This window comes from Vulpes lagopus, chromosome 23 (assembly GCF_018345385.1).
Source record: "Vulpes lagopus strain Blue_001 chromosome 23, ASM1834538v1, whole genome shotgun sequence".
Classification (NCBI taxonomy): Eukaryota; Metazoa; Chordata; class Mammalia; order Carnivora; family Canidae; genus Vulpes; species Vulpes lagopus.
In genome coordinates this window covers 56796067-56918760 of record NC_054846.1, presented here as the reverse complement: position 1 = coordinate 56918760, position 122694 = coordinate 56796067, and the positions used below count along the sequence as shown (strand labels likewise).

Genomic DNA, 122694 nt, shown 5'->3' with positions numbered 1-122694 from the left:
GAATCCCACATCAGGCTCCCGGTGCATGGAGCCTGCTTCTCCCTCTGCCTATGTCTCTGCCTCTCTCTCTCTCTCTCTGTGACTATCATAAATAAAAAAAAAAATTAAAAAAAATAAAGATTTTATTAATGAGAGGTAGAGAGAGAGAGGCAGAGACACAAGCAGAGGGAGAAGCAGGCCCCCAACATGGGACTCGATCCCAGGACCCCGGGGGTCATGCCCTGGACTGAAGGCCGAGCTAAACCACTGGGCCACCGGGCTGCCCAACAGGTGCTTTTTAAACCTCACGTAGCATAACAGGATTCTAGGTCAGATGTAGTTCCTGCCTCGTGGATTCAGTGGGTGCAGGGTACCCCCTTGTAAGGATGTGTTCTACCCTATGAGCCCCCGCTCCCCTCACCCCTACCCTTGAGACGAGGGGCCGGAGTAGCAGCTGCCAGTGGCCCTATGTGTCCGGCGGGTGGGGAGCGGGCACAGCAGCCGGGCCCCCTGACTAGGAGGGCACAGGATGCCCCGGGGACAGGCGGGCCTCGAGGAAGCCCTCGGTGGTTCTGCCCGTGGGAACCGCTGACGTACAGACAGCAGCCGCTTCGAAGGCCAGACGTCTTCAGGCTCCTCGTGTCCCCGGCCCTGTGTCACCCCGACTGCGGCCACCGCCACCCCTGCCCCAGCGTTTCTTTCCATCCCTGGAGCTTCCCTCATTTTTGGATCTTTCCCATCCCCCCTCCACCAAGCTCCATCATGCCTCTCCAGGAGGACTAAGAAGGATGAAGGACCAGAGGTTGTTCCCAAATGCCCGCCCCCCGGGCTGGATGGTCCAGTTTCCTCCTCCCCAAGGAGGGGGTCTGCGTTAGTTCAGGAGGCTTCCAGTCTGGGTTCTAGTCTCTCCTGAAGGCCAGAGGGGTGGGTGCAGCTCGCTTAGGCCGCGTGTGTGCATGTGTGTGCAGATGTGTGCAGTGGGGCCTGCGGTGGCTCTGGGAGCCTCGGGAACCCCACTGTCCACGCAGGGGCTCTTCACCTGCCCGCCCCCCTCTGCCCAGGGCTCTTGCTGCTACTGCTGGGGGTCCGCGGCTCATCGTCCAGAAGAAGGAGGTGGCCGGAGCCCTGGGAAGGAGACTTGCCCGCGCGTTCAGGGACCCCGGGAGAGGTCCCTTCCTTCGCGCCGCGGCAGGAACTCGGGGGAGCACGTGCCGTGGGCGCCCTGTTGCCAGTACATCCCTGGTTGGGCGCAGTTGAAGTGCATGCCTCCTGGCCCTGCTTCCTCCCGTGGATGTTTCCTGCTCTCTTTTGAGGGGTACGTGTTCTACATCCTAGCATGCCTCCTGGCGTGTGAAAATAGGACATAGAAAAGCAATGTAAATCACCCTAAATTGGGAAACCTGGGGGGCTCCGTGATTGAGCATCTGCCTTTAGCTTTATTCAAGCCCCCACCGAGGAACACTCAGACTGTCCCCAGTTTTTGCTATTGTAAACTTCACTGTACATCACCTTTGCAGATTTAGTGTTTTTCCGTAGAAGTGAGGAGAGAGGGTGGGGAGGGGGAGAGAGGAAGAGAGAGACTCTTAAGCAGGCTCCATCCCCAGCACTTGGGAGCTCAAGCCCATGACCTTGAGATCACTACCTGAGCTGAGATCAAGAGTTGGACACTCAATGAATTGAGCCACCCACCCAAGCACCCCTGGGGTGTCCCCTTTTTTTGTTGCTATTGTAAACTTCACAGTACATCACCTTTGCATCCTTATATCTTTCCCCAGAAGGGAGGGTGCTGCTCCAAAAGGCATGTTAAAAAATTTTTTTTAAACACTTTTTTTTTTAAGATTTTATATATTTATTCATGAGACACACACACACACACACACACACACAGAGAGAGAGAGAGAGAGAGAGAGAGAGGCAGAGACACAGGCAGAGGGATGAATCCCGGAGGTGCTGGGGAATCAGGAGGGCATGCGCGTGCGCGGGAGAATTACTGAAGGAAAGTGACCAGGTCAGAGTCCCCACTATCACATCACCAACCATCTCCACCTCAGTGGGGGCCTTTTGGAAAGCATGCGTCCCCCCATAACGGAAGAGGTAAAGAGCTCATTTATTTATGCAAGTGCTCTAGCCTCCAGCCTACAGACCACTGTGGGGTCAGGGACCTTGGCTTTTGGGAGCCCACGGGGGAGGAGAAGTCTGTGCACCTGAGACCATTTCATCCGCCCTGCAGAATAGCGAGCTCTGCTCTGACGTGGACATCCTGGGAACCTCGGGCAAGCTGGAACCCTTGGGTCCCTTCTTCTTGTGTCTGAAAGCACAGCGATGCAGTCTAGAGGATGCGTGCACGTATGCGTCTGCACGTGCTGGTGTATCTGTAATAGCATGGAAAGATGGTCGTCTGTGAAAGGCACATGTACAACACGCACTGGTGCACGTTCACAGGTGTCCTAACAGTCAGGAAGCCGTTTCTTTAGAGGTCCAGCGATAGCATCCCTTCAGTTTCCAGGTTGGGTAATTTGGCTGCTTTGCAGTGACATCAAAGACTGACGTCCTCTCTACTTTCTGCCTTTTTTTTTTTTTTTGACAGTGTGCACGAGTGCACAATCATGGGGAGCAGCAGGGGGAGAGGGTGAAGCAGACTCCCCACTGAGCAGGGAGCCCGATGTGGGGTCCATCCCAGGACCCCGGGATCATGACCTGAACCAAAGGCAAAGGCTCAACCTACTGAGCCACCCAGGCGCCCCCGGCCCTGCTGCTTTTAATTTATCTGCTCCTGCCCTCGGTGTTGCAAAATAGTTGCAGCATCTCCAGACAGCACGTTTGCACATAACATCCAAAGGTGAAAAGAGAGAGGAAAGCTCTCTTAGGAGACCCCCAGATTTCTCCTCACATCCCCACTGGCTGGAATTATGTCCCATTTCTGTCCCTAGACCCACCATTGGCAAGGAAAATGGAATTCCCACGATGGACTTAAACTAGTTAAGCTTTATGCACTCTGCTCAGCAAAAAAGAGAGGGGGTATATAATGGTCCCTGCCACTTGCTAGCTTATTTCCAAAATATGGCTCATAATGGTAAGTGCTTCATAGAGTTGCTGGGAGGATTTAGTGAGCTAAAGTGCTTACAGTCATGCCTGGCACATAATATGTGCTCAGTAAATGCTATTATTAAATAGCATTTGTTATTAAATAGCAGTTTGTTCTACAGATGAGAAATTGCGTTCAGAAAGCTTCAGCGCCTACCTGTCATATCTGAGACTGGAATTAAAGCCTGATTGACTCCAGACCCCCACTTTCCACTGCACCAGTTGCCAAAGTCAAAAGTGGGCAGGCAGGGCACCCCTGCTTTCTTCAACAGGGGAGATGGGATGATCTGTCCAATGTGATTAACTGTGCCTTGCCTTCCAGAATCGCCCCTCTGCATGAACATTCTGAAGCCCGTGAAAGTAGAGGCTGGAGCCCCTGGGGTCCTGGCCTCTTACCATCTCCACCCCTTCTAGGATGTGCCAGCCAGCCAGTCTCCAGCCAGGACTTTGAGTAAAACCTCTCACAGCTGGCATTAGATCCAATTTGGCCCCTGAGCTGATTAGCAGGTACAGCCCCCGCCCCCCTTCCCCACCGCCAGCTTGACTGTTGGCCGCCCAGCAGCTGCAGAAAAGGCAGGGTGCTGGGGAAGTGGGTTGGCCAGCGGGTGTGGAGCAGAGCAGCTCTGGAGCTCCAGCAGTGCCTCTGCAGCCCAAGGAGAAGCCAGGCCTCAGGAAATGTGACCCCCCACCCACCAACCACACCCTGGACCTTGCTCAGGTCAGCACCAGGACATTCAGCTTGCAAGGCCTTTCCTCCTCCCTGTGCCTCCTACCTCCCCTTTGGGCCCTGGCTGTACCCCACAAAGCCAGCTCAGAGCTGCCACAGGGGGGCCCCAGCCGCTCCAGCTGTTGGGCCCCATTCTTCACGTGGTGTCCCAGGATTAGTCGTGGATGGGAGGGTCTGAGATGTGTGGGCAGGAGTGCAGTGCACTCCCTCTAGCTCCTTAAAGCCAGGTGCCCGGGGCCCAGGGGAGTGAGACAGCAACCAGAGCAGTAGGAGGTAAGAGGGGACTATGACGTGGTGGGATGGCAGGGAGAGGTTGGGGTGGGCCGGTTGGGGGCTAGAGGCGTAGTGGACAGAGCTGAGGGTCGGGGGGTGGGAAGAGAATACATTCGGGGTCCCGGAAGGATGGCAGCCCGAGAGGTTCCAAGACAGCAGTGCGAATTTTGGTATTGGGAGAACTGAGTTGTGGGACCCCTAGGAGGGTGACTGTGCCAGACAAAGGAACAGGACATTGGCTTGTGCACCCCCCCTCCCCCCGGGACAAAGAAGAGGAACACGCCCCAGATGTCTGTGTTGTTCTGTGAGCTCCGGGTGCCTGTGTGGGTGGTGTGCACATTCATCTGTGTGCTGCCTGCAAGGGAAGGGAGCTAATGGTTATGGGGTGTCTCCCCGGTGTCATCCGCTGCGCTCCGAGTTTTACTTATGTTTCCTCATAATCCTCCCAAGAAGGCTGTGAGGTAGGTATTTTAATCTCCGTTTTACAGCAGACAAGCCCAGCTCGGTGAAGTGGAGTAATTTGCCCAAGGTCACATGGCAAATAAATGTGTGTCTCCAGGATCGGCCTCATTCCTGGCCCCGTGCTCTTCTTTTGCTTGGCTGTGCAAAGTTTAGAACCAGACCCAGGATTTCTTTGGGGTCAGACCCAGGTCCAGGGGAGGCTGGAAATAGGCTGGAGAGCCTGAGAGTCGTAAGGGCCTGTCCTCATGGGCCTGTGCCTGCCTCCGTGGTTTGCGGAGGAGGGAGGATGGGGCTTTTTCTGGGAAGGACTCTAGATTTGGGTCTGGTTTCTCCAGAACTCCCCATTGGCTCAGCTTTGCTTGGGCTCACATGTGCCTCCAGTATCTGAGCCATGCTCCATCCGTGCGAGGCGCTTCCACTCGCTCCCTCACCAGGGCTGGAAATTTCCAAGCTATCTGGGGCTCCTGTCTCTTCCTCCTTTCCCCGCAGCTTGTCAGAAGCCCATCCCGCTTCAGATGACTCTGGAATTCGTCCCCTGCTCCATCCCCGAGGGGCACGGGCTCAGCTCCGTCCTCCTCCTCTCCCACATGGACGTCCTGCTTCGTGAGTGGCCTCCCAGCCGGGCCTGGGGACCAGGAGCCTGGGTGGAGGGCTGCTTCGGAGGCCAGCCCCGTGGTGACTCTCTTCCTCTCGCTGGTCCAGGCTCTGAGGTGAACGGCCCTGTGCGTGGGGACCTGGGGGGCCGTGGCTGTGGCCCCTGCGATGACCCTGCTCGCTTGGTGGTGGTGCCCACAGCCTATGCCTTGGCTCTGGGCCTGGGGCTGCCGGCCTACGTGGGCGCCCTGGTGGGGTATCCCCAGGTGGGCGCCTGAGGGAGAACTTGGGACCCCAGCTGCTCCTCACCCCAGCCGAGGTGCTGTCCGCGCTCACGCGGCCCCTCTGGTCCCCACTACCTGGGCACCCCCACACCCCATAATCCCGGGACGCTGCCTTGGTCTGGATACAGGTAGACTGTCCTCAGGTTTTCCTGGGACTCTCCAAGCTCCTACTCCCTGTGTTCATTCTGGACTCAGCCTTGATGATCGCTTCCTTTTTCTGTTGCATCCAGCACTGATACCTGCAGTTCAGCTATCAGCTCCCGGTGCCCGAGACTTGGTGGTAACCCAGCTGGGGCAGGATCGGCCCGACTTGCTGCCTTCTGCTTCCGTTCAGCTGGGACTCCCCCTGGGTGCACATCCCCGCCAGTGTCAACGGCCACCAGTGCTTTCCCTCCACTTGCCTTCCTGACACAGACACAGCAGTTGGCTCCAGTTGGGGAAGGGAGCCACCCCTCTCCTCCGCCCTCTTGCTGGAGGCCCCACAGCAGGACTACTTGCCTCTCCAGGACCCAGAACTTACGACCGAGAGCAGCAGCTTCGTGTTGCCAAGTTGGCTGGGTCAGCAAGGGCCCCCCAATGAGCCACCGGGTCTTATTTCTGAATTTGCCTTCGATTGGTAACAAGTGACAAATTGCTTCTTTTCTTTTTGATAGGTTATCTTTCGTTGGTCCCTAATTCCTCCTTTAAATTGTTCTCATTTACATTTTAAAAGTAATACAGGTTTGAAAATGAATTCAAAGGGATCCCTGGGTGGCTCAGCGGTTTAGTGCATGCCTTCAGCCCAGGGCGTGATCCTGGAATCCCAGGATCGAATCTCATATTGGACTCCTTGCATGGAGCCTGCTTCTCCCTCTGCCTGTGTCTTTGTTTCTCTCACTCCCTCTGTGTCTCTCGTGAATAAATAAATAAAAATATTTTAAAAAATTAAGAAAAGAAGAAAATGAATTCAAAGCATAGAGGAAAATGTGAAATGGAGAGTAAAGGTCCTCTAGTAGGAGCCACTGTTTGTTTTCTCTTGTGTAGATCTTTCTAGATGTTTTCTATTCCAGTACACATGCAAGTATACTTAATAGTCTTCAAAAACCCACAAGTAGGACAGGATTACAAGACTCTTCTGCGATTTTCTTTTCTTGTTTAAGAATCTTGTACAAAAAAATAAGACTCTTGTACATGTCTTTATAACTTTTAATAATAATTTTATCTTGTACATCTACCTCATTCTTGTTGATAGATGCGGAGTATTTATTTTACCCAATTGGGTAAACCAATAGTGAATTGGTTCACTATTGACGGGGATTCGTTTTTACTATCTTCTGCCATAAATGATGCAAGGAGTGTCCTTGTCCACAAATCTTTGCATACTTGTAAATCTGTAGAATAAATTCCTGGCAGTGAAATTGCTGCATCAAGGAGTATGCATGTGCACTTAAATTGTTTAATCGCATCATCTAATTACCACCGAAAATGATGCACCAACTACACACACCCATCGATAGTATGTCATTCTCCCTGTTTTACCACACCCTCACTAGGACTGGGTATTGTCATCTGCCCTCTCTGGAATTCGGACTCCTGTCTGCATTACAACTATGAGAATGGCAACCAGAGAAAACAACAACAACAACAACAACAACAAAAACCAAAAATAAAACAGGAAAAAACCCCTATGAGAATGGCTAATTTTCTCTCTTTTTCCTAGAAGGCTGCTCAGTCTCCTCCATATTTATTTGAAACCTGGACAGGGTAGGAGTGGGAAGGATCGGATGTCACCTAATACCTCACATGAGCCAAATCTTACCCATCTCCTGCTTTTTGGAGGAATGAAACAGAAGCACGAATGACATCCCAAACGCACATTGGTAAGTCAGAGCTAATTGTCAAATATCTCTCCTTCTTTGGGGGTTAGACTGGTTCATCCCATGCAGCGGGGGTCGGCATCTCAGGCCTAGGCCAGGAGGCAGCCTTGGCCCACATCATGAATTTCTCTGGTGGGATGAATTGCTCAGCCTCAGGGGCCATGCAAGGCTGGGTGTCTGAGAAATGATCCGGTGTCCACCTTAGGGCCAGCTGAGTCTCCTAAGGCTGAATTTGATTCTGTCCAAATAAAAAATGATTCCCTATGACCTCATCCATCCCTGTGGTCTTGTACTACCTTGCTTTTAATGTGACTTTTCCCGTCGCAGTCAGTTTCTTTTGGGAAATGTCTGACTTAGTCTTCTGTGTCTGACCTGGGGAAAAATAGCTTGAGATTTGATTGCCTCTGGGAGGTTAGGCCTGGTGGAAAGAAAGCCTCAGTCTAGAGTTACAGTGTGTGGGAATCCTCTTCTTTCCTTCCCATCGACTCGGGCGAGTGGAGCCTGGGCTGAGGACCCAGAGGCACAGAGCTTGGTGGGGAGAGGGAGAATAGACTGCTTTGTACTGTCAGTCCTTTTGGATTCTTGAACCCCGTACTTAATCCAAACCTTCAAGAATTTGACCGAAGACCTTCCTTCAGCCCAAGATGGAGAAGAAGGTAACCCAGGTTGACTGGTCCTTGATTAGATGTGGGACATCCCCTTCTCCAGGGTCCAGGGAAAACTCCTACGCCAGCAGTTTTCAACAGCTATCAAGTAGTATGCTCAAGACTCCCCCATCCCTCTTGCAGGGCTAGGAACGCCCAATCCCTGGCCCTACCCACCCAGGCCCTTTGGCTGTAAGGATCTAAACGTGGTGCTGAGAAGCTGCTCCTGACACAGAAGGAACCAATCTCCCCTTCTCTACTGGACCCCACTCCCTCCCTCAGCTTAACAACAGTCCAGATCACTGAACCCAGCCCAACCCCACTCCCGTCCGTGGCCAGGGCTGGTCCAGGTTCTTGGCTCTGCACACATCTGCCTGGGCCGGGTGACCAGCTCTGCAGCCTCTGTTCCTGCTGTAGGCCTCACCTCTAGCCCAGGTACCATCTGCTCCTTTCGCCTCTGTAGGGAAGCCTATTAGATTTTACCTTAATTTATCTCTCTGTCTTCAGGCCTCAAGGTGCTGTCTCTGTAGCTGTTCCCTGACATCTATTTCCCTTTCCTCTAGCCCTAGGAGGATAGTGTCCCCCCGCCCCCTTCCTGTGGCTGTAGCTGTCCTTCACTGATCCTGAAACTACCTCCTTCCCAGAATAGTCACATGTGGAGCTCTCCCAGGCCTGCTTTTCCAGCTGTTGCTGTGGCACCTGCCCACCACCGAGGCCTAATAGAGACACATTGACATAAGATCATGCTTCCTTACCCCGGATTCTCAGTGAGCACTAGTCTGTTTCTGAAATGGCCTGTGGTTGGGGTGTTGGGTCCACATTGGTCCCTGGCCAGGTAAAAGTATAAATAGAAGCTCATATTCTATATGTCTAAATATTTATTTATTTATTTATTTATTTAAATTTTACATCTAAATATCTAAAAGTTATAAATTAAGTAATCTCTACACCCAATGTGAGGCTCGAATTTACAACCCCGAGATCAAGAGTCACATGCTCTTCTGTGAGCCAGACATAGCTAATGCATCATTAAATAAAATGTGTTCTATCCTCCTATTTTGACAAATATACCTTCATAATGGCGGGATAGAAAAATATGTGTAAATGTGTTTTTGAGGACTGAAAGTCAGCAAATTAAAAGAAACAATTGAATTAAATTTGATATGTTATGTTTAAATATTGTGTTTGAATTATTGTCACAGACAATATAATTTTTTTGAAAGATTTTTATTTATTTGTTCATGAGAGAGACACAGAGAGAGAGACAGAGACAAAGGCAGAAGGAGAAGCAGGTTCCCTGCAGGGGGCCCGATGTGGGACGCTGCGATCCCAGGACCCTGGGGTCATGACCTGAGCCAAAGGCAGCCGCTCAACCACTGAGCCATCAAGGCGTCCCTGTCACAGAAAATCTAAAATATTTTAATTTAATTTCCTGCTTGGAGTTCTTTCAGCTTTTTGGATCAGTGATTTTATACTGTTCCTCATATTGGGGCAAGTTTTAGTCATTGTTTCTTAAAATAATTATGTGTCTTTTTTCTTTTTTTGTGGGATTCCAATTACAGGTATACTGAATCACTTGAAATTGTGCCATTGAGTCTGTTCATTTTCCCCCATCTCTTTTCTCCTTCTTTGTTCTTTCGTTTGAATAGTTTTTATTGTGTGTCTTCAAGTTCACTGATCTTTTTTCTCCAGTGTTTAACTTGCTACTAATCCCATCCAGTGACTTTTTCACATTGTGTTTTTCATGTCTAGAAATTCCATTTAAGGGGCAGCAGGGTGGCTCAGGTCATGATCTCCAGGTCCTGGGATTAAGCCCCACATCAGGCCTCCTGCTCAGTGTGGAGTCTTCTTGTACCTCTCCCTCTGCCCCTCCCCCTGCTTATGTGCGCATGCACTCTCTCTCAAACGAATAAATAAAATATTTTTTAAAAATTCCATTTAGTTATTTTTAAATCTTTTAATTCTTTTTTCATTATGTCCATATTTTCCTCCTAACTACTGAGTATATTTAACATAAGTATGATAGCTATTTAAAGTCCTTGCTTGCTAATCCTATCATCTTTCTTATTTCTGACCTTTGTTTCTATTTACTAATTTTTTTTTTGATTATAGGTCACATTTTTCTGCATCTTGGTATTTCTGTTATTTTTGGATTGGATGTTGGGGATTGTGATAGTTCTGCTATTGAGTTTTGGTGTCCTCCTCTAAAAACTTTGGATTTGGTTTTATTAGGCAGTCAAGTTACTTTCAGTTTATATTGATCCTTTTGAGTCAAATATTGAACTTTTATCTGGGCTAGTTTGGAAGCCTTTATTCTAGAGATAATTTAGCCATACTACCAATGCATGATCCTCTTGAGCTCTTAGTAATAATATGAGTGTTCAATGAGGACTGTCCATTCTGGTTTGTCAAAGCTCAAATATTCTGTCATTCTTGTGGAGCTCTGATGATATTTCAACTTGCAATTATATGTTTTTTGTGTTCTGTCTTCTGATGTTCACCTTTGTGTGCATGGTTGAGTGTCAGCATAAACTGAAGGAGACGCTTAAGCAGATTTCTAGAGCTCTTTTCCTGCAGAGTTTCTCTTATTTGTAACTTTGCTCTGCTACTTGCAGTTTTACCTCAAGCTCCATGAATCCCAGTTTCTGTTCTCCTCAACTAAACAATACTTAAAACAAACAAACAAACAAACAAAAAAAACTAAACAATACTTGCACACTCTACTTGGGATCTTCTACTCTGCACTATGGTGTATCTCTAGGCAGATAGCTGATGAATTTGTAGGGCTCTTTTCCTGCAGAGTTTCTCTTATTTGTAACTTTGCTCTGCTACTTGCAGTTCTACCTCAAGCTCCATGAATCCCAGTTTCTGTTCTCCTCAACTAAACAATACTTGCACATCTTGGGATCTTCTACTCTGCACTATGGTGTATCTCTAGGCAGATAGCTGATGAATTTGTAGGGCTCACTATGCTTGTTTTTCTCCTTTCAGATTCACAGTTCTGCACAATTTGCTAATGTATGAAAACAATTGTTTTGTGTGTATTGTCATGTTTCTTAGTTATTTTGGTGGAAAGGTAATCATAGTCCCTATTACTCCATCATTTCCAGAAGCAGAAGTCAAGACAGACACTGCTTTGAGACAGTATGTAATTGGTCCAAGAACAGACCAATAGTTTGGGGGGATAGGATAGAGTGGAAGAAACATGTCCAGACATATACAGTTCCTGATTAATACCTAAAATGCTACTGCGTTTCAGTAGAGGTAAAGGGAGATCTTTTAAATAGATGATATAGGAGAAAATTAATGTTGAGTCCTACCTCACATCATACCTAAAAATTAATTGGAGACAAAGCACAGACCTATATATGAAAGGCACAATGATAAAGCTTCTAAAAGAAATAGGGTGAGAATATCTTCCTAGTCTTCAGGTAGGCAAAGATTTCTTAAATAGGGTATAATAATAACTATAAAAGAAAGACTGTTAATTCATTTTTAAAAATATTTATTTATTTCAGGGAGAGGGAGAGTATGAGTGGGCAGAGGGGCAGCAGGAGAGGGAGAGAATCTCAAGGAGACTCCCCAATGAGCATGGAGCCCTATGTGGGACTCAGTCCTAGGACTCTGAGATCATGATCTGAGCCAAAGCCAAGAGTACCATGCTCAGCTGACTGAGCCACACAGGGATCTCAGTAATTTGTGTGTGTGTGTGTGTGTGTTTTATTTTTATTTGAGTTGACACACAACATTACATTAGTTTCAGGTGTACAACATAGTGATTCAACAAGTCTATATGTTATACTCTGCTCACAACAAGTGTCTACCATCTGTTACTGTAGAACCCTATTATAGCATCATTGACTATATTCCCTATGCTGTGCCTCTTTTTCCCATGACTTATCTATTCCAAAACTGGAAGCTTGTATCTTCCTCTCCCCTTCACCCATTTTTCTCATCCCCCAACCCCCTTACCTCTGGTAACCATCAGTTTGTTCTCTGTATTTGTAGGTCTGATTGTGCTTTTTATTTGTTTATTCGTTTTTTTTAGAACCCACATATGTGTGAAATCATATGGTATTTGTCTTTCTCAGTCTGACTTATTTCACTTAGCATAATACCCCAAGGTTCACCCATGTTGTTGCAAATGGCATGATCTCATCCTTTTTCATGGCTGCATGAAAGGATGGTAATTTGACTTCATTATAATTACAAACTTCTCTTCAACAAATGACAAAATTAAGAAAGTGTGAAGACAAACCACAGACTTGTAGAGAATATTTGCAATACATCATTTGGAAAAAGCACTCTTAACGAATATATAATGAATCCCTTCAAATCAATAATTTTTAAAAAAAAGACTGACAACTCAAGTTTTAAAAAGACAAAAATCTTGAACAGACTGTTCACAAAAGAGGATATCCAAATGGCTAATAAATATTTGTAAAAGTGTTTGACATCATTTTCTTTCAGGTGAAGTCAAATTAAGACTACAATGAGATACCATCTCATACTTGCACAATTTTAGGATGGCTAAAATTTTTAAAAAACTGACAAGTTCAAGTTTTTGAAGATATAGAGAAACTAGAAGTCTTGTACATTGCTCATTGGGAATATAACTTTATATAAACATTTAGAAAACTGTCTGGCAGCGTAGACTAAAGCTAAACAAACATGTGCTGCGTGACTGTACAACTCAGCTCTAGGTATATGCCCGAGAGAAATGAATGTGTATGTCCATAAGATATACATGTAGCATATTCACAGCAGCATCTTTCATTATAGCCCTAAATTGGAAGCAAACCAAGTGTTAATCAACAATAGAATAAATTATGATCTAGTCAAATCTGGGGTATTAAATAGCAATGAAAAAGATTGAACTGCATGTAATAACATGGATGACTCTTAGTTATAAAGTTGAGCAAAAGAGTCAGACACAAAAAATTACACTCCGTATCATTCTATTTTTATATAAAGTACAGGCAAAACTACTCCATGGTGATAGAATTTCAAAGCAGTGGTTATCCCTTGGAATATATTAAGTGGCATAGTGCATAAGAGAATCTTTCTGGGGTGTTAGAAATATCTGTATCTTCATTGGAATGGGAAGTACATATGGAACAATCCATGGATCTGTACACTTAAGATTTGTGCAATTTATTGGGATATATATCCCAATAAAAAGGGAGAAAAATCTTATACTTCTAAGAAAGGTATAGAACTAATGATGTGATAATTATTTAAATTTTTAAAAAGTTTTATTAAAAACTAAAGTTTTTCACTTTAAACATATTTTTTAAAAATTTTAATTTCAGCATATTTAACATACAGTGTTATATTAGTTTCAGGTGTACAATATAGTGATTCAACAATTCTGTACATTATTCAGTGCTCATCATGATAAGTATACTCTTAAGTCCTTCACCTATTTCACCCATCCCCTCAACTATTTCCCTTGTGGGAACCATCACTTTGTTTTCTATTTCTGAGAGTCTGTTTTTTGTTTGTTTCTTTTTTTCTTTGTTCACTTGTTTCGTTTCTTAAATTCCACATGTGTGTAAAATCATATCCTACTTATCTTTCTCTGACTTGCTTATTACACTTAGCATTATACTCTCTAGATCCATTCATGTTGTTGCAAATGACAGATTTCATTTTTTGTGTCGCTAAGTAATATTCCATTGTGTGTGTGTGTGTGTGTGTGTGTGTATAAACACACACACACCACATTTCCTGTATCCGTTTATCTAACACTTGGGTTGCTTCCAAAACTAGGTATTGTAAATAATGCTACAATAAACATAAGGGTTAATATAGATTTTCAAATTAGGGTTTTCATATTCTTTGGGTAAAGTCTTAGTAGTGGAATTACTGGATCATATCATACCCTTACTGGGTAACAACCCAGTAGTGGAAGCACTGGATCATAGTGGAATTACTGGATCATTACTGGATCAATTTTATTTTTTTGAGAAACCTCCACACTGTTTTCCACAGTGGCTGGCCTGATTTGCATTCCTACCAACAGAGTATAAGGGTTCCTTTTTCCCCACATCCATGCCAACACTTGATGTTTCTAGTGTTTCTGATTTTAGCCATTCTGACAAATGTGAGGTGATACCTCATTGTGGTTTTGATTTGCTTTTCCCTGATGATGAGGGATGTTGAGCATCCTTCCATGTGTCTGTTGACCATCTGGATGTCTTCTTTGAAAAAGTGTCTAATCATGTCCTCTGCCTATTTTTAAAGAGATTATTTGGGTTTTTTTGGTATTGAGTTGTGTAAGTTCTTTGTATATTTTGGATACTAACCCCTTATCAGATATGTCATTTGCAAATACCTACTCCCGTTCAGTAGGTTGTCTTTCTGGTTTGTTGATTGTTTCCTTTGTTGTGCAGTAGCTTTTTATTTTGTGATAATTATTTTTGACTTCTATCTTCTGGTAGTTGTAATATATATAATACAAGCTTGAGGATTCTGAGAAGATGGTAGAGGAAGAATCACCAGGAATCTGTCTCCCCTCTGGGAGGACAGTTGCATTGGCAGAATCAGTGTGATGTAACTGTTTTGGAAGTCTGGAGTCTATTGAAGGCTTGCAATTTTCAGGGAAAACTTAGGATGGTAAGTTATGGTTAATTTTGGTCACTTTTAGCTCTTAGTTTGATAGCACCATCCCCAGCCCTCAGCTATAGGGCAGACAGCTGTGCACATGTTCCTGGAGCAACCTGCATGCAGTATATGGGAGATAGGGTGGCCAACAATGATTCAGTCACCCAAGTATATGGGATCCATGCTTTGATCACTGATTGTTGCTTCTGATCAAAGAGGTGCAGACAAAGCTATTGTTGTTGCACCTCCCCCACCCCTTTGCCCTACTCTTGTTGGAACACATCTCCTCTGCTGAAGTGTGATCTGTAGGGGGATTTAAAAGGCCAGAGTCCCTTTTTACTCCTTCATTTTTTGCTTTTCTCCTTTTAGGAGCCAGACATTAAAGATAAGCACATTCAAAAGTAACTGCATGTACAGAGAAAATTAGAAAGTGACCACTCTTGCCCAGAGAAAGGCTCAGAAAAAAACCCTAAGAAGACATTAAGCTTACACCTCATTCTGATCCTCAGCACAGAAACAGCCTAAAACAAACAAACAAACAAACAAACAAACACAACCCGCAGTATACAAAAATAATAACAAAACCCAGAAAACCCTGGGGAAGATGGAGAATCTGGTTTCCTGAATTACTACAATATTAGATTCAAATTTCCTGTGTTCAACAAAAAGTCCCAAAGCATACAAGGAAACAGCAAAGTGTAGCCCATTCAAAGGAAGAAAAATAAGCCACCACAAATTGTCCCTGAAAAAGACCTAATGGCAGATCTACTAGAAAAAGACTTTAAAACAACTGTCTTAAAGATGTCCAAAGAACTAAAGAAATATGTGGAGAAAGTAAATGATGTGTGAACAAATGAAATCTCAATAAAGAGATAGAAGACCTAAAAGAAGCCCAAAAGATAGATATTCTGGAGATGAAAAGTACACTAGCTGAAATGAAATCTCACTAGAGAGATTCAAAGGAAGATCTGAGTAGGCAGAAAAAAGAATAAAAAAACTTGAAGATAGGACAATGGAAATTATTGAGACTAAGAACGAGAAAAAAGAGATGAAAGAAAAATGAACAGAATTTCAGGGATCTGTGAGATATAATCATGTGGACCAACATATGCATCTTGGGAGTCCCAGAAGTAGAGAGAGAAAGGGGCAGAGAGAGTATTTGAAGAAATAAGGGCTGAAAAATCCCCAAATTTCCTGAAAGACATGAACCTAAACATCCAGGAAGCTTAATGAATCCAAGTAAGATGAATCCATGTAAAATGACTTCAGGGAGAGTATTTGAAGAAATAAGGGCTGAAAAATCCCCAAATTTCCTGAAAGACATGAACCTAAACATCCAGGAAGCTTAATGAATCCAAGTAAGATGAATCCATGTAAAATGACTTCAGGGAGACCCACACCAGCCCCCCCACCAAGGCACATTATAATCAAAATTCGAAAGACAGAGAATCTTGAAAGCAGCAAGAGAGATGTGAACTATTATATACAAAGAATTGTCAATAAGATTATCAGCAGATTTTGCAGAAAATTTGGAGGCTGGAGAGAGTGGTCAATATATTCAAAGGGCTAAAAGAAAAACCCTGTCAAGAATCCTATCTTGGCAAAGCTGTCCTTCAATAGTGAGGAAGAAATTAAGAGATTCTCAGATAAACAAAAGCTGAGGCTTTGGTGGCCGCCAGACCTGTCTTGCATGCCAGGTGGGGTCCTGCAAGGTGAAATGAAAAGACACAGCAGACAGTAATTTATTTAAAGTTGTATGAAGAAATAAAAATCCCAGTAAATGTAGATACATAGGCAATTATAAGCTCTAGTATTATTATTACAATGGTTTGTAGTTGTATGTTTTATTAGTTTTCCACATGGTTTAAAACACTAATATGTTATTTTTTAAAAGCATTTTTATTTATTTATTTGAGAGAGAGAGAGCAGAGGGAGGGGCAGAGGGAGAGAGAGAATCTCAAACAGACTCCATCCCGGTGGAGCCCTATGTGGGGCTCAATCCCAAGTCCTTGAGATCATGACCTGAGCCAAAAACGAGAGTCAGATGCTCAACTGACTGAGCCACCTGGGTGCCCCCAAACACTAATACATTTAAAGAAAAGAATTTTTAATGTAAATCTTGTATTACTGTAACTTTAGTTTGTAGTTCCAAACCTTGTTTTTACATAATTTAGGGTACTAATGCATTTATTAGTTTATGTTTTGGGGACATATAATGTATAAAAATGTAATTTTGTGACATCAGCAACCAAGAGGGGTGGGGACAGAGCTGTAAAGGAGCAGTTTTTGTATGTTATTGAAATTAAGCTGGTATAAACACAAATTAGAATGTTATAACTTTAGGATGTTAAATGTAATCCCCATGGTAACCACAAAGAAAATAGCTCTAGAATATACACAAAAGGAAATGAAAAAGAAATCTAAATCTTTTACTAAAAAAAATCATCTAACGCAAAAGAACATAGCAATGCAGGAAATGAGGGACCAAAAAGCTAAAAGGCATGTAGAAAACAAATAGCACAATGACATAAGTAAGTCTCATTAGCTGTCATTACTTTAAATGTAAAGAGATGAAACTCTCCAATCAAAAGACAGAGCTTGGTAGAATGGATAAAAACACATGACTCAATGATACGATGTCTACAAGAGACTCAGTTGAGATCCAAAGGCACAAGCAGTTTGAAAGTGAAAGGATGAGGCATGCCTGAGTGGCTCAGTGGTTGAGTGTTGCCTTTGGCTCAGTTTGTGATCTTGGGGTCCTGGGATCAAGTCCTGTACCTCTCATGAATAAATAAAATCTTTTAAAAAAAGTGAAAGGATGGGAAACAATTCTATGCAATGACAACCAAAATAGAGCAGGAGTGGCTATACTAATATCAGATAACATAGTACTTAAATAAAATAAGTTTGTAGGAGGCAGAGAAGGACGTTATATGTTAGTGAATGAATTAATATGGTAAGAAGATAAAATGATTACATTTTAGTGCACTTTAGTGCACTTTGCTTACTTCCCAGATACTGTGTTTTTAGAGATTGAAGACTTATGATAACCCTGCATTGAGCAAGTCTATCAGTGATATATTTTTCCATGGCCAGATGATAGCAGTTTTTTAGTAATAAAGTATTTTTTAAAAGATTTATTTATTTATTTTAGAGAGAGAGTGAGTGAGCATGAGCAGGAGGGAGAGAGGGAGAAGGAGAGGGAGAGAGAATATTAAGCAGATTCCACAGTGAGCACAGAGCCTGATGTGGGGCTCAATCTTGACCCTGAGATCATGATCTTAGCAGAAATCAAGAGCCCAACACTTAACTGACTGAATCACCCAAATGCCCCTAAGTATAACTTTTATATGTGCTGAGAAACCAAAAAATTCATTTGACTCACTTTATTGTGATATTTGCTGTATTGTGGTGGTCTGGATATCTCTGAGGTGTGCCTGTTAAAACTTTCCACACATAGTGACAGATGATCAAAATATATGAACCAAAAATGGACAGAATTAAAGGGAGAAATAGTTCTATAATGATAAGTGGAGACTTCAGAATCCCACTCTGAATAATGGATAGAACAACCAGACAGGAGATAAATAAGGAAATAGTCTAAACAGCACAACACAGATCCATCGGATGTATACAGAACATTCTACCCATCAACAGCATACATATTCTTCTCAAGTGCATGTGGAACATTTTCCAAGATAGACCATATGTTAGGAGACACATTGAATCTCAATAGACTTTTTTTTATTTGAGAGAGTGAGTGAGTGAGAGTGAGAAAGCACAAGTGGGGAGAGGAGCTGGGGGAGAGGGAGAAACAGACTCCCCGCTGAGCAGGGAGCCTGATGCAGGACTCGGTCCCAGGACTGTGGGATCATGACTTGAACTATAGGCAGACACTTAACAGACAGAGCCAAGCAGGCACCCTAGACTTTAAAAGATAGATATCAACAGTCTCTCTTTGACCACCATGAGATAAGGTGAAAATTAAGAAAAAATGAAAACAAAAATTCTCAATATTATGAAAATTAAACAATACATTTTCCAAACAACCAATGACTTGAAGAAATCATAAGGGAAATTAAAAAATACTCAAAGTTGAGTGAAAATAAAAATGCAACATATTGAACCTTATGAGTCATAGCAAAAGCTGTACTAAGGGGAAATTTATATAGTTATAAATGCTTATATTAAAAACAAGAGGGCTGGCCCCTCTCTGCCACTTCCCCTGCTTGTGCTCCCTCACTCTCACTCTCTCTCAAATAAATAAATAACTAAATTTTTTTAAAAATTAAAAAACCCAGGAAGGATCTTGGGGTCTCTGAAAGGCTCAGTTGGTTAAGTGTCTGACTCTTGGTTTCAGCTCAGGTCATGATCTCATGGGTTGTGGCATTGAGCCTTGGGTCAGGCTCCTCACTCAGTGAGGAGTCTGTTTGAAAGAGTCTCTCCCCCTGCCCCTCTCCATGCTCATGCTCTCTTTCTCTCTAAAAATAAATTTTAAAAATCTTTTTAAAAAGATTTAAAAAACCAGGAAGGATCGCAAATCAATAACATAACTTTACAACTTAAGGAACTAGAAAATGAAGAGTGCACTAAACGCAAAGCAAGCAGAAGTAAAGAAAACCATAAAGATTAAAGCAGAGATAAATGAAATAGAGAATAGAAAACAATAGAGAATATCAGTGAAACCAAAAGTTGGTTCTTTGGAAAGATCAACAAAAATCTTTAGCTATTTGAACTAAGGAAACAAGAGAAAAACTCAGATTACTTAAATCAGAAATAAAGTGGGGACACCACTACCAATTCTACGGAGATAAAAAAAGATTATAGGAAAGTACTATGAACAATTGCATGTCAAAAAATTGGATAGCCTAGATGAAATGGACAAATTCCTAAAAACACAAAACCTACCAAGACTACATCATGAAGAAATAGAAAAATCTGGAGGTACAGTAAGGAGATTGAATCAATAATCAAAAATCTTGGGATCTCTGGGTTGCTCAGTGGTTTGGCACCTGCCTTGGGCCCAGGGCATGATCCTGGAGTCCCGGGATCAAGTCCCACATTGGGTTCCTTGCATGGAGCCTGCTTCTCCCTCTGCCTGTGTCTCTGCCTCTCTCTCTGTGTCTCTCATGAATAAATAGATAAAATCTTAAAAAAAAAAAATCTCCCAATGAAGAAAAGTCCTGGACCTGTTGGGTTCATTGAGGAATTCCACCAGGAATTACAGAATCAACATTATTCCTGCTCACACCCTTCAAAAAATGTAAGGGAGAACACTTATTGACTCATTTTATGAGGCTAGAGTAACCCTGATACCAACCCAAAGACCCTACAAGACAAGAAAACTACAGATCAATATCTCTACTGCAAAAATTTTCAACAAAATACTAGCAAACAGAATTCAGCACCATATTAAAGGATTATACACCATGACCAAGTGGGATTTATCCCTGAATTGCAAGGATGGTTCAACATGTGAAAATTGATCAATGCAATACTCAACATCAACACAGTGAAGGGAAAAATCCATATAATTATCTCAATTGATGCATTTGACAAAATGCAACACCTTTTCATGATAAAAACACTCACTACACTAGGAATAGAAGGGAACAACTCCAATGTAATAAAAGCCATGTATGAAAAAAAGCCACAGCAAACATCATGCTCAATGATGGAATACTAAAAGCTTTTCCTCTAAGACCGGGAATGAGGCAAGGATGCCTACTTTCACCAGGTCTATTCAATATAGTACTGGAAATCTTAGAGCAATTAGGCAAGAAAAAGATATAAAAAGACAACTCACAGAATGGAAGAAAATATTTGCAAATCATGTATCTATTGGATATATTGGATCATATATCTAAGGAATTAATATTCAGAACATAAATAGAACTCCTAAAACACAACAACCACAAAAAACAAGCTGATTCAAAAGTTAGGGAAGGGAGGGTGCCTGGCTGTTTCAGTTGGAAGAGCATGTGACTCTTGATCTCATGATCGAGAATTCAAGCCCCATGTTGGGTGTAGTGATTATTTCAATAAATAAGTCAAATTTTCAAAAAAGTTAGGAAAGGCCTTGAATAAACATTTTTCCAGAGAACATATATGAACGCCTAGTAAGGACATGAAAAGATGCTCCATATCACTAATTATTAGAGAAATGCAAATCAAAATGACAATGAGATGCCACCTCACACCCAGTAGGATGGCTAGTGTCAAAAAACAATAACAGCAACAAGAAATAAGTGTTGTCAAGGATGTGGTGAAATAGGAACCCTTGTACATTGTTGATGGGAATATAAGATGATACAGCTGTGAAAGACGGCATGGAGGTTTCTCAAAAAATTAAAAGTAGAATTACCATATGATCCAGCTGTTCTACTCCTGGGTATATACTCAAAAGAACTGAAAGCAGGGTTTTGAAGAGATAGTTGTACACTCATGTTCATGGCATCATAATTCATAATAGCTAAAATGTGGGAGTGACCCATGTGTCTATCAGCAGATGAAAGGATAAAAAAATGTGATATACACGCATATTATCCATATATAATAATGAAGTATCATGCAACCTTGAAAAGTAAGGAAGTTCTGCAATATGCCGTAACATGAATAAAACTTGAGAATATTATACTAAGTGAAAGAAACCCGTCACAAGAAGGTGACGAGAGAGATTCTACTTCCATGAGGTACAAAGAGGAGTCAAAATCCTAGAGACAGGAAGTGTAATGGTGGTTTCCAGGGGCCTTCCAGAAAGGAGAAGAAGGACTTACTGTTTAATGGGTATAGAGTTTCAATTTTATAAGATGAGAAGAGTTATGCGGATGGATAGTGGTGAAGGCTGCCCAGCAGGGTCGGTGTACTTAATATCCCTGAAATGTACTCTAAAAAATGGTTAAGATTTTAGTATTTATATTATGTGTATTTTCCTGTAAAAAAGGAAAAAAAGTTTGTTGTTCAATTGACTCTTGTAGTTGAACGAAGTAGTATTTACTTTTTGAAATTTTATATGTAATTTCTTCTCTCATGATATTGGCTGTTACATTATTAATCTCACTTTGAACTCTATCTCAGAAGTGATTATTGACTTTGTTCATCACTTTTGTTTATCCATCATACATATTTGTCCATTCTATAATCAAATTTCCAAATCATCTTTACTATACCCAGAAAATATCTATTAACTTCAGCAACTATTGTGCTTTTGTTAGTAACATATCAAGATGTCATATTATTCTTTTAAGAATACTATGCCAACATTCTTTATCAAAGTTCTTATTTGCTTTTTTAAATGATTTTATTTATTTATTTGAGAGACTGAGTGAGAGAGAGAGAGAGAGAGAGAGAGAGAAGGAGCAAGGGGAGGGGGAGAGGGAGAAGCAGATTCCCCACTGAGCAGGGATCCTGATGCAAGCCTCCATCCCAGTACCCTGGGATCGCGACCTGGGCTGAAGGCAGAACCTTAACCAACTGGGCCACCCAGTTACCCCAAAGTTCATATTTGTTTAGTGCTATCAATTGTTCCTTTTTTGAGCTTTTTCCCTAGACATTTTATTAGATGTAATTTCAACAGTACTAGGGGCATCCATGTGTTCTTTAATAAATTGTGGTGTGTGTGTGTGTGTGTGTGTGTGTGTGTGTGTGTGTTGTGCCTGACTCTCCAAAACACAGGGACCAGAGATGGACCTCTTTTCCTTCAATTTAGGGAGGATACTGTCTGGACCCATCTGTTTCTTTCCTAACATTTGATCTGTAGTAGGAAATTTTAAGTGTCCCAATGTTCAGAACACTCTTCAAATATTTAGACCTATTGTCCCCATAAATGGGGATAGCCAACATTTACTGAGGGTTTCCTACATCTCAGGCACTGTTCCACCCATTTTATACTTCTTTACTAATGAAATTAGTTAAATCAAGTCTTTTCTCATAGGAGCTCTATAAAGTAGATACCACTATTACCCCTATTTTATAGATGAGGAAACTAAGGCTAGAGAGACTAAGCAGATTGCCTAAAACATGAAGATATCCCAGATGTCAATATTTTGGTATCAAAATTTTCTCTCTTGAATCTTGGAGGAGCACAAAAATTCATAGCATGGTTCCCATTTCTTGTTTCAGAAAATAAATCAGAAGGCGCCTGGGTGGCTCAGTGGCTGAGCATCTGCCTTCGGCTCAGGGCGTGATCCCGTGTTCCTGGGGTTGGGTCCCCCATCGGGCTCCCTGCATGGAGCCTGCTTCTCCCTCTGCCTGGGTCTCTGCCTCTCTCTCTGTGTCTCTCATGAATAAATAAATAAAATCTTAAAAAAGAAAAAAGAAAGAAAAAAATCAAATGTATCTAATCTACCTATCTCCTACCTTTTCCTGGAGTTCTCATGCCGTAGGTCCACCTGAGTACTAGAGATAGTCTCCTGGGAGTCCCACGGGCATTTCCAACTCAGTATGTTTAAAATCATATGAATATCTTTCTCTTCCAGTCCTGCTTTTCCTCCTGTGATTTCTATTTCAGTGAATGGCACTGCTCAGTCATTGAGCCAGACCCTGGCGTGATCTCAGGCTCTTCCTTTCTTTTCCTACCAAGTCCTCCTTATTTGGACATATGCTTTCGTGCTGATAATGTGCTGTTTCTTGATTAGGACTGGCTATAGGAATGTTTACTCTGTGACATATTCATCAAGTGACACCCTTATAATTTATGCAGTATATATGTATGTGTGCATATTATATACAATCCAGTTGTGATCAATAGAATCATTTTATAGATTTAAAAATGTAATCTATTTAACATTTTAATTGATTTTTAAAAAGAAAATTTTACTTTGTCTCTCTCTCTCTCTCTCTTTTTTTTTTTTTTTAGAGAGGGAGGGGCAGAGGGAGAGGGAGAAAGAGAGGATCCTAAACAGGTTCCATGCCAAGCATGGAGCCAGACACAGGTCTCAACCCTACAACCTTGAGATCATGATCTGAGCTGAAACCAAGAGTTAGGTGCCTAACTGACTGAATCACCCAGATGCCCCAAGAAAAATTTACTTTTAAAAAGTATTTTTATTTTTTAAAGATTTTATTTATTTGACAGAGAGTGTGTAAGAGCACAAGCAAGGGGAGCAGCAGGCAGAGGCAGAGGGACGAGCAGCCTCCCCCCACCGCCCCCCAAGCAGGGAGCCTGATATGGAATCATGACCTGAGCTGAAGACCAACGCTTAACTGACTGAGCCACTTGGCCACCCCTCAAAAGTATTTTAAAAACTTTTAAAATGATATAAATGTCACAGAATGTCATGGTTGGGTGTGACCTGGGGCTCAGGTGTTTCTGAGGAATGTTGGGCAAATCGTCCTCTCTTTGTACCCATTCACATCAAGTGATTTGCACAAGGCCCGAGGAAACCCCGGAGAGAGACCCTGAACTCTTCAGAATAGGCAGATATGGCTGATGGACGGGTGACCCTACCAGAAGCCAGATATAGGGAAGGAGACTGGAAGTCACCGAGGGAAAACCGCCTCGATAAATGGGAAGAGTTGTCGAGTGCCTCAACCAGCTCTCACGCTAGATCACAAGTAAGGGAGAAGAGCGGTTCCAGTCCAACCGCTCTAGTGGCAGGTGTGCATCCTGGGAGACGTGGATTAAGACTTTGAATTGGAAGAGTTAGGTCATCGATCTCGAAGACACCACGGGGCTCCATCTGCCTTGCTGGGCTCCTCTCCTCTTCCCCTGAGCGTTTCTCAGCAGAGTCTCTTGCTTGCTTCCAAGGAGCAAAGACCTGGGCTTTCTGCCTCGACTGCAGTGCAGTGTCTCAGTTTCACGGCCTTCAGGCCATAGCTGCATTCTAGCTCTGCCAGCACGTGGCCCAGCTGAGCGAGTTGGGGCTTCGTGGGCTCCCAGGGCAGATGGTGGGGGTAAGGTCCGTAGGAATGGACTGTTAACAGGCGTGTGACTCTTGTGCGGAGACATTAGGTCCTTTGGAAGTTATATACTCTCTTTCTGTTCTTTTATTGATTACTCCACCAATTTTAACATATTTATTTATCAGAATCTGAAGTTAATCTCCTTATCCTCCTTCCCCCAAATACAAGGACCTTAGACACTTACTTGAACTCTACTTTTTCCTTCCCAAAGATACAGGCTACTGTCACCTGTTTTAATTCTACCTTTGAGGGCAGCCTGGGTGGCTCAGCGGTTGAGTGTCTGCCTCTGGCCCGGGGCCTGATCCTGGGGACCTGGAATCGAGTCCCGCATCGGGCTCCCTGCATGGAGCCTGCTTCTCCCTCTGCCTGTGTTTCTCCCTCTCTCTGTGTGTCTCTCATGAATAAATAAATAGATAAAAATCTTTAAAAAAAATAATTCTACCTTTGAAAAACTCACCAGAGCTTATTATTACTATTTTATACAGTCATGGTTTATTTATATGTATTCACATGTTTACCATTTTCTTTGTTCTTTATTACTTCTTGCATCCTAGACCTTCCATCTGAGATCACTTCTTACACGAGATCATATTTTGTCTGAAGAACTTCCTTTATAATTTTCTTTAGTGAGGGCGGGCTAATGGCAGGCAGTCTTTCGATTTCTTTCTTTTCCGCAAGGTCTTTATTTCACCATGATTCCCAAGAAGTCTTTTTAACTGTGTGTAAATCTCTAGGTTGACTGTTTTGTTCCCTCAGCACATTGGACAGACCATTCCACTGTCCTCAGGGTGTCTGTAGCTGCTTTGTGAAGTCACTTGTCAGCTTATCTATTGTTTGTTTGAAGGCAAACTTTCTTTTCTCTGGCTGCTTTTAAATTCTTCTTTGTATCCTTGATTTTGCAATTTTTAAAAAAGATTTTATTTATTTGAGAGAGAGAGAGAGAGAGAGAGAGAGAGAAAGCACTAGTGGGGTGACGGGCAGAGGGAGAGGGAGAAGCAGACTCCCGGCTGAGCAGGGAGCCCGATGTGGGACTCGACCCCAGGACCCTGGGATCATGACCTGAACCAAAGGTAGAAGCTCGCATGACTGAGCCACCCAGGTGCCCCTTGATTTTGCAGTTTTAACATGATGTTGTAGATTTATTTCGATTTATTCTATTTGAAATTTGTTGGGCATCAGTAATTTGATATCTTTATCAGTTCTGGAAAATTATCACCCACTCTCTCTCCACATACTGCCTCTGTCCCAATGTGTCCCTCTTTTTGGGGGGGCTTCTGATTCCATGTGTGCTTGGTCATCTCACATTACCCTTCATATTTCGTGACCTCTCTCTTAGAGCTTTCTCTCTCTATGATGCCTTCCACGTATATTCAGCTCTTTCTGTTCACTGATTCTATTAGGACCTGCATCTAGTTGGCTGTTAAACCCATTTATTGAGTCTCTAATTATAGTTATTATATTTTTCATTTCTGGAAGTTATATATAGTTTCTTTTCTTATCTACTTGATCATTCTTTAAAATTTCAGTTCTTTGCTCATATTTCAAAATTGTCTTTTATTTTTTAATGAATCTGAGACACACAGAATTAGATAAATCTTAATCTTTGGTTCATGGTCACTCACTGTCATCATTGGACATAGACATCTTATTTTGTATATGAATGTATGCATGTATATGTGAGTGTGTATTTATAAAAGACTGTAATGAATACCTGTAATCCCACCATCCAACCCAAGAGCTAGAAAAGCTATCTATTTGCTTCTTGGCATCCTATAATTCTGCTTCCCCCTCCTAAAGTTTGTGATTATCAGACACTTTTTTTTTCTTTTTATAGTTCGACCAAATATATTTGTGACCTAAGTATATTCAGTTTGAATAGTTTCTGAATTTTAAGAAAAGAGTATTATGGCATACATAATCTTCTGGGACTTTATTTTTAAAAGATTTTGTTTATTTATTCATGAGAGACACAGAGAGAGAGAGAGAGAGAAGCAGACACACAGGCAGAGGGAGAAGCAGGCTCCCGTGGGGAGTCTGATGTGGGACTCGATCCCATGATCCCAGGATCACAACCTGAGCCAAAAGTAGACGCTCAACCACTGAGCCACTCAGGGGCCCCTCTTCTAGGACATTAAAAAATATCTACATTATATTAACTAAGACTTTTCCATATTTTTGCACATTCTATATAATTTCCATTTTGTGACTATTCCATGATTATTTCATCCATTTTTCTGTTAATGAACATTTTCTATTGTTTCTATTTTTTGTTACTATTTTTTGCTACTACCAAGAGTCATGCTGTGGAATATTCCTGTATCTGTCTCTTTTTTTTTTTTTTAATTTTTATTTATTTATGATAGTCACAGAGAGAGAGAGAGAGAGGCAGAGACACAGGCGGAGGGAGAAGCAGGCTCCATGCACCGGGAGCCTGATGTGGGATTCGATCCCGGGTCTCCAGGATCGCGCCGTGGGCCAAAGGCAGGCGCCAAACCGCTGCGCCACCCAGGGATCCCCTGTATCTGTCTCTTGATAAACATGAGACATTTCTACTGGCACATAACTAGGCGTGGAATGCTAGGTGGTAGTGTACATAAGGTAAGTAGCCGGTACACACCAGTAGAGCTACTGGCTAGCATCCAATCTGATGGGCCAGGCATCTGTTCTGATTGGTGAGGATCCATGTAGTATTGGTTATTAATACTCTGAATATTATCCTTAAGGGTCTATGAATGGCAAACATAATCTAATGCCAAATTATTTTAAATGATTGGTCTAATTTATGCTTCTACTAGAAATCTATGAGATCCCATTGATCCATATTGTTTCCAACATTTGGAATCATCAGGCATCTTAATTGTTGCCAGTCAGTTGGGTATGAATTGGTATCTCATTTTGGTCTTGACTTGCATTTCCTGTTCAAGCATCTCTTCAAATGTATTGGCCATATGCATTTCCTCTGAGAATTCCCTGCTCACATATCTTGTTCATGTACCATGTGCTTTTATATTTGATTGTCTTTTTCTTATTTATTTGAAGGAGTTTATTTAAAGACATTTAAAAATACTTGATGCCAGTTCTTGGTCAGTTATATGTGTTATGGATATCTCTGCCCCGTTTGTACCTTTTCACTTTCATTGTAAGATGATTATGAAATAAAAAAATGATCAAAAAATGAACAAAAGATTATGTATGAATAGAAGTTCTTCACTTTAATATAGTCAAATGTATCAATTTTTTCTTTCCTAGATAGTGCTTTCTGCATGCCTTGTTTAAGAAAGTCTTCCTACAGGTGCTGGGTGACTCAGTTGATTAGGCAACCAACCCTTGATTACAGCTCAGGTAATGATCTCAGGGTTGTGAGATTGAGCCTGCATTGGGCTCTACACTGAGCATGAAGCCTGCTTGGGATTCTCTCTCTCTCTCTCTCTCTCTCTCTGCCCCCACACCTCCCCCCACCTTGTGCATGCTTGCACGCACAGGAACACACTCTTTCTCTCTCTCTCTCTCTTTCTCTCTCTCTCTCTCTCTCTCAAAAAAAGAAAATCTGAGTGGCTCAGCGGTCTGCCTTCAGCCCAGGGCGTGATCCTGGAGTCCCAGGATCGAGTCCCACATTGGGCTCCCTGCATGGGGCCTGCTTCTCCCTCTGCCTGTGTCTCTGCCTCTCAATCTGTGTCTCTCATGAATAAATAAATAAAATCTTTAAAAAAAGACAATCTTCCTAATCCATGTTCAGAAAGATATTTACCTATACTTCTGTGAGGTGTCACATTAATTTTATTTGTCAACATGATTGGGTCATGTGGTACTCAGATATTTGGTTAAATATTACTTCTGAATGTGTCTGCGAAGATGTTTCTGGATGAGATTAACATTTCAGTAAAGCAGATTGCCTTTCTCCAAGTGAGTGGGCCTCATCCAATACATTGCAGCCTGAACAGAATTAAAAGGCTGAGTAAGAAAGATTTGTCTGTGTCTGCTTGTCTTCAAGCTAGGACATGAGTCTTTTGCCTTCGAACTTGGACTCCAATTGGAACTTATGCCATCTGCTCTCTTGGTTTTCAAGCCTTTGAACTTGGACTAGAACTATACCATTAGTTCTCTTGGGTCTCCAATTTGTCTACAGCAGATCTTGGGACCTCTCAGCCTCAATAATTGCATGAGCCCATGCCTTATAATAAATATATATGTATATGTGTAATAAATATGTAAATAATGTAATTATATATCCATACCCATATATTTCTATAACTCATAAACAATATATTTATATAAATATACAATATTGAAATATATTTTAACATAGTAAATATGTACTTAAATATTTATTTATTAAAGATTTTATTATTCATTCATGAGACACAGAGAGAGACAGAGAGGCAGAGACACAGGCAGAGGGAGAAGCAGGCTCCATGCGGGGAGCCCGATGTGGGACTCGATCCCAAGTCTCCAGGATCAGGCCCTGGGCTGAAGGTGGTGCTAAACCGCTGGGCCACCCGGGCTGCCCAATATATATTTATTTAGATTTTTTATTTTTAAGTAATCTCTACATCCAGTGTGGGGCTTGAACTCACAACCCCGAGATCAAAGTCTCATGCTCTACTAACTATGCCAGCCAAGTGCCCCATATACTTATATATCTTTAATAAATTGAGTAAATGTATATTTATGTGTATGTATATATATTTATCTCCTATTGGTTTTGTTTCTTTTTTTATATAGATTTATTTTTATTGGTGTTCAATTTGCCAACATATAGAATAACACCCAGTGCTCATCCCATCAAGTGCCCCCCTGAGTGCCCGTCACCCAGTTACCCCCACCCCCGCCCACCTCCATTCCACCACCCCTAGTTCGTTTCCCAGAGTTAGGAGTCTCTCATGTTCTGTGGTTTTGTTTCATTGGAGAACCCTGACTAATACAGTTTCTATTACGGCATTTGAATTTATTTGACATTTAAGTCTTTAACCCAACTGGAGTTGACTTTTGTATTATATAAAATAGGGATCCAATTAATTATTTTTCTCAATAGATCATCAGTTCCCCTCATTTTTCCACTTACCTGCTATGCCACCTCTGTTATACATCTAAGTTCCATATATAAATCTGTTTTAAACAACTTAGTCTATCGTACTGATTATTTTGTCTCTCTGAGCCAGTACGACTTGGTCTTGATTTTATACCTTCTTAATAAGTCTTGGTATCTATAGAGCAAATCACATCTCTTTATTCTCTTTTGTAGAAGTGTTTTAAAGTAATTAATTAGATCTCTTAGTACCCAGTTTGGAGCTTTTAATATGATTTAATTAAAAAATGACCCTGGATTCTTGGAAAAAATGACTATTTTTCATATTTGGACAGAAAATGTACAAAATGAGTTGAAACAGTTTCTAATATTAAAAAATGAGGAGATTACAAATATTTCTGGGATTACAAATGACTTAGTAGCCAACCTGAACCCTGTTCAAAGATGAGAAAAATAAAACATAAATAGAATAATAACTTCAATGGATTAAAATATATAAAATACATTTAAATCTATGAGTTTGTAATGATCCTAAAAAACCTTCACTGGTTACCTTTGGAATATGCTAGTGAACCATTACTTTTATTTGATCATCTTAATTTTGTATTGGGTTAAAAAAGACACAGTAAAACACATCTTAAATATATAGATCTTAATATGTACAACCTAAATGTACAACCTTAAATGTGTAAATTGATGAAATTTTACATTTATATATGTCTATGTAACTATCACTCAAAAGAAGGTATAAAGTTCTCAAGTCATTTTTTAAAAATATTTTATTTATTTATTCATGAGAGAAAGAAAGAGAGAGAGAGAAAGAGAGAGGCAGAGACACAGGCAGAGGGAGAAGCAGGCTTCATGCAGGGAGCCTGATGTGGGACTCGATCCCCGGACTCCAGGATCACGACCTGAGCCAAAGGCAGACGCTCAACCGCAGAGCCACACGAATGTCCCAAGTTCTCAACTCTTAATGTGCATATGCATCAACTGGTGGTTTTCAAGTTCTGATTCAGTAGAACTGTTGTGAGCCCTCAGGTCCTGCATTTTTAAAAAAGTTTATTTTTGTTTATTCATGAGAGACACAGAGAAAGAGGCAGAGGGAGAAGCAGACCCCTGTGGGGAGCCCCATGCGGGACTCGATCCTGGGACCGCAGGATCACAACCTGGGCCGAAGGCAGGTGCTCAACCGCTGAGCCACCTGGGCGTCCCAGGTGCTGCATTTTTAGCAAGCACCCGGGTGATGCTGCTCCTGCTCGTCTCTGGACCACACTCGAGAAGCAAGGCTATGAATTTTCCTATGTTGTAGTTTATAGTAATAGTTTGTTTGGTGCTGAATGATTTTCATCTGTTAAAGGAATGAATATTCGTACCCATATGGATGACAGACATTTGTGTTTCCAGTTTTAGGCCCTTATGAATTAGATAGCTGTGAACATCCTCGTACATGGCTAGGTGCACTCGGTTGGTGGGGAGGATAGGCCTAGGAGTAGAATTGCTGGGTTATAAGGTCTCCGTATAGCTATCTCTAGTAGATAGATGCTGTCAAACGGTTTTCCAAAATGGTTGTAACATTTCACTCTTACCAGTAAGGCATCAGGTTCCGGTTGGCCCACATTTCACCAACACTTGGTCTCGTTCTTGTTAAAATATAGCCATCCTGTTGAGTGTACGGCGGTATCCAGTTGAAGTTTTTGGCTAGCGAAAGATCCTCTTTGCAGAAATGCCCACTCGAGTCCCCCCCCCCCCCCATTAAAATTTGGGCTTGTTGTTTTTTGTTGTTGTTGTTTCCTTTTTTATTTATTTATTTTTTGTTTGTTTGTTTTTTGTTCCTATTGATTTGTAGAGATTCTCCATATATTCTGTATTTGAGTTTTTTTTATTAGATTACAAATATCTTACAAATATCTTACAAATATCTTTTCCCAGTTTAACGATCTGTGCTCACTCTTTAACGATCTTTTAATGAGCATAAAGTTAATTTTAACAAAATTCAATTTGTATTTTTTTCTTCAATGTTTGGAAGTTATGGTAAAATACACATCACGTCAAATGTGCCATCTCCACCATTTTTAAGGTCACAGTCAGTGGCATTAAGTACATTCATACTGTGGTGCAACCATCACTACCATCCGTTTCCAGGACTCTTTCCCCCTTGCAAAACTGAGATCTCATACCCATTAAACAACTACTCCCCATTCTTTTCTCCCCTCAGTCACTGGTGATCACCTTTCTACTTTCTGTCTCTCTGATTTTGACTCCTGTTAGTACTTCATGTAAATGGAATCAGACACTGACACTTATGGGACAATAACAGTATTTGTCTTCCTATGACGGGCTTATTCACTTAGCATAATATCTTTCTTTGTCTCTTGTAATGTTTTTTGATTTAATGTTTTTTGATATTAGCACGGCCCCTCCTGCTCTTACACCGACTGTCCTCTCTTGTGTTTAGTTGCTTTTTGTAGTGAAATGCTTGCCATTCTTTTCTCATTTCCTGTTGTGTATATTTTAGAGCTCTTTTCTTTGCGGTTATTATTGGGGATTTCATTTACAAATTTAAAGGTACAGCACTCTAATTTGAATTTGAATTTATACCAACTTAACTTTAATGATATACAAAAAGCTCTGTCACCGCTGATTTAGGTTGTTGATATCACAGAATTATATCTTTACATACGGTGTATCCCCAAACAGGAACTAATAATTATTTTAAATGCATTAGTCTCCTAAATTACATGGAAAACAAGATTTGAAGTCACAAACTAAAGTTCTAGTAATACTAGCTTTTACACTAATACTTTTTTTCTTTAAATGTATTGGTTTCTGAAATCATGTAGAAAAAAAACAAAAAATGCAGTTACAAACCGTTGTTACAATAATACCAGCTTTGAGTTCCTTTCATTTCAACCTGCAGGACTCCCTTGAGCATGTTTTCTTGTTTGTTTGTTTGTTTTTTCAGAGAAGGTCTAATGGTGACAAACTTCCTCAGCTTTTGTTTATCTGGGACTGTTGTAATTTCCTCTTCACTTTTATTTTATTTATTTTAAAAAAATCTTTTATTTATTTGAGAGAGAGAGAGGGAGAAAGAGAAAGAGAGAGTGAGCACAGGGTGAGGGCCAGGGACAAGCAGAGTTTGTGCTTGAGCGCAGAGCCCGAAGTGGGGCTTAATCTCATGACCCTGAGATCGTGACCTGAGCCCAAACCAAGAGTCGGACACTTAACCAGCTGAGCTACCCGGACGCCCTCACCTCCTCACTTTTTAAAGATAGTTTTGCCAAATATAAGATTTTTTTATTGACAGGTTTTTTTTTTTTTCTTTTAACACTTCTGATATATTGACCACTCTATTCTGGTCTCTAGAGTTTCTGATAATAAATTTGCTTAGGGGACGTGTGGGTGGCTCAATGGTTGAGCACCTGCCTTCGGCTCAGGGCATGATCCCGGGGTCCTGGGATCGAGTCCCGTGTCGGGCTCCCTGCATGGAGCCTGCTTCTCCCTCTGCCTGTGTCTCTGCTTCTCTCTGTGTCTCTCATGAATAAATAAATAAGACTTTTTTTTTTTTAAAAAAAGAAGAAATTTGCTTAGGAGTTTATTGAGGACCCATTGTAATGTGACAGGTCACCTCTCTCTTGTGCCTTCACAATTTTTAGTCTTTGTCTACGGGCAGTGTGACTATAACGTGTCTCAGTATGGGCCTCTTTGAGCTCATTGTAGATTGGTTGAACCTCTCAGATATTTATATGTGTGTCTTTTACCAGATTTGGGGAGTTTTCAGCCAATATTTATTCCAATATTTTCAATATTTCAAACGACTTTCTCTTCTTTCTCTCCTTCTGGACTCCCCCCGCCCCAATATATATGTTGGTTCCTTTGATAGCATCCTACAGGTCCCTCAGGCTCTGTTCGTTTTTCTTCCATCTTTTCCCTTTCTGTTCCCTCAGCCTCAATCCCTTCCATGTCTTACTTCCAAGCTCACTCTTATTTCTTCTGCTTGCTCAAATTTGTATTTGATTGACTCTAGTGAAATTTTCATTTCAGTTAGTGTATTTTTTATCTCCAGATTATCTTTTTAGGTTTTCTCTCTATTGACATTTCCATTTTGTTCATATATCATTTTCTTCGCTTTCTCCACATCTCTCTTTAGTTTTTTGAGCATCTTTAAAACCGTTGTTTTAAAATCTTTGTTTAGGGGATCCCTGGGTGGCTCAGCAGTTTGGCGCCTGCCTTTGGCCCAGAGAGTGATCCTGGAGTCCTGGGATCGAGTCCCGCATCAGGCTCCCGGCATGGAGCCTGCTTCTACCTCCTCCTGTGTCTCTGCCTCTCTCTCTCTCTCTATGTCTATCATAAACAAATAAATAAATCTTAAAAAAAATAAAGTCTTTGTTTAGGGGTGCCTGGGGAGCTCAGGGGGTGAGCATCTGCCTTCAGGCCAGGGCGTGCCCCCGGGGTCCTGGGATTGAGTCCCACATTGGGCTCCCTGCATGGAGCCTGCTTCTCCCTCTGCCTGTGACTCTGCCTCTCTCTCTCGTTCCGTGTTTCTCATGAATAAATAAATAAAATCTTTAAAAAAAAAGTCTTTGTCCAGTAGATCTACCATTAGATCTTATTCAGGGAGTTTCTGTTGACTTATAATTTTTTTTTACTTATAATTTTTCTTTGAATGGATCATACTTTTCTGTTTCTTTGTATGCTTTGTGATATATTGCTGAAAACTTGACGTTTGTGTCTAATAATGTGGTAACTCTGGAAATCAGAGTTTTCCCCTAACCCTAGAGTTTGCTCCTTCTTTCTTTCTTTCCTTCTTTCTTTCTTCTTTCTTTCTTTCTTCCTTTCCTTTCCTTTCCTTTCCTTTCCTTTCCTTTCCTTTCCTTTCCTTTCCTTTCCTTTCCTTTCCTTTCCTTTCCTTTCCTTTCCTTCTTCCTTCCTTTCCTTTCTTCCTTCCTCTCTCTCTTCCTTCCTTTTTTTCTTTCAAGAGTGCAAATGGGGAGGAGGAGGGGTGAAGGGGAGAGGAACAGGGAGAGAATCTTAAGCAGACTCCATGCTGAGCACAGACCCCAGCAGGGCTCAGTCTCACTGCCCTGAGATCATGACCTGAGCCAAAATCAAGTCAGATGCCCAACAGACTGAGCCACCCAGGCACACGCTCCCCCCCTTTTTAAAAAATAAATCCTTATAAGCTGTTTCTGTATCAAGGATCGACCTGAGGAGTAAACTTAAGGTCTTCTCAGCCATTTTCTGAGCCTGTGTCTTTTTTGGAACATGCACAGTGACTATCTAGTTTCTCCTGTATATGTAGTTGCTTTTGAACATCTTAGACTTTAATGTCTGGTTCCCAAAGAGGGAAAAGAGGAAAATGAAGGGGAGAAAGGCCCCTTAAAATCCCTAGAAGTCACTTGCACCCGGGTATGGGGGTACGTGTCTTGCAACAATGGGGGGAGGTCCGACAACAATGGCTACCTCCCCTTTGTCTACATCCTGTTATTAGAAGGAACTTTCAGTGGTCAGAGCACAGATTGCTGATATTTGGAGGAAAGGGTCCTTTTGGCACCCTGGCGCCTTCAGGCTGCTTCAAGAACATATGCACGGCTGCCCATCAGGTCACTGGAGGTAGGAGATAGGCACATGCCACTGGGCTAAAATTGCTGAAATTGATAGCAATTTACTGTCTACATTTTTCCTGGAAGTTGCAAGCCTTTCAATAAACTGCAGAGTTCCAAAAATTGTTACATCAGACAGATTCACCAATGCAATTGTTACCTGGTTGAGGAGATAGGTTTTTGGTGCTTCCTACTCTGTCATCTTCCCAGAATCCTTCTGTCAATATTTTATTATATGGTTATTATCTTTTGCATTCTGCTTAAGAAAGATTTGCCCACTCCAAAGTCATAAAGATATTCGCCTATATCTTCACCCAGAAGCTTTAATATTTTACCATTCATATTTAGGTATGCAATCCCTTTTGAAATGTTTTTTTTTTTTGTAGTCAGGTTTTTTGTTTTTTTCTTTTTCATATTTTTTTAAGGTCAAGGTTCATTTTTAACCAACTCATTGCTTTTCAACCTTAAAACTAAAGGAAACAAATCAAGCGTTTTCTTGCTTTTCCTATATGAACTATACATTAGAGTAATAAAATAATTGAGAAGTTTCTCTTCATAGAAGTGTTCCAGCTAATAATTGAGGAGGGAATTAAATAATTGGCATGCCACCATTTTGCAACCTTTAATGCGTAAGAGAGAGCCATCATGAAAGGAAAGATTACCAGACACAATATATCTGCTGATGGAAACATACAACACTATATAATTTGTCCTCAAATTGAAGTTGCATCTGATCAGACCTCTAGATCTACTTGCCAATTAATAAAAAAAAAGGAGGGACAGAGAAATGTGATAAACAATTTTGTAAGCAGAACCCACAAACTATAGGAAATTCTCAAGACAAATTTCTTTTTGCCACAAATACATTTGCTGAAAAAAAAAGTGGAGAGAGGGAATCTATATATTAAAAAGACTTAAGTGACATCACTCAATTACAATATATGAGAAAAATCAGAAATTTGACTGCATATTTTAATAGATTTTTGATGATATTTGATGATATCGAGGGATTATTGTTAAATTTTTAGATGTGATTATTACATTGTAATTATATTTAACAAAAATGCTTGTATTTTAGAGATACATACTAAAATGTTTATTAACAAGATATTATGTCTGGGACTTGCTTCAAAATAATACAAAGAGAGAGGGGAGTGAAAGCTATGTATTAAACAAGATTGGCCTGGAATTTCTAATAATTGAATTATTATAAATAATGATAATTATATTATTCTCTCTTCTACATTTTTTGTGTGTGTACGTGTGTATGTTTGAAATTTATCATGGCAAAAAGTTTAAAAATTATGCCTTAATCATTCTTGATTGTTTACTTTTCCATATTGATTTTAGAACCAGCTTATCAAATTACATGGTTTTTTTATTGAAATTGCATTGAATCTGAGGATCAATATGAAAAGAATCAATATCATTATAAAGTTATAATTTTTAAATTCATGAATGTGAATTATCTTTCCATTGATTAGGTCTTTTAAAATGACTTTCAGTAACTATCTATACTTTTCTGTATCTTAGATTTATTTCTAAATATATAACATCATTGTAGATATTGTAAATGATGTACATTTGCAAATGACATGTTTTGCTAATGTGCTAATGTAAAAACATGCAAATGACTTTTGTATATTGATCTTCTATTCAGGAACCTTGCTAAATAGAGTTTCTTTTTTTTAAATTTTATATATTTATTCATGAGAGACACACAGAGAGAAAGAGACAGACAGACAGACAGACAGAGAGGGGCAGAGACACAAGCAGAGGGAGAAGCAGGCTCCATGCAGGGAGCCCGATGTGGGACTCAATCTCGGGTCTCCAGGATCATGCCCTGGGCCGAAGGCAGCGCTAAACCGCTGAGCCACCTGGGCTGCCCTAAATACAATTTCATCTAACAATTTTTTAGATTCTTTTGTATTTTCCAAGTAAACAATATATCATCTGAAAATAATGTTGGTTTTATTTTCCCTCTTTAATCCTAACATGCATGTGCCTGATGAAGTGTCTTAAAATACTTAAAGAAAATTTTATTGGGCTACAATAGATATGAAAAAAACAAATCCACCACCATAGTGGGAGACTGCAATATCTTTCCTTAAATCACTGATAAGTCAAGCAGATACAAATCCACAAATGATGTTGAAGACGTGAACAACAAAATTGAACAGCAGAGGCTTGACGTATACATAATTCTGCTTCCTACAATTAGAGAGTACAAAACATTCTCCAGAACTGTCTTAATTATCTATTGTTGCATGAACTCAGTAGTGTTAAAAAAAAAAGGCATTTAAAAAACATCTCAACGTCTATGGGTCAGGAATTCAGGAGAGATTGACTGGATGGTTTTAGGTCAATATTTCTCATGAGATTCACAGAGATGTTGTTAGTGATTACAATTATCTGATGGCTTGACTGAAGCAAGAATATCTGCTTTCTTTTTTTTAATTTTTTATTTTATTTTATTTATGATAGGCACACAGTGAGAGAGAGAGAGAGGCAGAGACATAGGCAGAGGGAGAAGCAGGCTCCATGCACTGGGAGCCCGACGTGGGATTCGATCCCGGGTCTCCAGGATCGCGCCCTGGGCCAAAGGCAGGCGCTAAACCGCTGCGCCACCCTGGGATCCCCGAATATCTGCTTTCAAACTGATTTATCCACATAATTAGTAAGTTGGTGCTAATGGTTGGAAAGAAGCCTCAGTCCCTCCTCATGTAGGTCTTTTCACAGGTCTACTGGAATATCTTCATGACATGGCAGCTGGTTTCCCTTAGGGTGAGCAACTTCAGACAGCAAAGTGGAAGCTGCAAGGTGTTTTATGGCTTAGCCTCAGAAGCCACATGCTATCATTTCTGCAACATCCTATTGCTTGTCCATATCAGCCTTATTATTCAATGTGGGAGGGGACTACCCAAGACCATTAATGCCTCGAGATGAGAATAATTGAGGGCCACGTTAAAGACTGATAACCACAAGTACATGTGTTATATTTACAAACACTGATTATATACTAGTCACAGAGCAAGTTTCAATAGATTTCAAAGAATAATCATCATACAGGCAAGGTTCTTTGATCACAGTGCAATTAAATTAGAAGTTAGTAACAAAAATATACACTAAATACTATTTGTAAGTGAAAAACACTTTCAAATAACTCATGTGTCAAAGAAGAAATCATAATGGATATTTTAAAGTACTCAGAACTGGGATCTCTGGGTGGTGCAGCGGTTTGGCGCCTGCCTTTGGCCCAGGGCGCGATCCTGGAGACCCGGGATCGAATCCCACGTCGGGCTCTCGGTGCATGGAGCCTGCTTCTCCCTCTGCCTGTGTCTCTGCGCCTCTCTCTCCCTCTGTGACTATCATAAAAAAAATTTTTTTTTCAAAAAAAAATAAAGTACTCAGAACTGAATGATAATAAAACATGTGAGATATAGTGAAAATAGTTCTTCAAGGGTAATTTATAGCATTACATATTTACATTAAAAAGGAAGAAAAAAAAAAAAGGAAGAAAAGCTGAAAATTAAGAATCTAAGTTTCCAATTTAAGTGGTAAGTTGAAGAATGAGTAAACCCAAAGAAAGTAAAAGAAAGTAGGTGATAAAAATAAGAGCAGAAATCAAGCAATTAGAAAAGCTATAGTAGAGAAGATCAGCAAAACCAACAAACTGACTCTTTACAACTATTAAAATATGGATGAATCTCTGTCAGTGGGAATCACAAAAATAGAGAAGACACATAAATATTACAAGGTGGGCACGATTACAGGGGAAGCAGAGATTCAGATGATAATGAGAGAATTTTGTCAACAACTTTATGGAAACACATTTGAAAACTTAGACAAAATAGACATAGTATTAGAGAACTATAACTTATTAGAACTGACTCACAAAGAAATGGAACACCTGAAATAGTCCTTTAAATAGTCCTGTTAAAGAAACAAGCAATAGTGAAACAAAACAAAAAAAACTTCTGTAAACATCAGTTCCAGATGGTTCTACCAATGTGTTTCACCAAACTTAGAAATATCAGATCCTTCCAACCTTAAATAAACATTTTTCAGAGGAAAAAAAAATAAGATAGTACTCTCCCAACTCATTCTATAAAAGTAGAATCATTTAAATATCAAATTCTAATAACAAAAAGTGAAAACATCAGGCTTGTTTTATTCATTAATATAGATGCAACAGGGATCCCTGGGTGGCGCAGCGGTTTGGCGCTTGTCTTTGGCCCGGGGCGCGATCCTGGAGACCCAGGATCGAATCCCACATCGGGCTCCCGGTGCATGGAGCCTGCTTCTCCCTCTGCCTGTGTCTCTGCCTCTCTCTCTCTCTCTGTGTGACTATCATAAATAAATAAAAATTAAAAAAAATATATAGATGCAACAATCTATATGATATGTGTACAATAAATCATAAAGTTCCTTGACTAAGTTGATTTTACTTCAAGAAAGCAAATTTAAATATCAGGAAAATCTCTAAATGTAATTGATCACAACAGATTACAGGAGAAAAATCATATATATGGTCCCTTAAAAGATGCAGAAAAAGCTCTTGATAAAATTCAATGTACATTTAGTTAAAATTTTAGTAAATTAGAACCAAAATTGAACTTCCTTTACTTGATCAAGAGAGGTCTCCAAAAACTAGAATAAATACCATCCTCGAGAAGAAATGTCAGAGCATTAAAATTACAAATAAGACAAACATACTCACCATCACCCCCTTCTTTCTGACATTGTCCTTTAGGACCTGGCCAGAGCAATAAGAAAAGGAAAATATGTCAAAGGCAACAGTTTTATTTTATTTCTCTAAATATATTAAACATAATTATTTTATATTCTGTGTCTCACAGTTTTGAGTTATTTGCAGATGTCTTTCTGCTATTTGTTGTTTTAGCTGGTTCTTGTTCTTGATGCCATGTTTCCTTGTGTGTTTGGTGATATTTGATTGTGTTAGCTCATTTCCTTTGGAACTTTATCTGTGGAATTTACTTGAAGCCTGGGATTTATATTGGCTTCTACAAGGCACTGGGGGCACTAGCAGTTTGGGACCATTTTATACTAAATTCTTGGTTTGAGGTCTTTCGGATCTCCTAGATCTGATCGCCTATGGTGTGAAGTCTAAGTTGTAGGTGTGGAATCTTAGGAGGTGATCCTTCTTTCCTACATTCAGGAAAACAGTAGTTTTCTGGGGCACCTGGGTGGTTCAGTGGCTTAAATGTAGGACTCTTTATTTCGTCTAAGGTCATGATTTCAGGGTCATGAGATAGAGCCCTGCATCGGGCTCCCTGCTGTGGGGAGTCTACTTAAGATTCTCTCTCTCCCTCTGCCCCTTCCCCTGCTCTCTCTCATAAATAAATGAACAAACAAACAAGTAAAATCTTAAAAAAAAAAAACCCAACAAAACCCAATAGTAATTTTCTTGCAATTTCCTGGGTGTAGGTTGGGGCAAGTTTTTTCTAGTTCACCTGTACCTTAGAGTAGAAGGAGCCCTTTGGGAGCGCGCTCTTTGGGATTCTAAGTAAATGCGCGCTCTTTGGGATTCTTTGCCCAACTTGGGCAGACCCTGTGCTTCATCTTCTTTCCCATATGCCCTGAGAGATCATGAGAACTGAAGTTCAATTTCATCTGTTAACAAGTACCCTTATATCAGTTATTTATTGCCACAATATTATGGCATAACATAGCATTAAAAGATTCAGTGGCTTAAATTAATAATGCAAGAGCCATCAAATCCATGGAACGGTTCTTCTCATTCAGCTTATCTCACTTAGATGTCAGTCAGGTATCTACCCCTCTTGCTCCTGGCTGGGCCCTCTTGTGTTTGGGGGTCAGCTGGCTATACCCGACCGCGAGATGATTGCTCCGATGGTCTTGGCTTGGAAAGCCTGGCTCTCTTGCACCTTGTCTCTTGTCTCAAGCAGATTATTCTAGGCTTCTACTCTTAGCGGAGGCAAGAATTCAAGAGAAAGAGTAGAAGTATGCAAACGCTGAAGCTTAGGCTTAGAACTGGTCCACTAGGACTTCCTCCCCGTTCTGTCGGTCATAGCAAGTCACAAGTCAGACTGGTTGAAGGTGTGGGAAAACAGACTATCTCTTGGTGCAGGGAGTTCCAAAGTCTTATGGCAAAAGACCCGGATTCAGGGAGGGGTGAACTAGTGCCATTTTTACAATCAATGGATCTCAGCCCCCAAGACTAAGGGTCGGCTTCAGTGTTCTGCATACTTCTCTGATTATGCCTTCGCTTAGATTTTGGCTCGGGTGTTTATTTTCTTGCCAGCTCATTGATGCATTTAAGAAAATTAAAACAATTTTTTATCTATCATTGTTTAACACTTACCACGTTTTCAGTGGAAGGATCAATAAGCACCAGCCCGTCATATTGCTAGAATGACCACTTGAGGAGTTCTGGTACCTGCATGTGTAGGGTTCTCGGCCCTAATTCTCTCTCCCGGCTTGGAAGTCTCCAGTGTCTCCTTTACGTTTCCTTACTTCTCTGCCTGCCCCTCTTCACTGAGGCAGGGCTCACTGTTGCCTCTAGACTCAGAGTATCTTGTGCCCATCTCTGTGGAGGCATGGAATTCCTAACATAGCAATCATAATTTGTGAAGTGCAGGGCCCCTTGTTAAGAAATCATTAAGCATTTCGAGACGGTGACAGGAGAGCATTAAACCGAGAGTGGGGCCTTTTTAAGTGTGGGGCTCTGTGTGACTGCACAGCTCACACTCGTTCGAAGCTGGCCCTGGAAGTAATTATTGGTTTACATCTCTGTCTCCCTTACACATCACCGGACGGCTGTGAAAGCACACTGCCCAGGGTGAGCCTGTCTGATTAATCTTAATCAGTAAATGGTTGTTGAATTAACAGATGAAAACTACATCATGTTCTCAATTCTAAAACACGTCAACCCTTGGATAACAGCCTTCAGAGAAAAGCAGAAAACCGTATTGAAGGTCCCTATCGGTTGCAGGACACGTTCCAATTTCAGAATAGCTAACAAAACGTTCATCATAGGACTCAGAAACCACGGTGGTGCCCCGGGTGTCCTATGTGATGGCTGGTCTTATCCTCCACGGAAAGCAAAGTGGTTCTTTCAGTTCTAAGGTGGGTTCCTGGGACCAACTTTCCACTTTCTTTTCTGTTATATCTGGTTTTGCCTGGTCCCTGGGCTGGAAATGAGCTGCAACCTTAGCTTAGATTGAAAATTCCTGATGGAAAGGCTCTCGTGGGCCGCAGGGCAAGGTAACCGTCCTGCCGGGCCCCCACCCCAGAGTCTAGATTTCCTTGGGCAAGGGCTTTCCACACTCCTTTTTGTCATTTGTGTCATGTGGGATCTTTAAAGAGTTCTCTGCAGCAAGGGGAACGGGCTTATTCCATTTTAACTTTTTTGGGGCCTGTGACTCCTACTTTCCCCGCCTCAGTTTCTCCCTTTATACAAGGAAGAGAGCCGGCAACCCCAGAGGGGGACCGGGCAAAGGGGGTAGTTGAGTGAATGTGGAGTCACAATGACTTGAACGTGTGTCCCTGAAGAGGAGGACAGCTAGGACAGCTGGTCTCCGAGGCTCCCGAGCCCTGGCTGGGGACCAGAACTGGCGGAGGCAGGCAGGGCGGAGGGGGGGCTCCAAGCAGCACAGGCCCCCTCTTCCCGGCGCCCACCGCACCCCGCGGAATCCGAACCCAGGACCAGCCCCTCCCCCGCTTTCCAGCCCCTCCCCCTGCGGCTTCCCCAGCAGCCCCCCCAGCCCCCCAGCGTCTCCCAGGCGCCGGACCGACTCCAGCCAGGAAGTGCTGCAGTCAGCTCTCCGCCTCCGGGCTGGACTGTCCCCTGCCCTCCCCGCAGCGCCCCGCACGGCCCAGGGCCGCGAGGTGGGCGGGCACAGGGGCTGGGGGGCCGCCGGCCGGCAGGTGGCCTGGGCCGCGCCGGTGTCAGGCTGGGGGGCCCCCCCCGTGCACAGCGCCCCTCCCTGGCCGCGGCTGGGGGGCGGCCCGCCGGGACCCCAAGAGCCTCCTGAGGGGATGCAGGGGGGGATACGGGGGACCCGAGGAGGCTCCCGAGGGGATGGGGGGGATGCGGGGTGGGGGATGCAGGGGGCGGACCTGAGGAGCCTCCCGAGGGGATGAGGGGGGATGCGGGGGGGGGGATACGAGGGGGGCCCGAGGAGCCTCCCGAGGGGATGCGGGGGGGGGATACGGGGGGACCCGAGGAGCCTCCCGAGGGGATGCGGGGGGGGGATACGGGGGGGGGCCGAGGAGCCGCCCGAGGGGATGGGGGGATACGGGGGGGGGCCGAGGAGCCGCCCGAGGGGATGGGGGATACGGGGGGGGGGCCGAGGAGCCGCCCGAGGGGATGGGGGGATACGGGGGGGGGGACGCGAGGAGCCGCCCGAGGGGATGCGGGGGGGGGGATACGGGGGGGGGCCGAGGAGCCGCCCGAGGGGATGGGGGGGATACGGGGGGGGGGACGCGAGGAGCCTCCCGAGGGGATGCGGGGGGGGGATACGGGGGGGGGGGCCGAGGAGCCGCGCGAGGGGATGCGGGGGGGGGATACGGGGGGACCCGAGGAGCCTCCCGAGGGGATGAGGGGGGATACGGGGGGGGGACCCGAGGAGCCTCCCGAGGGGATGGGGGGATACGGGGGGGGGGACCCGAGGAGCCTCCCGAGGGGATGGGGGGATACGGGGGGGGGACCCGAGGAGCCTCCCGAGGGGATGGGGGGATACGGGGGGGGGACCCGAGGAGCCTCCCGAGGGGATGGGGGGATACGGGGGGGGGGACCCGAGGAGCCTCCCGAGGGGATGGGGGGATACGGGGGGGGGGGACCCGAGGAGCCTCCCGAGGGGATGAGGGGGGATACGGGGGGGGGACCCGAGGAGCCTCCCGAGGGGATGAGGGGGGATACGGGGGGGGACCCGAGGAGCCTCCCGAGGGGATGAGGGGGGATACGGGGGGGGGACGCGAGGAGCCTCCCGAGGGGATGCGGGGGGGCTCCCGGGTGACACCCAGGCTGTGACCTGCCTCGGGGGGCGCGAGACCTGTGCCCGGGGCTGCCCGACCGTGTCCCCGGCTGCGCGTGGTGGCGACGCGGTGGCTGCCCGGGCCCGCGGCGCGGGTGGTCCCGGGGGGAGGGGCTGGCGGGGCGCCCGGGCCGCTGCGGGGGCAGGAGCGCGGCCGCCTGGGGCCCGGCAGGCGCGCGGGGGCGGGGGCGGGGGCGGGGGCGGGGGCGGGGGCGGAGCGCGCGGGCGGGATCCCCCCGCCTCCCCGTCCCGGTCCCCGGGAAATCCAGCCTCCGTGGCTTGGCCGCCTCCCGCTCCCGCTCCCGCTCCCGCGCCCGCAGCCGCCCGGCGCTCGCTCGGGGCCCCGCAGCCGGCGCGGCCCCTCCGCCGGGGGCTCCGCAGTGCCGCCCCCCGCCGCCCGCACCATGGCCCCCGGCCGGAGCCCCAGCCCGGCCAGGTAAGCGCGGGGGGCCGGGGCCGCGCCCTCGGCAGCGCCCCCCAGCCTCGGCCTGGCTGCGGCCCCGGCGCCGCCCACGCCCCGGGCGCCCGCGGCCTCGGCTCCCGGCCCGGGGCGGGGGGAGGGGGAGGGACGGGGAGGGACGGGGAGGGGGGGAGGGGGAGGGGGAGGGAGGGGAGGGGAGGGGAGGGAGGGAGCCCTGGGCCGCCCCCCCCGCCCCTGCAGGCGGCCGCGGCCGGACCCCGAGCAGGGGGGCTGCGGGCCGGCGGGGGCTCGCGGGGCTCGGGCCGCGGGGGCAGCGGAGGTGTCGGGGAGCCCCGGAGAGAAGTTTGCCTGCAGGTGTGCGAGCGTGCGAGCGTGTCACGGGGCCCGCGGTGAGTGTGCGAGTGTCCCCGCGTGGGTCTGCGGCCGCGGGCGCGGGCGCGGGCGCGGGTGCGGGTGCGGGCGCGGGTGCGGGTGCGCGGCGCGAGCGTGGAGTGTCGCTGTGTCCGCGGCCGTGTGCGAGGAGCGTGTGCGCGGCCGCCTCGCGTGCCTGTGTCTGTCCCTGCGAGCAGGGTGTGTGCCCTGAGCCTGTGCCTCCGTGAGTGGGTCCGGGCATCCGCGGCCTGTGTGTGTGTGTGTGTGTGTGTGTGTCAGGTGTATGTGAGCGGGGCTCACTCTGAGTCACAGCACCCGGGCTTTGTCCCTCCTTCCCGGCCGGGGACACCGCGGGCGGGCGCTGGGAGGCCTGGCGCTGGGAGATGAGGCTTGGCCCAGGTCGGGTCATCCCTCCCCGCCTGCGACTCCTGCCCCTGACTCAGGCAAGGGCTGCGCTGCGCTCCCCACCTTGAGGCTCACCTTCACCTCCCCAGGGGCCACCCCCCACGATGACGCCTGGGTCCTTGCTGCCTGTGGGGCCCCGGTGGTCGTGGTCGGCCCGGGGCGTGGAAGTGTGTGTGCTGCTAAGCATCTTGGGGCCTAGGAACTTGTGTCACCCCCGTGACGCTCACCAAGGGCCCCTTAGTGCCAGGAGCTGAGGAGGCCAGGTGGAAGCTGCTGTCCTGTTGTTAGTCATCAGAGCAGGTGGCTGTCTCCCAGACTTCCAAGTCCTAAATTTCCAAGTTCTGGGTCATTTGTTCAGGCCCTTGGCTCCAGGTGGGTCTGTGCTAAAGCTTTTGAAGTAAGAATAGTAAGAAAACAGCACCTTTGTATCAGTGCAGGGCCTTTGAAAAACTAACCCTCCCTCACCTCCTTCCTCTTATCCCCCCAACAGCCTCAGGAAGCAGGCAGGCCCGGTTAAGGCTCTGAAAGGGCCAGGATTCAGCTGTTTTTGTTTTTTGCCTACAAGAGCAGCAATTTCACGTAGTTCGGCTTAGTATGATGCCGGTTGACAGATGAGGGTGTTGAGGCTTCAGAGGTGAATGGCAGTTCTCCGGATTGCCCCCTGCTAACCAGCAGGGCAGAAGGACTCCAACCCAGGTCTTGGGGTGACTCGCAGAGTTGGGCTGGGCCAAGGCGAAAGAGTGGCGCTCCCTGGCGTCTTCTCTCTGACCCTGGGCCGCTGTGTCTCCCCCCACCCAGCGTTCCCTGAGTGCCGGGGCTACTTCTGCACCCAGCTGCCAAGGCCTAAAAGAGAGATTGGGGGAGAAGAGAGGAGGGAGGGAAGGGAGAGGCTTCGTGAGTTGGCAGTGAATCAGGGTCTAAAAAGGGAGCCGGGAGGGCTAGGGTGGCAGGTGTTTCTAAAAGGAACATGAGCATAGGATGAACAGCCTCAGAGGCAAGCCCTGCAGCCCCCACCCTCAATGCCCCCACTGATCCTGCACGTGGTGCCCACTGCATTTTATGCCAGGGGGCTCCCGTCCAAGGGGTGCGCTTGCATGGAGCTGTGGAACAACGGCCAGGAGGAGAACCTTGGGACTGACTTGCTCTAACCTCTTGATTCTAAAGTGAGGGCACTGAAGCCCAGAGAAGGGCGCGGACTTGCCCAAGGTCACACAGCAAACTTGCCTGTTCCTGGCGAGTCTCAGCCCGGAAACTTTCCAACCCTGCGTGTTGCTTTCCATTCCTGGACCCCCCGCCCGCCCCAGTCTATGCCCGTCAGAGCCGAGCAGAGGGGGTTTGAGGAGAAGAATCAAAGACCCAATAAGCCCGAGGCTGTAGATCCTTTAGCCTGGGACCCTTTATAAAAGAGAGGGCCAAGGGTTGGGGGTGGGCTTCGCGGCCATGCCCACCGCGGAGTAGGCCACGGGCTTGTCCGGATTCCTGCGTGTGAGGGGCCGGATCCGCTGAAGACCAGACTCGCAGACTCTCCGTGGCGGTGCCTGCTTTCAGCTGCCGCCTGGCACCTCACATCATCTCTCTCCAGCTGATGTTGGGGCTCGAGCTGGCCGGGCTCCATCTTCCTTCATCCCACCCAGTGTCTGATACATTCCGCCTCTAGCTGGCCTGACAGTCCTTATCTCATGGGTTCCTGTTGGGTAGAGAAACTTCTGGGGCTTTTCTGGTTTGGGGAGGGTCTGTAGTTACCCTTAAACCCTTTCGAATCACACTTTCCAGAAACCTAGGGTAAACGCTAAGATAATTGTCCCCATTTGCCAGATGGGAAGACTGGAATTCAGAGAGGGGGCCTTCTATTTGGTGTTTTTTTTTTTTTTTAATTTTTTTCTCTTAATCTGCTAAGATCAGTGGAAGGGTTTCTTGGAGTGAGGGGACTAGGCGGCAAATGACAGCCGAATCTTTTGCCTAGAGGGGCTCCTACAGACCCCTTCCAGGGTCTTGCCGTCTCCGCCGTCAGGAAGCCTTCCCAGAGTCTGATTTGATTCCCACTTGGTGGAGTCAACGTGTTGTCTCAGTGGGAGTTGGAGGACCAGCTGTGTGCCCTCCGCTGTACGAGCATCGGAGCATCGTGTCTTGCTGCCTTCTTTGCCCGCCTGCCCCCCCCCCCCCAGCCCGAGTCTGAAGACTGCTGGCTCAGCGGGCCTCCTGCCGTCTGGGGAGTCTGGGTTTGAGCTGGGGCGAGGCAGCGGCACCATCGTTATGGTAACGAGCTGCTAGCTCATTGTTGCTAATAACTCAATAACTCGTCAAGTCCCTGGGCTCCGGGGCAGCCTGCCTCCCCACCAGCCCTTGTCCCCAAGTCACAGAAAGGAAAAGTGAGGCTGCGAGGGAAGGGCCGATGAGTAAGGGTGTCTGGGGGAGAGGATGGCCTTGCCCTTGGGTCGCTTGGGGTCCGATTTATGCGTGGGATTACATAAATTTGTGTAGGATCGCCTGGGCTGTGACATGGGAATCCACCCAGAACATACTTGCACCGACCTGCACATGCTAGCTGACGTGTTCATGTGCTTGCCCAACAGCCCACATGCAAACATGCTTCCGAGCATCAGAACATGCTTGCGCCTGAATACTTGCCTCTACCATCTGCACATAAGGCACCCAAGAAATCTGGGTTTGTGGGGGTGTCCAGGTATGTGGGTGGGGATCTGATCCTTTTTTCTGATGCGGCTTCAAAGTGTCTTGTTAACAAAGGGCCAGAATGGTCCCGGGGTCCCTTCTTCCTCCCAGCCAAGAGCTCAGAATGGGAGCAGGCCGGGATGGAGGCGGGGGGCTCAAGCTCCCAGCTCCTGCAGGCTCCTGCCTCTGTGTCCTTTGAGCTCAGGTACCCCCTGCCCCCTTCACTCTCTGTTCTTTCCCATCCTCTCCTCTTCCTATGTGTAAATATTAAAGAGCTGAGCCTGCAGGGCTGATGTAGACATGGGGAGAGAATGAAATTAAAAAGGATTCCCTTGCCCCCATCCCGACACCCCCACCCTGCAGTCCCCCGCTCCTGCCTCCTCCCCTTTTTCTTCTCCCCTCCCCTCAATCCCTTCCACATGTCTCTCCTCCCCCCAGTCCAGATGGGAGCTGGCTCCTTCAGAAAGGGGGCTCCGATCGGGGTGTGGGGAGGTACCTCTCTCGGCCTCCCCCCACCACATCTGCCTACAGGGCTGGGAGCCCCCACGTGAGTATTTCTCTTATCTTCGGGGTGGTGGTTAAGAAGGAAAAAGTGGTTTTTAGAGCCAGCTGTGAGTGGCGTTGAGAGGCTCTGGGCTGAAAAGGAGGTGGGTGGGGTCCTCTCCCTGGGCTCCCTCAGGGAAGCCTCGTGGCTGGGTTTCCTTTCTCTCTTTGGACACAGAGGCGAGGGAGCAACAGCAGGTGCTCCCGGTGGCCAGGAGCCGAGCGTGGGCTGGGCAGGGGCTTGGGGCTCGGCGGGCGCGGTGGGGGTGTCAGGCGGGCGCCCCGGGGCGCGGGCTCTCTGGGAGCTGTCCCGAGTGCTGAACGGGCTCCGTGGGGACTGGCTCCTTCCCGGCCTCGGCCTCGGGGCTGAGCAGCGCTGCGCTGGGGCCCGTGTCAGGAAGGGGACCGAAGGGGACTGGGCCGCGCTCGGGGCTCACTAGCAGAATTCTCCGGGATGACCCACTTTCCAAGGATGGAGCCCGTGCATGGGGAGATAGATTTTGGGGTCCTCCCTGGGGCTTTAGGCCTCACGGTTAGTTATTAGCCATATTTGGGGGGGGAGGCCTCCTCTCTTCCTCTTCCAGTCCCCTCACCCCTCTCCCAGACCACTTTTCCGTGAGTGTGGGGGTGGCCATGGAGGGGGGTACCGTGGCGGCGAGCTCGCTCTTCTTCTGCATAGTTTTTAGTGCCATGAGCTTAGGGGTACGGACACCGGCTTTTTCTCCTCCCGGGCCCCCGAAGTTCAGGTTCAAGGCAGCTCTGGACTGGGAGAGCTTAGATTTTGCGAGTTAGGCCTGGGGGTACACAGAGCCCAGGAGTTCGGGACCATTTGCTTGACCGCATGGCATCCCTCTGCCCAGCATACTTGGAATCGAGACAGGGGACAGCGAAATATTCTGCAAGCCTGCCTCCTGCTCTCTGCCCACCCTAACCACAGCTCGGAGCAGCATTTGGGAGAGACTTTTGTTGGGGAGGAAGATTTCCAAGCAGAGGATTCAAGGAGTGGGTGGGGTTGTTCAGTGCCATGGAGCAGAGAAGGAGGAGGCTACTGGAGACAGGGCAATGGGGAAAGAGGAAGATCTAGGGGAAGAAAAACCCCCTCAAATTAGGGGGTAGGGTCTAGGTTTCAATCCTCAGCTTCCTTGGAAATCTATTCCCCACTAACCTAGCGCCGTCTCAATTTTCTTGTGCTTTGTCTTTGTAACTCTAAAGGGAATAGAGCAAGGAGTTATTTCTCCAGGTCCCTTCCCTTGTCATCCCAGGGGGATGAGAGCCAAATGTCAGGACATGCAGATGAGACTGTGGGGAACAACAGGCAGGAAGGGTTGATGGCAGCTTCACCTCCCAGCCCCAAGAGCACAATCAAATATTCAAATGGGATCCTTCTTGAGGGGAGAGCAGAGAAGGTTTCCAGATGATGCTGGGCAGAAACTGGGTGTGGCAGGGAGTTCAAGGAAAGGGGGGACGTATCCAGGGACCCCAAACCGAGCCAGTTTGTTCTTTCCCAGATGTGACTTGTAGTTAATAAGGAGCCCATCACCCATCATGTTTTTGATGTAACTCATCAGGATGATTCTTCCCTTCTCGCTGCTTGGGAGGAGCCGAGTTTTCCTATGCTGTGGGTGCTGGGAGGTGGTGGGTGTGGGTGTGGGTGCCTGTTTGGGGAGGGGAGGTGTTTGTGTTCCACTCAGCTCCCTCCGTTACATAACAGCTTTGATAAGACTTTACTTTGGAGCTGCTGCTACTGCCTGAAGCAGTCACCCCTCCACCCCCACATGCAATGCTGGATGTCCACCCCCCTCTCCCTGGCCCCTTGGAGAGTCCTGCTATCCATGATCTAATGTTCCAGCAGCCACTTTCCTGCTAGGAGGTGTCTTCAGTTTCCCTCCCTGCTCCCTACCCAGCTCATGGTTTGTTTTATTTTTGTTTTTTGTTTTGTTGTTTTTCTAAGTACTTGCTTCTTTTGTTATCTTGAGCCAAGGTCACCATCTTTACATTTTTAAGCCTTAAGGTCTGGCCTCTTTTTGGCAGGGTCCTTGGGCTGGGATGGAAGGGGTTCGCTGGACATCATGAAGTTGCCCTCTAGGGAGGAAGAGGGGGATCCCAGGAGGTTTTAGAGCCCAGAGATAATTTTCTGACTGTTCCTTCCTGCGCCCCAATAACTGTTTTGGAGTCTGGGAGCGGTGGGCCATACCCAGAGGTATGGGGAGGAAAAACTCAGGTCTCGATATTTTCTTCTTATGTCCCCCTTTTGGGGGTGGGGTGGGGGTGGCCTCTTAGGTGGAGGAAAAAGTGCACCTTGGGATGGGTGCACCTGCTTCGTTGGTACTGATTCCCCAGGTTGTCTGAGGAAATATTGGTTACTACAGGCATGGGACAAGGGGATAACAGCCCATTTTTAGAATGACTTTTTTTGTTTTGTTTTGTTTTTCCTGAGCGTGGGTGGGAATGGGGTGTGTCCAGGAGTGGGGCATATCCTATTGATAGTAGGAACAACTTTCCAAATGGAGAAGTGGGAGACTGGCAAGAAAGAGAGCAAGTGCAAACTTGTGATGTCCCTTGGAAAGGATATGGACTCCTGGCTTTGTGCGCGGGATAGAAGCCAGGGGAGGGGCTGGATAGCTCTGCTGTTCCGGCGCACGTGCCTGTGAGGGGGTATGTGACTGTGCATAGGTACACACATACGTGTAAGCATGCCGTATAAATGTGTACAAACACTTATGATTTCGTGTAGAAGCGTGGACATGTGTATACGTAGGCGTATGTGTGCATGACTCTATGCGTGCATCCTATATATATGTGACTTTGAAGGCAATGATTTAATTAAACCGGTACATGAGACAGTGTGTGTGTGTGCTGGGGTGCTCACCCAACAATGCATATATGGGAGTGGAAGTTTGCATGTGGGCATACATGTGGGGACACACATGTGCATATGTGAATTAGTAGCACATGAATTATGTACGTAAGCTGGGTCATGTGAATAAATGTGACACAGAGAGAGAGAGAGGGAGGGAGAGAGAGAGGTTCTGAACACTGGAGCTGCCCAGAAGCTGCTTTCCCACACGCTTAAATTTGATCCACCCTGATGCCTGTGGCTCTTCTCCAGAAAGCAGCCTCCTTGAGGTATCTCCAATTCTCAGGTCACGGGGACCCAACTGTTCCTCACTACCATCCACATGGTGGGGGTTTGCAGAGAAGCCTACACAGGCCTTGGACACAGCTGAGTGGGGGAGCCCAACCCAAGGCTATCGGAGGCTGGGGTGCTCAGGAGCGTGTGCAGGGAAAGAGTATGGGAGCTTAAACCTCGACATGACTTGAGACATTTCGAGAATCGAGGGGAACGAGGGGGGCTTGGTGGGTGAAGGGGGCAAGGATAATAGAGAAGCCCAAGCGTGTGCTTGGCATGAGCCTCACACTCGCGGGGCAGGTGGCGGTATGTGTGTACGTGTGCATGTGCATACCACCTGTCCGAGCTTTCATATGCCGCTCTTGGCATAATTGCACTAAGGTGTACGCGCATGAACGGATTGGCAGGAATGTGTGCACCAACATGGGGATTTGTCCGCACGTACCCGCCTGCTAACACACGTACACATGACCAGGGCGCGCAGAAGTATGTGGGTATGTGCTAACAGTGGCCTGATTGCAACCCGTGAGTGCATCCGTGTGCACCTACCTCACTCATCCACTCGCATGCTAGCAGCGGCCTGCACGTGGTTTCCTGCCACCCCCCGTGCCCCCCACAGTACCTCCATTCATTCAGCCAACGTTTATTCCATGCCCATGATCTGCCACATTCTGTGCTGAACACCGGGGAGGGTCCTCGACCTCAGGGAACTTATAATCTAGAGAAGGTAAGAGACCCGCACCAATTAAGGAGAGCGTTAGGGAAGGTTGTGTGACGCAAGTGTTCACGGGGGTGGTGGGGGCGTGGAGACCTAGACAGGGCTCGGTCAGTCCTGGAGCGGGGACGGGAGGGGTTGGTGAAGCGTCCACAGGAGAGGAGGCCTCTGAGCCCCTGCACGACGTGGGAATGGGTGGTCCCCAGGTGGGCAATGGTAGGGAAAGGGGTTGTGGTAAATGTCCCAACTGGTCTCCCTACTTCCACCGTTGCCAGCCCCTCCTCCACAGATCCTCCCCTGCAAAAGCAGTGAGATGAGGTCATGCCTCTCCCATGGCTTCTCGGCTTGGGGTGAGTCCATATGCTCAGTGGGGCCTGGGTGGCACGATTGCCGTATGTAAAATAGCTCCAGTCACCTCCCTGATCCCAGGTGCCACCCCTGCCAGGGCTTCCTTTCGGTGCCACCAAGACGGTAAGCACAGTCCCACCTCAAGGCCGTCGTGCTAATTTTTCCCTCAGCTTGAGCTGTTCTTCCCCCAGATATCCATGTGATTTGCTCTCGAGTCTTTGCTCAAAAGTCACTTTTTTTGGAGAGGCCTCACCCACCGTTTACCTTAGACGTCCGCTTGCCTTTCTGTCCCCTCCCTGCACAACGTTATCCAATCTATTTCTTATCATCTCTCTCTCTCTCTGAGGTAGGGAACCGAGGCCAGGGCCAGGGCCCGTGCGACGCTGGGGGGCTCGGGTGCCCCGAGGGGACAGGCATCCTCTCCATCCTAATATGCGTCCTGTACCAGAAAGCGAACTTCCTGACAGTGGGAGCTTCCTGGGTCATGTTCGCGGCTGCCCCTGCTGCGTCCAGAGGAGCCTGTGGCCCTGTAGGTCCCCGGCCTGCAGGTCCCCGGCCCGCAGTTGGCAGATCACGCAGGCGGCCAGTGAGGGGAATGGCTGGGGTAGGGCCAGGCTGTGGGGCAGGGGCCCAGCTGGGAGCCCCTGCAGTGGCTTCTGAGAGAACCCAGGGCGAGGGCCGCCCCGATGCCCAACCCTGGCGGTGGAAGTGGAGGAAAGGAGATGGGACGGGTGCGCCCCCGTGCACAGGCGAGCACACACAAGCACACGCGAGCACACGTGGGCACACGGAGGTATTTTGGGCAGCCTCGTCATTGCCTTGGCCGGAGGAGCCTAAGGGGGTGAAGAGGTATGTGCGTCCGCAGAGTGTGGGTCGGGGACAGCCCGCGGCCAGCTGGACCCCCTCCGGTTGACCTTGGCTGACCCTTCTCCCTTCCTCTGCGATCCCGTCACCACCGCACCATGCACCCACCCCTGCGGCCAGTGGGGGGGGGGGGCTCAGTGATACGGGGCTCCCGCCTTGGGGAGCAGTGTGGGCAACCCTGGGAGGGCCTCAGGGAGTCAGAGCCACGGACGCTTGGACACCCAGGGACCCAGGGCCCACCCTGGAGCGGACCGGGGGCCCGGTGTGCCCGGTAGGGCCCCGGGCAGGCAGCCTCCCCTACAGCACTTTCCGACCCTCCCTGCGCCGTCCTGGGTCCTGGGCCCGCGCCCCTGGTCGCGCTGGGCCACGCGTGGGCTCAGGAGCACTGGGCCCCCCCAGGCTGTGACGTGAATTCAGTCGTGTGGGGACACCCAGGGGAAAGGGACAGCTTTCCAGAGAACCGGCCAGGGCTGGGGGGCAGGGAGGGGGCTCTGGGGGCGGCTCCACTTTGGGCCATCCGGCCTCTCCCCAGAGGCCTGGGGTCGCGCTGGGGTCGCTCGGGAGGGACAGGCTTGGATGTCGGCCGGGAGGGGACCGCGGTGGTGGGAGGACTGGCCCCCGCAGCAGCAGCCCGTGCCCGCCGGGTGCCCGCCGGGTGCCCACTGGGTGCCCTAGGCCTGGGCGCGGGGCCTTGGGGCCCAGGCTCGCTGCATCCGGCCGGGGCGGGGGCGCGCTCCCCCCACCTGGCTCGGGGCTGGGGGCTGGGCCCAAGCTGCCGCCAGAGCCGCCCACCTGCCCGCGGTGTCATGGCAACGACTCTGCCCACGTGGACGCAGAGGAAGGGAGAAGAGAGGAGGTATCACGACAGCCGGGAGGATGGGAGGAGGCTCCCGGCCTGGGCGCTCACCCGCTGGGCAGGGGGCAGGAGCCATGGCGGCGGAGCGCAGTCCTGGGGCCTGGGGGCTGCTGACGGCCTTGGCCTGGGGGAGGGGCGCACCCTGGGGGAGCTGGGCTGTGGCTGTGCAGGTGTCGCCTCTCCGGCCCTGCAAGTCCTCCCAGCCCTGCAAGTCGGGCCGGCGCCTGGGGCTGAGGGGATGAGAGCCCGACCTACTTCTCCATTTTCTCACTATTTTTCAAAAGGAAAATGACCCACTTTTCAGCCAATGGGACTGGGGCCTGCTCCCAGGCCGATCCCGAGCCCCCCTGCCCAGGCCTCTGCCCCGGCCTCAGCCTGCCAGCTGAGTGTTGGACCTGCCCCCGGAGGGAAGCAGGTGCATCTGTGCAGAGGGTCCTTCCCCGCCGTCTGCGCCGGGCTGCGGAGGGGCCTGCTGACCCCACCTCGGCTCCACCTGGGCGGACCCCAGGGGCAGCCGCAGCCCCGGGCAGCCTGAGCGTCCTGCCTGCCACCCACAGACCCGTGCGGGACGCATCCGTGGTGGGGCAGAAAGGCCCTGGGGAGCTGGGGGAGGCCCGCCCTGTATGAGTGGGTGGTGCTGTGCTTCTTAAGCGTGGAAAGGGACAGCCTGTGGCCCTTGAGGACTGTGTCTGTCTGTCTGTCTGCCTGCCTGCCTGCTGGAGCTCCTCCCAGAGAAACTCCTAGAGGGTTCTGTTCTATGCCTCCCCTCCCAAGCCCCTCCCTCTCTCTATGATATTGGTCTGGGCCTCAGAGCTCCCTCCCTCCCTCGGCTATATTGGCCTGGGCCGGCTTGGGGGGTGATTAGGGATTTAATTATTTAGTTTCTCCAGCTCAATAGATTAATTCCATCCATCACAGGCAGGCTGAGCCTTCTTCCCCTTTCAGGGCCTCCTGGCCAACCCCAGAGGGAGGGAGCATCATTGCTCACCTGGGCCTAGTACAGGGTCTGGGAACAATGGACACAGTCTTGTTGGGGAGGATCTGGTGCATGACATTGAGCGGATGTGGGTGCCTGGGTGATGTGGGGCTCACAGGTGTATTTGTTGTGTGGGGTAAGCACGTGAGTGAGCGGGTATGTGAGGTCTGTACCTGTGCAGCCTCCGTGTGGACAAGCCTCACTGTCCGTTGGGTAAAAGTGCAGAAGTGTGTGACCCCTTGTGGGAACAAGTTAGTGTGTATCTGTGCACATTATGTGCTGGTGACTACGTACATGACGAGTGCCATGCGAGTCCTGCTGGGTGATCTGCATGGCTTTGTAATCTGACTTTGGATGAACACATATGTTAAGCTGTGAATAAGCGGCCTTGGCAACATGTGCCTGTGTGCGAGGGAGGGATGGCGGGGATGGAGGCTTTCTCAGGCCGAGTGATGAGTCAGGGCACACTGGGGGTCCCCCTGGGGGCCTCGTCAAACCGCTTCGGTCAGAGAGCCGGGCTCCTTGGGGCCTGCTTGGCCTTGGTCTCTCAGTGGTGGAGAATGTTGGGCGTGGACTCAAACCAGATGCCAGTCCCTCTTCGGCCACCTCTGTGACCTTGGCCACTTTTTGTCACGTTTCTAAGCCTCACTTCCCCATCTGTAAAACCGAAGTAAAAATGCTAGCTTCCGCAGAGGCCAGTTCGCGAGGGCTGCGTGGAGAAGTGCGTCCGAAGCGCCGGACACCATGGCTTTTTAGTTGCGGGCATTCCGAGCGCCGGACCGTGGACTCCAGAGTTGCAGGGCACTAGAGGTGGTGTGTGTGACACGTGTCCAGCACTTGAATCCACTCTATAACGTCCCCCAGAGCAGCCCTGCAACCTCTGCCTCCGCGCCTCGCCGGGTCCTCAGGGAACCCCCCACCCTGGAGCAGCTGCGGCTGCTGGGCCCTTCTGGCACAGCCACCGGCAGGCATTTCCCTCCTGCCTTCTTCTTGTCTCCTCTACAACCTGTGCCCCAGCTGAGGGGTACGAGCTCTCGATGGCTCAGTCACTGATCCTGAGGGTATTGAGCACCTACTGTATGCCGGGTCTGTCCATACTGAGACAGATCAGATGCATCTGGTTTTCCTGGAGCTTACGGCCTGCAAGCAAACGTTCGCTCTACTGTGCTGAAGTGTGGGACCTAAGAGGAGGTCGCAACGGCTGGAGCTGATGGGGAGGGCGCTCATGGGGAAGTTTTCTTGGGAGGACGGAGGCCTGCACTGCATCAGAGGCGAAGCTGAGAGGACAGGCCTTTCCTCTGGAAGGATCTCCTCTCCCCATGCTGTCTCCCCCTGTGGCCGTGGCTCCTGCTAAGCCCAGAAATCCAGAGAGGAGAGCAGAGGCTGAGGTAACCCAGAAGCTGGGAAGGGTGGGAGGTGTTACCCCCTAAACCTGGCACCCTGCCCACCAGCCAGGCTCCATGGGTCCCCATGGACTAGCCCTGTGCATGACCTCCCTGCAGGAGAGGCCCAGAGGAGGAGACAGGCCCCGATGTGGGCAGCGCCCGTCTACAAGCTCACACAGGTTGCTTACAGGACAGGGTGCTAACCGGGGGGCTGACCTAAATTCTGGACTCCATCGGACAACTGGGCCATAGGGCCTGGGCTGGCTGAGAAGCTGCTGCCCAGTGGACCCTCGCCACGGGCTTGGGATCCTCCCTGTTGTTCTCTGATGGCTCTAGCAGGATGAAGTCTGGAGGCCAGAGCCCCAGTGGCCCAAATGTCATCAAACACATACAAGTGAAGGGCGCTGAAGTCAGGAGAAGCCAGTGTATGCAGGGAGACCTGTTTGTCAGTTGCCTTGGATAGATCAGCTTTTTTTGTCATTGCGACAGCCTTAGGAGGTTTATTCTCCCCATTTTACAGATGAGCAAATTGAGAATCAGACATATAGAGCGGTTTTCCAGGGTCATCGGGTGGGCTGTGATATAATAGTTGGAGGCAGATGCCTATCTTCTCCATACCCAGCAGTAAGGTCCCCGGGCCTTCCCTTCCAGATCCCGACCGAAGAGAGGCACCATCCCTGGCTGGAGGGACTGGTGGGGCCTGCAAATCAAGGCCTCTGGTTGTCTCAGATGCCACCATCTTTGGCCACCAGGGCTGCTCTGCTAGTTTTAGCAGCTCGAGGTGCAAGAGGCCTCCAGAAGCAGCTCTGGCACACCAAGTCCTGGGTGAAACGTGAAACAAATGAATTTTCAGAGCACCTGTTTTTGATCCCAGCCCAAATGAGGCATGGCTCAGCCTCTGCCCAAGGCCCTTGGAGAGACCCTCTTGGAGGCCCTGCTTCCAGGCCTCACACATTCTAGTGGTCCCCCCACCCATTCTCAGTGGCATTGATGGATCTTTTCCCTGCTTAATTCTTAATCCTTATGACATCATGATGAGAAAGGAACTATTCTTGCTTCCATTTGGAAGTTGGGGAAACTGAACTCAAGAGAGACTACGAAGGGCCTTCCTTCGGCCCTGTGTCCAGTAAGTGGTGGGCCTGGGACGTGAACCCAAATAGTTTAACTCCAGACCCACGGTCTCTCTTATCAGCGCCCCTGACCAGGGTCCCTGAGAGTCTGGTTTTGGGAATCCTGCCCCGTGGCAAGTGGGCAGGGATGGCTTCCCCACTAGGCTTCTGCAAGGCCTTCAGGAGGGGGACACGTCGAGGCAGGAGAGCCTGAGAATGGGTTCACTCGGCAGGCCGGGAAGAGCAGGCTGAAGCCGGCGGCGGCGGCCGCAGTTAGGCGTGGGGGGTGGGGGGTGATGGCTGAGTTGAGCCTCACGGGGCCTTCAGCAGCCCTGGAGGAGGAGGCCTGACTTCTGCTCCTGGGGCCTCTCGGCTGATGGTGCCAGCCGGGGAGAGGAGCTGGGCCCAGGGAGCGGGAGCGAAGAGACCTGCGTGGGGCTGGTGGTGGACTCCGAACCCTGAGAGTCCCTCCTCAGAGCCTCAGTCCTCCCTGCAGTGTGGGGAGGCCATCTCCCCGCTCTTTCTTCTTCTGTCCCCCGAATGCCTTCCTCGAACCGTGCCAAGGGGGCGCATCTGGAGGGACCCACATGCCACTGGCAAAGAGCCATCCGGACCTGCCCAGTTGAGATGGGCTAGAGGAGTATGAGAGCAGGGCTGGGCTTGGAGGCTGGATGTCTAATACCAAATCCTTCAAGGGCTCGCTAAAGCCTGTAGAGGGAAAGGACTAGAGGTCCCTTCTATGCCCCGCTGGGCACAGGAGAAGAGTGGGTGAAGGTGGCAAGTGAGGACTTTCATTCTTATAAATAGATACATATTTTTTAAGATTTATTTACATATTTACTTTAAAGAGAGGGGCATGCATGAGGGGGCAGAGGCAGAGGCAGAGGGAGAGCATCCCCCAAGCAGACTCCCCACTGAGTGCAGAGCCTGACATGGGCCTCGAGCCCGTGACCCTAAGATCATGACCTGAGCTGAAATCGAGAGTCGCCCACTTAACTGGCCGAGCCCCCCAGGGGCCCCCAGATGGGTATCGTTTTGAGCGCCTGTAATACCAGGCGTTGTTTGTGACACTCAGAATCCTGCAGCACCTGAGACAGACACGGTCCGCGTCCTGCTGGGGCTTATGTCCTCCTATGGGGAAACATACTATAAACATGTAATAGAGAAAGAAAATAATTTCAAAGGGCAATAAGTGCGGGGAAGACAATGAAGCAGGGTGATGGAGAGCATGCCTGGGGGGTGGGGCTCAACTCCAGCTGGTGAGTGGTCAGGGAAGGCCTCTCTGAGCCGAGACCTGCAAGATGAGGCAGAGGAAGCCATGGGAATATCTGGGGCAGAGCGTTCCAGCAGAGAGAACATCAAGTGCAAAGCCCCCTGAGGTGGGATTTTCAAAGAGATTATAGGTAGTGTGGGTTATTCACAGACTGAGCACTGTCCAACGGGTCAGGAGATGGATTTAGACTTGGCTCTGCCTAAATGTCTCGAGTATTTTGGAGCAGTAAGCCCATTTTCTGTAAAATTCCTACCCTAACCATCCCCCCCCCCACCCCCAAGAAGAGCTGATTAAATTAAGTAATAAAGGCCAACGAGAAAGACCCCGCACCTCCCTCCTTCTATTCTGTTTTCTGGGGGCAGTGAGGGTAGGAGGAGGTTTTTCTCTGGGGTCCTGAGGGGCCAGGGCTGGGCATGAGGCACATGGAGTCGTCCGCGACAGGGCTGGTGGTGAGGTAGAGAGAGGCAAGGGACAAGGATGCCAGCCCAGCCCCTGGGATCCTGTAAAGGCAGCACGGCCAAGCCGGTGGTATGGGCCCGGGGCCCGGGTAGCCCTGGATGCGGGGTCCCTGGGTGCAGGGTCAGCCCGGGGAGGAGCGCCCATCCCTGAGCAGAGCAGTGCGGGCTGCAGGCCGTGGGCCCCGGGAAGGCCCCCTGCGCTGACCCATTTACACTAGTGGACACACCCCCCGTCCCCGTGCACCGGCTGCTGTCAGGATGGGGGGCGTGGAGGCCAGGGCGGGACCCCGAGGCAGGGTCCTGGCTCCTCTGGTGGACCCGGGGAAACAGGCAGGCTGGGTGGGCAATGCCCAAGCTCCGGGGGCCCGGGAGCAGGCCCGGCTCACCCGCAGGACGAGATCCAGGCCTCACTCACGGCAAGTTGCGCCGTGTTGGACCTGGCGTGGGGGCGATCTCAGAGGTTCCAGGGTGAGGGGGCGAGACAGGGCCGATCCCCGGCAAGGGGGCAACCGTACCCCTGGGCTGCCACCTGGACCACTGTGGCCAGCCCGCCGCTCTCCCAGCTGGCTTTGTGCGGAAGGCATGACTCGGTTCGTATTCGCTTTTTGAAATCTCTGTCTTTGCCCAGAGTCGCTCTGCGCCAACCTCTGACACGGAGGCCTTTGCTGTGAAGCGCGCCTGGCCCCCTGGTGCCTGGGTGTGGATGGTCTAGACGAAGGCCTGCTTTTGTCCGCAGCAGAATAGCTTCCGTCCATGGGCTCAGAGAGATTAAGGGACCCAGCCGAGGTTGCGCTGTAAACCATTGGAGGAAGTCAAGAGAAGAGAAAGGAAGAGCGTGCAGATGAAGAGGGCTACTTTAAGTGCTCCCCAGTGCCGGCTGTGCCACCCAGGGCTTTGTGGGCTGCACCTTGTGGGCGGCGCACGTCGATCCCTTTCTGGCGCCCCGATAGCTCTGCCTTCTCGCAGGCGGGAGTGTGGGCGCGGAGGGCGAGGCAGGGAGCGGGCCACAGCCTGGGTGCGGGCAGGCCCCGGGAGAGCCAAGGAGGCGCGGCTCTGGCCTCCGCAGCCCTGCCCCCTGCCTCCACGGTCCGTCCTTTTTCTGGAAGGTAATTGCTTGGGGCAGGGACAGCCTCCTGGCGGAGCGCACAGCTGCTCTCCCAGTGAGCTTTGTAGCGACAACCCCGCCAGGCTGGCGGCCCCCGGCAAGTTCCGGTTTAAGGGACTAATTGCCGGATTGTGTAGTTGGTGCTAAATCGGGTAATTTCTTGGTGACGGCATGCGTGCCAGTTCCTCCATCCCCGGGTGGGCTGGAGCCGCCTCAGGGGACCTGTCACCGCGGCGCCCCCAGGCCCTCTGGCCCCACGCGTGGGCCAGCACGGGCCGCTGCGAGGGCGGCCACTCCCGGAGCCCGGGGGTCAGATGGGTGACGGGGGTGGGGGGGGGGGCGGTGATGGGGTGCAGTGGGCGGGCGGTGGCACCGGAGCCTGGGGTTGCCGCGGGGCTTCCCGGAGCTTCCTCTCTTCTGAGCTCCTGTGACCTTGGACCTGGGCGACCGGGGCGCTCGCTGCTGGGAAGGCGCAGCCTCTTGGCTCTGGCGGTGGGTGGCTGTGAGCGGGCTGCTGTCTGTCTGTCTTTTCCTCTTTGGCCCACTGCACTTTCATCCCTGTGTTGGCCTCCGCTTGGTGTGGGGGGAAAGGCGGCCTCCGTGGGCTGGCGGCGGGGGCCGCAGGGAAGCCAAGGCTGCGGGCTTGACAACGTCCGGCTTGGCCGCTCGCTCTGTGACCTGGCGCGGGTCAGTTGGCCTCTCTCAGCCTCAGTTTCTCTTTCTGTGAAATGGAAGCGGGGACCCGCGTCTGTCCCTCGGGATCGTTGAGGGAGGTACGTAAGGCGTTGTAAGCGGAAGGCTCCCGTTCACCCCACGAACGCCTGCCGAGCGCCGGGCGATGACCTGGGGCCAAGGGAAGGCGACTGGGGCCACGGGAAGGTGACCTGGGGCCACGGGAAGGCGACCTGGGGCTGCGGGAAGGCGACCTGGGGCTGCAGGAAGGTGACCTGGGGCTGTGGGAAGGCGACCTGGGGCCACCGGAAGGTGACCTGGGGCTGCAGGAAGGCGCCCCCGAGGTGCACGAAACCCCTGCACCTGCCCGGAGCCCAGGTCCCAGCGGGGCCGTGGCCCGTCTTCTGCTCACAACTTGAAAACGGCAGCAGCTGAGGGCGGCGCAGGTCCTGGCGCCTCGAGAGCAAACAGCAGGGAGATCTGACCTAGTCGGGAGGCCAGGGAAGGCCGCCGAGGAAGCAGCAGCGAGGCTGAGATCTGAAGGGTGTGTGGGAGTTGACAAGGCAGAGGAGGGCGAGGGAAGGCTTTCTGGACGAAGAGGGGGATCAGCCCCTACGGGAGGGATCCCTGGGCTGCAGGAGGACTGGCCTGGTCGGAGCCGAGGGAGCGCGGAAGAGCGTGCATGAGGGGTCGCTTGGAAATGTCGGCGGGCTGGGCCCTGCAGGCCGTGGGGGACATGGGGGCCGCATGGGCCATGGGGGCCGCGGGGGACGTGGGGACGGTCATGGCGTTTCATCTGAACAACGGCAGTAAAACCAGTGAGGAGTTTTAAGCAGAGAGGTGACCTGATCAGATGTCTGTCTCCACGTGACCATTTGGATTGGAAGGAAAGGGGCAGGAGAGGAAGCCGGGGGACTAGTTAGGAGCTGGCAGGACAGGGGTGCTGAGTTAGTTGGACTAGTTTGCAGTGCTCTCTACCTGCAAATCTGGCCAATCGGGCCGACCATGGTTTCAAGGCAGAGGAGTTGATTCCTTACCAACAGTTAGGCCTGGAGGAAGGCGACGCTCCTGTTGGTTCCTTGGATTCCAGGACTCTCGTTTCTGGGATTCTCTAGGCCTTTCTGTCATGCTAGCAAGACCCCGGACTTTGCTCCGGGCATCATGACTGCGTTCAGGCCCAGAAGAAAGGGGGGGAAGGATGGTACCAGCAGGCCCCGCCCCTTTTATCACAAAAGCAAAGGATTTCCCAGAAACGATCGGATGTTTGGGTATCATTAGCCAGGAGTGAATCGTGTGGCCTCTGGTTGCAGGGGCTGCTGGGACAGGGAAAGGACACCGAGGGTGAGGCTGAGCTGGTCAGCCGGCAATGATTTGGTGGCTGTGGAAGTAAGCGGGCAGGTCTATGCCGAGGAAGCAAAATCCATAGAACCTGGTGATGGATGGAGTTATGAGTCCCCTCCCTGCTTGTGTTGCCTCCCTGTTAATTAGTGATGGGGCGACGGCGGGAGACCGTGATGGTAAAACACACCGTACGGGGCGGGTGGGGGGGGGAAGCCTGGATGATCCAATCTACATCAAGGAAGTCTTTTCTTTAGGAAACCCGTAAACTGCATTGTCGCCTCCCCTCCGTGCTCCGTATTTTAGTTTCACCATGGTTTAGTATTTGGACGTCGGGGATTTTGGAAATCCAAAATAAGGCTTCATATGAGGGGATTATATTGTGTGATCTTGGAGAGTCTGTGAAATGGCTCCATATGCGTTTTATCATTTGATATTCAGATCCTGGGAGATGGAGAAGCAGCAGGCATCAGGTCACTTGCTTGGTGTCACACGCCTTTTGGTCTCAGAAGCTGCGCTTTTCCCACCTAGACGATGCTGCCCCATAGGATGCGGGCAAGGGAGGCGAGGATAGCTTGTCTGGAGAGCATCAGTCACAGAGGCCTGGCTCCCCCGAGACTGGCACTGGGAGAACATGGATTGATGCTGAAGAGACTGAAGTTGGAGGATTCCCCAGGGGGCTCAGCGGTTGAGCATCTGCCTTCAGCTCAGGGCGTGACCCCCGGGTCCCAGGATCGAGTCCCACGTCGGGCTCCCTGCATGGAGCCTGCTTCTCCCTCTGCCTGGGTCTCTGCCTCTCTCTCTCTCTGTCTCTTATGAATAAATAAGTAAAATCTTAAAAAAAAAGAGACAGAGATTGAAGTTTGATAAGATCTCGATGGAGGCTCAGAGGCTTGGCAGCAGCCCCTGGTGTCAGGCAGGGCTGAGGGTGGGGGGAGCTGGGGAATGAATGTCCACCCTTGGGAAGCTCAGCATGATGGGACCACAAACAAAGCCAATGAGACGGGCTGCGCTTCTGCCAAAGTGGACTGTTGTGCTGTGAGTCTTGATCATGGTCCTGCCTGGGGCGAGGAGAGGAGGACCGTGATGAGGATGAAGGCCCAGGCTATCAAAAGTTCTCTCCATGGGATCCCTGGGTGGCGCAGCGGTTTGGCGCCTGCCTTTGGCCCAGGGCGCAATCCTGGAGACCCGGGATCAAATCCCACATCGGGCTCCTGGTGCATGGAGCCTGCTTCTCCCTCTGCCTGTGTCTCTCTCTCTCTCTGTGACTATCATAAATTAAAAAACAAAACAAAACAAAACAAAAAAATGAAAGTTCTCTCCAGAGCAGTGAGGTGCTTCCAAGAGCTTTTCCAGCAACTGCTTGTGAGGCCATGTGGGTCTGAAGTCCCCCCCGGTGCCCCAGAGAAGGGCAGTGGAGGAGAAGACTTGTTGCCCAAAGCCAAGCAGTTGAGATCCATGAGGTCACCCCAGGCTCCCTTCAGGCAAGATAAGCAGCCGCATCTTCTGTCCGGGCCACCGGGTGGGCCGGGGGCTGGACATGTCTCTGTCTCCTCTATGGAAGGTTTCCAGGAGACTCCACAGCTCTCTTCATCGTCTCGCGTAGCTCAGGGCCAGGAAGTTCTTCCTGAGGTCTGACCGTGTCTCTTGCGCCGCTATCAATCATGCTGGCCAAGCTGGCTCTTGTCTGGATGTCGCTGTGTCCAATAATGGCTTCATCAGTCTCCCAGTCACGGCTGCTGCAAACTTCAGAGTCGTCTTCCTTCCTGACTCTCTCTCCCCCACCTCATCCCAGAATCGGCCAAGCCCTGCGTGTCTGCCAGAACTTTCACAGCCCCCCTCCCGCCCCCCGAATTCCTTCCTTGCCCACGTTTTGTGCCTTTATGCTTCCCGTTTCCTGCCCTCTGGGAATTTGGTCTCCCCACCACCTCGTCTCGGGACACGCAGCCCTCATTCTCCGTCCCCAGCACTGTCTTCCCCGGGGAAGTCCTCCTCAGCTCCCTCTATTGGATCCGGTCTGGTCTTCATCCGAACCAGTGTGGCGTTGAGTTCAGTCATTTATTCATCCACCTGGTGAACCTTGAAGGAGGACCTGCTCGGCACAAAGCCCCGAGTTAGGTGTTGGGAGATCCAGGGACACGTAGGATACGGTTCCTTCTTGCGCTCTAGCTGGGGAGAACGGACTGAACCGATTTCAGTGCCGTGTTATGGTTTCTTTCATGGGGGAACCAAGGCTGCGGGGAAACCCCGATAGGGAGGCATAACCCGGAATAAGAGTCTGGAAAGTCACGGAGGGAGGGTGAGGCTCCATGAGAGTAAGAGGTGGCCGAGGGAAAGAGCTGAGGGCAGTGGATGGAAGGAGATTCTAGGAGGAGGTACAGCTTGTGCAAAAATACAGGGACCTGAAATGACCCTGCCACGTAGGATTGTCCCCTTGTTGGACTGGAAGCCTCTCGACGACAGAGGCCATACTCGGATCACTTCTATACACGGCTTGCTCAGTCTGGCTTATGGTAGCTGCTCAACAAATTCTGTGGAGTGGATTCGTATTTGAGGGCGATGGGGCGGGGGGGGGGGGAACCCAAATGCTATGGAAGGGGAAAAAACCCAAACACGCAGTGGCTCAGCACCATGGACAGATCACAGAGACACCTGCACTTGGAGGTAGTCCAAACCGTCAGCTCATTTGCATGTATTTGCATAATGAAGCCAACTTCATTTCCCTGGGCGTCCAAAGGCTGCGCATCATGGGGGACCCAATCAGTTCTGGCGCGGGGGTCGGCTGGGAAGGGAAGCTGTCCAGGCCTGAGGCTGGGCCTCCGAGGACTCTGAGACCACTGCTCACCACGCTTTTCTCTTCCATGTAGGAGCCAGTGATCCTGAGCCTTCTGGAGCTTCTGTTCTGTCTGGTGGTGGGGATCCTGACGCCAAGGATGGGAAACCCCGGATGGTGAGTGGTAGGAGTCTGGGACATGGGGCGCGGCTCGAGGTTCTGAAACATCAGCCTGGACGTGGCGTGAAGCAGTGGGTATGGAGAGGTGGTGCTGGGGAGCGAGGGAGGACGGGTGTCCGAAGTGCTGCTGTCTGGAGTCTTTGAGGCTGTCATCCCCTCCTGGTCAGCAGATGGCCCCGGAGCCTGGTCTGGGATGAGGGAGGGCGCCGTCTGCCAGTTCCTCAGTCCCTGTCCCCCCTGCTGACACCCCCTCCTGCTGTAGCTCCTGTCCTGGCAGCTCTGCGTCCTGATTGGAGGCAGTTCTTGCTGAGAGCTGACCTCTCTGTCCTGTAGCCTTGGCAAGCATGGGATGGGGGCCAGGGACACCGGTTCCAGCGCTCACTCTCCATCACCTCCCTGCCCGGCCCGCCCTCTGTCCCTGGGAGGAGGAACTCCTGCGTTCCCATCTCAGTTTAGGATTTAGATGCCGCCTTTTGCAGCCAGCGTCCCTCCTCTGCATGGTTTCTCCTCCCTGTGTGACTCCTCGACAGTGGGATGAGGGTGTGGTGGGGATAAAAGGCAAAAGGGGAACACTTGGAAGCCAGAAGAGGAAGTGGCAGTCATCTCGGGTTATTCCTTCCTGTCTCAGCCCTGGAGTGGGTGGGCGGGGGGTTGGTGGGCGGGAGGAGAGTGAGCCTGCCGCCAGATGGAAGGAACAGGGTGCGGAAGGCAGGGGAGGGGGCGGCTATGTCCCTGTGGGTCCAGCGCTCTGTTTGGTTACCGCTCCTGGAGGCCATGACCCTGAGGCCTGGCCCCACACAGCGGTGGATGTGGGTAGGACCGGGGCACAGGTGTGGCCTTGGGTCAGTGCGCCTAAAGCCAGCTCGTTAAAAGGTAGTTCACCGAATGACCGGTTTCTCTGAATATCTATTTTTGTGTCTGCTCGGGTATCCTTTTATTTTCGGTGACCTAAGTATTCTTCCAAATCCGCTCGGCTGAGGGCATTTAGTCTCGTGAACAAGTGTTTATGAAAACGTGCAGCATTCGACGGGCGATGGCATTATCTTGCACCCTTGTGAGTGCCGTCACCTAGTATGACCGTTGTAAGGGATTTCAAGCTCATTCGGGGGAAAGATAGTACAATCAATCACAATAAGTCAATGTGTGTCACCTGCAGGGACAGGAGAATGCCTGATAATTGAGAGTTTTAGGTGAAGTGGCCTGTTGTTCCACCTGAATCCTTTTTTCTCCTTCTTTTCCCAGGAGGTTCCTGGGGCCTGGCCCCCAGCACCATGAAGTACCCTTGCTGAGGCCATGAGGGGTTACCATGGCGACCGCGGTAGCCATCCCCGCCCAGCCCGCTTTGCCGACCAGCAGCATATGGACGTGGGCCCAGCTGCCAGGGCCCCGTACCTGCTGGGCTCTGGGGAGGCCTTCTCCACCGAGCCCCGCTTCTGTGCCCCAAGAGCTGGCCTGGGACACCTTTCTCCTGAAGGGCCCCTGAGCCTGAGTGAGGGGCCATCAGTAGGCCCCGAGGGAGGGCCAGGGGGGGCCGGGGTTGGGGGGGGCAGCAGCACCTTCCCCAGGATGTACCCTGGCCAGGGCCCCTTCGACACCTGTGAAGACTGTGTGGGCCACCCCCAGGGCAAGGGTGCCCCCCGCCTGCCGTCCACACTCCTGGACCAGTTCGAAAAGCAGTTGCCAGTTCAACAGGATGGCTTCCACACGCTTCCATACCAGCGAGGTCCGGCGGGGGCCGGGCCGGGGCCAGGGCCCGCGTCTGGCGCCACCCCGGAGGCCCGCAGCGAGAGCCCCAGCCGCATCCGGCACCTGGTTCACTCCGTGCAGAAGCTTTTCGCCAAGTCCCACTCTTTGGAGGCCCCAGGGAAGCGGGACTATAATGGGCCCAAGGCCGAGGGAAGAGGTGGCTCTGCGGGAGACAGCTACCCCGGCCTGGGCTCCGGAGGCCCGCACGCCTCCCACCACCACCATCACCACCACCACCACCACCACCACCAGTCCAGGCACGGCAAGAGGAGCAAGAGCAAGGACCGCAAGGGGGACGGGCGGCACCAGTCCAAGGCCGCTGGCTGGTGGAGCTCCGATGACAACTTGGACAGCGATAGTGGCTTCCTGGCGGGTGGGCGGCCCCCTGGGGAGCCTGGTGGTCCCTTCTGCCTGGAGGCTCCAGACGGGTCCTACCGGGACTTGAGCTTCAAGGGGCGCTCAGGCGGGTCAGAAGGCCGCTGCCTTGCCTGCACTGGCATGTCCATGTCACTGGATGGACAATCGGTGAAGCGAAGTGCCTGGCACACCATGATGGTCAGCCAGGGCCGGGACGGATACCCCGGGGCCGGGCCGGGCAAGGGGCTCCTGGGTCCGGAGGCCAAGGCCAAAGCCAGGACTTATCACTATCTGCAGGTGAGGCTTTGGTGGGCCCAGGGAGCGGGGTCCTCGACCCTCATCGGTGCTGTCATCCAGGGAGCTCTCAGAAGGGCTGGCTGGGAGTCACTTGTCCCTGCGATGGAGGCCCGGAGGCAGGGAGGTTGTGCCCTGCCTCCCTGCCTCCCTGCGAGTCCCTTCGGGGATCTCAGTTTCCCCATTTCTGACATTGCGTGTCAGTGCGGGGAAGACTTCCCTTCGACCTGTTTGCACAAGCTGTGCTGAGCCTCTGTCTTAGGGGCTTGGAGGCAGAATGAGGTCGAGGGTGGGCCACGGGAAGGACGGCGCGGCCCTCGGGATTGGAGTCGGAAAGGAGTTCTCTCGCCCCCAGGCCTTCTCCAGGCCTCTTTTCTGCTCAGATCTGGGTGGTCCAGATACTGAGTAGAAGGTCAGTTATTTCCAGAACGTTGCTTCTGCTGGGTATGTCGTCCCGGGGTGCCTGCGGCAGAGGACTCCATGAGGCCAAGGCCGTGGGAGAGCCCGGGGGGCCTGTCCTGGGGGTTTTCCTGGGCTGGGGACACGCTGACGTCTGAGCCCCAGATACGACCCCAGGGCAGGGAGTCTTGGGAGCGGATGGTGCAGGTGACGGCTGGCATGACGTCCCCGTCCTGTCTCGCCACTTGCATGGTCTCTGCAGCTGAGGCTAGGGGCTCTGACCCCTTCTGCTTATGGGGTCCTTATCCATCCCGCACTGTCCCCTCTCTGTCTTCCTTCCGAGGTGAGGTCAGGGCTCTTCCCACTGTCAACCTTCCTCTTCTCTGTTCAGGCTCCTCTCCTGTACTCCTTGGCTGGCTTCATTTTTTTTCTTTTTTAAGTTTTATTTATTTAGGTCATGTCTACACCCAATATGGGCTCAAACTCATGACCCTGAGACCAAGAGTCTCACGCTCTTCTGACTGAGCCAGCCAGTTGCCCCTACCACGACCCCCCGCCCCACCCCGCTTGCTCTCTTAAGGCCTCGCATAGGTTTAGGAGGAAAAGTCAATACAAGTTCTGGAAGTCCAGGAGACTTGGAGTTTCCCCCCAAACCCACGTTCCACATATTTCATCCGCAGTCGTTCACTGGGGGCGCATTTCCGGGGGGGAGCCCTGGATACAAAGGTAGAGACACAGGTGGGGCTTGCGAAGCGATTAGACCGGGAAGCAAGTAGGATAGAGCAGCGAGGCCGGGCTGGAGAAGGCCAGGCACCTCGGGAGCACGGAGGAGGCACATCACCCCCTGGGGTGGTGGCTGGGGGCTGCTCAGGACCAGGCTCAGGGCCGGGGACTCCTGAGCTGAATTCCCTCCCATGGGAGCTGGAGTTGGTCGCGTGCAGCAGTGGATTAAGGGTCCCCCAGGAGGAGGCCGCAGCCGTTCGTTCAGGGTACTGAGCATTGACCTTGCATGCGTGGTTTGAGGGTCCCTGGCCTTGCCGGTAAGTTCTTCACGCAGCGGGGCTCTCCTGGGTGGAGAACTTGCGAGAGCCCAAGGGAGAAAAAAATCGGGCCGCGTGAGAGCCGGAAGGGGTGGCCGGGGGGCTAGGGAAGGTTGGAGACTCTGGGCTGGCCTCGGGTGTGCCCCCTTGCTGGGGAGGCAGAGGTTCTCACGCCGGGAGCTGAGGGTCCCGCAGGAAGGGCCAAGGGGGGATGGCGGACCCTGCTGGGGCCTGGCTGTCCCTGGGGCCTCGCTGCCAGCCACTGCTCCAGGGCCGCCCTGACCTCTCTGGGGGCTCCCTTTTTAACATGCGCCTCACAGTGTCCTGCAGAGGAGCGAGGAGCCGCAGTGGCTGTGGAGGGGGAGCCCTGCAGTGGCAGAGCCGCCCGGCTGTCCCTGTCCCATGTGCGCTCTGCGCCTGGGGCTCCTCTCCACGGGTGGGCGGCAGGGGAGGGAGGATCCCTTGGGTCCTGGGGCTCCGGGCATCCTAGGATGGCCGAGTGGGAGCCCGTTGGGGGGGTGGGGGGGACCAGCACCCTGTAGGGACCTTGCACGAACACAGGGGCAGCCGGACCCTTCGGACCAGGTGCCTCCGTGGGCTCCTTAACCCTTTTGCTGGACCCCAGCACTCCCTCCACCCCCTTCTGAACCCCTCCCGTTTGCCGGAGTCCTTGTCCCTTTGCAGACTCTAGTCCCGTCCCTGTGTTTCCATCCTGTGGCTGAGCTCCGGCCCCCTCCCTGAGCCCTGCCCCTCCCTGCGGGTTCCTTCCTCCTGGGATCCCATCCCATGCCTGGGACTTTGTTCAGATCCTGACGTCCGTCCCCTCTGCTAGCCTCACCCCCAGAGTCCGTGTCCCTCCCTGAACCCTGTGCTCCCCCTGAGTCCTGACCCCTGTCACCGCCGCACCCCATTCCACATGTTCCTTACGATGGCTGTTTGCAGTCTTCCCTGCCGCCCCGGCTCTCTCCCCCATGCCTCCATTTATACCTCATGCCTCCTAGTGGAGTCAGCGGCTCCCTCGCCTTCCTGTCAGCCCACCCACAGACTCCTCTGGGCCCCCACCACCCCCGGGCCCTCCCTTCTTGGCTCAGAGGAAAGGCCGAGGCCACTCATCCCAGGCTGACTCCTGCAGCAGGGCTTGAGCCCACCTCCCCAGGGCCCCCTCCACCCTGGGACTGACTGTCCCCCATCACCGCCCCCTCCCCATTTAAACACTATCTTTGTCTACTGGCTCTTTCTCTTACCCTGGAAACCTGCCCGGATCTCTCATCCTGAGAAATCCTTCTTTAACTCTACACCCCCTGCCATCCCCTGTCTTCCCTTCACACCCAGGGTCTTCGAGCACCGCCTCTGCATCCTCACCTCCTTTCCCTGCACTATAGGCTGCCTTGACGGACGCCCTCCAGTGCTTATGCCCGGCCCAGCCAACAGTCCGGAGGCCTTGCTCGGGCCGCGCACGCTGTGTCCGCCCGTTTATCCTTCGCCCCCCACCCCTCCCCGGGATGTGGGCCTCCTCGTCCCCACCAGTCCCCAGAGGAGGAACCGGACAGAGTCGTGGGTTCCGCTCAGGTCCTCCTGTAGCCAAGTGATGGGGTGAGAACTTAACACGGATCCGCATCCCGCGGCCGAATCACTAACCTCGGAGCGCACTGTGGCATTTGACATTATCAACTCCTTTTATTCTGGAAATGTCTCCTGTTTCCATGACATGGCATTCTCCTGACTTCCCTCCCACCCCCTCGGCCCACTCCTTCTCAGGTGACTTCATAGGCTTTTCTTCCTTTCTTTGCAGTCCCCTTTTTAAATGTCACTGGATCCCTCCCCAGCTCTCCTTCTCCCCCCTGGGCTGTTTCGCTCACCCCTGGGGATTCAGCTGCCGCCCGTGACTCCCACGTGTCTGCCTGGAGCCCGGATCCCTCCGCCGAACTCCAGCACCCAGCACCCAGCACCCAACCACCTGCTCGGCATTTCCCTGCCAAACTTAAGATACTCAACCCTAACCTATCACCTCTCCCCCAAACCCGTTCCTCTGGGATTCTGCGGCTCTGAGCGACAGCACCCTCCCCCGGGGCCTCAGCCAGCAGCCTCCCAGGCATCTGCGGCTCCTCCCCGCCCCTCGCCCCCTCGCCCCCTACGTCTAATCAGGCTCACTGGTGCTCTTTAACACCTCATTTCCATCTCCCGTCCCCCTCATTGTCACGGTCTTAATTTAGGCTCATCATCTCTTGCCTGGCTAACAGCACCAGCCTCCTAATTGGTCTCCCTCCTGCCCCTCGAGCCCCTGCCCCGCTCCTAGCCCCACCCGGTGCATCCCCCACTTTGGACTGTGGAGCGTGCTTTCGGAACCCAATGCTTGGAGGCCTCTGCTCCAAGGCTCCCCAGAGAGGGAAGGATAGGAGGCTTGGAGGGTTTGGGGTGGCAGCAGGTTGAGAGGGGGAAGGAGAAGGAGGGGTGATAGGTGGGGATGGGTGGTACTCCAGTGCAGGGGGTGGGTCATCACAGGTCGCAAGTCACTGGCCTCTTATCCTCATCCTCTTGGCTCCTGACCGGTCACCTTGGTTGAGCAGCGACAGGTCCACGGAGGATGATGAGGCCCCCCCGTAATGGGGGGACAGCCTGAACGCTTCCCTCGGGCTCTGCCTCTGGTGTCTCTGCCCTGGCGGTGGGGACAGGGGCCCTGACTCCCAGGTTTAGCAGGCGGGTGTCCGAGAGACAGAAGCTGCTGTCCCTGCAGGTGCCGCAAGATGACTGGGGGGGTTACCCCACTGGGGGCAAGGATGGGGAGATCCCCTGCCGCAGGATGCGGAGCGGCAGCTACATCAAAGCCATGGGGGATGAGGAGAGCGGAGACTCGGACGGCAGCCCCAAGACATCTCCCAAAGCCGTGGCCCGGCGCTTCACCTCCCGCCGCTCCTCCAGTGTGGACCAGGCCCGGATCAAGTAAGGACGGGAGGGCTGGGGCTGGGGTGGGAGCTGATTCAGGGTCCCTGCAGGAGACACCTGCGGGCGCGTCGGGGCCGGGGCCTGCTTTGGGTTCAGCTGGGCGTCTTGTCCTGCCCCACCTGGAGAAGGGGCCCCTGCTGGTAGCTCCCATCTGGGTGCCTCTGGGATCCCTGCGCCCAGGAGCGACCTGTTGGGGGGCTTCTGAGGGGAACCACCTGCCCGGGAGCCCCAGCGCTGGGAGTCCCGCTTTCTTCAGACCCCCTCTGAATGTGGCCCTTTGACCCTTCCCAGCTGCTGTGTCCCGCCCCGGATCCATCCCCGGAGCTCCATCCCTGGCTACAGCCGTTCCCTCACCACCGGACAGGTAGGGGCGGCAGGTGCCTGTAGGGGGTGGGGAGAGGGGCGCTTCCAGGCCCCCCACGCCTCAGCAGGTCCGGGCCCGGGGGGGTGGGCAGCTGGGGCGCAGCTGGGATGCAGCTGGGAGCGGTCTCAGCCCACCCTTCAGACCTCCAAGGGTCCCCAGGTGCTGACTTTGCAGGGGGACTTCAGTTCTCCGGGGTTCCCCGGCCGCCGGGCCTGGTCGCAGCTGACCCCGAGCAAGGGTGGCAGTGCTGTGGCCGAGACGGGGCTCCCCCCAACCCCGTGGACTGTTCCACATCCTGGCAGTAGGTGCCTGGGGCTCTGGGGGCGCCCGGTGGGGGGCTCAGTGGGAGAACCTGGGTGCCTGCCCCGACCTGGGGCCAAGAGCGTCTGCTAAGCGGGGGCAGGCGTGGTGCCGGCTCAGCGACTTGGGCAATTTACGTGACTTTTTTGAGCCCCACTTTATTTCAAAACTAGGCATCATAGTAGTGTTCTTGGCACAGCAGCTGTGCTCGGGAAAGGTTAGCTATCGTTACAGTTTGCTGGCGGGTGGGGAGCAACGCAGAAGATGATCTGATTGGCCCCAACTGTTTGCGGCTGGGGTCTTTGGGACGGTCCCCAAACCAGGGAACCTGACGGGCACGGCTGTCCCTCCACGTCCCACACCGTGTGGCTGAATCCCATGGAGGGTGCTCAGGCCTCAGTTCACCTGCCCCCTCAGCGCCAGCTAACAGGGCCGGCTCTCCCCTTCTGGAAGCCCGGTGCTTGGTTGGCCCTGGAGACCTGCACCTTGCAGCTCTGCTGGATTCCCGCCCTGGCTGCCCGGCTCGCTCGCCCTGCGGAGCGTCTCCAGCTCTCCAGGACCCAGCACTGGGTTTTTCCAGGGCCGTAGTTGCCGGACTTCTCTCCACACTCACTCCTTGGGCCCGTGGCTCGGAGTAGCAGGGACGGCCCGATGGCCCCCAATGTGTGTCTCCAGCTCTGATCTTCCCGTAGTTGCCAATGCATGCGTGTCTCATGGGGTATCAGAATCTCCCTTGGATGTTGAGGAGACTCAAACTTAAGAGGTCCACAGTGAGGCTGCTGCACCCTCATCCCCTTCTCCTTCCCCCACAAAACACCCTGCTCCATTCACTGCCCTCTCCGGCTCGGGTAAGGGCAACTTCTAGGAGCTCGGATCCCAAAGCCTGAAGTCTGCCTCAACTCCTTTCTCTCTGTCTCACTTGCCCACATCCAACCCGTCAGCAAATCCTGTGGGTCCCCCTTTCAGGCATGCCCGGGGTCCAGGCGCTTCCCCCCACGCCCACTGCACTACTCCCATCTGCATCAGCATGGCTTTTTTTTCCCCCCCAACATTTAGGGAAATTTATTTTATTATTATTTTTATTGGAGTTGGATTTGCCAACATATCACATATCACCCAGTGCTCATCCCATCAAGTGCCCCCCTCAGTGCCAGTCACCCGGCCACCCCAATCCCTGCCCACCTCCCTTTCCACTACCCCTTGTTCGTTTCTCAGAGTCAGGAGTCTCTCATGTTCTGTCTCCCTCTCTGATATATCCCACTCATTTTCTCTCCTTTCCCCTTTATTCCCTTTCACTATTCTTTATATTCCCCGTATGAGTGAAACCATATAATATTTGTCCTTCTCCAATGGACTTACTTCACTCAGCATCATACCCTCCAGTTCCATCCACATCGAAGCAAATGGTGGGTATTTGTCATTTCTGATGGCTGAGCCATACTCCATCGTACACATAGACCACATCTTCTCTCTCCATCATCTGTCGATGGACACCGAGGCCCCTTCCACAGGTTGGCTACTGTGGACATGGCTGCTATGAACATCGGGGTGCAGGTGTCCCTTAGTTTCACTGCATCTGCATCTTTGGTGGGAATGTGAACTGGGACAGCCACTCTGGAGAACTGTGTGGAGGTTCCTCAAAGCATGGCTTTTGTCTGCCCTATCTCATTGCCCCCAAAGAGGTCTCCTGCAGCCCCCCACCCATTCATTCTCTCTCCGCGTGGCCCCTGGGGGGATGGTTTCAAAATAGAATTGCATTCATTCCAAACCCTCGCCTTACTCAGAGGACGTTACTGTGACTTCTAAGGCTCTGCTGCATCTGGCCCTTGTGCGTCCGGTAAGTCCTTCTAACGCTGTCCCCTGCCGTCCCCCACCCCAGCCACACTGGTCCCCTGGCTCCTCCGACACCACGAGCGTGCTCCAGCTTTTTGTCTCCTTACGTGTTACGTGTGTCTTTTGTAAACAGTTTGAGGAGTTTATTTCACATCTATTCTGACAATTGCTTGAGGGTTAGTACATTTATATTTGTTGTGGTTACTGATAGGCCTGGGCGTGTTTTGTGGTTTTATTTTGTGCCCTTATTTCTCCTGCCTTTTGGGTGATGCTTTTCTACTCCTTTGCTACCTTCTTTTGGATTAGTTTTCTTCATTTTTCTTTCTTAAAGATTTTATTTATTTGCGAGCGAGAGAGAGCATGAAGAGGGGTTGAGGGTGGGGCGGAGGCAGAGGGAGAAGCAGACTCCCGGACCCTGGGATCATGACCTGAGCTGAAGGCAGACAGATGCTTGACTGACTGAGCCACCCGGTGCCCCTGGCTTAGTTTTCTTCATTTTTTTTCCCATCAAATCCCACTCTGGTTTGGCAGTTCTATATTCTATTTTCATTCTTGTGCTTACTCTTAGGATTTTCATGTGTATATTTGACTTTGCAAAGTCTAAATTCGACAATTTCTTCTAGCCTTAGGACACTTCCGTGGTGATCACCTCTTCCCTTCTTACCTGTGCATGTTGCCTGGTATTTTAGTCCCACCTTGTTTTTACCTCTCCGAATGAGTCTTTATTATTGTTGTTACATTTTATGCTTTAGTACTTGATTATATGGACTCACATCTTTACCTCCCCGCCCCCGTACATCCTTATATTTCGTTTCTTCCTTTTAAATATTCTTTAGTAACTTTCTCAGTCAATGTCTGTTAGTAGCAAACTTTGCCTTTAACGAAAAATGTAGCCTACCCTCATTATTTACCATAAATCAGCTTATTATAGAATTTTAGGTCAGCGTTTGTTTTCTCTCAGTGTTTTGAAGATATTCTTTTGTCGTCTGTCTTCTGTTGTTGCCATTGGGAAGTCTGCAATCAATCTAATCGTCTTTGTGGATGGCGTTCATTTCCTTCTGATTGCTGTTGAGATCTTGTCTGTGATTTTGGTGTTCTGCAGTTTCACTCCATGTGTGTTCTCTCTGTATCCGAAGATTAGTGCTATTCATCAAATCTGGAAAATTCCCTCATGGTTACTGTTTGCTGGCACATCTTTTTTCATTCTTTTTACTTCCAACCTACTTATGGTTTTATTTATTTTTTATTTTTTAAAGATTTTATTTATTTATTCATGAGAGACACAGAGAGAGAGAGGCAGAGACACAGGCAGAGGGAGAAGCAGGCTCCATGCAGGGAGCCCGACGTGGGACTCGATCCCGGGACTCCAAGATTGTGCCCTAGGCCAAAGGCAGGTGCTCAACCACTGAGCCACCCAGGGATCCCCCTACTTATGCTTTTATTTTTTTATTTTTTAAAGATTTTATTTATTCATGAGAGATGCACAGAGAGAGAGAGAGAGAGAGAGAGAGGCAGAGACACAGGCAGAGGGAGAAGCAGGCTCCATGCAGGGAGCCCGACATGGGACTCGATCTGGGGACTCCAGGATCACGCCCTGGGCTGAAGGTGGTGCTAAACCTCTGAGCCACCCGGGCTGCCATACTTATGCTTTAAAAAAAAACTCCAGGGATCCCTGGGTGGCGCAGCGGTTTGGCGCCTGCCTTTGGCCCAGGGTGCGATCCTGGAGACCCGGGATCGAGTCCCACGTCGGGCTCCCGGTGCATGGAGCCTGCTTCTCCCTCTGCCTGTGTCTCTGCCTCTCTCTCTCTCTCTCTCTCTCTCTGTGACTATCATAAATAAATAAAAATTAAAAAAAAAAACTCCAGTCTAACAATTTCTGCCTTTCAAACGAGGCTTTCTCATTCATTCATGGTTAATGTGATTATTGATATGGTTGGATTGTATCGTGTCATTGTCGTTCCTCTGTTCTTTCTTTACTGTCTTCTTTTGTATCAGAAATGTTTTGGTGTCCCATTTTAATTTCTTTGTTATTCATTCCGTTTTTACTAGATTATTTGAGTTATTAGAGTTGTTCTAGGAATTGCAATGTGTACCATGACTGGTTAAAATCTAACTAATTCTGGTAAAATATAGAAGCGATGCTCCAATGTATCTCTTTTCCTCTCTCCCTTCTTTGTGCTATTAGTGTCGTGTACCTTTCCTGAGTATGTTATCAATCTAACAATTATTATAAAGTAATGATGATATTATGATAATACTTGTGTAAAATATTGTGCCTTTTAAAGAAGTTGAGAGAAAAAAATCAGGCAACTGTATCTATAGAGTCTTTTATATTTGTCGTTTCTGCTCCCTTTCCTCTCTTCTGGTGGATTTGAGTTACTGTTAAGTGTCACGTCCCTTTAGCCTGAAGAACTTCCATTAACATTTCTTGGGTCTGCAACAAATTCCTCAGTTTATATGTATTTGGAAAGATCATTAGTTTTACTTCATTTTTGAAGAATAGTTTTGCTGAATGTGGAATTCCTGGTTGACAGTTTTTTTCTTTCAGCATTTCAAATCTACCATTCCCATGCTTATTGCTGTGATGAAAAGCCAGTTGTTAATCATATTGTTGTTTTCTTGTGTGTCGTGAATTGTTTTCCCCTTGCTGCTATTAAGATTTTCTCTTTGTCGAAATGGCTTCCAACATTTTGGCCCTAACATATCTGGCTATGGATCAGAAAAATTCCAATGAGTTTGGATTAGTTTTCTTCATTTTTCTGTGATTTTACACATTACACACATTACAGGTGTGCTCCATTGGCCAGAGAGCTGCTTTGTATTTAACCTACTTTGCATTTATTGAGTTACTTTAATCTGTAGATTAATGTTTCATCACATTTGGAAAATAACTTTGAGTTATTTTTTCAAGTATCTTTTTCTTTCCCTTTCTCTCCTCTTTTGGGATTCCCATTACACGTATACTGCTTTGCTTATTATTGTCCCATAGGTCAGAGACCTTTGGGACAATAATGGGTTTCTGTTTATTTTTATTCTTTTTTTAAATCTCTATTCTTCAGATTGCATAATTTATACTGATCTAGTTTACTGATCATTTCTAATGCTGAGCACTTCTAGTGAATTTTTCACTTCCATTACTGTATTTTTCAGCTCCAGAATTTCCTTTTGGCTCTTAAAAAAATTCTTTTTTTAATTCATGAAAGTCATTGCTATGTTTTCTTTTCAGTCTTTAAACATGATTTACTTTAGATATTTTAACATATTTGTAATAGCTGCTTTGCCGCTTTTGTCTGATAAATGAAACATTTGGGGACATTCACATTTTCTTGTTTATTTGCATGTCTCATTTTTTTTCTTGTATACTGAACATTTTAAGAAATATATTGTAGCAACTCTGGATTCTTACTTGACCTTTAAAATTTTTTAAAAATTTACATTTTAGTTAGTTAACATACAGTGCAATATTGGTTTCAGGAGTAGAATTCAGCAATTCATCGCTTATATACAACACCTAGTGCTCATCACAAGAGCCCTCTTTAATACTCATCTAGCCCATCTCCTACCCATGTCCTTCCATCAATCCTCAGTTTGTTCTCTATCGTTAAGAGTCTCTAATTTTTTTCCTTCTCTCTCTTTTTTTTCCCTTTCCCCCCTTTCCCATATGTTCACTTGTTTTGTTTCTTAAATTCCACATATGAGTGAAATCATATGGTATTTGTCTTTCTCTGACTGAATTATTTCACTTAGCATAATGCACTCTAGCTCCATCCTCATTGTTGCAAATGGCAAGATTTCATTCTTTTTGATGACTGAGTAATATTCCTATATATATACATATATACATATATATACATATATACATATACACATATACATATATACATATACATATATACATATATATACATATATATATACATATATATATATATTTCACCTTCTTTATCCATTTTCATCAGTCACTGGACATTTGGGCTCTCTCCATAGTTTGGCTATTGCTGAGAATGCTGCTATAAACATCAGGGTGCATGTACCCCTTCAAATCTGTATTTTTTAATCATTTGAGTAAATCCCTAGTGATGCAATTGTTGGATTATACAGTAGCTCTATTTTTTAACTTTTTGAGGAACATCCATACTGCTCTTCAGAGTGGCTGCACCAGTTTGCATTCCAACCAGCAGTGTAAGAGGGGCTCCCCTTTCTCTGCATCCTTGCCAACACTTAATGTTTCTTGTGTCATTAATTTTAGCCATTCTCACAGGTGTCAGGTGGTGTTTCATCATAGTTTTGATGTGCATTTCCCTGATGATGAGTGATGTTGAGCATCTTTTCATGTGTCTATTAGCCATCTGGATGTCTTGTTTGGAAAAATATCAATTCATGTCTTCTGCCCATTTCTTAACTGGATTGTTTGATTTTTGAGTGTTGAGTTTGATAAGTTCTTTATAGATTTTGGATTTTAACCCTTTATCAGATATGTCATTTGCAAATATCTTTTCCCATTCTGTACACTGCCTTTCAGTTTTGTTGGTTGTTTCCTTTGCTGTGCAGAAGCTTTTTATCTTGATGAAGTCCCAATAGTTCATTTTTGGTTTTGTTTCCCTTGCCTCCAGTGATGTGTCTGGAGGTAAGAAGTTGCTATGGCCAATGTCAAAGAGGTTGCTGTCTGTGTTCTCCTCTAGGATTTTGATGGTTTCCTGTCTCACATTTAGGTCTTTCATCCATTTTGAATTTATTTTTGTGCATGGTGTAAGAAAGTGGTTCAGTTTCATTCTTCTGCATGTGGCTGTCCAGTTTTCCTAACATCATTTGTTGAAGAGACTGTCTTTTTTCCATTGGATATTCTTTCCTGCTTTATTGAAGATTAGTTGACCATATAGTTGTGGGTTCTTACTTTACCTCTTGAAGATTGTTATTGCTTTGTTTATGTGTTTGTGGATCCCTGGATTAAATCTGTGAAACCTGTCTTCCCTGTTAAATATGGTCTCTGATGTAGTCACTGTTTTTTTTCTTGTTTTTATTTTTAAGCCTGGTTTCCTAGCGGTTGTCCTTGCATCTGCATAGCTTAGTGTTCAGCCAGAGATTGGTCAGAGATTGTGCCCAAGAACCTTGAGCCAGAAAGGCTTTTCTCAGCTTATGGTTCTATGTGTGGACTAGGGACTGCAGGCTGTTTTTTTTTTTTTTTTTAAATTGGAGTTCAATTTGCCAACATATAGCATAACACCCAGTGCTCATCCCATCAAGTGCCCCCCTCAGTGCCCATCACCTAGTCACCCCCACCCCCCGCCCACCTCCCCTTCCACCACCCCTTGTTCGTTTACCAGAGTTAGGTGTCTCTCATGTTCTGTCTCCCTCTCCGATATTTCCCACTCATTTTCTCTCCTTTCCCCTTTATTCCCTTTCACTATTTTTTATATTCCCCAAATGAATGAGACCATATAATGTTTGTCCTTCTCCGATTGACTTATTTCACTCAGCATCATACCCTCCAGTTCCATCCACATCGAAGCAAATGGTGGGTATTTGTCGTTTCTAATGGCTGAGGAATATTCCATTGTATACACAGACCACATCTTCTTTATCCATCATCTGTTGATAGACACTGAGGCTCCTTCCATAGTGTGGCTATTGTGGACATTGCTGCTGTGAACATTGGGGTGCAGGTGCTGCAGGCTGTTTTTAAGCCTACCTTGGATTTTGCTTTTTGCCAGCCTCTCTTATGTTACCATTACAGGTGTGCTCCATTGGCCAGAGAGGTGTGGGTGGCTCGAGGCCTCTCTGGTCGCATGTTGTGCATGCACTCCCCTCTAGTTAACCCAGGATATGTGGAGAGCTCATCAGACCTTCTCTGGCTATCTCATCCCCTGGAACTCCTCTGTTAAATCCTTGCCTAGTGTGCCAGTCCATTGCATGCTTCCAAAAGTGCTGAAATCTCAGCTCAGCAGTACTGCTGGTTATCCTTGTCCCCCCCCCCCCGCCCCAGCTCTCCCCCCAGCCCCATTCTTGATATTATACGACAATGTTCCAAATTCAGTGAGCCCCTTTTGGCAGTGGCAGTGAAGCAGCTGGTTTTCACAGCCTGCCTCACCCTGGTTGAACTATTGCAACTGATAGAGCCAGGAACTTGAGTAACAGAAGCAGCCCCAGGCAAGGACACCACAGACTCACGCTGTTCAGTAATTTTCACATATATGTTTCTTTGTTGTATACCTTTGATTGATTTTCAGAGTGATGAAGTGGTTGTTTTCGACAGTTTGTCTAGCTTTATAGCTGTCTTGCCTGTCACCCTGTCATGCATGAAGCCAGAAGTCTGGAAAAATCTCCATCAGTCTAATTAACTCTTCAAATATTGCTGCTTCTACATTTTATTTAGTGTGTCACCTGGAGCTCCTATTAGTTGTCTGTGGGACCTTCTTATTCTTCTCTCCGTGCATCTTGACCTCTTGTTCATATTTTCCATCTCTTCCTCTCTATGCTGTCTTCTGGGTGAATTCCTCAGATCTCTCTTCTGATTCACTAACTTCCTCTGCAGGTGTGTCCATCTACTATTGGATTCATTAATCGTGTTTTTAATTTGACTTTTTTCTTTCAGTTCTGGAAACCAGGTTTGGTTCCTTTTAAATCTTTCTCATCTTCTATTTGAAGCTTATGTCTCCTATGTCTTCAGTTTTTTCTTGTAAGGTTTAGAAGTTTGAAACACAGTTTAAAAGCTAATCTGAAAAAAAAAAAAGCTAATCTGTTTTAGGTAAGGTAACACCAGCCGCTGTGACAGATCAAGCTTGCCTTCTCAATGGCTTAACTTAACAAAAGCTTAGGTTTTGTCTATATCACAGTTTGCATTATTATCTATTGCTGCGTAACCTATTACCCTCAAACACAGTGTCTTAAAACAACAAGTACTTATTATTTCACCATCTCTGTAGGTCTGGAATCTGAGTGCAGCATAGGTGCTCTCTGGATCAGGTGACTCATGTGGCTTCAGTTAAGGTGTTGGCCGGGGCTGTAGTCATCTCAAGGCTTGATTGGAACAATATCTGCTTCCTCACTCACTCACGTGGCTCTTGGCAGGCCTCAGATCCTCACGGGCTATCGGCCAGAGTCATCAGTTTTTTGACATGTGGGACTCACCACAGGGCTACTCCTAACATAATAGCTTGCTTCTCCCAGAACAAAGACTCTGAGAGAAAGAGAGTGTCCAAGATGGAAGCCTAGTCTTTTTGCAATCTAATCTCAGAAGTGCCATCCCGTTGTATCTACCGTGTTCTGTTCATTACGATAAGTCCAGTCCACACTCGAGAGGAGGTGACTGCACAGGGCGTTAATGCCAGCAGGTGCAGATCATCAGGGCCCGTGTCCGAGGTAGGGCACCACATGGTCTGGTGCTACCTCATCTTCAATGGGGCTTTATCTGTGAGGATCCTGAACAGCCTGGGTTAGGAGCGGGTCCCTCAGAAAATATTTTGCAGTTGCTTCTGTTAGACTGTTCTTGGCTTGTGATCATTTTATGTCAACTTTTAATTTTCAGGGAGGTGTCTGGGCCACACAGGCCCACAGGCCCACAGAACCCAGTGTCTGTATGAGGACCAGCTTGTGGGTACAAAAATTTTAGGCGATTAGCCCACTTTTCCCTCTCTTCAGTGCCTAGACTACAGACAAGGTCCCTGTCATCAGCCTGTGCTGATAATTGATTTCTTTTTTCTTTTTTTTTTAGTTTACCTTTCATGAAAGGTATTTTCCTCTTTCCTACCTTTATGGACGTTCTCATTTCTGATGCTGTGTTTCATGTGGACCCAACGCCTTACTCCTGCGTCCAAGTGGGTGTTGATACCTAAGCTCTTTGGTCCTTCAGGCCAGCAGCCCATGCCCCCACCTCCCACCACCACCGGGCTGTTTGCAGCCCTGACTCACACAGTTAATATTCTGATTTCCCCATCTCTTCTCTGCTTTTGTCCCCTGGGGACATATCTTGCTTTCTTGTGAGCTCAGCTATGCATATAAAACATTTCTTATATTTTATCCAGTGTTTTAGAGTGTTTTGAAATGGGAGCATTTTCCAAGGTTAGCTAAACTAAATGACACAGGTAAAGGATACAGGATGTTGCCCAGCCCCCAGAGGAACCCGGTGACTCTAGCGCAGACAATTTGCAATTAGACCCAAGCAAAGTATGTTCTTTGAAACATCCCACACTCTTGGAGATGTTTACTGATCCTGAGCTTGGTGTGGACAGAGGCTAAGGTTCCCATTTTCTTTTTTTTTTTTTAAGATTATTTATTTAAGGGATCCCTGGGTGGCGCAGCGGTTTGGCGCCTGCCTTTGGCCCAGGGCGCGATCCTGGAGACCCGGGATCGAATCCCACGTCGGGCTCCCGGTGCATGGAGCCTGCTTCTCCCTCTGCCTGTGTCTCTGCCTCTCTCTCTCTCTCTCTCTGTGACTATCATAAATAAATAAAAATTTAAAAAAAAAGATTATTTATTTAATTATTCATGATAGTCACAGAGAGAGGAGAGAGGCAGAGACACAGGCAGAAGGAGAAGCAGGCTCCACGCCGGGAGCCCGACGCAGGACTCGATCCTGGGACCCCGGGATGGCGCCCTGGGCCAAAGGCAGGAGCCAAACCGCTGAGCCACCCAGGGATCCCCAGGTTCCCATTTTCTAAGAGGATTCTTTGACTTTGACTCTACAGAAAGTGGGTGTAGGGGCAGCAGGCTGGAAGGCAGTTCAGCACAGCACGATGTTACAGTTTTATAATCACGATACAGTAAAGATCAGCACAGGTGCAAAATTCCTCTGGGAGTCTCTACAAGTCTGTGTTTCCCTTGGGACCTGGTCCCCTGTGGGAACTTCCGAAGCTCCTCTTGGCCAGTAGAGACGGAAGGTGTGTGGCCCCAGGGAGTTTCTCACCTTCCCTCTGTCTGCCGTGGGTGGAGTTGGGCACAGGAATTGCATATGGTTGGGACTTCAAGAGCTTCAGAGACCCTGGGAAGGAGCGGCCCCTGAAAGGTATCGTCGCTGTGATTTATGAATCTTACTACTAAGAGTAGTCTACTATGTCTACTGGGCACCCGCTATATGCCAGATATTATGGGTAATACTTTACACACAGAAGAGGCTTGGAGATACGGAGATAGCCGCAGAATGAGATTCCTTCCATCTGTGGTATCCAGAGTTGAGACCAGAATGCTCTCTACTGGGGTTAGATCAACTGTCCTATGCCCCAGGAGGGATCCTCTGAGATGGATTGGTTCTACTTGGGGACTGTCTTGAGCCTGGCCTAGAAATAGCAGGAGTTCGATCAACTTCGGAGCGGTAGGAAATACTCTGGCACTGCTGGTCCTTTGTACCCCAGACGTCCCGAGATAGGAAACCGGAAGGTGGGCTTGCAGAAGGTCATGACGAAAGCCACAGCTGCCACAGGAGTATGGCTTGTGCCAAACATGACACAACTTAACTTCTACAGTATCTCAAATTGATTTTTCCGTGACCTATGATTTCCGTACACTTGTAATGAAGTTCCCGTAGTACAAGCTGCAGAAAGAAGTCCAGACACTCCTTTTTGATTTCCTGGGCCCACTCGAACCACTGAATCTGAGTTTCCAGCCAATTTTGTCCCTGAGCTTTAAAGCAGCCAAAGCAAAGAGAAGCATATAGTTAGAGAGCCCTGGGTTCAGAGCCTGGGGGTGGAGCTTGAGTTAATGTAGTTTTAAAACGTCCCCAGGAGAGTCTGATCGAGCTTGGCAAAAGAGCCAGGACACCTGGTAGTTAACTTTGGTAAGTCGCTCACAGGCTGGGCGTTGCTGGTCAAGTCATCTGCTCTCTCTGAGCCTTAGTTTGCCCATCAGTAGAACGGGATGGAAACTTCTCAATTTGAGGTAGAATTTAGTGATACCATGTTATGCTTTGGAGGCGGGGTTATGAAAACATTGAGCTGCATGTTACACACTTGGTCAAGCCACTACTTTATCTACTTTATCAATATGATGCTGTGAATCTTCCCTGGGAGGTGTCATAAGATGCGGCCAGGGGACATTTGCTATGACATTTATCCATGATCCGTGACATCCTCCAATGGCCTCTCCATAATCATTCATGGGGGGATTTCTCTTAGGATCAGTAACAGGAATAGTTATGGTTCTTTTGAGCGGTGGCCTATTTCCAGGTAGGTCCTGAGACCTTCACCTGCCACACTGACTGAGGGCTTGGTATGTACCAGTACCTGCATCAAGTGCCTCCCATGTTTTCCTTTGAGTCCCCTAAATAGCCCCATGAAGATGGTACCATTATCATTCCCATTGGGCAGGTGATTCAACTGAGGCCCCAAAGTTTTAAGTAGCTTCCCCAGGCCACACTACTAGGAGGTGGCAGGGCCGGCTCTTGAGTCTAGGTCGGTCTCCCCCTGCTAGCCTGTGCAGGCAACCTGCAGGCTGTACTTCTATGATGCTTTGGCTGCTCGGAAGCTCGGGGTCAAATGTGCACCTATCCTGTGCTCTGGGTGAAGAGCTTATCCCTGGGACCACCCACCTTTTTTTTTTCCTTCGTGCCAATTTTCTCAGATAACATGAATAGAAGCTCAATCTCTGTAGTATATTTAGTCTCAGTGCAGTGCAATGGGACACGGTTCCATGAACAGAATTTTTGTTTTGCATTTTTCTTAGTTGCTTTGATTTTTTTTTTTAAACACCATGGGTTCTGTACCGCAAAATATAGGAACAAAAACAAGAACCTCCATCAGCAATGGCTGAACTTGCCTTAGAGGATGAAGACAGGGGAAGCAGCAGGCCAAATCAGAACCCTAGGGAGTAGGCAGAAGGTGGGAGAAGGTTTACAACACTCGAAGGTTAATAATTTTTCCTTGATCACTTACTCATTGATTTCTTCCCAGCCTCACGGTATGGATCTCTATAGGTTGCTGTCAATCCGTTTTGTGATGTGATGGGTCATACATAATAAAATAAGAGGTGGCCTTCCCTGCAGTTCCCCACATCCATGCTGGGCTGGAGGGTGGGTGTCCCTGACACCTTCAGGGGGAGGTGAAAGAAATGGGAGGGCCTGGGGCTTGGTGCAGAGGGAGATAGGGTGGTGGTCCCGGAAGCCTGGGAACCTGGGAAGGCAGACAGGCAGACATGGGGGGGGGGGAGCAGTAACACTAGACCCCGAGGCAGGCCTTGGGGAGCAGCACAGGGCAGAGGCGCCTCCACCTTCCTGCGCCCCGACGGAGGGTCTCTTCCTCCAAAAGCAGGCGGCACACAGCCCGTGCACTTCTGGGGATGTCGGAGGCACCGCTTTCCTCCCAGAGCCCCGGTAACCCCGCCCCCCCCACGTCCCCCCGCAGCTCAGTGAGGAGCTGAACCAGCAGCTGGAGGCCGTGTGCGGGTCCGTGTTTGGGGAGCTGGAGTCGCAGGCGGTGGACGCCCTGGACCTGCCCGGCTGTTTCCGTATGCGGAGCCACAGCTACCTCCGGGCCATCCAGGCCGGCTGCTCTCAAGACGACGACTGCCTGCCCCTCCTTGCCGCCCCCGCCTCTGTCTCAGGGAGGCCCGGCTCCTGTGAGTGCGCCCTCCTGGGGCCCAGCCCGGGTTGCATGACCTGGGCAGCCGCTCGCCTCTCTGGGCCGGATAAGGCGGAGCTCCAGCCTTGGCGTGGGGCGCGCGGACGGCCTGGGTCCTCTGGCGCCCCAAGGGTGTGGGTGGGGGCGGCCGAGGCCCGCTGGGACACCTCCCGGACACCTGCTGGGACACCCCTCCAGACACCCGCTGGGATGTCCCTGGGAAACCCCCGGGACACCTGCTGGGATACCCACTGGGCCACCTCCTGAGACACCCACTGGGCCACCCCCCGGGACACCCACTGGGACACCCTTTGAAACACCCCCAGGGACACCCATTGGGACCCCCCCGGGACACCCACTGGGACACCTGCTGGGATACCCTCTGGGCCACCCGCTGGGCCACCTCCTGAGACACCCCCCGGGACACCCACTGGGACACCCCTTGAGAAACCCCTAGGGACACTCCCCGGGCCACCCCCTGGGCCACCCACTGGGACACCCCCTGAGACACCCTCCGGGACACCCACTGGGACGCCCCTTGAGACACCCCTAGGGCCACCCCCCGGGCCACCCCCTGGGACACCCTCTGGCCACCCACTGGGCCATCCCCTGAGACAGCCCCCAGGACACCCACTGGGACACCCCTTGAGACACCCCATGGGCCATCCCCTGGGACACCCTCCGGACGCCCCCCGGGACACCCAGGACACCTGGCTCACCCGCCGCCTTCCCACCGCAGCCTTCAACTTCCGGAAGGCCCCGTCCCCCATCCCGCCGGGCAGCCAGGCTCCGCCGCGCATCTCCATCACCGCCCAGAGCAGCACCGACTCTGCCCACGAGAGCTTCTCGGCCGCTGAGGGCCCCGCGCGGCGCTGCAGCTCTGCCGACGGGCTGGACGGGCCCGCCCTGGGCCCGCGCACCCTGGACCTGGCGCCCGTGCCCCCCCGGGCCGGGCCCAAGCCCCCCACACTCATCATCAAGACCATCCCGGGCAGGGAGGAGCTGCGGAGCCTGGCGCGCCAGCGCAAGTGGCGGCCGTCCATAGGGGTGCAGGTAGGGGAGGGGGGCTGAGAAGGTGGGGGTGGCCTCCCGGGTGCTCAGGGCTTTCCTCCGGCTTCCCGAGCTGCTGAGGGGGTGGGTGGGGGCAGGACCGCCAACCCCAGGGCCAGCCCATGCCCTCGGCACCCTTCCTTCCCGGGAACACCACCTCACCGGGGGTGTGGAGTGGGGGGGGCCCTCTTGACCTCCTGGGTCCCTTTACTTGCTTGGGCCCCCTGGCTGGGGGCCTGGCCTCCACTCACACCCCTGCCCCCGGCCCCGGGTGCCTGCGTCCCCGGTCTAGCCCTGGCCCTGATTCCCCGGATCCTGCCCCAGGTGGAGACTATCTCAGACTCAGACACTGAGAACCGGAGTCGAAGAGAGTTCCACTCCATCGGTGTCCAGGTGGAGGATGACAAGAGGTAGGTCTGGGTGCGGCCTTCTCAGGCTTGGGGCAGGAGAAGCGGCTGCCCTGCCCTCCCCGCTCGCTCGTCCTGCTCCCCCTCCTTCGGGTCGCCAGGGCGGTCATCAGACCTAAAGAAAGTTCTCCTCCCGCCCCTGCCTACCTCGGGCTCCAGAGGGACGGGAGTGGTGGGGGAAGGGGACGCTGGGGAGAGGTGACAGCTAGGTGCCGAGCAGGGCCTCCTACAATTGTCCTTCCGGGGGATAGCAGCATTTTTCCCGTCCTCTGGTGCTCCCTGTGGTGTCTGAGTATGTGGACTGAGAAACGCGTCAGCCTGAACACTGCCTCCCGGGGGCCCCGGGCCAACGTAACGCTGCTCACCCAGCATGCAACCCGTCGGGGCCCCTGTTACATGCGCGAGTCTGTGACATACCGAGATGGTCAGATTACAGCAGCCATGGGTGCGGCCTTCGGTGGCCCCAGAAACCCGGTTTCCTTAATTTCCAGCTGTAGACTCAGCACGTGGGGTGCTGGGAGGAGTCCCCTAGTCTTTGGCTTCCTGTGCGAAGATGCTTTCTCTAGCGACCAGGTGGCAGTACCGCAGTGGCCCGTCTGCCCCCTGGGCTGCAGGGCCCCCAGGCCAGTGGCCTCGAGTGGGGCAGCCGTCAGAGTTTCATGTAATCCGTGTTGCCTGGGAGGGATACGACCAGGGTCCTAGTAGCAGCCCCTCATAGCTCTCTTCCCAGTTGCCATCGCTGGGCCCTTCCCCTAAGTCCCCCTGTGTGTGTGTGTGTGCACGGTCACATGTGCATGGTCACATCTCCTTGAGGTTCCTGTGGGCTCCACCTGTGTTCTCCGTGCATCCTCCAGCCCCCCGCAGGCCCTTATGCTCCTCAGGCTGTAAATGCCTCCATCAAGGGTGACAGCTGTCTTATTGCCCCCATCATTCCTGAAAGCTACTGTCCTACAAACTCTTTTTTTTTTTTTTTTAAGATTTATGTATTAGGGTGCCTTGGTGGTTTCGTCGGTTAAGTGTCCAACTCTTGGTTTTGGCTCAGGTCGTGATCTCAGGGTCATGAGATTGCACCCTGCATGAGGCTCTGTGCTCAGTGGGGAGTCGTCTGTGTGGCACTCCCTCTCTGCTCTTAGGCCCGTCCCCCCTCAAATAAATAAATAAATAAATAAGCGTTTGAAGATTTTATTTATTTATTTGAGAGACAGAGGAGAGAGCATGTGAGTGAGCGGAGCGGGGCAGAGGGTGAGAGAATTCTTAGCCGGGAGCCCTATGTGGGGCTCCATCCTCTGACCCATTAGATCACAACCTGAGCCGAAACTACGAGAGCTCAGCCGACTGGGCCACCCAGGCGTCCCTCCTTCCAACTCTTAATATTCCCCAAAGATCCCAGAGAACCAGCACTTTATGGCCAGCCCAGTTTGCAGGTCGATGGCCTGAGTTCTTGAGGGGTGGGTGGCAGATGTGGAGGGATGCAGCTGTGTGTGGAGCACACTTACCCCAACTCTATTGTTGCCCCCGGCGCCCGAAACCAAGCCTGTTACCCCCACTCACACGCTATGGGATAGTCTGTAATGGGATATTGTCATATATTATGGGGAGGATATGAAAGAAGAAAGCTAAGAGAGAAGGGATCCCGTGTGGGGTGAGCAGATGACATTTAAGCTGGGACTCGAGGATTGAGTAGGACGCTCAGCTGATGACTGGGGGTGGAAGCGTCACAGGAGGAGGGAACAGCACACGACAAGGCGCTGGGACAGGGCAGCGTTTACACACAGCAAGAACCGAAAGAAGGTTCCGGGGCTGGCGTGGGGTGGGACGGGACAGTGGTGAGGGAGTGGATCGGAGAAGAGGCGGGCGCCAGGTCACACAGAGCATGGGTGTGATAAGGAACTGGAATTTAATTATAACTGATGAGTAGCCATTAAAGGGTGAAAGGAGCATGACAGGGTCTAATTTATGTTTACAGAAGATCACTAGCTGCTAAGTGGAGAATGAATTCGAGGGAAATAATAGCGAGGACGTGGAGGCGAGTAAGCAGGAGTGTGTCCTGACGCGGAAGAAAGGGGACGGTCTTTTGCCTTGTGGAGGATCTAGGATATTTTCTCCTATTGTCTTTGGTGACCGGGCACCACCCGCATGGGGAGGATGCAAAGCTTTATACGCTGATCTCTGTGTTTTGCTTCCGTGTCTTACTGGGACACATAATCTATCTGAAAATCATGATGGGTTTTAGTCAGGCATGTTTTTTGTAAATGAGGATATTTCTTTTTTTGAGAGAGAGAGTGAGACAAAGCATGTGTGCAAGTGAGGGGGAGAGAGAATCTTAAGGGGGCCCCCGAGCTGGGCATGACATGAGGCTCGATCTTGCGACCCTGAGATCACGACCTGAGCCAAATCACGAGTTAGATGCTCCACTGCCTAGCCATACAGGTGCCCCGTAGGTTTTACTTCTCTTTCTTTTTCAACAGAAAATGAGACCGGAATTTTATCGGATGCTCTTTCAGAATCTACTTAGATGATCATAGATTTTCTCCATTCATCTATAATGTAATTTATATTAATAGATTTTCCATGTTGGTCCATTATTTCATTCCTGGGATGAACCCTGCTTGATGCTATTATCAGTTTGGATTAAGTTTGGCTGTAACAGAACCTCAGTAGCATCTTAAGTGCGTGTCTCTCTCACTTAGAAAAAGAAGCAGCAGGGCTCCTGGGGCGCTCAGTGGTGGAGCGTCTGCCTTCGGCTCAGGTTGTCATCCTGGGGTCCCAGGATCGAGTCCTGCATCGAGCTCCCTGCATGGAGCCTGCTTCGCCCTCTGCCTCTCTCTCTTTCTCTCTCTCTGGGTCTCTCGTGAATAAACAAATAACATCTTTATTTTTTTTTAAAGGTTAAGTTGTAAGTTTTTTTTTAAGATTTATTTATTTAGGGATCCCTGGGTGGCGCAGCGGTTTGGCGCCTGCCTTTGGCCCAGGGCACGATCCTGGAGACCCGGGATCAAATCCCACGTCAGGCTCCCGGTGCATGGAGCCTGCTTCTCCCTCTGCCTGTGTCTCTGCCTCTCTCTCTCTCTCTCTGTAACTATCATAAGATTAAAAAAAAAATTAAAAAAAAAAGATTTATTTATTTATTTATTCATGATAGACATAGAGAGAGAGAGGCAAAGACACAGGAGCAGGGAGAAGCAGGCTCCATGCAGGGAGCCCAATGTGGGACTCGATCCCGGGTCTCCAGGGTCACGCCCCGGGCCGAAGGCAGGGGCTAAACTGCTGAGCCACCTGGGCTGCCCTGATGAGACATTTTTAATACAACTCTCTCAGAACTGGCAAATCAAGCATTTGAGAAATATAATGTAGAAGTCCGATCACCTATATAAGAATTGCATATATATGACTGAGGAAGCCTCAACAAATTCTAAGGAATAAAAACATCGTACAGAATGCATAGTGTTACCACATGCAGCAAATTTAGAAATCGGTAGTGCAAAAAGTACCTCCCCAACCCTTCCCCCTGCCAAAATTTGGAAACTAAAAAAAAAAAAAAAAAAGAAAGAAAGAAAGAAAAAATCTTCAAAATAATTCATCAATGAAAAAGGAAATTGTGATAATGGCTACAAGCTATTCAAAATGGAACATTGGAAATACTGCACCTCAAAACTTATGAGGTGCAGCTTTGGTAGGATAGTTAAAGGGAAATTTATAGCCTTAAAAACACATGTTAGAAAATGAGTTTTCTCATTTTCATTTACAGAGGCTGTAAAAAAGACAAAGATGGTAGGAGGGAGAAAATAAAGATAAAAGAGAAAGAAACAATAGAGATGCTAATCGATGCCAAAAGCTAGTTTTGTAAAAGACTGATAAAATACAACTTTAAAAATATATTAAGAGGTGACTGGGTGGCTCAGTCGGTTCAGTACGTGACTCTTGATTTCAGCTCAGGTCATGATCTCAAGGTCATGAGATCGAGCCCCATGACGGCTCTGTGCCAGGTAAGGAACATGCTTAAAATTCTCTCTCTCCGTCTCCCTCTGCCCTGCCCTGCCCACTTGTGCACACACTCTCTCCCTATCTCTCTCTAAAAAGTAAAATAAAATGAAACGAAATCATTTTTCATTAATTAATAAATAGGAATATGTTAAAATGAGAAGATATACAAACCTCGGACAACACTGATCGAGAAATAGAGGTAAAACATACATATATGGAATTTAGGAATGAAAAGAGGGGACATAAGCCATAGATACAATAAAAACTTATAAAATCATAACACTAAAAAAAACCCCATAACACTATGACAAAGAATATCTGTGCCAAAAATGTTTGAAAACTGTCAAATTTTGTAAAATGGCCCATTTTCCCAAAAAATATAAATCACCAAAATTGACTCAAGAAGAAAAAGAAAATCAGATAGGGGACAGCCCAGGTGGCTCAGCGGTTTAGCGCCTGCCTTCAGCCCAGGGCGTGATCCTGAAGACCCAGGATCGAGTCCCGCGTCCGGCTCCCTGCATGGAGCCTGCTTCTCCCTCTGCCTGCATCTCTGCCTCTCTCTTTCTCTCTGTCTCTCACAAGTAAATAAATAAAATCTTTAAAAAAAAAAAGAAAATTGGATAAGTCAATAGCCACAAAAGAAACTAAAGCTGCGATTCCCTGGGTTTCTCCTATTCCCAAAAGGCATCGGGCCTAGACAGTTTTATGGGCAACCTCTACCAAACTTTTAAGGAATAGATCATTCTTACCTGACACAAATTGTTCCAAAGAACAGAAACACAGAGCATGCTACCAAACTCATTTTAGGAGTCCAGCCTAACCTAAATACCCGAACTGAATAACTGCCATAGAGCAAAATTGTCAGCCAATATTACTTATGAACAGAGACTATAAAAATCTTAAAGGACGGCCACCTGGGTGGCTCAATCGGGTAAGCGTCTGCCTTTGGCTCAGGTCATGATCCCAGGTCCTGGGATTGAGTCCTGCCTTGGGCTCTCCCTGCTCCGGGGGAAACTGCTTCTCCCTCTGCCTCTGCCTGCCACTTCCCCTGCGTGTGCTCATTCACTCACTCCCTCTCTTTCTCTCTCTGTCAAATAAATAGATATTTTTTAGAACTCTTAAAGCAATAGCTATTCAAAAATTCAGTAAAATCTATAAAAAATAATACATCAAGATTATACAAAAACTGCTGGAGTTCCATATGTCCATTTTTCTTTGTCTTTAGCCACAAGAACCCTGTATTGAGCTCTGTGCTCTGCTGACTGTGTTGCTCCCCAACTACGACCATAGACCACTGCCTCCCTTGCAGCTAGATGCCGCCCCTCGATGAGGTTTCAGCCAACGCGATGTGGGAGTGCTGTGTGTAACTTTCAAGGCATCTTTTTTTTATTTTAAGGATTTTATTTATTTATTCGTGAGAGACATACAGAGAGAGAGGGGCAGAGGCACAGACAGAGGGAGAAGCAGGCTCCATGCAGGGAGTCCAATGTGGGACTCGATCCCAGGACCCGGGGTCACAGCCTGAGCCAGAGGGAGATGCTCAACTGCTGAGCTGCCCAGTGTCCCCAAAGCATCCAACTCTTGATTCCAGCTCAGGTCATGATCTCAGGGTGTGGCGCCCACGGACGGGCTCTGTGCTGGGCATGGTGGGGTCTGCTTAAGATTCTCTCTCTCTTTGTGCCCCCCCACCCCCGCCATACTCACTCTCTCTTAAAAAAAAAAAAAGTCTCACCATGATTTTGGATGTGTCATTTCCCCTGGTAATTTTATTAATTTTTTTCTTTATTTTTTATTTTATTTTATTATTATTTTTTCTTTAGTTTGAGAGTTCTGTTCAGATGTATTCAGGCTTATGATTGTTATATCTTCTTCATGGGTTGGTTCTTTTGTCATAAATAGGCTGCTTTTCATCCTTCCTATTGGGTTTTTTTAAAAAATATTTTATTTTTTTATTCCTGAGAGAAACACGGAGAGAGGCAGAGACACAGGCAGAGGGAGAAGCAGGCTCCATGCAGGGAGCCCGATGTGGGGACTTGATCCTGGGACCCCGGGATCACGCCCTGGGCTGAAGGCAGTTGCTAAACCACTGAGCCACCCAGGGATTCCCCCTTCCTACTGGTTTTTGCCTCAAAGTCTGTTTTGCTTGATTTTGCTATTATGGCTGCTTTTTTTGGTAACTTCCCAAAATATCTTTTATCATCCTTTGATTTTCATCCTCCCTTTATCCTTATGTTTCAGATCTGTTACTTGTGCTGAAATTTACTAAACGTATTTAATCAATTTATCTATATCTTTCATTACTGATTTATTTGGACTTATTTTTATTATCTCTTTAAAAATCTTTTATTTGATATGCTCTTTCTTCATTGTTTATTTTTCCCCCGCAAATAAGCTCTAGGCCCAACACGGGGCTTGAACTCACACCCCCGAGGTCAAGAGCTGCGTGCTCCGCCGACAGCCAGCCGAGTCCTCTTCATGCTTTTTCTTTGCTCTCCTCCTCCTCCTCCTCTACTTTTCTGCCTTCTATTGAACTGATCAAATTTACTTTATTTCTCTTTATCCTTCTACTGGACGTTTACATTTTGGTAGTGATTTTTCCTCAAATTTTTAGAAAATATGCTAATTTAATATTTTTCTGATAAAGTCTAAAAATAGTATTTCCGTCCTTCGTAGGCAAACAAACACCAAGAACCTTGGAACACTTTAATTTCCTTCTTAGCTCCCCCCTCCCATCTCCCGTGTTGTATTTGTCTAGTATTCTGATTATAGCTCTTTAAAAAAAAATTCTGCCAAATCACTTCGTTTTTTTTTTTTTTAAATCTTTTATGGTTTAGTAGTTCAGATTTACAACCACGTTTTAACAATTTATGCGTGCACCATCAAGTGCCACCGCCCACTCCTTCCTCATGGTTCAGTGTTTTTCATGCCGAAATACGGCCCGAGCTTAGGACCAGTTTTAGAGTTCATGTCTCAGCTTGAAGTTTCTGTGTTTCAATGGTGGTGCTCGTTGGAACCCACACCCACACACCAAAGCAGCCTCAATGCTCTTATTCTCAGCATCCTACTTCCCGGCCGCGTTCCCGGAGCGTGACCTGAGTTTTCCAGTCCACGCTTGTAAGTGAAATGGACCCTTTTCTGGCTGCTGGCTTCCTGCACGGGGTCCCCATCCAGCTCCCCGGGGTGCACAGGTGTGAGGGCTCCCCTCTCGCCCTCCCTGGGCATCACCATCTAGCCTCTAGCATATGTCTGGCCCAATATCCCCGTTGGCTCACTTGGCTTAGAGTCCCTTTCACTTCGGATTTAGGTTTGTCTTTACTTTTTGGGAATTTCCCAAAGAGGTTTCGAATTTCCTCTTTGTTTCTAGCACCCGAAGCCTTCTCTCTTCCTATTTTCAAGCGTGGAGCGCACTATAGCGGGGACCCTTTTGGACCTTATTTTATCCAGCATCTCCACGTGTTTGGGGGCGGGCGGGTGTGTGAGCGGGAGCTTCTCGAGTCTGTTGCGTCTACCATACTGCCCAGTTGTCCGGATTAGGTTGATGGCAACAGACACAGAGAGAAGTGGACCGATTGGAGGAGCCCTTTGAAGTGAAGTTGCGGGAGGGCAGGGACAGGCAGAGAGTGGGGACTCCCTTGCTCCCGTGTAGGTGTTCGTGAGGTCCTGGTGGGGGAAGCTGGGGAGGGGGAGATGGTGTTGGATAAGCGTCTGAAGGACTGGATTGCCCGGGACAGGTGATCACACTGGGAACCCACGGGGGTGACAAGTGGGAAGAGAAGAAATCTGGCGCATCTCTCTGGCCAGGCTCCCTTGCTGGTCTGATGCAGGCGTCCCTAGTTATCCACCTGCACTGTCCTTTCTGTCTCTTATGTCCCTGGCATTTTAAGTCTGTCGTACCCCACGCCATGCCCCACATGGTACACAAAAGCGAGCCACGACTACCAGCAGCCTTTCTGGGCAAACGTCCAGGAGCCCCCACCTGCTGCCGTCCCATTTCCTTGGACTCCCTTGTCCTTGCTCCCGTCTCACCGTCTCTCTCTGCACGCCAGGCGTACAAACTGCCAGGGAGCAAAGGCGTCTCCTTTTCCATCTTTCAGTGTGTCCCCCGCCAACCCGTTGGATGAAGAACTCTGCTTTATTGCCCCTTGTGCCTGTTGCCAGTGGGCTTGTCCAGGTGCCCATCGTCAGTGGCGACCTGGCTTAGGAATAAGTACATAGGGACGGGTGTTGGTGCGTCTTTACCTCTATTTGCACCTAACCCCCACCCAAGATTCATTTGTCCGTGGGTATTTATTGGATCCCTATTATTTGTCCAGTACTTTGTCGGGCACTGAAGATACCAAGGTAAGTGGGGCCAGGCCACCCTTGCCCCGTGGAGCAGGCTGCCGTGTTAATCCAAGACGCTCCTAAATGACGCAGATGTATAGCCGTGGTGGTGCCATAGAGGAGAGGTCTGTGCCTGGTGAGAGGGGCGTTGGCCTAGTCGGAGGGATTTGCAGGGCTTCCCCGAGGAAGTGACATTTGGGCAGAGGTCCCAGTGAACGATTAATACAATTTAACCAAGTGAACAAAAATTAACAAGGTGCAAGTGGGAGAGAAGAGTGTTCCAGGAAGAAGGAACAGCATGCGCTAAGGCCCTGTGGTGGGAGGGAGCACGCCAGCACTGTCGCAGGGCATCCCACTGCACCTGTCTACCCAGCCTCCGCATACTCCGGGCCAGGGTAAAGGAAGGCGTCAAACAAATGTCCTTGCCAAGCATTCGAAGACTCTTCCTGGGCCCTTAAACAACATAGAAACTGTAGGATTTTTTTCCCTTAAACTCTAACTGTGGGGAATCCCTTCGTACCTTTTAACCTCTGGATCCTCCCTACCAAGACCTTATCTCAAATTCCAGGTTTAGCAAAAAAGAACAAACAAAAGCCACCGGAAGTTTCGGTTAAATTTAGTTGTCAGATATACCGTGAAAGCATTTCCAGTACGAGTAGTCCCCAAATATTGCACGAGACGCACTGAAAAATCTGTTCTTTATTGGAAATTCAAATTTCACGGCGAGTCCTGTATTTTACCTAACAACCCTATTATAACCAGCTGAGCCCAAATGGGGCCCCCTGGAGAATTCCATGTAGGAAAGCCGCCCCCTCCCCACTGCCCTTCCTTCGCCTCACGGCCGTGTCTGGGGCCTTGGGAATGGCAGGTTCCAAAAGAGTAGAGCCCCTTGGGCCCTGGCGGGGGGATCATCCGTCGACATGAGCTCCTAGTCCCAGGACAGTCCTGGAAAAGCAGGTGCGCCGCTGGCAGACCTCAAGCCCTGATGTGGGCACTGCCCTCAGCTCTGGGGCTTCTTTTTTTTAAAAAAAATATTTTATTTATTTATTCACAAGAGACAGAGAGGCAGAGACCCAGGCAGAGGGAGAAGCAGGCTCCCTGCTGGGAGCCCGACGCGGGACTCGATCCCAGGACCCCGGGGTCACACCCTGAGCTGAAGGCAGATGCTCAGTTCAACCACTGAGCCCCCTGCCCACCTCCCCACCCCCCCGATTATGTTTAAGCCTCTGTTGCTTCCTGAGAGAGGCAGCCAGTGGCTGTGCCTTTGCTGGGCGGTCGCTGTCCCCCCCCCCCCCCCCCCGCCCCAGTACTCCTGGCGAAACCTCGTGGCAGCTGCTGGCTGTTCCCCGATCCTTGGACTCGTGTCTCTGGGGACCAGACGGTTCCTTCCCAGAGCGCCCTGTGCCATCCCTCGGAGAATCCCAGTAGAGAGTCTCCATCAAGTCACCGTGCCACAACTTCTAGAATCATCAGGAATGTGGCCACTGTCATCCCACCGTCACGAGGAGCGGGGAGGCCTCCTCGACCTTGTTCAAAAGCTTGGGGAAAAATACCGTGACGGGCACGGTTATGGGTGAGCGATGATTCGCAGCCACGGCGGCTTCTAATCTGCGTTTATGGCCGTGGCGAGGATGCCAGTGGACACTGCCAGGTCCAGAATGAAATTAGGGACGTAGGCCCCGGACTGCGGCACCCCAAAACCTCATCTGTTGTCCTTAGGATTAGGTTTGGCTGTGAGTTATGGTAGGCAGATGTCTACGTCCCTCTGGCCTGGAAGAGGTGCAGAGTCCGGTGGGTGGGAGCCGGTGAGTGCTGGGCGGCGGCGGGACCCAGGCCCCTCCCGTCTTCTCACTGCTCCCTGGTGCTCCGCTGCCACCTCGTGTTCCTGGACGGCTGCTGGAGTCCAGCTGTCGCGTCTGCATTCCGGCCAGCGGGGAGGACATGCTCATATCCCGCGAGCTAGGACTTGGCCGTGTGGGCTACACCCGGGAGGCGGGTGAAAGAATAATTACTCGGCGTGGCTGTGTGTGCAGCTTAAACCTGTGGGATCCTGTTACTGAGGAGGAGGGACGGATGGGTCCTGGGGGCTGAGCAGTGGTTCCTGCATCCCGCCTTCCAGCCGAGCCACCCCTGCCACCACCCCCCACCCAACCGCTCAGCCAGCACTTGTGTGGGGAACGGCTCTATTTATAGGGGAGACCAATGCAGATTACCACCCAGAACGCAGTGTGCTGGGGAGGATGAAAGGGGTGTCGATCTGGGTGCTGGGTGACAGCAGGTGCAAGTGATCAGTGGCCATCGCAGCCACGCATCACCGCGGTGCCCTCGCGGGCTCTCTGGGCGCGTTCCTGCCGTCATGCTTGTCCAGCCCCCTGTCTTTTCCAGCGAGAGCTTCCCGCCTCCCCGCAGGGCCAGTGACAGTCACAGAGGGCTGCCGGGTGCCACTCTCAGTCCTTGACGTCCGTTATCTCCTGCCAGTCCTGTGCACCGCTCTCCTGCCTCACTGGGAAACTGAGGCACAAGCCCCACAGCTGAGTTTGGACCCCGGGCTGCTTGGCTCCAGGGCGCGTGTGCTGAACCACCTTGATGGGCCACCTCGCCACCCCCCCCCAAGCTGCTCATTCTCGCTTCCTCCCTGCCCCCCCACCCCTGCCCCCAAATGTCCGTCCACATCTCGGAAGAATTGGGGTCGCCTGGTGGGGACCCCCCCCCGCTCCCGCGTCCAGACCGAGCCCTAACTTCCCTGCCTCCTTTCCCTCACCTCTGCCACCGGTCCTGCCTGAGGCTGAGGCGGTGTCTTCCTAGGTAGGGCCACCCCCCACACCCCCAGTCCTGGGAATGGGCTGCAGGGGTGTAGACACCGGCCCCCACCACCGCGCTGGACCACGCTCGGAACCGCTTGGCCCGGGAGGGGGACTGAGCACGGTTTGACTGGAACCCTCAGGCTAGCACGACTGCCTGCATGGACGGGGTGGTGATGCAGCCCCGGAGGGCAGGTCCTCAGACCCCGGCCTCTTTCTCCGCGACCTTGGACCGGTTTCTCTTTACAGGTTGGTGGTTTCCTCTCGCGGCTGTGGGGCCGCCACAGCCCCCCAGCGTGGAACAACACGTGCTTACTGTCCCAGATCCCCAGGGCTCGGGTGCCTGAGTGTGCTTCGTGGGGCTAACACCACCGTGTAGGCAGCGCCAGCGCCCTCGGCACCCCCGGGAGCAATCCTCCCTCGGTCACCTTCCCCTGTGTCCTGAGGTTACACACTGTCCCTGGCTCGTGGGCCGCCTCCGCCTTCGGGGCCGCGGTGGCAGGGTGAGTCCCCACATCCCAGCCTGGGTCCCCCTCTTTCCCTTATGGGGACCTTTGTGATTCGGCTGGATGCACCTGGGTAGTGCAGGCTCTTCCCATCGTCTCGGGACCCTTAGCGTCGTCGTATCTGCAAAGGCCCTTTTGTCGTGGAAGGCGACCTGTTCGGAGCTGCCAGGAACTAGGCTGTGGACCTCTTGGACCGTGATTCTGCGGACCCCGCAGCTTCCATCCTCTTGAGCAGGGCGCAGGGGAACCATCCTAAATCAAGCATCCCTCTCCTCTCCCCCGGAACAATCCCCCCCCCCCCCCCCCGATGGAGAGCTCACTGACAGATAACCTCTCTGGAAGGTATACTGTCTCCCCTTTTCCTCTTTTCTCAGCCAAGCTCTTTGAATTGTCTTGCTCAGTTGTCCCCTCCTGACGACCTCCTGTCCCCTGTGTCCGCCCTCGGACTCTGCCAGACTGACTCCTGCCCTGGCCGCCGGTGGCTTCCATTTGGCCAAATCAGTGGACATCTTCCGTGGGCTACGTTTCCCATGTTGACAGCTCACACCCTTCTTGAGACCCTTGTCCCCTCCTGGCTGGCCGTTAGCTGACTTTGCCCTGGTTTCCATCCTCTTCTCCTTTGGCTTAGACGCCGCTGGGGCTACATCGTCTCCACCTGCCCCTGAAATGTCCACGTTCTCCAGGGCTCTGCATCTTTGTTTCGTGGCTCTTTTCTTGGGCGATCATGTCCCATGCTGCTGGTTTGATTACTTATTTTTATATTTAGTTTTTTTTTTAAAGATTTTGTCATTCAAGTCATCTCTGCACCCAGCGTGGGGCTGGAACCTATGACCCCGACATCAAGAGCCGCACGCTCCACTGACTGAGCCAGCCAGCGGCTTCTCACGGCTGGTTTTATTATTTATTAATTTAAATTTTTTTTAATTTTATTTTTTTTCAAGTTTTTATTTAGGTTCAAGTTAGTTGATGTACAGTGTAGTATTGGTCTCAGGAGTAGAGCTTAGGGATTCATCTTTTACATGTAACACCTCGCACCTGTTACATCGGGTGCTCTCCCTGATGCCCGTTACCCCCACCTGCTGCCCCTCCAGAAACCCTCAGTTTGTTCTCTATGGTTAAGAGTCTCTTAATGGGTTATTTTCAAAAGCTCTTGCCCAAGCTTGACTGGCTCCTGCTGGACCTGTGCCGATCTCTGGGCCCCGGCTAGGAGTCCTGGTGAAGACTGCGCTCCTCATAATCCCGAGCTTCTCAACTTGTTTTGAACTTTCACGAGATGGACGTGGTGAAGGGGCCTCCTTGAGGTAGAGGCTTGAGGACCATGGAGCCTGGGGCGCGTATGCTGCTTCTGTTCTGGACCCCGTGGCCTGCTTCCATCCAGACAGAATGTGATCCCCTCAGGACCCTGGGAGGATGGGTGAAAGGCCCGCAAAGGCAGGGGGCTGAAGGACAGGGGCAGTCAGCAGGCTCACAGAGGAAGAGAGGATGGGAGCTGGGGATGGACGGGGAGGGAGGAGGAGGAAGACCATTTGAGAATGGGGAATAGCACAGGTGAGGGCTTAGAGTCCGGCCCACTAGAATCTACTTGGGGAACAAGGAGGATGCAGGCGGGATGGGGCTGGGGAGGACGACTGCTTCCAGCGTAGATGCTGGCGTTGGGTGAATGCCAGCAGAGGAAGCTTGAACTTTATCTTGTTGGCAGTGGGAGGCTCACGAGAGGGTTTCGGGCAGGGGAGTGAGGTGGGCAGGGGGATCCGCTTTGGGACGATGGCCCCAGATCTGAGTGGACTGGTGAGTCCCTGATGGGACAATATGCAAGCTGTGATTTTTGAGAGAGGAGGTACCTTGGTGAGTACTGGTCCATTCCCATTGTTTTAGGAGTATAAATGTGCGCACGTGTATTTATACCTAATCGTATGTACCGTATGGTATATTTTACACACACACGCAGACAGAGAGTGAGGGACTTCCCAGAGGCATGTAGCAACAAAACCAGCATCAGAACTCCGATCTGACTCCCCATCTAGTGCTCTTCCTTGGTGCTGAGTGGAGACGGAGGTATGTCGAAAGGAGCCTGATCCCATAGAAGGCAGAGGCTGGTTCCATTCCTGACCAGGGCAGGACAGGGCGGATGCTGGGGTGAAGACCAGGGTGAAGTCTGTGTGGGAGGCAATGCGGCTATGTTCTCGTGTTCTCTCCCTCCCCGGGTGGGGGTGGGGACACAGGGCTTGTTGGAGGCTGCACATGAGTGCATCTCTCTTTCCTGGGTCCTGCAGCATCCTTCTGGGCCTGGTTTCTATGGCAACAGGCTCCCAGCAGGCAGCCCGCCAGCTGGAGGGAAGCAGGCAGGCAAGGCGGGCGGCCTGGAGAGGAGGCCTGGGCAGCCAGCACAAGGCTGAAATTGTGGCAGTTGGAGGAGACTCTGGGGAGGCTGGAAGGCACCCCCCCCCGAAGAGCTGCCCCCCTCCCCGAGTCCTGCTCTCTTCAGGCCATAATGGGGTGCAAGTGGCTTACGACACATGGGTGCTTTCTTTTATGGTCCTGACATTTCCAGACGTCAAACTTGCGTTGACCCCTCCCCACCGCCCTCCCGTCTGCTGCCTCCCACTTCTTCAAGGACTGTCTGACCGCAGCCCCGTGCTTCAGGGGCCGCAGGCTCTGCAGAGGCAAGAACCCTGAACTGAGTCAGTTGGGGGTGGGGGGCGGGATGACAAAGAACAAGGCCAGTTGACTTTCTGTGTTGTAGAGGATTTGCATATTAACTCAAAGACAAGAAATTTCCAGGCCCCCTGTCATTCCTGCCAACAACTTAATTCAGCTCCACTGGCACTGGCTGACTGTGTCTGGCCAGGCTGGGCTGAGCCGAGGGGTCCCCAAGGGGACATCCTTTCAGCTGCAGGCTCCTCCCCGCTCCGGGGCTCCCCTCTGAGGCCAGGCAGCTCTTCCTGACGTTGGAGCAGGGAGGGTGTGGGAAGTGCTGGGCTGTGGCAGCGGCAGCCCTGAGTCCAGCTCCTGGCTCAGCTACTTGGTAGCCGGGTGACCACAGGGCCTCCCTGCTGGAGACAGAGCCGTGCAGCTGGTGTAAGCTAGCGACACATGCTGTCAGCAAACTCTGCTCTTTTGTTAAAATGCTGAAATACTTCTGTGCTGTGGGTGGAGAGCCGCCTCCCCAGCCCCGTGGCCCTTCAGCTGTGCTCCACTGTCCGGCTTCGGCCCGGCCGTCACGCTCCCGGGCTCTGGCTGCGTCCAGTTGGGCCACCGTGTGCAGCATTTTTTCTGCCCGCGGAGGACAGGCTGTTGACTGGAACATCAGCCCTGTCCAGAGGCGGCGCAGCAGGCGTCTGCGCCCACCTGCAAGGACGGCCAGAGCGAGCGGCCGGGGTTAGTGTCCTCACGTTGGAGGTGGCTTTTCCCTTTTCCCATTCCTGCAGGGCCTGGGCTGGGAGGGGAGGGCAGGGCTGGCCGGGCAGGGGCAGAGATGACGGCCCCCTCTGTCACCAGGCGGGCAAGGTTCAAGCGCTCCAACAGCGTGACAGCAGGTGTGCAGGCGGACCTGGAGCTGGAGGGCCTGGCCGGCCTGGCCACGGTGGCCACAGAAGACAAGGCCCTGCAGTTTGGACGCTCCTTCCAGAGGCACGCTTCTGAGCCCCAGCCCGGGCCCCGGGCCCCCACCTACTCAGTCTTCCGCACGGTCCACACGCAGGGCCAGTGGGCCTACCGCGAGGGCTACCCACTGCCGTATGAGCCGCCGGCCACCGATGGGTCGCCTGGCCCTGCCCCCGCCCCCACCCCCGGCCCCGGGGCCAGCCGCCGAGACTCCTGGATGGAGCGCGGCTCACGTAGCCTCCCCGACTCAGGCCGTACGTCCCCTTGCCCACGGGACGGTGAGTGGTTCATCAAGATGCTGCGGGCGGAGGTGGAGAAGCTGGAGCAGTGGTGCCAGCAGATGGAGCGCGAGGCGGAGGACTACGAGCTGCCCGAGGAGAGTGAGTGGGGGGCTCCGTGGGCTGCGTGGCGAGCGGGGGGCCGGCTGCCCTCCGGGTGGGCTTCACTGGGCCTCCCGTGGCTCGGTTCTTCAGCTTGCATCTCCATGGGTGCCCCTGGCAGCAGGGCGAGCTGGGAGCCCCTGGAAGGAGGTGGGGAGCAGCTGTGGCGGCCAGGGCGGGTCTGGGAAGGGCGCCCAGGAGAAAGGGCTGGGCCTCTTAGGAGATGCCGGACGTCCCGGTCACCCAGGCCATGGGGGTCAGGGGCACTGTTCCCACCCGGCCCGTGTGGAGTCCAGGGCTGATCCAGGGAGCGGGACACACTGCAGAGTAGGGGCCAGGCAGGGCACAACGTCACGTCACCGTGCGACGCCTAGGGGAAGGAGGGTCATTCCCCAGGACACGGCCACGGCCCTTCCCTGCAGGTCCATCCAGGGGGACACAGCCCTGAGCTGATGAGATAGTGACTAGGAAGACGCATGACATTTTCTGGACTCCTCGATGAGTGATAAAGGTCTGCCCCTGGGTGGTCATTGAGTAGTGCCCGGGCGAGACTGACGGGCAAGGCTGGGGCTGGTTTCCATGTCATGGGAGGAGAGAAGGACATGGGAGGATGAGTGTGTGAGAGATGGAGCTCGTATGAGGAAACAGTGGCGTCTGAGGATACAGGCTTCTTGATGAGGTGGGGTTCGAGCTGCTTGTGGGGACCCGGAGGATGCGGGGAGGCGCCGGAGGACGCCGATGGTGCCAGATAAGGCAAGGTTGAGTCATTCAGGGCAGGCTTCCTGGAGGCTGGGAAAGGCAAGGCATCGGTCCCTCCCCTGAATCCCCTTCCGCTCTCCAGTCCTGGAGAAGATCCGCAGCGCCGTGGGCAGCACACAGCTTCTCCTGTCCCAGAAGGTTCAGCAGTTCTTCCGGCTGTGTCAGCAAAGCATGGTGAGTGCCTGTGGGCCGGAGCCCACCGCAGGTGTGTGCCTGGAGGTGCGGCTGGGTGCCTGTGCCCAGGATGCAGAGGCCGGGCTTGCTCTTGCCTCCCTGCCTTCCCCCGCCCGCCCCTTCCCAGGGATAGGGCTTTCTGTGTCCTCGCTGGGGTGCAGATCTTCCTGACCAGCTGCCTCTCCTGTCTCCCCCCACGGAAGGACCCCACTGCGTTCCCTGTGCCCACCTTCCAGGACCTGGCGGGTTTTTGGGACCTCCTGCAGCTCTCTATCGAGGACGTGACCCTCAAGTTCCTGGAGCTACAGCAACTCAAGGCCAACAGCTGGAAACTCCTGGAGCCTAAGGTAGGGGGAGAGCGCCTTTAGGGGAGAGGCCAGACCGGCCTGGGTGGGGCCAGGGGCACTCAGGGCAGCAGAGGCAGTCCTGGAGCCGTGATGGTGACTGCACCCCTGCCGTGTGCTGGGGCCTGTGTTCGTCACTGCCTGAGCCCCCAGAACCCGGGGGGGGGCTGCTGCCCCCTGGCGCGGGCCGTGGTCGGAGGGCACATCACTAGAGCTGCAGGAGAGCGGGCTTGGACCCAGGCGCCGAGGGCACCCCGAGGCCTGGGAGCGAGCCCGCTGCCCGCTGCCCTGCCTGAGTCGGGCCGCACCCCCCTCCCCCGCGCGGCCCTGGAGCCAGCCCTTGGGAGACACCGTCGGCGCCGGGGAGCGCCCTGGTTCGTCGTTGGTAGCGAAAAGCCGCTTTGGCCTGGGTCGCGATCCCAGGCTCCGGCGTCGGAGGCGCGCGGTGGGGGCCGGGGCGGGGCCGGGACGGTGGGGGCGGGGCCCGGGGCGACGGGGCGGGGCCGGGGTGGGGATAGGGCCGGGGCGGGGGGGTGATGACCCGCGGTCTCCACTGAGCCCCCCCTACCAAAGGAGGAGAATGAAGTCTCTCCGCGGATACCAAAGAAGCCCTCGCGGGGCCGGCGGCGTGGGGGGCTCGGGGGCGGGGCCGGGGCCGTTGGGGCGGGGCGGGGCCCGAGCTGGCGGGGGCGGGGCCGGGGCGGTGGGGGCGGGGCGGGGCCCGAGCTGGCGGGGGCGGGGCTAGGGCGGTGGGGGCGGGGCCGGGGCTGGCGGGGGCGGGGCCGGGCTGGAGAGGGCGGGGCTAGGGCGGTGGGGGCGGGGCCGGGCTGGAGAGGGCGGGGCCGGGGCTGGCGGGGCCGGGGCCGGGCTGGAGAGGGCGGGGCTAGGGCGGCGGGGGCGGGGCGGGGCCCGAGCTGGCGGGGGCGGGGCCGGGGCTGGCGCGGGCGGGGCGGGGGTGACCCGCGGCCTCCCCTGACCCCCCGCCCTCCCCCCGCAGGAGGAGAAGAAGGTCCCTCCGCCGATACCAAAGAAGCCCCCGCGGGGCCGGGGCGTGCCGGTGAAGGAGCGCTCCCTGGACTCGGTGGACCGGCAGCGGCAGGAAGCGCGCAAGCGGCTCCTGGCGGCCAAGCGCGCCGCGTCCTTCCGCCACAGCTCGGCCACCGAGAGCGCCGACAGCATCGAGATCTACATCCCCGAGGCCCAGACCAGGCTGTGACCGGGCCGCCCGCCGGGCCCGCGGTTTTCGCCCGTACTGTACACCCAGCGTCGAGGTCACTGTGAACGCGGCCGCCCGAGCGCCCGCCCGCCGGCTCCGCGCGCCCCGCCCGCCCGCCCGCCCGCGCTCGTGGGTTTTTTACCTTCCCGACCCCCGCGGAGGCCCCCGGGCCGGGCTGGGGCCGTGCCTCTCCGCCCTGCGCCCCCACCGGACCCCTCCCTCCTGGTCCGACGCTTCGCCCCCCCCCCCGCCCCGCACCATCTCTGCCATCACGTCCCTCCCCCTCCACGGGCCGGGCCGGGCCGGGTCCCCCATCTGGGCTCTGCGTCCCCCACCCCCCCACCCCGCGGGGCTGGGCTTCGTGGGGATCAAGCTTCGTGGCTTTTTATGAAGAATCCCGAACCCCACCCCGGAGCCTGCCCCCCCCCCGGGGCTGCGCCCTCCGCCCCCAGACCGCCGGGACCGCAGTGGCTGGACCAACCCAGGACCAGGGCGCCTGGGCCTCTCCCGTTCCCCGCTGCTGGGGGGGAGATGGGGCTTCCCCCCACTACACCTGTGGCTGTTCCCACATCCCCTTGAGTATCCCAGGAAAAATAAAACGGCAGAACTGCACCCGAGCCGGCTGCTCTCTCCGGAAGGAGCCACCTCTGCCCCGCGTGGGAGCCCCGGGGTGGAGGGGGGAGGGCGGAGGGGGGAAGGGGGAGGGCCCCTCGCTGGGTTTGGGGAGAGCGCTGGGCCAGGGGCCCAGGGCGGGAGGACAGGGATGGATACTGGGTTCCCTCTGCTGCCCTCATTCCTGATCAGCTGCAGAAACGAGGTTCAATGTAGTGGTGGCACATTTTCTGATGCCTCCCCCCCCGCGTGGGCACTTTGGGGCAAGGCGGGGGGGGGGGGGGGGAGAACAGGACTCTCCTGGGAAGCCAGGTAGCAGCCCAGAGCTAGTATGATGGCTAATGCTTATGGAATGCATGCCCTGGGGCATGCAAGGGGACTGGTGCTTTACCTGAATGTAGCTCCTGCATATGACAGGTGAGAAAGCTAAGCTCAGTGGCGGACCCAGGTCTGTCTAATGCCAAACTGTGAGCTTTTAGCTCTACGGCTTTTCTGAGCCCGGAAGGGATTTGATGGCAGTCCCCCCCCCCCGCCCCCCCGCCTTGTGGTTTGGCAACCCCATGCAGAACTTGGGGTTGATGCATCACCCCGGGGGCAGGAACAAGAGCCCTCCAAGGCTTTGGCTGCCCTTCTGGGCCACACACGGGACTGGCCAATTCACATTCATTCATTCAGCAAGTGTCTATCAAGAACCTCTGTTGGCACTGGCCGGCACCTGGAGATAGCCTTGGACAAGTGTAGTTTCTGCTCTTATGGCACTTACTGTCTTATGGGAAAGACAGACAGTAAACAAGCAGTTGCAGAATAAGAGCAAGTGCTGGAAAGAGCCACTGGAGGCCGGCCAGGGCTGGGAAGAATGTTCCCAGCCATGCAAAGGCCAGGAGGAGAAAGAGTATCAGGAGTGCAGAGGCATGGCCGTGTTGGGCTTTGGGGTGGACGTGAGGAGGGTGGGTCTGGGTCGCGAGAGCCGTGGGGAGCCATGGAAGGCTTTTGAACGGGAGGGTGGCATGAACAGCTCTTTTATGGGCCAGTGTGGGCGACAGCCTGAAAAGCGAGAGGTCATATGCACACACTTCTATGGGCCCGCTGGAAGGCGGAGAGGAGCCCCATGTGATCCAAATTCCCGAAAGTGAGTCAGCTTGGAGCTGATCCCAACCAGATTCCTGGGCCCGGTCCAAGACTGTGAATAGACTCTCTGCCCCCAAATGAGTTTGTAACAATTGTGCCAGGCGGTTCTGATGGGCAGCCAGGTTGGAGAATGCTTAGGTTGGATGACCGTCCAAAAGTTTCCACTGGAAATGCCCATCTGTCTGTTTCCCCTAGACTTGCCAAGTGAGTCTTTGGCTGGGTCACTTTTCCTGAGATTGAGTTTTCTCATCTCTAAAACCAGGCCGCGGGCAAGATGTAGATGATCCTCGGAGCCACCCTTGAAGCAGATACTGTTGTTACTATCGTTTATGGGTAAGGAAACAGGCTTGGAGAGTTTAAAAACTTGCCCTAAATCATGAAGCCGAGAAATCGCTGAGTCTGAGTCTAACTTCCACACTCTACAGCTCTTTAGGGGTCCGTGTCTCTTCCCAGAAACTGGATTAGGTTTCCGAGAACCATGAGGTGTATGGGATGGGCAGAGGGATGCAGGGGCATTCCTGGATGAGTCAAGTGGGCATCTGGCCGCAGATGTCTGAATCTCCCCATGTGGAGCTGGTGTGGTGGGGAGTTTCTGGATGTTAGGGCTGGGGAGTCATGCTGGGCTCCACGGACAAGAGAAGGATTGCATCCAGTCCCTGCGCTTGAGTTGCTCCCAGCTGGCCAGGCGCATAAACAGAACAATACCTGCAAAGGGAGGCCTCTCCCAGAGGGGCTGAGGAGCCCAGAGGACAAGGCCTCTGGTAGTCAGTTGAGTGTGGAAAGCTTTCTGCAGGAGGGGCCTTTTGAACTGGGTCTTGCAGGATGAGTTAGAGTTTCGCAGCAGAGGAAGAGAGGGAGGACGATCATTTCGGGCAAAGGGACCGTGTGTGTGTGTGTGTGTGTGTGTGTGTGTGTGTGTGTGTGTGATCATGGGAAGAACAGGGACTATGGGGAGGTGATAGGTGCAGATGGGGGTGTAGAGGGCACAGAGGAGATGTGGCCAGAAGGGACCCGAGGGAAGAGAGGAGGCATAAGCTGGAGATTTCATGTTTTATTCCAGGTTTTGAAAGACCCTTTGGCTAAGAATGGAAACGGACTGTAGGGAGTAATGGGAGGTGGATAGACCATTGAGACAGTAGTTCAGGTGGTCCAGGTAAGAGATGATGATGATGATGGTGATGATGATGATGAGTTCGAGAGGCATTCAGGAGGCGCAGGTGGTGCTGTAAGCTGGGTTTCGGGGATAATGCAGAGATGGAGAGATTTGGAAGATGTCAGGCTTTTGGCTTAGTGAATAAGTAAAACCATAAGTGGACATAGGACGTTACGAAGGAGGACTCACTCGGGAGGGACACTAAACATGCCAGCAACCATTTACTGAGCACTCAGGAGGTGCCAAGTACTGTGGCCAAGTATTTTATCCACGTTAGGTGATGGAGGACTCAGAACCACCCTAGGGGATGGGTATTCTTTTTGCCTTTGTGTAAACAAAGAGTATAAACAGCTTTTCTGAGATTGGCTGGCGGCAAGGCCAGGATTTGGACCCACCTTTGATTCCTACCTCTGTGCTCTCAAGCCCCGCTCAGTTCCGTCTGATGGAGCTACTGGCCATCACTTGAGGCCCAGCTCAAGGGGGGGCTCCCCTGCTGAGCCCTCCCTGATTCTTCCTGGGTCCTCCTCCGTGCTTCGATGCATGCTTCTGTTGTCCCATTTCTCACACCCCTTCAACAGTTGGTAGAGCCGTCCTCTTCCCCAGCAGTTGGGCCCCGGACTCCTGAAGGCGGGGGGTGGTCCTGGTCATTTTTGCCTCCCCGGTGTCCAGCACATGTCAGATGCTGACTGAACACGAAGTGTTCTGGGCAATTCTGTTCCCTTCTCCTCTCTACACGTTCACTTAGGAGACACGTTCTGCGAATAATAGTGTTGACATATTTCTCTAAACTCTTCCTTTCCATCTTCGCTGCCAGAGCTTCGCACTGACCCCTTTGAGGTCACAGAGGAGGGGCACGTGAAGGCCTCCTCTGGAGGTGTCCCTTAAGCTCTTAACATGAGCCAGGGCTACTTTGGTAAAGACAGATGGGGAGGGCACTGCAGATGGACGAAGGCACAGAGGTGTGAGGGAGTTCGGTCTGCACGGGGGGGAATAGGAAGGGTCTAGCCTGTGCCATTTAAGATAAGTAAACAGGCTGGGACGAGGCCTGTGGAGCAAAGGGGCCAAGGCAGGGCTGGCGGGGTCACGACACAGCTCGAGTTTGGTGTTTCATCTCTAGACAGTTGACCCCCGAGCAGTGACGGCCCAGTGACCCCCTTCACGGTGGAAAATCCACGCATAACTGACTCCTCCCAAACCCAACTACCAAGAGTCTACGGTTGACCGGAAGCCTTACCGGTAACGTGAACAGTTCTATGTGACACGCACATGTGTGCTCTATGCCTACGCTAGAATAAGCTGGAGAAAAGAAAATGTTAAGCAGGGGATCCCTGGGTGGCTCAGCGGTTTGGTGCCTGCCTTTGGTCCAGGGCGCGATCCTGGAGTCCCGGGATCGAGTCCCACGTCGGGCTCCCTGCATGGAGCCTGCTTCTCCCTCCTCCTGTGTCTCTGCCTCTCTCTCTCTCTGTCTATCATAAATAAATAAATAAATCTTAAAAAAAAAAAAAGAAAATGTTAAGCAAATCCCAAGGGAGAGGAAATGCATTGCCAGTTCCACGCTGCATTTATTGAAAAAAATAAAATCCGTGTGTAAGCGTGCCCACCCAGTTTCAGACCCCGGTTGTTCGGAGCTCAGCTGTCGGTGATCCAGTAGGTGTGTGCCCAGGGCTCAGCGGGGGCACGGGGAGTGGGGGGGGGGAGCGAGCTGCCCCCCACATGAGGGGTCACGCAGAGCTCGGGCCTCGCTCTCCTTTAGCGCTTTGTACACCGACAGCAGTACCACGTGTTCTTTGCTGCTGCCTGGCACAGCCCTTAACACGCACCGTGTCATCAAGGCTTTGCAACAGCCTGGGAAGCAGGTGCCATCACCTGTGTGCTTAAGAGGTGGCGGAGGGGGCTCGGCCGGGCCAGGATGTTGCCCAGCTCACCCGGCCAGAGCCGGCCCACGTCCGAAGAGCTCTCGGGTTCTACACCATGGCCCGCTAAGGACATCTCCTCCAAGGCAGGGAGCACTGTCATTCATGTCTGTGGGTGTTGGGGACCAGTGATGACCTCGCACGGACGGTCTCCGCGCACGTCGCTGGGAAGCCTCCAGACCGCCAGGGGGCGCGCGGCCCCGCTCCGCGCGGCGGCCCCGCTGCCGACGCTCAGCTTCCTTGGCCGGGGCTCAGCCAATCGGCGCGCTCCGAGGGCGCAGGCGCATACTCCGGGGGCGGGGCCCGGGGTGCCCCGCGGGCTGCTGGGAGCGGCGGCGGCCGGACAGGGAGCGCGGCTGCGGCGCAGGTGAGCAGCGGGTCCGGCGGCCGCCCGTCGTCAGGGAGACGGCTCCGGCCGCGACCTCGGAGGGGCGGGGCCGCTGCGGGCCCGGCCTGGCCGCTGGCTTCCCGGGGCTCGGAGGCCGAGTCGGGCGCGTGGGTGAGAGCGGCCGCTGCGGGGGGGAGGGGGGACGAACGGTCCCGCTGGTTCCGCGGCTCGCGGGGGGCCGAGCTGCGACCGGGCCTCGGGTCCCGCTGGCCTCCGGGCGGCCCGCTGGACGTCGCGGGGCGGGAAGGCGTGCGGGCGCCCCGGGGCGACCTGCTGGAGCGTACGCCGCGCCCTGCAGCCCTCCGAGGCCCGCCCTGCAACCCGCTGCGCCCCTGCAGCCCGCTCTGGAGCCCGCCCTGCAGCCCGCCGCGCCCCTGCAATCCGCTGCACCCCTGCAACCCGCCCTGCACCCCTGTAGCCCTCCCTACAGCCCTCCGAGGCCCGCCCTGCAGCCTTCTGCACCCCTGCAGCCCGCTGTGCCCCTGCAACCCGCCTTGCAGCCCTCCGAGGCCCGCCCTGCAGCCTTGCAGGCCGCCCTGCAACCTGCCCTGCACCCCTGTAGCCCGCCCTGCAGCCCTCTGCACCCCTGCAACCTGCCCTGCATCCCTCTGAGGCCCGCCCTGCACCCCTGCAGGCCGTCCTACACCCCTGCAGCCCGCGGGGCCCCTGCAGCCCTTGCGCCCCTGGAGCCCGCCTTGCAGGCCTCTGCACCCCTGCAACCCACCCTGCAGCCCGCCACGCCCCTGCAACCTACCCTGGAGCCCACCCTGGAGCCGGCCCTGCAGCCCTTTGAGCCTCTGCCACCTTCCCTGTAGCCCACCCTGCTGCGCCCCTGCAACCTGCCCTGCAGCCCACTGCACCCCTGCAGCCCATTGTGCCCCTGCAGCCCGCCCTGCAGCCCGCCCTGCAGCGGCTGCATCTGCTGTGCCGCCCTCCGAGGCCCACAGCACTGATGATGCCCATGTGCCGTTTGACCGTCCTGCGTTCAGGCGGTGAGCTTGCGATGGGCCCTCGATGGCAGGCAGGGCGCCCTCGGCCTCTCGGAGCTTCAGGGCTAGGCGGAATGCAGCCAAGAGGGATGGGCCGCGGCACCAGGCCTGGCCCGGAGCAGGTGGTCCTAGGTGTTGGATGAGGGGATGAGTGCGGTTATCTGGGGACCACTAGAAGGGGGTCGGGACAACAGAGATCTTTGCTGAGTGTGGGAGATGTTGTGAGTTGTGGCCTTGTGCTTGGGATGTTTCACAACAAACGAGGGATCCACGTGGAGAATTGCCGTTTAGGGTGCACGTTAAGGTACAGAGAACCTCCATGAAGGTAGGAGAGGAAGTGGTGTATTAGGTTTGAGGTTCTTCGGGGTGTTCCTTTTATCTATTATTTTATTTTATTTTTAAAGATTTTATTTACTTATTCATGAGACACGCAGGCAGAGGGAGAAGCAGGCTCCGTGCAGGGAGCCTGACATGGGACTCGATCCCGAGACTCCAGGATCACGCCCTGGGCCGAAGGTGGCGCTCAACTGCTGAGCCACCCGGGTGCCCCAGGGCGTTCCTTTTATTGACTTCTGCTGTTTTATAATTTGGCAAATTTCTGCGTAATCTCAGAGTTTGCCTACAGGGAAGCTCTTGCAGATGGTGATGTGCCAAGTTGATGGAAAAACAAACAAACCAAACAACAGTTGCAGGAGGTGCTCCCCAAGTCCAGGATTTGGACAGACATGGCCACCTGTCCGCAGCGTGTTCTTGCCGCCAGAGCGAGCACAAGCTCTCTGCCGTTTGGAGAGGCCTTGATTCAAAGCAGTGGTTCTGCACGTCTGGTGATCCCGGGCAAGTTCACATCAGGTCCCTGAGCCTCTGTGGCCTTAGACACAAACCTGGGCTGACAGTTCCGACCTCATAGAGGTGCTGTGATGATCAACTGATGACTGGTGAGTGACCCAGGTGGCGCTGGGCCCGGTGCTAAGACAAGGGACCCAGAGGGGACCCTTGGAGCTGCTGCGGGTTTCCCCCTGATGATGGTCCGTTACAGTCTTGGGTCCACAGAATGCTGGGATTCCTCCAAAGAGAATCGGAACCAAGGAGAGAGAGAGAGAGAGAGAGAGAAGATCATTTTCTCTTTGGTGAGGTTTCATTTGTACGTGTTGGACTGGAGAAAGCCAAGTCGCAGAAATACCTACGGAGGTGCAAATGGAATGAATGATGTTCTTAGTGGAGACTTTGGGGCAAACCACGTAGCCCTCTGATGATGCCGTCGGCCTCACAGTGGACATGAGGGCGAAAGGACGTACAGTGTATAAAGTGGCCCGAGCACGTATGTGCTCCGTCAACGGTAGCTACCCTTATTATGATAACGTGGATAATCGTTTTTCTTTAGACACTTTATTTATTTGAGAGAGGGGGAGAAGGGGGAGGAGAAGAGGGAAGAGGGACAAGCGGACTCTCTGCTGAGGGAGGAGCCTGACTTGGGGCTCGATCCCACGACCTCGACGTCATGACCTGAGCTAGAACCAAGAATCTGTGCTTCACCGACTGAGCCTGCCGAGTGCCCCGTGAATAGTAACTGGTAATTGTTAATGGGGACCGTCATGAGACTAAATGGCCATTAGAGTGGACCAATCTGTATGTTTCTGTATTTTTTTTTTTTTTTTTTGGTGTTGTCTTAATTCATTTCAGGAAGCTCTGGGACCATTCTACCTTTTTTTTTTTTTCTTTGTCGGCGACAGGCTTATACAGTGTGTTTTTTACAGAAAAAATTCGCTCCCTGTCGTGTTCAGAGTCTGTATAACGTGTTGGTGACACTTTTAGGAGTTTTTTATGCAAATATGAAGGGTTTGGTTGAAGAGAATGTGTTTTAAAAGAGGTGTGGCTAGCCCCCGTTTTGTAAAGTCCAGGTATGTCTCACTGTTACCAAGATCAAGTTCAGATTGGGGGGAAAAAATCCTTATTTCTCTAACATCCAGAATGGTTGAGTAACGAGTTAGGGTTTGGGCCACTTAAAGACGCTTCTTATTCTTTTTTTGTGGCAGAGGAACTACTTATGGTGGAGCCAGGAGAGTGGCCGTGGGACCTCACCTGGTGGGAAGAGGGTGGCAGGCTGTGTTCACGGAGAAACTGCATGGAGCAGAGGGAGGCTCTTTTCTGTTTCTGAAATGTTGGTTTAAAGTGTGGAGGAAGGGCCTGGGGCCAGTAACAGGCTTGAATCTTCGTCGGGAGAGCTCAGAGGCTCCCTCGTGGGGAGCACGGCCACGTGTGGTTGCGTAACAGTCAAACAGGATAGTATGGAACCTAGAGATTCTTCCCCTTTCCCTAACGGTTACGTCTTTCAAAATTTTCTAGACTGTTTCAGGGTCCTGACCACTGCCTGAGCAGGGCACTCTCTTGCCTTACTCTGTATGGGGTGGATGCTCAGGCTGCCTGGTGATGGGAGCGCCCCGGAGGGTTATCCGTATTCGTGGGATGGGGGCTGCTGGTTCCTCCCTAACGCTGCCTTGTGCTCTTCTGCAGATGTCATGTGGCCTGTGCTTTGGACCGTGGTACGTACCTATGCTCCCTATGTCACGTTTCCTGTGGCCTTTGTGGTCGGGGCTGTGGGTTACCACTTGGAATGGTTCATCCGGGGAAAGGATCCCCAGCCTGTGGAGGAGGAGAAGAGCATCTCTGAGCGCCGGGAGGACCGCAAGCTGGATGAACTGCTAGGCAAGGACCACACCCAGGTGGTGAGCCTTAAGGACAAGCTGGAATTTGCCCCTAAAGCCGTCCTGAACAGAAACCGCCCGGAAAAGAATTAACGAAAGACACAGAGCCCTGTGGGCCCTTGTGTGGGCCACCACTGGCCCTGCCACCATGTCTGCGCCGCTCCAGAACCCACATCTGATTTGCTTTATGGCTTATTCTGGCCCCTTGTGTACCACCCGGCCAGGCAGACGTGTGAGCAGCGGAGGGGCCGGTGAAGAGGAAGGCCCTTGAGGGTGCTGCTGGCCTGAAGGCTCATCTGTCAGGCTTCTGCTCGTCGGGCGCACGCTGGGAGGACTGTCATGAAATGAATGACGGCTGTCTGTTTCTTTGGGGAGGCCCCCTGGCCTCACATGGGAGCGGCTGGGGTCGGGGTGCTGCCTTAGGAGGGACACCTGCGTGCCCAGTTCCAGTGCATACTGGGAAGAATGCAACCAGCTGCCTGCCTCCTGTCGCTGGCTTGCCCACCCCCCTTCACACTTCCTGAAATCCTGTCCTGTCAGCTCAGGAGTGAGACTCCCTGGGGAGGAAAGCCTTTTACTGTTCTTGGAAGCCCAGGCTGCATACCTTGGGGCAGGGGGATATGCTTGAAAACAGTCGCGTTCTTCGCACACACCCACGCCCCCATCACTGTATGGTACAAAACCTGATTAAAGTGGCATCTGAGAACCATCTTGATGTGCTCCTATCTTCCAGATGGTGTTGGGGTCTCCTTAAGAGTCAGGCAAGTGCAGGCATTGCGGGGTCGGAAATCACTGACCTCTAACCAAGGGCTCCGAGGCCCAGGCAGGTCCCTGGGAGCCTTTTTATCATGACGAGAAGAGAGTTCAAGGACTTATCAAAATATGAATCCAGCGTAGACCAGGTTGCTTAGTAGTTGCTGTCAAATCTTTCAGTCATACGCAGACATACATTCTCCCCTACAAAAGTAATATGCGTGCACCCCAGGACACTTGGTAGAGATTGGGAAGGGTCGCCCCGCTGCCAGGGCTCCGGTACAGCCAGCAGGATAGCATCTCGTTACCTTTCATCCGCTCTTGGCGTAACTGTTCAAGATTCCTATCACCTGTGTCCATTTAACTTTATCTTTTTTTTTTTTTTACCTAGTGTTTCACGTCGTCATTTTTCTGTCTTATCTCATGGTCTTCATAATCCTAGTTCTTAGCAGCCGCATCACTGCCCATCAAGTGGGAAGGAAACGGACTTTGTTTTTTTGACGGTTTCCCGGTGGCTGGACGCTTGGGTCATTTCTGGTGGTTCCCCAGTGTGGGTGTGGCAGGGACTGTCTCGCAGGGCTCCATCCTGCATTTTGGAGTAAATGGCGTTCTGATGAAGGAGGATGAGCAGTTTCATGCGTCTGGATGCACGATGCCAAATGTCTTTCCTAAGTGGCTGCAGGCGTTTGTACTAGTGCTGCCATTTGATATGTGACAGGTGCTGTTGGAAGGGCAGGGAGAGCAGAGGGCAGGAAGGGGCCTGAGAGCCGGGGTCCCCTGGAGTCCGCTGACCTTTAACCCAAGTGAGCAGAAGGAAATGAGCGCGTGACGGGGGACGCGCTGTCCTTTAACGCCAGGGAGGGTGTTTGTCCTCTTATCTTGGGAACCGAGCTCCACGGCGTTAACGGATGAAGGTGGGACCCTAACAGGTGGAGATGCCAGGTGGAGATGCCGGCTGTGGCGTGGGAGGAGCTGGGGAACTGGGGAAGGTGGTGGCCGGAGGGCAGGAGGCAGTGAGTCACTGGCGTCTCCTCCGCCGTCCCTGAGGCTCCAGGGTGTGCTGAAAGGAGGTGCTGTTGCCATTAGGGACACCAGCGGATTCCTGGTTCCCGGAGGACATGCCAGGCTCCGCCAGCTGAGCCGGGGCGGGCGGGCCTCCGTGGCAGCTCGGTGCTGCCGCCCCGCGGCCATCCTGGGCAGGCAGGCCGGGAACCAGGAGGAGGGTGGGGTGCCCTCGTGGGCGGGCGGCTGTGGCTGCTTCCAGTGTGTGCTGCTTGCTCAGTGATGCCCACATTTTTTAGGGTTTTTTTTTTCCCCTAAAAGATGGTAGGAATTTAGGTATTTGTGTATGGTTCTTTTTTTTTTTTGAGACTTGATATTTAAATGTTGGCATTTTTTAAAAAGATTATTTATTAAAAAAAACGATTATTTATTAGAGCGCGCACATGTGAGCAGGAGCAGGGGAGGGGGAGATGGAGAAGCAGACCCCGCGCTGCGGACCTGGGAGCCTGATGCAGGGCTCGATCCCAGGACCCTGAGATTGTGACCCGAGCCCAAGGCAGGGGCGTAACTGACGAGGCCACCCAGGCACCTGGCATTTTATCTTCTAAAAAGAAATTCTAAGCGTGCTTGTGTGCTTGTGGGGTTGATTTGGCCTCCCAGACTACCGCTGTTCTCCCAGTAAGGTCTGAGAGGTATACTATCCCCTCCCCCAACCTGAGCAGTCTAACAACGTGGGGTAAACGTTAGGGCCCCGGAGTGGCGTCTCCGGAAACACTTCTGCGTGTCCTGCACATGTGTCGTTTTATTATCTGTCTAAGCAGAACTCGGGGGGATGGAAAAGCCACGGAAACAATAGCAGCAGAGTTTTCCCACAGCCTGAGATGTTTTGGGACTTGCAGCTAGGTCAGGAAGCCTGTCCCAGCTGCTGCACCCCTCCCAGGGCCTGGCTGCAGGGGCCCCATCTTTGGAGTCCCAAGGTGCTCCCCTCCGGCCCCACCCCCGTTGCCCCCTTTTAAGTGATTCCGTGCCCTTGGGCCTGCCCTCCCTGAATCTCTGTGTGGGGCAAGCATGTTAGGATGCGCAGCCGGGTCTCTGTCCCTCGGCTGCCACCGTGGGGCTCAGACCTAGAGCGGGCCTTCCTACCTCTGCTCGGGAGCCTTCTGCAAAGGCGGGGCGTGGGGAGCAGTGGGGATGCGCGGGGCGCTGGTTGCCTTCCATCCTCGCTGATTCACCTTGCACGCACATGTCCGTGTTTCGGGGCCGGCAGTCCTGATTCACTGAGACGCGTCAGGGCAGAGGTGCTCGGGGGGGTCGTGCTCGGGCCCCCACCCCACGGGGCCTTGCGGGGCCAGTGATGGCCATGGCTTCCGAGCTGGCTGCCCCTGCCCTCCCCTCCGCCGCCCGGCGTCTGGTGCTTTTCCACTCTCGCTGGAGCCTTTCCTGTGCCCATGGCCGTGTTCTCCGAGTCAGCTGGGCGGCCGCCAGGATAAGCCAGCCCGGGAGCCCTTTGACTCCTGTGGGCCTCTCAGGGCTCCGGGGGGGGGGGGGGGTGTTGCTGGTGAGCGGGCCGCTGTGGGTTGGCCTCCTGGAGCTCCCTGGGAGCAGCTCGAGGGGAAGCGCCTCCATCTGGCCTCCATCTTCCTTTCCCACATTGGCGTGGGCATCTCCGCGGTGCTGGGGTGGCCGGGCAGCCTGGCCCACTCCAGGTGACCCTTGCCTCAGGCGCTGTCCGCATGGCCAGTGGCGAGTCCCCTAGGCTCTCTGGGTCTCCCGTCGTCAGCTGTCATGGGGCTGGGCATGCCCGTGTGTGCCGGGCTGGAGCAAGGCTGAGGTGACGCAGGGAGCGAGTCCAGGCGAGTCCAGGGCGTCCGGGGACACTAGCTGCGCTCATCTGCCCCTACCTGGAGCCCCTGCTTCCTGCACTAGTCGCTCGTACCCTCGTGACCCTGGTGAGGGGGGCCCTGGAGGCGGGAGCAGCCTTGGCCGGGGGAGTGATGATGGGGCTGTTGGGGGCTTCTTAGGGATCCGTCACAGGGCGGACCCGCTTGCTCAGGAACCACGCTGGCCAGACCTGGGTCGCTAAGCGGTAGTTCCCCGGGTGCCGTCTGCAGGGTCAGAGGCGGAGAGTGGGGAGCAGGGGAACAGGGGCTTGCGGGATGCCCGGGAGAGGCAAGGAGAGCAGGGTCTGGGGTGTGACCTTGCCCTCCTCCTGGCCTTGGCTTCTCTGCCTGCAAACTGGGGGTTCGAGTGTGTTCCCCGTGGATGGAGCAGAAGGAGGGAGAGAGCAGCCCCCGGAGTCCACGGAAACGTGGTGGCCTAGAGCCCCGTGGAGCCTCCCTGTTGCTCCGTCGGGCGGCAGCCAGGCTGGATCACGGAATCGCAATAAATAAATGCTCTTTTATGCCTTCCCGGTCCAACGTCTCTCCCAGTGTTTGCTGAAAAGCAGTGTTTGGGATTCGAGCTTTTAAAGAAGAGCAGCACACGTGGGTTTCCCTCCCAGGCTATCCGCTGGGTTTGCAGGCGGCCCGTAGTCTAGGGTGTGACTGGGAAGTCCCTTTGCTTGTCCAGGCATCCTCCGCGGGTGGGGACAGGCCTGCCTCTCTCCCGAGCTGGGAGGTGCAGGGGATGTTTGTAAAAGCCGTGGCTGGCTCTCCGTTCCTGTTCCTCGTGGGCCCCCCTTACCCCTGGGTCCCCTCCCTAGCCCGCGGCCACCGTCCTCTACGTCCTCTACATCTGCAGTTCGTCCTCTGTTCATCTCTCACGTCCCCTATTAGGGCCTCCTCCTCTTACCTGAACTTTCAGTCTCTTCGTGGAAACCCCTCCAGGTTCTGCCAGCATTTCGTCCGACGAGGTCCCTGCCTGCCCTCCGCGACCTCCGTGGCTCCTTCCCCCGTTGCCCCAGGCTCCCTCCTGTCATCCCCCTGGGCCGGGAGCTAAGGTCTGCTGCCTCCCGAGCACACGATGCTTGTTTGGACCCTGACGCCTCTGTGTGCGCCGTGCACCCGTGCGCCGTGTGTCCTTGGCTTCGGCTGGCTCCTGTTAATCCTGTTACGCCGTGGGCTTTGGCAGCTCTAGGCCCAAGCCCGCTCCCCTAAGCAGGGCCTTCCCTTTCTGCTCTCCGTGGTCACTGTACCATGGCACTGATTCCGGGGCGCTGTAACGGGTGCGCCCCCCCCCCCCCGCCCCAGGTGGGTTCCTCGAGGGCTGGGGCCTGCTCACCTCTCTGCCCCTTTCGGACGGCCTGGCACACAGTCATTTTCAATAAATGTTGAGTGAATAAAGAGGCCCCTGAGTGATTCGGGGGTGGAGCAGGGGCTGGGGCCGGCGTCTCTGGAGGATGGCAGGGCCGCTGGGGGTACTTGGAGGGGCCTGGCGGCCGAGTTTGGCGACAACTTTGCCTTCCCCGAGGCTGGTGATAAGTGAACCCAGAAGAAACCACTGGCTTAGGTTTCCCAGGGGGAGAGGGGCTTGGGCAGAGGGCTGTGCTTCCCACTGGGTGGGACCTGGACCAGCAGGGCCCATGATGAATTTGACCCCGTGACTCTGTAGTGGGGAACAATGTCCTCAGGAAGGCATTCAGGAAACCCTTCGCGTCGTAGCGATGAGCGTTGTGCAGCCGCCCGGCAGGGCGGGTGGGGTCGCCCCAAGGAAGCCGCCAAGGCCCTGGGCCCAGGCCCGGGGATCCCTGGACGCCCTGACCAGGGGCCTCTCCCTCAGCCTCAGTGCCACCGTGGGGATCCCTGGGGGGGGCCTGGGCAGGCCTGGGGGGCGTCTGTCCCTCTGGGGGGGCCAACGGGCCAGACCTGGGTTCCTTCCTTTGCCCTGAAGCTGATGCACACCTCCCGTATCCATGCGAAGCCCTTTCATTTGTGCCTCCTCCCCGAGAGCTCAGGCGAGAGGCGACGGCGCTGCTTGTCCTGCTAGCAAAGGGGAGCCGAGCCCCGGGCGGAGTGGGTCCCCCCCCCACCCCCCGTGACCGCAGCCCGCGCCCCTCCGCCTCCCAGCCCACTGCCGCCACCACTGTCCCTGCTCCGCAGACCGCTCCCCGCCGGGGCAGCACCCTTCGAGGGCCTGCTGGCCCTGCGCCGAGTCAGGCTGTGGCCAGGGCCCCTATGGTGGCGGTGCGGGCGGCTCTGGGACCCACCTCGCGGGGACGCTGCTGCCCCCTTGTCCTGTCCCCTCCTGCTCCCGCGGCCCCGGGGCGCAGACCAAAGATGAAGCTTTCGGGGTAGCTATGCCTCTGGTGCTCCCCGGACGGTTTGCCCTGCGTGCGGGGGCAGGTGGGGTGACTCCCACAGATGGAGGCCTGTGTGGGGGCAGCTTGGTCAGTTGGTGGCCGGGCGGGTCGTTTACCCACTGTGGCCCCCGGAGTCCTGTCCTGGCCGGCGCTCACAGGCTGTGAAGCTGAGGCCGCGGCGGGCGGGGTCCCGGGCACCCCCCTTCCTGTCTGGGGAGCTCAGCCCTGCGGTTAGGGTGCTGGGGTCAAAGCCCGTGCCGCAGTACGGCTCTGTGGGGTCCCGTGCAGGGCTCAGCTGCGGGGTGGGGGGAGGACATGGGGGCTCCTGGGGCGGGGGCTTGTGCTGAGGCCCGCTGCGTGGACCCTTGCATCGAGACCATGTTCTGAGTCTGGGCTCCAAGAGGGCGTGTGGGGCAATGGACCCCCCCCTGCGCTGCTGCGCCAGAGACAGGAGCTGGAAGTTGCGGGGCGCCATGACCCCTGCCCCGAGGCCCTGATCCTTGCACTGAGGCCCAACCCTCGCCCTGACCCTTGTCCTGACCCTCACCCTGAGACCCCGACCCTCACCCTGATCCTCACCCCGACCCTTGCCTGAACTCTCACCATGACCCTCACCCTGACCTTCACCCTGACCCTCGCCCCACCCTTGCCCTGAGACCCTGACCCTCGCCCTGAGGCCCTGACCCTTGCCCTAACCCTCGCCCTGAGGCCCTGACCCTCACCCCGACCCTCACCCTGAGGCCCTGACCCTCGGGGTGCCATGCAGCAAGGCAGGGTCTCCGCGACAAAGGGCCACAGGCTAGGGCGCATCGACAGCAGATGTAGATCCTCCCTTTGCTGTGGGGTGTCCGCAGGGTTTGCACGCCCTGCGGCCTCTCTCCGGACCCAGGAGTGGCTGCCCCTTGCTGCGTGCCCACGACAAGGCCCGGGGTCCTGTGCTCACACCTCCTTACAAGGACACAGCCTGGGTCAGGGCCAGTAAAGGCCTTGTCTCCAAATACGGGCACACCGTGGGGTCCCCGGAGGTCGCAGCTTTAACATACAAGTTTTGAGGGGACACAGTCGAGCTGTAACAGGAGGGTGGGCAGGGGGAGAGCCTTGGGCGTGGGTACCCAGCCCCTTGAGGCCGAGGCCTTAGGGTGGGAACTGAACGCCTGAGGCCGGAAGACTGTGAGCTGATTATCCTCGGGGTCCCTGGGGTGAGGGAACAGTCAGGGGGCCCCAGGCACGGTCCCTGCTTCCCGGGCCTTATCAGAGCCTGGACGCCCTTCCGCCTCGAGGCAGCGGCAGCTGCTGAAGGCCTGGCCACTGGGCTCGTGGGGGGTGGGGGTGGGGTGTGGAGGGAGGAGGGCGCCCAGAATCCAGGATCGCTTCTGTTGTTTTTCCAGATTTACCTGCCCCACTGGGTAGGTTCACGCTGACACCCTCATACGGACGTTCCCCCCTGCGCTCTTGTGTGTTTTTGATAAAAGCTGAGCAGAGTGGGAAGGTGCCTCCGATGTCTGCTGGGGTCCAGATAACAAGCCGGCCCTGCTCTGGCCCGGCGCCCCTCCGACCCCCGTGTCTGCTGCCCAGCCCCCTCCTGCCCAGCCAGCCCAACAGTCCTAGGGGAAGAGCGAGTGCGCAGCCCCCCGTGTCCCCGGGGACCTCGTTTGCCCCAGCACCCGAGGCAGACGGATCCCTGCGGAGACAAGGGAGCTGGCTTACCCACTGAGCCCCACCTGGGCCAGGTGCCCACCATCGCCCTCGTCCTGCAGGGCAGGGTTGTGTCCAGGTCAGGGGGTGGAATGGGGGTCC

The 122694-nt window shown here is 51.9% G+C and overlaps 2 protein-coding genes and 1 long non-coding RNA gene across 9 annotated transcripts; 2 read left to right on the top strand and 1 right to left on the bottom strand.

Moving 5' to 3' along the window:
- Window positions 1-30374: 30374 nt before the first annotated feature.
- On the bottom strand, window positions 30375-41448 carry LOC121480957. The gene is made up of 3 exons (XR_005985162.1): window positions 41385-41448; window positions 39759-39794; window positions 30375-30479 (listed from the first exon to the last, which is right to left on the bottom strand). It is a non-coding gene; the product is annotated as an uncharacterized LOC121480957 (long non-coding RNA).
- A 3009-nt stretch (window positions 41449-44457) lies between these two features.
- On the top strand, window positions 44458-106632 carry DLGAP3 (DLG associated protein 3). Of its 5 annotated transcripts, none has more exons than XM_041737838.1 (12): window positions 44458-44494; window positions 65566-65648; window positions 66894-68051; window positions 72222-72427; window positions 72722-72794; window positions 86258-86471; window positions 87213-87526; window positions 87848-87933; window positions 103043-103527; window positions 104369-104460; window positions 104664-104807; window positions 105802-106632. In XM_041737838.1, the coding sequence occupies exons 3-12, from the start codon at window positions 66945-66947 to the stop codon at window positions 106018-106020; spliced, it is 2940 nt and encodes a 979-aa protein (XP_041593772.1). In that variant the 5' UTR covers window positions 44458-44494; window positions 65566-65648; window positions 66894-66944; the 3' UTR covers window positions 106021-106632. The 5 variants fall into 5 exon arrangements, 4 of the variants coding, with proteins under 4 accessions (XP_041593772.1, XP_041593773.1, XP_041593771.1 ...); XM_041737839.1 differs by lacking the exon at window positions 44458-44494 and adding an exon at window positions 48021-48131; XM_041737837.1 differs by lacking the exon at window positions 44458-44494 and adding an exon at window positions 48356-48473.
- A 4495-nt stretch (window positions 106633-111127) lies between these two features.
- On the top strand, window positions 111128-115614 carry SMIM12 (small integral membrane protein 12). Of its 3 annotated transcripts, none has more exons than XM_041739242.1 (2): window positions 111128-111193; window positions 114715-115614. In XM_041739242.1, the coding sequence occupies exon 2, from the start codon at window positions 114720-114722 to the stop codon at window positions 114996-114998; it is 279 nt and encodes a 92-aa protein (XP_041595176.1). In that variant the 5' UTR covers window positions 111128-111193; window positions 114715-114719; the 3' UTR covers window positions 114999-115614. The 3 variants fall into 3 exon arrangements, with proteins under 3 accessions (XP_041595176.1, XP_041595177.1, XP_041595174.1); XM_041739243.1 differs by lacking the exon at window positions 111128-111193 and adding an exon at window positions 111302-111325; XM_041739240.1 differs by lacking the exon at window positions 111128-111193 and adding an exon at window positions 113115-113138.
- Window positions 115615-122694: the final 7080 nt, after the last annotated feature.

Coding starts and splice junctions, on each gene's coding strand:
- DLGAP3 (XM_041737838.1), top strand. CDS start 66,945: ATGAGGGGTTACCATGGCGACCGCGGTAGCCATCCCCGCCCAGCCCGC. Junction 72,795..86,257: donor GTTCCCTCACCACCGGACAG/GTAGGGGCGGCA, acceptor GTCCCCCCGCAG/CTCAGTGAGGAGCTGAACCA. Junction 104,461..104,663: donor GGCTGTGTCAGCAAAGCATG/GTGAGTGCCTGT, acceptor CCCCCACGGAAG/GACCCCACTGCGTTCCCTGT.